Here is a 113,796-nt window from a genome sequence, read left to right as displayed (position 1 = left end):
GTTTTAAACTTAAAGGCTCAAAATTTCCATTGCATGGGGAAGATTTTTCTTATAAAATACGGGATATTAGAAAGAAACTGTGGAACAGTGCCAAAGAAAATCGCAAGAAACACGACAAAGTCTCCCTCGCCTTCGACAAACTGTACATTAACAGTCGCGCCTTTGTTTGGGACGACGAAACCAATGACAAAGTACCCCTTAAAAAAAAAAAACGAAGCGGAATCAAGCAAAACAAGCGGCCCGCCAATGACGCGGAGAAGAGCTCGTTAAGACAACTAACAATCATAAATGTGAATGCAAGAAGCTTGCTAAACAAAATAGAATCTTTCGAAAACCTGTTAACTGATCGCGAACCTGATATAGTCGCCGTCACGGAAACATGGCTTTCACCGGATGTTTCCAACCATGAAATCATTCCACCGAATTATTCAGTCATTCGAAAAGATCAAGGTTCCCGTGGGGGCGGCGTGGCTCTTGTGATAAAGAAAAACCTTCCATTTGTTTTACTGCCAGATGTATCAGGTGCTGAAAGCGTGTTTTGCAGGATTCTTTGTAACAATACTACTATTTGTGTGGGTTCCTTCTATAGAAGCCCCTCTTCGAGTGATGAGAGCATTTCTGCCATTCACGAGTTTCTACACCGATATGCTAACAACTGTAGAATTAACCTTATGGGAGACTTTAACCTTGCAGACGTAGACTGGGTAACTGTGCATCACACATCATCTTCTTCAGAAATTCTGTTTGACCTAATGTTATCATTTAACCTTCACCAAATAATCCTAGAACCGACGCGTAAGCAAGGTTCATCAAACAATATCCTTGACCTTATACTAACCAGTGATCATTTTTCAGGGCACCAAGCACAGACAGAAATTATTGAAGGCATTTCAGATCACAACATACCGCTGTGCTTCTTGCCTCTGGACTGCTCGATAAGAACGCGTTGTAGTACGTCTATAGTACCCAACTTCAAGAAGGCGGATGACGCCAGCATACTAACCCACCTTGCGCACGAATTTCAAGCCTTCACTGAAATAACCTCCGACCCGTCAGTCGATGTGAACACAGCCTGGCTTCATTTTAAGAATATGGTTTGCTACTGTGTAACTATGTTCCGTTAAAAAACAAGCGACCACAAAGAACAAGTCCATGGATAACTCGGCAAGTCATCCACGCAAAACGTCATGTAAAAAGGATACTTAACTCTATTAAAACTCATGGATCATGCCCATCCAAAACTACCAAACTAGCATGCGCAGTAGCACATTTTCGACAGACAGCCAAAGAAGCTAAGGAACATTATTTTCATGTAACGCTGCCTAACTTTCTGACAAACAGCCCTCAGCGATTCTGGAACCACTTCCGCCATACTAAAGACACGTTATCGAACTTGTCTCCTGAGGAAAAACTAACAACGCTAATGCGTACAATAACTATTTTCACTCGAACTTCACAAAAGATGACGGTAACCTGTCAGACTTGAGTAGCAGGTCAACATCGCGCATCGATCCTTTAATCATATCTGACGCGGGTATCCTTAACATGTTGCTCACCCTTGACCCTAAAAAATCATGCGGACCAGATAACCTACCAAGCCATTTTCTAAAGAGATACGCAGACTGGTGCAGCCGATACTTGGGCCTCATATTTCGAAAATCCCTATCACAATCATCCTTACCCGACGACTGGAAAAATGCGAAAATCATCCCAATACACAAAACAGGAGACACCTCATTGCCCTCTAACTATCGGCCAATATCTCTTACTAGCACCGCTTGCAAGATGCTCGAGCATATCATCCTTAAACACCTAACAGACTTTCTTGACACTCACAACTTATTAACACCACACCAGCACGGATTCCGCAATGGATTGTCAACCGTCACGCAGCTTACGGAAGTTGTGCGTGACCTCGCATTTAAGATCAATAACTGTAGCCAGACTGATAAAATATTATTAGACCTTTCCAAAGCATTTGATCGCGTATGCCACAGTAAATTATTAACAAAATTGCGAGGTTTTATTGGGGATGGGGAAATTTTAGACTGGGTAACAGATTTCTTAACAAACCGGACACAATTCGTACTATTTCAGCATGTGGAATCTGCGACAGTGCCTGTCACATCAGGCGTCCCCCAAGGATCCGTGTTGGGGCCACTGTTATTTTTAATTTTCATTAACGACATAACCAGAAATATTGAGTGTAACATCAAACTGTTTGCTGATGACTGCATCCTCTACCAAACAATTAACACCTACGAAGATCATGTTTCGCTTAGCAACTCACTAGACCAACTATAAATGAATGGTGCAAAAAATGGCAAATGACGATAAACACAACTAAATCAGTTTGCATGGTGGTAACAAGAAAAAAACAACCTTACGACTTTCCATACTTTATTAACGGCACAATGCTAACGAAAGTTCACCAGCATAAATACTTAGGCATCACTCTAACTTCTGACATGAGATGGGACGCGCACATTGCCAACGTGAGCTCGAAGGCATTACGCAAGCTATTTTATCTCCGAAGATGTATCCGCCTTGCACCAACGTCGACTAAGCTTCTCGCGTATACTACTTTCGTTAGACCGGTTTTGGAGTACGCTAACACAGTTTGGTTTCCCCACTCAGTAACTAACATAACGAAACTGGAAAAAGTACAGCGAAAAGCGCTGCGGTTTATTCACAACAAGTATAAGCGCACAGATTCACCCACTAACCTTGCGGCTATATTGGGTTTAGCGACGCTCTCATCAAGGGCGAAGCAAGCACGGCTCAAATTTTTATTTAACTTGATTCACAACTATTAAAAGATTGACCTAACAAAATACATATGTTTTTCGCAGTCACGGTCATCGAGACATAAACATGCACAGGCTTTAACAGAATATTCATGCCATAATGACAAATTCACGTACTCTTATTTCCCCCTCGTGATAAGGGAATGGAATCGCCTCGATCCGTCAGTCATTTCTGCATACTCATTACCTCAGTTCACATCACGGTTAGAATCCACATCTAGTAACCAGTAACGCAGTCTTATTCACACATGCTTTGCAATTCTTGTAAGCCATGCTGATTATCGTGAAGGTGTTTACTGTTATTTTTGTTCCCGTTTGCTGTTCTTTTCATGATGTATTCTCTGTATTGCTGCGCATGTCTCCTAGAAATGTGATATCTATATTTGTTTTTTTTATGTATTCTTACCTTGTTCCTTTACGTTCCTTGTTTGGCTTATTGACACGCAATTTGTATGTGCACGTTTATTACCATGTCTTTCATTTCTGTATGTCCACCTGCTATGGTCCCTGATGAGACTGGCAGTATGGAAAATAAAAATAAATAAAAAAAGCACAGAAAGAATACTACAAGAATAACATTGCCGCAATTTCAAACTGTCTTGAAACAATCTGGAATTATCTTAGTGACCTTATGGGAAGGGCTACTTGTCATGTCCATAACACATTAACACTCAATAATGTTGACTACAGTGGCGTTGCCTTGGCAGACAAATTTATTGCGCATTTCTTATCCTCTGATGAATCAGTTCAAAAACAAGATAAAAAGCATGAAATTAATCAATACATTGCCTCTCCAGTTGTAATTTCTATATTCTTAAAGCCGGGCAGTAAACATGAAGTGTTCATGCTCCTTCGAAACCCAGATAACTCCACGGCGGCTGGAGCAGATGAAATTAAGGCTGAACCAATTATTGCTGTTGCCAATCTAATCAGCTCGCCACTACAACATAGTTGTAATTATGCTTTAGACCAAGGGGTCTTTCCAGATGGTATGAAAATGGCAAGAGTGGTTGTTTTGCACAAAGCTGGCCCCTATGACAACAGAAATAATTATAGGCCTATATCTGTCCTTCTTTTGTTTTCTGAACTACTGGACTATTTGATAAAACAGACTATGTAAGTTTTTCAACACCAGAATAATTCTTGTGAAAGAACAGTTCGGGTTTGGAGAGAGGAAGTCAACTTCAATGGCACTACTTAGTATAAAGGAAAAAATACTTCCTAATATGGATGAGAAACGATTCGCAGTCGGACTTTTCTTAGATTTCAAAAAGGCATTTGATTCTATTAAACATGATATTTTATTTTATAAGCTACCGTTTTATGGCATTCGAAAAAAAATTTAATTATGGGGTTTTACGTGCCGAAACCACTTTCTGATTATGAGGCACGCCGTAGTGGAGGACTCCGGAAATTTCGACCACCTGGGGTTCTTTAACGTGCACCTAAATCTAACTACACGGGTGTTTTCTCATTTCGCCCCCATAGAAATGCGGCCGCCCTGGCAGGGATTCGTTCCCGCGACCTCATGCTCAGCAGCCCAACACCATAGCTACTGAGCAACCACGGCGGGTGATATGGCATTCGAGGAGTTGCTTTAAGTCTGATTCGTAGTTATCTTTCCGGTCACGTGCAGTATACATGTTCGAATGGCCATCAGTCACAAATGAAACAATGTATGGTGCACCACAAGGGTCTATTCTAGGTCCAATAGTCTTTATTATCTATATCAATGATATAGTAGTCATGCCTAGAACTCCTGCAATAATTCTTTATGGAGATGATACCAGTGTATATTTTCTGGTATGCATCTCGATAATATACATGTCGAGGCTAATGCATGGTTGCAAGAATTGTCATTATGGTTGAATATAAATAAACTCGAATTAAATGTCAATAAAACAAATGTTATTTTATTTAAAGCACGCAACTAATCCGATTATTCTGAACTTCAACTTACATTTGAAAACAATGCAATTGAACGTGTTTCATTCGACAAGTTCTTAGGTGCCCTTCTGAGGAACACTTGAGCTTGTCCCAGCATATTAATAAAATTCATGCCAAAGTATCAAGGTCACTCTGTGTGCTCTACAAGATTAGAAACCTTGTTCCCAAAATGGCTGAAATGGCAGTTACGTTACACTATAATACATTCACGTCTTCCCTATTGTATACTAATATGGGGGTCTACAACCAAAACTAATGTTATGAGGTTGATAACATTACAGAAGAAAGCGATACGATATGTCGAAAATCTCCTATAACGACCATACAGGTTTGCACTTTTTCGAACTCTCTGTTTCTAAAAGTGAATCCATTATGAGTTGAAATTGCTTTCTTACGTCTATAACGAAATCAAGGTCAATCCTTCTAAATATGTTGAATTTCACTTTAGTAGTAATGCGCCTTACAAATGAAGGCCCGACCATTATAGAACTCCACGTGTGGGGACCAACTACGGAACCCAAATGCTTTCATACTTAATTCCCAGTCTTCTCCACAGACATACACAGGGCATAAAACTTATTCAGTAATGCGTGTCCCTGAACTCTTTAAAAATGAATGGTAAAGCTTACCTCCTTTCCTGTCCTAATAATCAATACGTTGTGTATACAGAATTTTTTTATGATCCTAGGATTCCTTATTTGTACGAATTTTCCTTTAAGATTGTTAAAGCTTGTACCTTGTTCGGTTGTTTACTTTGCATAAAACTGTGTTGTGTATGTGATGGTAGTGTATTATGTTCTTTCTGTTGCTACATGCTCTGAGTGTGTGTATTCGGGTGCTTGGGTCCCGTCATGCAGAGCACATGTGCCTTTTGCCCTTGTATACGAGACCTTGTTGTTTGAAATAAAGATTATTATTATTATTATTATTATTATTATTATTATTATTATTATTATTATTATTATTATTATTATTATTATTATTATTATTATTATTATTATTATTATTCCATGCATCGGGGGTGTTACGGGACTTAGCTGCGCGGAAGAGACGCTTTTTCTTGTTTTCTAATCGCTTCAGTGCTTTATTGAACCAGGGTTGTGCTGAATAGGAATGAATGTTAATTTGGGGAATGTATTTGCCAACTAGATTGTTTAGTTTCTCTTTGAAAATGAGCCAATTTTCACCCATGGTATGACTAGGAAGGGCACTTGCAAAATTGGGGTAAAATTGCGTTAGTTCATGATTCATTGCTTCATAATTGCCCTTTTCATACAAACGCATAGTCTTTTTAACAGTCGGGGTCAAAATGGGTTTAATTACGAAGTCGACATGAATGACTTTATGGTTACTGATTTCGGGAAGATACGCGATGGATGACACGCCCTCGGCATTACTTGTTAGGACAAGGTTTAGAATATTTTGGCAGTTATCGATGACACGGGTTGGTTCTGTGAGCACTTGGGATAAGTTAACGTTGAGGCATACCTCAAGGAACTCATTCGATTCCCTTGATGTAGCCGTTGGTACAGGCCGGCTTGACCAATCGATATTAGGAAAATTAAAGTCTCCAAATAGAATTACATGCATGTTGGGGTGCTTGGTCGTTATTTCACTTAAGATGTTATTCAGCTTGAAAGAGAAGTCTGGAGTGCTATGAAGGGGCTTATAGCAAAAGACAAGTAAAATTGAATGGGGTGCGGCATGGTATTTAGGCCATAGGATTTCAAGATCGGACATAATGTTAACAGATGTACATGATATATTTTGGTTTACGGCGACAAGTACCCGAGGGGGGGCCTCGTGCCCCTGCGATCGTTTCGGAACAGTTGAAAATTTGGTAGGTCAGCGAGCACCTCGCTGTCCGTTACGTCTCCTGTAAAAGCCCTGTTTCCGTTAATATTAGAAGGTTACTGCAAAATGACGAAACCAGATTAGAAATAGTGTCACGTTTTGGCATGAAGCTCCGTATATTAGTGAAAATAGCGGAAAGGAACAAGTTTGATCGCGGGGCGGGCCGAGGGTGGGAAGGCACATGTTGATGACAGGGCAATTGCTACGATATTTCCTTAACATATCCTGTGGAATGGTCAAACGCGTACCGTTTGGTACCAATATGTAATGTTTTGAAGCGCAGAGAATAGGACGTAGATTTCGATTTGGCGAAAGCGATAAGGTTTTTGCGAGCGATTCTAATGGACTGACGGAAATCTTCCCCGACGCTGAAATTGCTTCCCGTAAATTTAGGGCCATTAGAAAGTAGAGACTATTTAGTTTTGAATTGATTAAATTTTACGATAAGTGGCCGAGTACGGCCTTCTGTATGGCGTCCAAGACGAGCTTGGGCCGCCATCGGAGGCCCAAGCTCCAATTGGGCATCATGAGGAGTCCAGTGAGTTCCAGTTGGACACCGCTGGAGCTTGGTATGCCAATTGGTCACAAATGGACCCAATCGGAAGTCGACGAGTAATCTCGCGAAACATCAGAATAGTTGATAACAACAATAGCACAATTATAATGTTAGCTTTAAAGTCAAATATCCTTGTATTTTGGTGTGATCAATGGCGAGAAGCATTTAGCTTTCTGTAAAGTTAAATGTTAATCTTGAAATATTACCAATTTCTCATGAACCACTGGTCAACCAAATTTTGCTCACATACATAGCACCTGACATGCATCTCTCATATATTGAAGTGGTGACTGTTGGGTATGTCATTGAAGATAATTGCCGTAGTGTGTTCATGTACGAATGTGCTTCTCGAAAGGAGTTGCAAGTATATCTGTGTCACAAGGTTAGGGCCCATCTAGGCATTTTTTTCCTTCGTTCTTCATGCTGGTCCCAAGTCTAATTCCGAGACCAATTGTGTCCAATTGTGTTCAAAAAAACCAATTGGCCCAATTGGACCTGTTGGATTTTTCCAATGGGTGTCCCAAAACACAATCGGAAATATTCAGAAATGGGGTCAGAAAATCGCCGTGCCGGCAAAGCAGCGAACATCACCGGAAATGACAAAAGCGGAGTTGTAACTCGCCGAGGCGCAAAATCGGCGAACTAACATTTTTCACAGTAAATGCTAAAAGCGGCATCAAGAAATCCCAGGCACTTGAAAACTTGATAATTGATTATGGACCTGATGTAGCAGCTTTAACAGAAACATGCCTCAAGTCCGACATTCTTGATCAAGAGTTCGCGCCGCCAAACTATTCCGTCATCCGAAAAGACCGTCCCACACTAGGTGGCGGAGTGGCGTTATTAATAAAAAAATGTTTTGCTTTTACCATTCTGCCTGACATAAAAGACGCTGAGGCGGTATTTTGTAAATTGCTTTGCGAAGGTAGAAATGTTGTCTTAGGGCGTGTTTATCGGAGCCCGTACTCGGGTGACGAGTGTATCAGTGCCAGTCACGACTACATGCAACGTCGCGCCCATGGTTCACGCATGGCCCTTATGGGTGATTTTATTCTTTCTGACATTAATTGGAATGACATGGAATGACTTGAAATGGAATGAAATGGCAATCGAATGGCAATTGGAATGACTACTCGTCAGCAGCCTCGGATGCACTATTTGGTCTCATGTTAACCTTAAATCTTCATCAGGTCGTTTCAAGTCTAACGCGTTCGCAGGGAACTACTCAAAGCATTCTTGACCTAATACTTACCAGCCATCATTTCGATATTAAAAATGTGCGAACTGACGTAATTCGTGGAATATCAGATCACGACGTAGCCGTATGCGTGTTACCTCTTGTTGGTATTACTTCCCACTTTCCTGTGTCCACAGTTACCGACTTCCAAAACACTGATGACAATAGCATACTAACATACCTTGATCACGAGTTCCAGCCTTTTTCCCAAATGGGTTCCAATGCCTCTGTTGACGTAAATTCCCTTTGGCTTATGTTCAAATTCATCGTCCTCTACAGCGTCACGAACTACGTGCCTACTAACACCAAGTGGCCGCAAAAAAATAATCCCTGGATAACCCGAGAAATAATTCAGGCAAAGCGCCGTCTGAAAAGATTGCGTAGAACAATAAAAATTAAAGAAGGAGATAAATCCAGGGTGACGAAACTGCCTAATGCCAACGCGGAATTCAAGCTTACAGCCAAACATGCGAAATATTATTTTAATGTAACGTTACCAAGCTTTCTTACGAGTAATCCCGGAAGGTTCTGGAGGCACTTTCGCACCAATGACAGAGAAGCGTCCCACTTACGCTCAGAGGAAGAAATTGCGAAAGCCAAAAGGTATGCGGAATGGTGCAGTAATACCTCGGCATAATTTTTCGTAAATCACTCACGACTTCACAACTACGGAACGACTGGGGAATTGCAACGATAACACCTATACATAAATCGGGCGACACAGCAGAAATTTCAAATGTTACACCCATTTCATTACCTAGTACATCCTGTAAGCTTCTAGAGCACATAATCCTAAAGCACACAATCGTTTTTCTAGAGAGCATTGGCTTGCTGTCTCCCTACCAAAATGGCTTTCGCAGTGGCTTATCAACAGCAATCCAACTAACAGAACTAGCCCACGATCTTGCATTTACTGTCAATCACCGCGGCCAGACTGACATGATTTTACTTGACCTATCTAAGGCATTTGATTGTGTATTCCATAACAAATAATCGCTAAAGTTGAAAGTGTTGTTGAGAAAGGGCTCCTTTCAGCCCTGATAAAAGAATTTCACGATTTGTAATCTACGAAAAAATGCTATCTAACACTGCCGTCGTTACTTCCGGAGTTCCCCAAGGCTCAGTTATTGGGCCATTACTCTTCCTAATCTGTATTAATGACATCACAGCTAACATTGGTTGTAATTTAAAACTGTTCGCCGACGACTGCGTTATATATAGCGAAATCACTAACTATAGCGACCACATCGCACTTAATACATCCCTCAACACTCTAGCTACTTGGTGCTCGGCTGATGTCAATAATCGTAAAATAGCCTGTGGCCATGACCGTAACAAGGAAAACAAGACCATATCTAACTTCACATTTGAGATTAACGGCATACCCCTAACTAAAGTTGAACTATATAAATACCTGGGAGTTACATTAACCTCAGACATCAGGTGGGATAAACATATTTCGAATATCACCACAGGAGCATTACGCAAATAATTCTTCCTCAAAAGAAGCCCGGCGCTCTCTACGACATCAACGAAGCTACTGGCCTACACAACGTTCGTTAGGTCAGTTCTCGAATATGTAAACACAATATGGTTTCCACATACACCGACTAACATAACAAAATTAGAGGTAGTACAAAGAAAGGCTATAAGGTTCATTCACAACAAATATAAACGCGCTGACTCACCGGCTAATCTCCTCACGCAGTCTGGATTGCAAACGCTATACTAGAGCAAAACACGCTCACCTGAAGTTCTTGTTTCAGCTTCTAAAAAATAACTATAAGATAGATGTGTCCAGGTACATTTCATTTTCTGAGGCTCGAAAAACATCTAACAAACATGCGTACACTTTAACAGATGCACATGAAACAACGACACGTTTAAGTATTCATTCTTCCCCCTTACAGTAGCTGAATGGAACCGACTTGATCCTGCTATAACCGACATCGAATCGTTGGCCGAATTTACCTCACAAGTAGAAGCTGCAGTGCGTAAATAAAATAATTTATCATCGCATGAATCATCGTCCCAAATTTTGCATTGCGTTGCTTTCGGCGTTCCATTTTTTCTTTTTCCTTTTCAATTCGTTTCTTCTTGCTCTCAAAGTGTATATGTTTTAAGCGCATCTCTTCACACAACTTAAAAATTTATTCACGCGTTAAGTGTTATCTTTCAGTTCGCTCCCATTTCATGTATAACTGGTTACTTACATGTTCTTCACTGCTAGTATCATGTTAATTAAGTGTCATGTGAAAACATGCATTTTTGTTCCTAAACTCAGTTTCCTTCTTATATTGCCATCCTTGGGCAATTGTGTTATTTTTATTTTTTTTTTCAATTAACTGTTCTGCCTAGATGCGTACTGATATACATGTATACTGTATTGCCCAATTGCCACGCTCACAAATGAGAGTAGCAGTATTGTAAATAAATAAAATAATCCAATCGGTTCCCAATGGAAATTTTCAAATGGTTTGAGCAATATTTTTTTGACTGGGTGGGCCATTCAGAAATTGCAATGCTACCTCTGGGGCGCCAAATTAACGGTAAAGATGGACCATTGTCCCGTCGCCTGGCTGCATACCGCGACATCACAGAACAGTCGCCTAACGAGGTGGAGCCTCGTTCTCCCCCAATATCATTTTGACATAAAGTACAAAAAGAGCAAATTGAATGGAAACGTGGTTGCACTTAGTCGCTCTTTCTTAATGGTCTAGGGTTGCTTTTTGCCGTTACTAAAAATTGCTATTCGATTGTTTTTTTTTTGTGTGTGATTGTGCGTGTAAATGCATAACGTAGCATGTCTGTTTATAAGCATAAGCGAGTCCAGAGTTTTAAGTGTGTGCATTTCGCGAACAGCTACTAAAGAGGGATCGCCATCCCTCTTTTGACCTGGTTTGTTCATAGGGGGGCCGACTCCCACGAAACACAGAACCTCTTGAAGACCTCTTGAAACGGCTACAAACGGCTATAGACGTCTTGGTCTATAATAAGACTGAAAATAGAATTTCTTCTAAAAATAACCTCAGCACTTGGAATATGCTCGTATATATTCTATCTGCGGTAAAACCCACTACTGGTGTCGTTAGAGTCTATTTTGGTAAACACATTCAGAACGTCTAACTCAAGAACTTTTTTAGATCTTTTTGTCTAAAAGTGCATAAAATGCCAAACGACGTGTTAAAAGTGCGGTTACCGTCGGTCGTCGGCATTAATGAATAAAAGACGCCACAGACAAATCGAACTCGTTGGAAGCATCATAATAAGTTGACTTTAATGTTAAATAATTTCACACCAGAACTTCAACAATCAAGGGCGTGTTATTGTTTTCCATACGTGGCGCGCACACGACGCCTGGAAACCATTCTTCTATGCTCGCGCAGCAGATACTGACAGCAGCAGGAGCGAAACGCCGGTGTCGCAGTGACCACAGCGCTGTCACAGAGCCACCGCGCTGCCATTCACTTCGGCGGCAGTCAAATAGGCACGCCCAAATTTGTCAGATATCTCATTCTGTGCTGGAGACGCTGGGAGGCAGGAAGTTTGAAAAAACGGCCACTGCCACCCGCAGTGTCTCGGCCGTGGGTTCCTTTATGCCAGTTGTGCGGCATTCTAAGCCGTTCTGTAGATTTATACTGAATATTAACTGGAGTCACTTAGCTGTGCTGATGCTGTTTGCCGTGTGTTTTGAATCAGTGCTTCGTGACCCCGGCTGTATTGCGTGTTTTCGCCGATGGCTTACTACCACAATGGTGGGATCTGCGTTGGCCGCCTTCGTGTCCCGGTGCGTCTTTGTACGTCGCACGTTCGCATAACACTTTTTCCGGTAAGTGAAATATATTGCACTTCGTTTTTCGTCAACAATGTGAATATTTTTAGGTGTTACCCGCGACAATTCTTCATGGATGGACTCTTCTTCTGCCCTGCGGGTTTTCGTCATCTTTACTTCTGTACGAGGGTTCTGCTTGTCTTGTCTTGTCTTGTGTCCCAGACAGTGGCGCGTACCCACTATGGGGGATTGGCCAAGAAGCAGGCGGTTTTCCGTTAGGTTAGAAGTATAGAGAAACTAGATTTGAATAGTGGAGCGTGGGACGATAGAACTGTAATTTAGACTTGCAATGAAAGTATTGGTAAGAATTTTGATAAGATAGTTTAACGTAAAGAAATGAAGTAATAGAAACTATGGATAATTGTAGAAAATCAGCAAGGTACTCTTTTTGTCTCTCTAATAAAATTGTAAACTGCAAGAAAAGCATCCCTGTGGCTGGTTCCCAGTGAAGTTGCCCCAAAAGAAAGAATGCTTGTGGAGGTTAGCGATAGGCCAAGTTTGGTAAATGAGTATTCTAATATTTTTCTTTGTCTTAGAAAGCGGCAGCATGAGAGCAAATAATGTTCGATAGTTTCAGGTGCACTGCAATAAGAACATAGAGGGGATATAGCGAGACCAGACCTGTTTAAGTAAAAATTAGAGGAGGTATACGACATTTCAAGTTTGTAAGAGATACTTCCAATTGCCTTGAAGGACACCAATTAATATTCCATGGGAAGCCAAGATGCTGGAATTCAGAACACGGTGTTAGCATGGATATTGCAGAATTTTGAGATATAGCGAAATTTCTGTACCTTGCCGCGGTGACATAAGCTGATGTCGGCAAAACAGATATGATAGGGCCGTTCAGGGATGCTCGTGCGAGTGAATCGGCCATTTCATTCAAGTGCAACCCACGATGTCCCGGTACCCAAAGCAAACATACTTTTCGTAAGTACGGAGGTATCATCGAACGAAATGTTCTTTGAATTGCTGAATTTAAAGATGTAGTTAGTGCTGTGCATACAGATAGCAAGTCGGTCACGATAACAGCTAATGGGTCTTTTGGGGGGAGTTTTCGTAATGCTAATGTTTTCGTAATGCTAATGTTTTCGTAATAATTCTGCCTGAAATATAGGTGTGAAGTCGGGAAGGCGAAGGGAGTAGAACCATTGAAGAGATTCAGAGAAGATTCCCACTCCTGCTTGTGTTCAGTAGATCAGCACTACCGCGCTCCACCACTTCCTTCTTTGTTTCTTCTTTCTTTATTGATACTGTCAGCCCTTTCTTTAGGGCCATTACAGGAGTGAAGAAAAAATAATAAAACAAGCAATCTCAACACATCTGATTCAGGCAAGGCGTACAATACATCTGAAGACAACGTACAAAAAGAAATTGCGTTGCGTATACATTGTAATAGAGCAAGCAGAAAAAACCAATCAATGTACTTTGAGGCATGTAAAATAAGAACAACATACACAGATAACAAAATTATAAAATCAGATGATTCCGAAGGTGAGATAATTAACGCACCACGCTCTCAGAATAAATAATGGCATGCAAATTGCTCAGAAAATTATTTAAAGAGGCAGACTGAACTACTAAATCAGGAAGCATGTTCCACTCTTTTATCGTTCTGGGAAAGAAGCTATATTTAAATGTGTCATTACGGGTTACAGGAGGGGGAATATACATGCTGTGGCGATGTCTAGAAGATTAGTTAGTAGAAATTTCAAAATAGTTCTTCCTATTAATTTTTATTTCATTATGGATAATAAGGAACAGGAACTTCAGCCTATCATACTTAGTCCTTAATTCTAAATTGGAAAGATTTGCAAGCTGACATAGTTTTGAAGGGGAGTGAAGTCGACCATATTTGTTAAAGATGAATCGAGAAGCCAACCTCTGAATCCTTTCCAGTTTCTTATGGTTTTTCTCTGTGTGAGGATCCCAGACAATTTTCGCGTACTCAATGATTGGTTTGACCAGTGTTCTATAGGCCATGTTTTTAACTTGCTCTGTGTAAATTTCGCCTTAGGCTCCAAAGCGCATTATTCGCCTTCTTACTTACTTCCTCGACATGCCTATTCCAGCTTAAGTCACTTCTAAATAATAATCCCAAATATTTGTGCTCCTCTACGTTTTTAAGCTTGTTGCCATGTATACTATAAGGAAATTGCAGGATCTTCTTTTTTCTTGTAATAGACATGCTTACTGATTTAGTTGGATTTATAACTATTTGCCAGTCAGAACACCATTTCATAATGTTATCAAGGTTGCATTGTAATTTATTTTGGTCACTGGAAGAGTCTATAATATTATAAACAACACAGTCGTCAGCGAATAGTCTTATTGGAACAGAAATGTGATGTGTCAGGTCATTAATGAAAATAAGAAATAGAAGAGGTCGTAGTACACTTCCCTGAGGTACTCCAGATAACACCGGTTGAAGACTGGACCTATGCGCGTTTATTTGAACGTACTGCTGACGGCACTGTAAGTACGACGTAAACCACTTTGTGAGGTTAGGATTCTTAAGCACAGTATTACTTTTGAACAAAAGTTTGGAGTGGGAAACTTTATCGAATGCTTTGACAAAATCCAAATAAATGAGGTCCATCTGTCCACGGGAATTTATCGTTTGTCATGAACCAATTCAACTAATTGAGTGATCGTAGATAGTCCTTTATGGAATCCATGTTGCACAGGGGATTACAAGTTATACATTTCAAGGTATTGTGACAAGTGTTTGGATATGACATGTTCCAGAAGTTTAGAGCATGTATTTGTGAGGGAAATTGGTCGGTTTTGCTAATGTCTGAAGTGTTCCCGGTTTTATGAACTGGAACTATTCTCGCTAGTTTCCATGCGGTAGGGAAAGAACCATTCAATACTGAGGAATTGAATATTTTTGTAAGGAACTTAGACACCCATTCAGCATACCTCACTAAGAATTCATTAGGAATATCGTCTGGTCCAGGGCTCTTTCTAGTGTTTATATTGAGCAAAAGGTTTAGAACACTTTCCTCAGTTATCTCAATATTCGAAATGGGAGGGCGGGCAGAGAATTCGCACACGCTAGGCACTGCATCATCATCCTTTGTATAAACCAACGAAAATAAAAGATTAAATTGATCAGCCCTTTCAGCATCTATAATTTCGGGATTAGAACAGCACTGCTTATTGGGCGGATTTACGTATCGCCAAAACTTAGCCGGTGCTTCTGAGAAAAACTTCTTCAATGTTACATTGTAAAATTGGTCTTTCGCCTCCTTAATTAGCCGTTTCAATTCTTGCCTCATTTTTCGAATTGAAGTTTCGTCATCTGTATACTTATTTTGAGAACATGCTTTCCGTTTTCTTTTAATTTTCCGTTTTGCCTGAATTATTTTTCGATTCATCCAAGGATTTGGCTTTCCGCATTTTTTATTCTTCTTAGGAACAAATTTATCCATGCAATGAGTTACTACACTGTAGAAGAAATTCCACAAATCATCAATGCTCACACTCGATTGATAAAAGTAGATAAATGCATCAAAGGAGCTTTCGAGATAGTCTAAGACACTCACATCATCTGCGGATTGAAAATTCCAAACTCTTTTCTTTGGGTTACTCAGTGAGCGGGATGGAGACATACTGAAAGTAGCTATTGGAATCTTGTGGTCTGATATTCCGTCCTCTACATGGCAATCCGTCAAAAGCCCTACCAACCCATGCGACACGAAAATAAGAACCAAAATAGATGAAGTTGCACCACACAGTCTGGTGGGTTCTCCTACAATTTGCTCTAAACCATAAGAGAAGGCCAAGTCCAAAAGTTGTTCGCAACTAGCCACGTCTCCCTCCCCGGGTGAGTATGAGCTCCAATTAATTCCCGGTAAGTTAATGTCGCCCAGAAGAATGATATTGTCTCCTTCTCGAAAATTTCTTTCCATAAATTCCCTTAGCCTGTTCATTCCATCAGGTGAAGTATTTGGGGCCCTATATACACCTCCAATGTGAACTGTTCGATCAGCAAGCTTAGTTTTAATCCACACAGCTTCGATACTATACGATTGTTGAAGGGTAGTATACAATATGCTTTGCTCAACCAATATGGCTACTCCTCTACCTCTTCCTCCTCGATCCCTTCTAAATGCTTTCTAACCGATTGGCACAACTTCGGCGTCTTTGATATTGCTATGTAACCATGTCTTCGTTATGACAATAACGTCAAGTTCATGTTCCAAGACCACAACTTCCAATGCATCGGTTTTGTGTATTATGCTCCGCGCATTTATGTTTATAATCTTAAAGCCATCCTGTTTACCTTGTTGGAGTCAGTTGCCAGTTTCAATTACCCTCGAAATTTTGTACCTCAACTTTCTATCCTCATCCCATCCATACAACATATTATTCATTTTCAGTATATCAAAGATAAGTTTGGCCCTACGACCTTCTTTTCTTTGTTCGGCAGACGAGACCCACAGTTTCTTCCTAATTTCCCCTACACGTTTGGAGTAATCTTCGCTAATTCTTATCTCTGTATCTGTAAGCTTGGTGCAATTGCTCAAAATCTTTACTTTCTCCCTGAAGTCCGCTAGCCGAAAGATAATTGGGCGATTTCTACCACGTGTTTTATTTCCGAGCCTGTGCATTCTTTCAATTGAGGTTACTTGCACCTTCAGAATCTCTCTAAAACCTTCTTCAGTGACTTTCTTCATCAGTGCTACTTCATTCTCCTGCGCGCCTTCTTGCATGCTTCTAACTATTAAAATATTTCTTCTAGAACGGTTGTCCAAATCATCAACCTGTCTAATAAGGCTCGTCGCGCTTTCATCCCACCTGTCAACAAGCGCTTCAACGTTGGTAAGCCTGAGCTGAGTATCGTCAAAGCTTTGTAGTTTCTGTTCAATTGCAAGAAGTCGATTTTGCATTTCAAGCATTCTCGTTTCAGAGCTAGCCTGGTTTGCCTGAACCTCAGTGAGTTTCGACAGGATCTCTTTCTGGTTCTGGGTTACATTTGCAAACATCGCGTCCGTTACCGGTCCAGGATTTTCTTCTACGTCGCCCGAGAACTTAAGCAGCAAACCCACTAACGATATACAGTCCGAAAAGTTGCATAACACAGTGTGTGTGCACGGCAACACTATAAGACGAAGGTCGTCACTACGGAAACAGTATTTTGTATCACTAACCTGCACAAAGAGCGGTCTGTTGGGTGACATAGTCACGGCTGTGTTGCCTTGCCCACTTGCCGTGTCCGCAACACCAGTCAGAACTTTGCCCTGCGTGTTAGTCTTTGTGCTTAAGGTAGCACGAATCAACCGAAGGGAGTGCATTCGAAGATGACGCGCTGGCTGTAATCCTGAACCAGACTGAATTCGCCCTATTTTGTGTCCTTTTGTTCTTGCATGGGATGCAGCGTTGTGTGCGCGCGCGCTTGTGTCAGTGACTATGCAGCTTGTAGCGTTCCCACTTTATAGCAAAATATAAAATATAACTGCAATGTTTATTTCATCTATACAATTCCAAATGCAATCGTCTGCTGGTGTACAAATATCACTTGTGTTTTGTTCTAAATAAGCAGCAAAGCTTTTAGCCCAGTAGGTGCTTCATCTGGGAGAACAATCACTACTACTTGGCATTTATTAATGAATGACTGTGACTGGGTCACCTCATTTGTAATTGCAAATCTGTCTTTCAACTGACTTGATGCCCTGTTTTGTTCCTTTCACTCTATAGACGGCTGGACATGCTTCTTGTACCTTGGCGCTAGCTGGATGACGGGACCGCATCATGGGAGCGCTTCGTGGTAAAATAGCTAGTTGGTGTCTCACAAACTGGCATTTTTTTTTGCACTGGTCCCTTATAAGCTGCCACTATTATAACCAATTTCTCAGTGCCAGTGTGCATACACAGTTCTACTGATAATCAGTTTCCCTAAGCCTTACCAAATTTAACTGTAGGTAGTCAGTGCTATGAAATAACTCACAAATTAACTCTGTTGTGTCATACGAGTATTCCATACATGAGTAAACATTTGTTACAACAGTGTACATTGCACCTTGCTTCCCTAATACACGAATGTATTCAAGCCAGTATGTGATTAGTTCTGTATTCTAAATGTTTTCTGTGTGATTTAGTTTCTTTACAGAAATTTTCTGTACAGCATCGGCACGCAATCTAATTTAAGATTTACGTGTGGTGTAAAAGATATGCTTTGCCGCTACAATTGATAAAACATGGGCCGAGGCTTCCATACAAGGAGCAACTTCAATTTCGCTCTACCACCGTCAGCACTTGGCTGGTGCTTGCAAAATGAAGCACATCAGGTTGCTTGTGCCAGACTGTTTTTTAAAGGAGATGACACAGTGATGTGTGGTGGTGCCTGCGATAGAGATCGTGCTGCAACATATGTGCGTGTAGAACCGGCATGATGCTGAGGGTTCCAGCAGTTTCCAGAGGTGCTTCTAAAATTTTGTTAATTTTTGACCAACATGCCCAACAAATGGCAATGCTTTTAAAATTTTGTCATAGCTATAATTTTACCTCTGCTGTTTTTTCACCTATTTCAATGATATCATTGGAGGTGTTATCAGAATTTAGCAATTTTTTTACCCTGGTCCATTAGCCTGTCACATTTGACTTTTCACTAGGTGGGCTATTATTCAACATGGACCATTACGTGAATACATCTTTTTGTCTGCAGTGGCTTCTCAATTGCGAGTCAACATAGATTCTCAGAATTACCTGAGGCTATAGCTGCACTGATTAATTTGCTACTATACGAATGACTTTGCACTTTCTCGCGCAAACAGCATGTTAACACTTCCAGAACAGTGGGCAATGTTATCATTTGATCACATCATGAGATACTTTCACTTTAGTATGATGCATCATCCAAGGTGATGCATCATTGGTGTGAAGTATTACCCTGAGTCAATTACGGCCACATGAAAATATATCAACAAAAGTGATTGGTCCAGCCTAGAAGTGTTGCTTTGGGACACTACTTTATCACCAGTCCTCCTTCGCATGCTACCTGCTCACTCTGTATTGTGTCACTGTTAAGTTTGAAAGAAAGGCAACAGCTAGGCAGTTTAGTTTAACTTTTAATTTAACAATACACAATGCTATTTAACTTTTTAATTAAATTAGTACATCATTTACCTGCAGAGTGGAGAACTGTTTTAAACTGATTATATTTTACAGGAAGCTTCTCAGACTTGTTTGACAAGTTGATAAGTGCCTTTTTAGCCACAAAACACCATAGATTAATTTCAAGGCTGACTTTGTCTGACGCTGCTCTGCAATTTAATAAATATATGCCATAAAATATACCAGTGATTTTAAACATCATCACATACATACCTTAAGATACCCGTAATTTAAGAGAAAGGAGTGCTTCAATTTATTTTTAATGTGAGTCAAACTTCTTCCTTAGCACATATTGCTCATTGAAGTTCCAATTTCAACCATCCCATTTTTTTATTCCATTTCCTCCCTCACCTTTCTTCCCTCTTCTGTGCAGGCATTGCTAGCCTATGTCTACAAGAGCTGTTGTGTTGAGACACAAGAACCTTCACGCATGGCCTGTGACAGCAAGCTTTTTTGGGCAGCCAGTGCTCTCCTACGAAGGCTGGCCTGCTCTGGCAGCGGCGGCAATCATCTTCAAGGTTTATCCATGATCACCTTTGCTGCTATTTGTCACTCTTGTTAATTACACTTTCTGCATCTTTTCTGATTTATTAGGTAATAAAGTATGACTATGTGACGTGGTATGAAGTAGATGTCTTGCTGCATTTTCGCTTGCAATCATCTTTTATGCATGAAAAACTCATCGTACAGTGTATGAAAAAAATAACAGCATATAATTTATCTTTCAGTTCCGGTAACATGCAACGTGCAAGGAATTCAGTAATGGATGGTATGCTGAAGAACTGGCTATTATTTCTGCGTGATGCTGTGCGAGCATGTGGTATTACCTTACAAGGGGCACCCAAAAAGTAAGTTACAATTTACTTTTAAATGAAGCATGGACATCAGAAAAAATATATTTATATTGCCAGTTAGAGTGGTTCGCGGAGTGTTTTTCCAGATGTGTACTATCCTTTATTTCTTAACAATTGACTGCAGCACAGCCTTCTGTTTCGTGTATTGGCGTCAGGCTATTGTGCCCCCTGTAGCTGAAACCAGCATGTAATTTTTGCCTGAACTGCAGCATCACTGAGAAAATGTTTCCCTGCTAGAAACCATTTCAATTTGGTGGAGACCCAGCAGGGCGAAGTTTTGTCAATGACGTCTTTCACGCAAAGATGTTCTTGTTTAGGTTAATGGGCAAACATAAATACTTTGTCTAGCGCAAAATAACAGACACAAGAAAGACGACCCCCCCCCCCCCAGGACAAGGCGCTGCTCTTAACTGACATCATTTTATTGCGTCACTCCTTTATAGACAGCAGAAACTAGAGGAACATGCGCAGTGAGCACCATGTGCAGGAACCACCAACATCCGATCACAAGAGCGCACTCATGCGACAGAATCCCAAAAAATATACTCAGCACTGTACAAGGTTAAAGAAGGCACACTAATGCACTGTGACCCCAATAGCTGTATGAAGAATGCTTCTGATAAATCTCGGGCGCTGGTATAACGGCTCTTTTTCAAAATCGTGATATCACGAAACATGGATTTGCACTTGCATATTTTACAATGTTGAGCCAAATGGGAACCTGTGCCTGTTGGTATGGGTCGCTCATGTTCTCTAAGGCGCTCGTTAACACAGCGGCCTCACTGCCCTTCATACACTCTGCCACATGACAACGAAATCTTGCATACCACACCGATGCTGCAATCTACAAACTTCGCGTATTTCTTTTCCCAATCTGGTTTTTTACTTGTTTTCGAAATACGGCTGCACAACATTGACAGTTTCTGAGGAGCAGAAAACACTATCGGAATTTGGTATCTAGTGGCGACATTCTTTAGATTGTGAACCACTCTATGGCAATACGGCACAACTTTAGGCCTCTTCTTTTGTGTAATACAGTTACTTTTGTGCCACTTCCCTTTGAGTTACTGAAGCAATACCTCTGAGACTGACGTCACCGCCACACTTGGGTAGCTCGCAGCCTGCAGACTATTTAACTGCGCAATGAAACTCTGGTTCGCAGAGTGATGACAAGATTTCATTAACGAAGATTCTAGACGCATCAATGCAATGGCGCGTTTCACAATCTTTGAGTGCGCAGAAGCGTAAGGTAAAAATTCCTTACGTGCACGTGGCGAGTACATCCAACAGGCGTGACCTGTTTGTAAGGATAGCTGCAAATATGTAAACTGGAGTTTACCGTCCCTAGATTGCTCATGTGTGAAAATTAAACCTTTGCCATTGTCATTGAACAGAGTTAAAATGTCAACTACCGTAACGGAGCATTCGTTGTTAGTCTGTTTTATCACAAGCAAATCGTCAACATATCTAAATATTTGAAACGAGTCATTGTTTAAAGCACTCTTAGGAGCGCGGTCGACAAACGATAAAAAATATTACAAAGAGCAGGCGCCACAAATGAACCAATACACACACCATTTTTCTTAATAAAAAGCTTATTTTCGAACCAGATAAAAGTTGCACTTAGATAAAATTCGAGAAGGGACATGAAATTTTCCGAGGACAACCCGGTCGCATTGCGAAAATCTAAACTCCAGTTTTTAGATTTGCAGCTATCGTTGCAAACAGGTAACGCCTGTTGGATGTACTCGCCACGTGCACGTGAGGAACTTTTACCTTACGCGTCTGCGCACTCAAAGATTGTGAAACGCGCCATTGCATTTATGTGTCTAGAATCTCCGTTAATGAAATCTTGTCATCACTCTGCGAACCAGAGTTTCATTGCGCAGTTAAATAGTCTGCAGGCTGCGAGCTACCCAAGTGTGGCGGTGACGTCAGTCTCAGAGGTATTGCTTCAGTAACTCAAAGGGAAGTGGCACAAAAGTAACTGTATTACACAAAAGAAGAGGCCTAAAGTTGTGCCGTATTGCCATAGAGTGGTTCACAATCTAAAGAATGTCGCCACTAGATACCAAATTCCGATAGTGTTTTCTGCTCCTCAGAAACTGTCAATGTTGTGCAGCCGTATTTCGAAAACAAGTAAAAAAACAGATTGGGAAAAGAAATACGCGAAGTTTGTAGATTGCAGCATCGGTGTGGTATGCAAGATTTCGTTGTCATGTGGCAAAGTGTATGAAGGGCAGTGAGGCCGCTGTGTTAACGAGCGCCTTAGAGAACATGAGCGACCCATACCAACAGGCACAGGTTCCCATTTGGCTCAACATTGTAAAATATGCAAGTGCAAATCCATGTTTCGTGATATCACGATTTTGAAAAAGAGCCGTTATACCAGCGCCCGAGAGTTATCAGAAGCATTCTTCATACAGCCATTGGGGTCACAGTGCATTAGTGTGCCTTCTTTAACCTTGTACAGTGCTGAGTATATTTTTTGGGATTCTGTCGCATGAGTGCGCTCTTGTGATCGGATGTTGGTGGTTCCTGCACATGGTGCTCACTGCGCATGTTCCTCTAGTTTTTGCTGTCTATAAAGGAGTGACGCAATAAAATGTCAGTTGAGAGTAGCGCCTTGTCCTGGGGGAGGGGGGGTGTCGTCTTTCTTGTGTCTGTTTTGCGCTGGACAAAGTATTTATGGATTTGCACCAACTAGCCCACCAACGCATTGTAATGAGCAAACGTTGGCATGATATCAGCATACAATACAGATCTTGTTTTATTTGCAAAATAATTCTGACAGGCGACATTCAATTGATTGGTCTAAGTAAAAAGCACTTATTGACCAAAGAGACACTAGTCCCATGGTTCAGATCTAGAAAAAACTGCCTGTTCATCATTCTATCCGACAATATATATTTTTTCTGATGTCCATGCCTCATTTAAAATAAATTGTAACTGTGGGCAAACCTCGTGTTACTGTAACAGCTGCCGCAAAAATTTGAGATTGTCTAAAAGAAGTCTTCAGTTGTTCTTGTCAAGCTGTCCATTAGCCAACTTTTAGCATAACGTTAGCAGGGCGCACTGGAATACTTCTAGACGTCCATGGCTACAAAATTTCTTGATCAAGAGAACTACTAGACTTTTGAATTAGCCGTTCAAGACATCTTTCAGACATCAAATAGTTGCTTGCGTGTTTCGTGGGGTTCTTGCTTGCGCACGTGTTTGAGTTTTCGGGACTGCCCGAAGAATCTGTTCGGCGACATACCCGACAATGTGGCAATCGACGGCGAGTTTCTGGCATTCACCTGCAGAAAATGAAGTCGTATCCGTGCAGCAGCGGTGACTGCTACCCTCTGTGACTATACTGGTGGAGGAGGAAGCTGTTATGACTGCAGTAAACAACATGCTGTTAGTCACGCGCAAGAGTCGGATGCGAGAACTACTCTGGGAAGATAGTCGGAGGATAGTTCCCACGTGATGCTGGGCGCTGCTAATTTTTCCGTAACGAGCTCCCCTCGTAAGAGAAGCGCCACAAAGGGAAGAAAGAGTTGCCACTCCCGAGGAGGCGAGAGGACGCGAAGGGCTCGTGGACGTTTCCCGGAAGAAAGCCGCCACCAACTGGTGCCTGCTTAGGGTGGCGCTCTCCCGCTGAGGCGTCGCGTGTGGAAAAATTGTGTGGGGGCGTTGCGACCGAACTGGATTGGGGCGGAGAGGCGCTTGGCGGCATATGCAACGTAATTCCGCTGCGGACGCTGAGACCGATTGCGCGCGTACGCTCGTATAATGGTAGTTTCTTTCAACTGAAAATTTATATTGACACCGTTTTGCTACGTATACATATTTGAGGCATGGGTGCAGTGTACTAGAAAGGGACAGTGGGCTTACTCGCCGGACAAGACAGTATGGTGGGGTGACTTCGCGAACGTCGACAACAGAGAGTTTTAGAGCAGCGGCCCCAATAGTTTGGGGCCCCAAAGAGCTTTGCAAGTGTTAGCGTTGGGACACGCAGGAGTGAAGAGTTTTAGAATAGGGCTTTGCGTTTGCGGATAGCGCCTTGCGCTGACAGCGCCACTACCGCGTCAAAGAAAAGCTATTAGAAATAATAAAATAAAGTATACCATTTTATGATATAAAATTTGTAAACAGAAATAAGGTGCCTCGGAAAGGCTGGCCAACGTTTCGATAGGCGGATCTATCTTCGTCAAAGGTGGCCTTGTCATCCTCGGAATGGAGGTTTTAAAGGGTCAGTGCAATGACGTCACGTGCGTTCGTCGTCGGTGGCTGGTTTCAGAAGTAATTAGCGCTGTCACCCGACATCTGTGAGCGCCGTTCACAAGACGAGGGAACAAGAGCGGGGGAGCGGTAAGGCGGGGAGAAAAGAAAAGAAAGAAAAGTAGAAAGAAAAAAAGGGCGACTCCAAGAGGGAAGAAAGGGCGGGAAAGAACAAGAAAAAAAGGAAGGGGGCATGGGAGGGCGTTGGGGAAGCGAGAAGTTAGGGAGCATTCAGAGGTGTCCTTGGCGGCATGTTTTGTGGCATTAGAAGAGCCGGTTAGGCGGTCAGTGCGCGAGTAACACAACAGGCAAAAAATAAAAAAAATCTGAGTTGAAAGCGTGACTTTAGTAGCATAGCAGCGATGCGTCGAGTAATTTTGAACCAGTTAAGGTGGCTACAAGGAGTCTGGGATGCATTGTATGGCGTATCTGGAAGGCAGCGGCATGGTTTTTCAAGGGCCGTTAGCCCCAGTAGCTCAACGTAGGTGTCGTTACTGCAGTATACAGAAATGGCGATACCCTGTGTGGCTCAGGCGCCGAAAAGGTACGACTATGGTGGCTATAGTATGACGTCTGGGACTTCTGAATGTGTGGTGAGGGTGTTGCAAAAAAACATATAATAGAAAACACACAAAAAAAGAAATAGGAGGGGGGACCGAAACCGGAATAACAATTTAAATAGGAGGGTGACGTGCGCAGAAGCGGGCGGGGGCCGGTGTACATGGAAAAAGGGGGTCGTACAGTTGATATAAACGTAAAAACATGAAAGAGTATATTAAATTGAGTAGTAGGCAGGAAAAATATTTAGAAATGGAGAAATAGGTGAGGTTAAGAATTAAGGTTAGCTTATGGCATAATGTGTTTTGTGTCTTGGTTAATGATATGAGAATTTCAGATTTAAGTTACCGCCTTTAAAGATTCTAAGTTGCCACGTGCCAAATTAATTCCCGTCGGGTGTAGGCAGTTAAACTTGTGTAGGAGGTATAACTACCTATATTTCCTTTCGCGAGGTGAATGGAAATTTTTTTGTAGTATATAGAGCCTTGCTTTGTCAAATATATGACCATGTTCATTAAAGTGGCTGGCTACTGCTTTAGGTAAATTGTGTTTTGTGTCCGCGCGGTGACCGTTGAGTCTTGTATGAATTTGTTGTCCGGTCTCACCTATGTATCGTTTGCTACAGCTATTGATGTCACTGCACTGACCCTTTAAAACAAACATGCCGAGGATGACGATGGCGCCTTTGACGAAGATAGGTCCTCCTACCGAAACGTTGGTCAGCCTTTCTGAGGCACCTATCCCTGTTTACAAACTTCATACCCCAGTGTGCTATTCCATCTGCCAGCCCCTTTCTTGATTTTGGACTACCATTTTATGATAGGAATAGTAATTTTGACTTGCGTGTATTCGCGTTTAATTACAATTTAGATGTTATTCTGTAAGCAGCAAACAATTAGTTGCGCTTAGTTTTGAGCAAACCAACTTTACGTGCCTTCACCAGCCAAGCTTAGCCGTGTTAGGCCTACGAGCCATAAAATCCACAATCGAATTCAAAATCAGCGGCGTCTAATGAGTCAAAAAAAAAAAATCTTCATAACACGCTAGTTGAGAGAAAGTGATAACCGCAGTCACTTCTCGCTTGCGAACTTCACGCGTTACCGCGAATCGAACCCAGTTTTGTGCTAGGTTAGAGCCGTCGCTTCGATGGGTGGCGCCATGTTTGCTGACGTAAAGCTTTTGGGGCCGCTATTTGGGCTCCCGCTAAATCGGTGAAATAGCGTTCCCAACGCAAAACCCAAACGCAGTTTGCGTCTTGCGCATGCGCAGTGGCTTCGACGCTACTTCTTTGGGGCCCCCAAACGTTTGGGGCCCCTATTCTAAAACTCTCGAACGATGCTGAAACATATAAGAATTTAGAAGAAAAGAAAAAAAAAGATCGTCGCAACGGCACATCACGAAATTATTTTTGAACAGCTCTGATAGCGTCTACGCAACAATGTTTGCTTGTGTACTGTCAAACGCTCATATTATGCGGCCGAAAGCTCACGGCACAGTGCGAAAACGCGCTCGCAGCGAAAGCCAGCATGCAGACGCGCAGTCGGTCGCTGCGAACCCTCGCGATCACTGCATTGAGGCTTCGTTCTGTTATGCTCCATTCGGTCATACAGACAGCCCACTGTAAGAACATATTTCACATAGTTTGCTCTCAGCGTTTGCCTGCCTTTCACACAAGAAGCCGGTTCGGGAGACATGCATCGCGGCGACCGTGCGCGATGGAGTCTCCCGAATAGGGGTCCCATTCACGCTGCATTGAGGCTTCGTTCTGCTATGCTCCATTCGGTCATACAGACAGCCCGCTGTAAGAACATATTTCACATAGTTTGCTCTCAGCGTTTGCCTGCCTTTCACACAAGAAGCCGGTTCGGGAGACATGCATCGCGGCGACCGTGCGCGATGGAGTCTCCCGAATAGGGGTCCCATTCACGCTGCATTGAGGCTTCGTTCTGCTATGCTCCATTCGGTCATACAGACAGCCCGCTGTAAGAACATATTTCACATAGTTTGCTCTCAGCGTTTGCCTGCCTTTCACGCAAGAAGCCGGTTCGGGAGACTCCATCGCGGCGACCGTGCGCGATGGAGTCTCCCGAATAGGGGTCCCATTCACGCTGCATTGAGGCTTCGTTCTGCTATGCTCCATTCGGTCATACAGACAGCCCGCTGTAAGAACATATTTCACATAGTTTGCTCTCAGCGTTTGCCTGCCTTTCACACAAGAAGCCGGTTCGGGAGACATGCATCGCGGCGACCGTGCGCGATGGAGTCTCCCGAATAGGGGTCCCATTCACGCTGCATTGAGGCTTCGTTCTGCTATGCTCCATTCGGTCATACAGACAGCCCGCTGTAAGAACATATTTCACATAGTTTGCTCTCAGCGTTTGCCTGCCTTTCACGCAAGAAGCCGGTTCGGGAGACTCCATCGCGGCGACCGTGCGCGATGGAGTCTCCCGAATAGGGGTCCCATTCACGCTGCATTGAGGCTCCGTTCTGCTATGCTCCATTCGGTCATACAGACAGCCCGCTGTAAGAACATATTTCACATAGTTTGCTCTCAGCGTTTGCCTGCCTTTCACACAAGAAGCCGGTTCGGGAGACATGCATCGCGGCGACCGTGCGCGATGGAGTCTCCCGAATAGGGGTCCCATTCACGCTGCATTGAGGCTTCGTTCTGCTATGCTCCATTTCGGTCATACAGACAGCCCGCTGTAAGAACATATTTCACATAGTTTGCTCTCAGCGTTTGCCTGCCTTTCACGCAAGAAGCCGGTTCGGGAGACTCCATCGCGGCGACCGTGCGCGATGGAGTCTCCCGAATAGGGGTCCCATTCACGCTGCATTGAGGCTTCGTTCTGCTATGCTCCATTCGGTCATACAGACAGCCCGCTGTAAGAACATATTTCACATAGTTTGCTCTCAGCGTTTGCCTGCCTTTCACACAAGAAGCCGGTTCGGGAGACATGCATCGCGGCGACCGTGCGCGATGGAGTCTCCCGAATAGGGGTCCCATTCACGCTGCATTGAGGCTTCGTTCTGCTATGCTCCATTCGGTCATACAGACAGCCCGCTGTAAGAACATATTTCACATAGTTTGCTCTCAGCGTTTGCCTGCCTTTCACGCAAGAAGCCGGTTCGGGAGACTCCATCGCGGCGACCGTGCGCGATGGAGTCTCCCGAATAGGGGTCCCATTCACGCTGCATTGAGGCTTCGTTCTGCTATGCTCCATTCGGTCATACAGACAGCCCGCTGTAAGAACATATTTCACATAGTTTGCTCTCAGCGTTTGCCTGCCTTTCACACAAGAAGCCGGTTCGGGAGACATGCATCGCGGCGACCGTGCGCGATGGAGTCTCCCGAATAGGGGTCCCATTCACGCTGCATTGAGGCTTCGTTCTGCTATGCTCCATTCGGTCATACAGACAGCCCGCTGTAAGAACATATTTCACATAGTTTGCTCTCAGCGTTTGCCTGCCTTTCACGCAAGAAGCCGGTTCGGGAGACTCCATCGCGGCGACCGTGCGCGATGGAGTCTCCCGAATAGGGGTCCCATTCACGCTGCATTGAGGCTCCGTTCTGCTATGCTCCATTCGGTCATACAGACAGCCCGCTGTAAGAACATATTTCACATAGTTTGCTCTCAGCGTTTGCCTGCCTTTCACACAAGAAGCCGGTTCGGGAGACATGCATCGCGGCGACCGTGCGCGATGGAGTCTCCCGAATAGGGGTCCCATTCACGCTGCATTGAGGCTTCGTTCTGCTATGCTCCATTTCGGTCATACAGACAGCCCGCTGTAAGAACATATTTCACATAGTTTGCTCTCAGCGTTTGCCTGCCTTTCACGCAAGAAGCCGGTTCGGGAGACTCCATCGCGGCGACCGTGCGCGATGGAGTCTCCCGAATAGGGGTCCCATTCACGCTGCATTGAGGCTTCGTTCTGCTATGCTCCATTCGGTCATACAGACAGCCCGCTGTAAGAACATATTTCACATAGTTTGCTCTCAGCGTTTGCCTGCCTTTCACACAAGAAGCCGGTTCGGGAGACATGCATCGCGGCGACCGTGCGCGATGGAGTCTCCCGAATAGGGGTCCCATTCACGCTGCATTGAGGCTTCGTTCTGCTATGCTCCATTCGGTCATACAGACAGCCCGCTGTAAGAACATATTTCACATAGTTTGCTCTCAGCGTTTGCCTGCCTTTCACGCAAGAAGCCGGTTCGGGAGACTCCATCGCGGCGACCGTGCGCGATGGAGTCTCCCGAATAGGGGTCCCATTCACGCTGCATTGAGGCTTCGTTCTGCTATGCTCCATTCGGTCATACAGACAGCCCGCTGTAAGAACATATTTCACATAGTTTGCTCTCAGCGTTTGCCTGCCTTTCACACAAGAAGCCGGTTCGGGAGACATGCATCGCGGCGACCGTGCGCGATGGAGTCTCCCGAATAGGGGTCCCATTCACGCTGCATTGAGGCTTCGTTCTGCTATGCTCCATTCGGTCATACAGACAGCCCGCTGTAAGAACATATTTCACATAGTTTGCTCTCAGCGTTTGCCTGCCTTTCACGCAAGAAGCCGGTTCGGGAGACTCCATCGCGGCGACCGTGCGCGATGGAGTCTCCCGAATAGGGGTCCCATTCACGCTGCATTGAGGCTCCGTTCTGCTATGCTCCATTCGGTCATACAGACAGCCCGCTGTAAGAACATATTTCACATAGTTTGCTCTCAGCGTTTGCCTGCCTTTCACACAAGAAGCCGGTTCGGGAGACATGCATCGCGGCGACCGTGCGCGATGGAGTCTCCCGAATAGGGGTCCCATTCACGCTGCATTGAGGCTTCGTTCTGCTATGCTCCATTTCGGTCATACAGACAGCCCGCTGTAAGAACATATTTCACATAGTTTGCTCTCAGCGTTTGCCTGCCTTTCACGCAAGAAGCCGGTTCGGGAGACTCCATCGCGGCGACCGCGTGCGGTGGCGCTCGCTGCGTATTCATATTCGGTATAGAGATAGCGTCTGTAAACTATTTTGTGCTTTCAGTTTGCGTGAAAATATTATTTTGACAACAAAACTGCCCTCGTCTTGAGAGTTCTTACATAAATCTCCAGGAGGGCTGCCGCGCGTGGTGTTTTTATTGGGCGCCGTAAGCCAAACCTATGAGGAGCGCGCCGCGTTATCCCTCATACTACGCAAGGGAGGCGCTTCCGACAGATGTCGACTCCGTAAGTCCGCGCCCCCAATAGCTATGCGACAGAATACTTTTTTCTTTTTGCTAGCTGGACTGTCGAAAATTGCGGACCGGAAGCTCTCTGGAGCCATGAACGCACATCGAGGATCCAAAAGGTCTACTGCTTGCGATGAAAGTGATTTTGAGAGCCGCAATATATTTCGAAGCATTATTTATGAAATTACCCTAGAGTGCCTAACATGATCGCGTGCGTCGCTTCAGTATGCTGCGGCGGCAGCTATAGGGTGGTGGTAACATGTTTATTCTTTCTTTTGAAAGAAAAGGAACAATCGCACCACGACCACCTTTTCACCACCACCGGAAGTGCCACTAAGGCGAGGACGGGGAAATAATCGGTACAATCTGGCTAAATTTGCGTGTTACATTATGACAGGGAGGAACTGCGATATTTATCATTTGTACAGGTGTGCATAAACTCATATTTGACCAATATTATGTGGTCCATCAGCGTTTTTGGTTTAGTTGCGAAAGTAAAAGCAACGAAATTAATGCAATCTGCACGTTTAAAACGTGCTGCCAGCCAACTGTGCCAACACATCTCGATAACGTCTGAGGTCGTTAATCACTTTCATTCAGATCACTTTCGCTGTATAATATCGCGCTCGACGTATTCCCGAAGTCTTTCCTTCCTGCATCGATCAAGTGACGACAAAGCCGACGGTACCACAGAAATGGGCGAGTGAATGGGGGTCGAATCGCTTTTTGCAGCTTATATTTTATAATTTTTTGCGTGAATTTTCAACACGATTATAGACAAAAAACCAAGTATGTTCCGAAGGTGAAGTCGCACAAGAGGGGCACGGTAAAACTGTAAATAAACAATAAAAATGTTGAAGAAGCGCATCTCGCACACTTCTAACAAGTTAATCAACCTCCTTCATTAATCACGGCTATCTTACCGGACAAATATGTACTTATATATCTACGTGTATCTCTGTATTACTGGTTTTAGTGTGAAATTTGAACATCCTGGCGCATTGTACTGGGAAGAACGTCATCAATACTCAAGAGAAATTGCTATTTTCGTTGGGAGCGAGCAGTTTTTATTTTCTAATTAGCCTAGCATTACAATCACAGAGCCAAATCAATGAATTGGTAAGCGGACATCAAACACTCTAAGAACAGTTTACACCCTTTGGCTTGCCCCTTCTGCCACACAAAAATAATCGTCATCTGCCTTGATGCGTTTCCTTTCTTTATCGCTGCGAGCCCGGAACTTTCCACTAACGAACGGCACGCGCGTTATCAGCATAGAACAGTTTACACCCTTTGGAGTGCCCCTTCTGATAACGCGCGTGCCGTTCGTCACTGGAAAGTTCCGGGCTTGCAGCGATAAAGAAAGGAAACGCATCAAGGCAGATGACGATTATTTTTGTGTGGCAGAAGGGGCAAGCCAAAGGGTGTAAACTGTTCTTAGAGTGAAGGCTCTATTTCAGGTGAAGGAGGGGCAAGCATTGGCTTCACCTTTCCTGATAAGAAGCTAGGGATCTTCCACTCAAGCAGTCTTTTTAAAACCTCCTTGCAAAAAACCTCCGCAACTGTGCTCCCTAGTAGAGCAACACTACGTGGTACTACCACAGAACACACCAGTTTGAACTTAACGAAACCGAAACCAACTCATCCATAGTTGTTGAATGCGAGTAATATGTCGCCACTCTTGACAAGCCTTTTTTTTTTTTTTAGACCATATGAGCTTGATTAGTACAGAGTGCTGACACCGATCTATGTTTAATTTATGATCCAGAAAAATTACGCCTAAAATCGTATTTACTGAAGATCTTGCTTAAAAATGAGTTGTCAATTCACGTTAGCCATGTTTTCATGTTTTGACCACTGTGACGTCATCGAAGGCAGGAACGTCGTGTAGACGGAGTACATCGCGGTGGTGTACACCTTTGGCTAGAATGAGAAGTTTTCTTCGGCATATTTGTTAAAGGACAGCCGCCGATGCTGGCATAGTGAATGTATATTTTCGCTTTAAGCTTGGAATTATTCGTGCCGCCTCGTCTTACGGGCCCTGTTTACTTCTTTATTTTGTTTCTAGGATGTCTCGGCATGAAGGTGAGTTAGCTAGGGTCACAAGGCTTAAAGTACTGAACATCTTCGTGAAACCCCTGTTAAGTTATGTTCTCATGCAGTCGCACTTTTTTATATACCGATTTGCGTCAATTTTGTGGTGCACAAGGTATCGCAACTACTGGAAGCCTCGTGCTCCCCTACGATCCTCTGTAACGCTTAAGCCTACGCATTTTCTTCATTGCATTGCAATTTTGCTGAACCAACCGCAATAATTTTTTGCTTTCGAATTCACTGTGTTGCGTTGCATTCTAGCTCACTGGATAAACGCAAGTGTTCATTTCCGCCTAGTTTCCCCGCTCATAGTATCGAATTTTCAGAGCTGTTTCGCTGCGCTCATCGCTATGACGTCTGCATGCAGCACTCGTCGCACAGGAGAACGTACTTTAATTGCAGTCGTTGGTGCTGAAACAGAAACTTGAGGCGTTGGCTCTGGAGCGCGGGCTCTAAATACACCGAAGTTTGATGCCACTCACATACACATTCTAGAATATGTCTTACAATCCGACATTTTTATACCGACCATGACGAATCGCTTGTCTCGTCGTTCGTTTGACACCGTGTGGCGCCAAGTGTAAAAGTTAGCGGAGTGGACTTTTCATGGTAATTGTCCATGTAAAAAATTGAATGTTGCTTAACGTGACGAATGTGCAATGACTGTTTTGTGGGATCTTGGCCATCAACCATAGCGATTGTCGTTTAGAGAATTGTTAGGCGTGGAGGATTTAGCCCGTTGCGCATTCAAGCCCTCTTTGTGCTTGCCTTGTTGGGCTGCTTCATGCAGCGGTTGCTCAGCACTGCGACATTTATGGCGTGTTTAAGCAATTAAACAAGTTGGTGCTTTTTCTGAATTAGCTAAAGTGCGAAAGCAAGTCACTGTTGCTCGAGCTTGCTTCTGCCACTTAGTAGAGGCTTGTACACATATAAAACCTTTACAGTTTTGAACTTTTTGTCTAGTAATAGGAAAATAACTTAAAAACAAAGTCCTAGATTGACATGCAAATAACAGTTGCACATTTCTGTGAACGTGGTATGAGTATCTAATTTGAGATTATTGTAAGTTGACCTCTGTGATGATGCACTGTGCATATTTTTCGAAGTAGCACCACTCGCATGTCTAGGTGGCTAGGAGAGGGCTGCTTACATCGGGTCACAGCCAAGAAAATAGATGCTTGAATTATGCTTTGCATCTGTTTTCTTTGTACTTTTGAATATGATTGAGTGTGACGCTTCCATTCTTCTGTATCACTTTTGATGCAAAGCAGAGTTCTTGAAATGAACAGCTTGCATAACACTTCACAGAAATGAATTTGTGTTAGAACTGTAATCTGTTCCGATAAGCGCCCATAGCTGTCTCTGAATTGCACGTTTAGCGGCCATAGCACTCTCTGAAGCACCCATTTACCTGCTTTCTTTAGTCCCTTTTATTTTGCATTCTTTGCGAACCTTGTAGCAGACTGCTCAGTCTGCATTTCTCCTTCGTTTATGGGCCTTTGACATTCATTCAGCTGGCCACTATAACTTTTCTTTTGCGCAGTCTTGTTCGCTGCTGTACAGCTTGCTTGCCCTATTACACTAAGCACCTATTGTATGGCGAATAGTGTTTTCATTTACCTCGTGTCGGCTCGCTCCTCAAGTGTGCTCCGTTGGTGTGTGTGCCATTGTGCAGTGTCAAAGGCAGAGGTTTACAAACTTTGCTTCTTGCATATGTTGTATGCTTACAGGGTTTGTATGTTTTCTTCAACCCCTCTTGTGGTGAACAAGCTGAACCCAGTGAGGTTTCTTGTCACATTGCATTTTTAGAAAGTGTCCATTCTTGGCGAATTGCTGTGGGTAGTGTTGCAGCCCACAACATAATTCTTGTTTCTGCGACCAGAACTTAACACAATGAACATACGCACAAAAATGTTCACAGTATGAGAACACAAGCACTCTGGCTGCTCTTGCACATTTAACTGCACTGCAACTGTTCACTGCACTGTTACGGGCTAGCTATCCAGCAATGCATATGCGGCTGCTGAAGGTCACTGAATTGTAATTACAGGGTGCCTATGAAAAGTATTTGCTAGGGCTCTACTGCAGTGTGGTGTAACACCTAGCTGCTGTTTTAGTAGTGTTCCCATAGTAGACAATATTTGACGCAGCTTGGTATTTTTATGCTGCAGCAGGTTACATCCCTCACCCTCATGATCCCTGTCACTGCTTCAAGTTTTCCACATTTGGGACTTTCATTGAGTGTAACTTGCTGGAATAAAAAGGCACATAGTACACAGAAAATTCACGTTGCTGCTGATGACTTCAAAACGTTGAGGCTGGCTGCTTTGTCATTTGTGGATGTTTTAAGCAGCCATGAAGGTTATCCTGGCTGTGGAACATGTGCTTATTTTCAGTCCTGTCAATGGACTTTCTTAGCCCCTTATAGGTAGGAAAAGAGTAATTTCATCACGACTGCTTCATTGTGTAGCCCTGTAATAATTTGGGCTGCGGTGCCCTGGTTTTTTATCATTGGCTGTATGTGGGAGAAAATGTATGGCAGGTCACAGAGTGGTCGCACTTTTTTGTTGAAGCATATGCACTAAAAGAATTTACCAACCTGAGGGACAATATGTGAGCTGATTTTCCCAGCATGTCACATGCATCTCCAGCAAAATGTGTAATGTCTTTGTAAGTATGGAAACTGCATGAGTAATGTTGAAGGGGCAGAAGTCAGGAATGCATTATTTTTTTGACAGAGGAGCATTGTATAAAGGCGCAGCCACCAATGCAATGAAATTGCAGCTTTGAGTGGTAACCCCCAGCACTGCATCACCTTGAAGTCAAAGATGACATAAACACTAGGACAGTTCTTGTGTGTTGTGGCCACAGCACAGTAACATTCATGCGGAGCCTGGAGCTATTTCACAGATGATGTAGTGATTGGGGCTAAAATAGCAATGCCTACAGTTATTTCAATTCAATTCCTGCCGATGACGCAGCATTCCAATTTGGTACTTTTGCTAGAGGTAGCATACATAAAGCCAACTGGACACTGCACCACACCAAGGCACCACTGTAAATTTGCCTGCACTCCTACAGCAAAATAGTGCACAAGTGTCACTCATTTGTTGAGGTAGGCTAAGTGTTTTGTTTGATGTTACTCTCAGCTAAAGCAAAGAACGCAGCATTGAGTCTAAAGAGAGTGGTTTGTCATGTGTATATGCCCATTCCTGTTATTTTACTTCAGCTTTGTTGTCTCTGCAGCAAGAACACTTTATAGCCAAAAGTTCCACACTGGCCTGCTTTTGAATTTTTGGACCTAGTTAACACCGATCGTGTTTAATTCATGATTGTGAAATTGGAAGAGCTGAAATGATCTTGCCTTCATTTTTGGCAAAGATAACACAACAGCATTTGGTTAGTTAGCTCCGTCCTCAGTTTACAAAATTATTTCAGTGCTATTGTTTAAGTTTGTACTTTGCATGACCAGTCATTCTGAAAATGATGTGCATGACACCTTCTCCCGGCTTCTGCTAGTGGTAATGAAAAAAAAAAATCTTTGCATTTCACAAATCAATGGCAATGGGGCTGCTCAACGATGCTGTCATGATGAAATAGCTCCTTTGATGTGTTCAAGTAGTCTTTGTGGGACTGGAGTAGTTGAGAGGATTAAAAAGGAGCAAATGTCCTGAATGCTACTGAGGTTGGGACAATCCTTCAGCTAATTCTAACAAACCCCAAATGATGCCTCATTAATAGAGCCAACCCCAACATTTTATGATCATCAACAGCTTGAATTTCATGTGCTGCACATTCTTAAATTCCAGCAAGCAAGACTCACTTGGAAGTCTAAAATGTGTAAAAAGTTCAGGCACGAGCAGTGAAGAGATGATACAGAGGGATGTGGTTGACTGCAGGAGGAACTGCATCACATTGTCTGCTACTGAGACACCACAGAAAGGGTGGCCAAGTACTGTGCCATCGTACAGCATGAGCACCAGAGAGTGTTTGTGGCCTACATGAGCCTTCCTTCTAACTGTATATCCTGAACCTTAGGGTGCGTCCTCTCTCAATAGGCTGATGTGCTGCTAGTGTTGTGCTGTGCTTGTCTTCTGAACAAAATGCAAAGTATGTAGTTATAAATTGCTGAAATGTAGCAGCTTTTTTCATTGCAACCAGATGTTTTTTTATGCCTTTCTTAAAAATAGTTTGCTTTCAGAACGACCGCTTGGGTCATCCAAGTTTCTTTTATGTTTTTGCAGGGATGGGAGTGAAACACTATGTAGCAGTGTTTGTTCATCACAAGGCTGCTTTAGTTTTGCCATAACTTGTAAATATGCAAGCGACCCACGCTTGGTTGCTGAGTGGCTATGGTGTTCCTGTGCGTAGGCGTATCTACCGGGGGCGGGAGGCACTTGCTCCCCCACTTTTGAAACCCAGGAATATATGCACCTAGAATCCTAACCGAGATCACTCTGGTCTACAGAAAGCGGCTTGAAGCACTGTTAATGGGGGTCTGGCCTCTCCACCGCTGCACGTGGAGTCTCGGCCACATTGGTTCTTCAGTGCACTCATCACTGGTATTTATATAGCACACAGAGCCTACTTGGTAACAGTTGGTAAATTTCCCCACCTCTGCAAGTCTGCAGTAGTCTTTCAAGTCTTCACCTAGACATTGATTCGGGCCAATTGGTCTGTCAATAGTGCTATTGGACCTCAATAGTGCAATTGAGGTTCCCAGAACTTTCAAGACTGCTTTCACTTATTTGGTCGTGAGAGGTGTTCTCGCGATGAAACTGAGGCAGCAAGAAGCGTTCGCTTCTCGCTGCCGGCGGTCTTCATCACGTCAGTGTTGGAATAGCGAGTGCTCATGGTCATAGAGTAAGATGTGTTTGTATTTGGCTGTATGTGCGTAACACCGTGCTTGTCATATGTGTATCTAACGGTCTGGAGGGAGGTGTGCCCCTCCCCCCCACAGTCAGAATTGAAAAGGAAAAATAGGCCACGGCGGCCGCATTTCGATGGGGGTGAAATGCGAAAACACCCGTGTACTTAGATTTAGGTGCACGTTAAAGAACCCCAGGTAGTCGAAATTTCCGGAGTCCCCCACTATGGCGTGCCTCATAATCAGAAAGTGGTTTTGGCACGTAAAACCCCATAATTTAGTTAATTTTTTTAAAAGAAAAAGTAGGCCATTTATTCGCCCCCCGACACACACACACTTGGGAAAGTTTGCACTGTCGGCTACACACTGCACAAATACAACAAAACAGCAGCTGAGGCCAAGTTTTCTCTCAGAATTGGGCTCATATACTCGCAGCTATGGGCCGTCCAGCAGGGCCGGGGCGTGCTCCAAAAGCACAAGCCTCATGACCCACTGCAAACGAGCCCAACTGGGCTAGTGCAGGGTAGGGTATAACCCTGGGGTATAACCACAATGTGCTTGGCCAGCGTCACGACGCGTTAAACCGTCGTTTGCCTTTAATAAAGTTATCGTTTGCCTTTATTAAAGATAACTTGATTAAAGTTATCCCTATCCTATCCTATAGGTACAATTTATTTATTATGTATCCCCTGCTTTCGGGCCTTGCCTCCAGGTGCTGTAGCAGATGATGCATTATTCCGTACTTCGCAGTGCAAGATGCCTGCGGGCCCCCGCAGGGGTGTCTGCGTCAGCAGGTGTTTGGTGTGTTGCGACACCACGTACCCGAGCACATGAGGGTCGGACCCTCCCGCATGTAGCCGTGTCTGGGGAAAGGGGGATCCTGGGGGTTGAGCCGATGCTGGGTGTTCGGACCGTAAGGCCCAAACACTCAGGAGGCAACACACACCTCTTTGGCCTCTGCTTCACACAGACGGCACCTCCAGACTGACCCATCTGGAGGAAATCGGCAGTCTCCTTTTCCTGTCCCCCCTTCAATCTTTTCCTTTCTCTCTCACCGTTTCTTCTTTCCTGTCTTCTTATCACTTCTCCTCACTTCCGTATTCTAGGCGGCAAGGGTTAACGTGGTGTAATTATCCAACCTTGGGTATTCTGTATTAGGTTATAGCGGCAATGCATGGCTGGCGTCTTCAGGTATTCTTCCAACCTTGTAGCGTCCCCTTGTTGGGCTTGGCGTTGGGTGGCCACCATCACCGTCGAAATTTCCGACGCTATATGGCAAGCAGCTTTCCACCATTACCTGATCACTCTCTCAAGAGGGGGCGTACCGATGAAACTTTAATGTTTTTCATGCAAACAAAGCAATCTTTTCCCAAGTACCACGTTGTACACAGTCAGCATGATAGCAAAACAGTCAGAATGATCTCACCATTTGTTGTAGCGAAATGCCTCACGGAAGCAATTGGCCCAGGCTATAAAGTAACGAAGATGGGAAGTGGCAATCTTCTTCTCGAACTTCGTGACAAAGCGCAATATGACAAACTTTCGAAACTTGTCGCATTTGGGGAAATTCCAGTCTCGGTGGGCCCACATAGATCCATGAACACAAGTGCGTGGGGTCGTCTCGAAAGATGACCTTCTCGAACTGAGTGAAAGCAAACTACTGGAAGGATGGCAAGACCGAAATGTAGTAAAAGTGCAAAGAATAACATTAAGGCGAGATGACAAACAAATACCGACCAAACACACAATCATTATTTTCGGAACCAGCAACCTGCCTGAAACAATAGAAACCGGCTACTGCAAGCTTCATGTTAGACCATACGTCCGAAATCCGCGTCGATGCTTCAAGTGTCAGCGTTTTGGGCATGGGTCGCAAACCTGCTGAGGGCGTGATACTTTCAATAAGTGTAGTTCAACAGAACACACTTCAGACATCTGCACTTCAGCAATGTGCTGTGCCAACTGTGAAGGAGATTACCCATCCTACTCGCAATCGTGCCCCTCATGGAAAAAAGGGAAGCAAATCATAGAACTGAAAGTCAAACTAAACCTATCTTTTTCAGAAGCACGTAAACGGTTCGCTCCCCACAATCGGTCTAGTCCTTCCTACACCGATGTGGCATGCTGGGGGGCAGCGCTACATCATTCGGCGGCCGCCCAGGTCACACGGAGTGTGACAGCGGTCACGCCATCAGCCCCCCCTCCCCGTTTGGAACAGCCAGCGCTGTTCCAGCCCCCGCAAATAAGGGCCAGCGGACCCTCGGGCCTGTTGGACCCAGTGCCACTGCCCATGCAGATCGGCCCAACACTTCCGCAAAAGTGCCCGCTGCACGGGCAGTATCCACCGCCTCAGATGAGGTGATGGATACGAGCAAAATTCCGGCGTTTCAGACAGCCAAGGAACGGCGCAGCTCCCTTGAGTGTGCCGGGAAGAAAGAGAAATCTTGTATCATGGGGCCTGGAAAGGTCTTGTGAGCTAATCTAATCTATATCTTTTAGACACACAGCACAAAACACATACATTATGGACACACAGATAATATAATGGAATGTCAGGGGTTTACTCCACAACCTAGACGACATTAAGGAACTCTTAAATAAGTACAATCCAAAGGTGCTGTGTGTCCAAGAAACGCATCTTAATCCTTAACGCACGAACTTTCTCCGGCAGTATGCCATTTACTGAAAAGATCGCAACGACGCCCTTGCCTCGTCTGGTAGGGTGGCAGTAATGAGGAATATGGAAGAAAGTAAATGGGCTGGGAGAGTGTTGAGGTATCTGTACAGGAAAAACATCGATTCACAGTGGAGGAAAAGAACTAGTGGCAATAATTGTAGATAAGGGTGTTGCTTGCTGGCAATTACAGCTTAAAACACCCCTAGAGGCAGTTGCAGTCAGAGCAGTGCTTTTTAGTAAGCTGCTGACAATTGCATCTTTATACATTCCTCCAAACTATCAACTTTCCAAAACTGAATTTGAAAGCTTTATTGTGCAACTACCAGAACCCTACGTTGTCGTTGGAGACCTAAATGCTCATCATACCTTGTGGGGCAACTCTCTATGTGATGCCAGAGGGCGTCTGATTGAAAACTTCCTCTTAAGTACAGGTGCATGCTTGCTAAATAAGAAGGAGCCAACTTTTTACAGTGTTGCAAACAAGACATCTTCATCTATAGATTTAACCATTGTTTCAAGTACAGTCATGCCCTACTTGGAGTGGAAAGTACATAAGAATCCATACGGGAGTGATCATTTCCCGATTGTTTTAAAGTTAAGGAAATGGGACGAATGTTTTCCACATGTGTCTTAGTGGAAAGCTGACTCAGCGAACTGGCAGCAATGCCGAGAGCTGACATATATCACACGGGATGATATTCGTGCGCTTAGTATTGATGATGCAGTGTCATATTTAACCGCATTTATTGTTGATGCAGCGTCAGTATGTATTCCGCAAACGCATCGCCTATTAAACGACGTGTTCCCTGGTGGAACGATGAATGTAAGGCAGCGCGAAAGAAACAGAATAAGGCTTGGAATCAGCTCCGTGACTCTCCGACTACCGAAAACCTTATCAGCTTTAAAAAAATAAAATCAGAAGGTAGAAGGACGCGCCGTCGTGCCTAAAGGGACAGTTGGCAAAAATACATTTCCGGCATTAATTCTTCTACAGATAAAAGAAAAGCCTGGAACAGGGTAAACAAAATAAAAGGCCGCGAAACTCATCCTCTGCCATTAGTAAACTTGCAAGCAGACACTCTTGACGACCAGGTGGATTGTCTAGGAGCACATTTTGCGCACGTTTCCAGCACATCTCATTACACAGATACATTCCTAAAATACCAGCTACAAGCAGAGCAGCCGACTGTGGGTTGAAAATGCACATCTAATGAAGTATACAATCGTCCATTCAAAACGGCCGAGTTCCAGGTCTCACTGAACTGTTGCAACAAGTCCGCTCCTGAAAATGACAGAATAATGTATGAGATGATCAGACACTTACACCCTGAAACCCAAAAAACACTGCTTTCACTCTTCAATTATATGTTCTTTGCCGGCTACATTCTTTCCATCTGGAAAGAAGCAATCGTAATCCCTATTCTCAAAGAGGGCAAAGACCCTTCCTCGCCGAACAGTTATAAGCCTATAGCTCTGACAAGTTGTCTACGCAAACTATTTGAGAAAATGATTAACCGTCACCTAATCCATTTTCTTGAAAGCAACAAGATACTCGATCCCTTTCAGTGCGGTTTCAGGGAGGGTAGATCCACAACAGATCACCTTGTTCACATCGAGACAAATATCCGTGATGCCTTTGTCCACATACAGTTTTTCCTGTCAGTAGATTTAGATATGGAAAAGGCATACGACACAACCTGCTGCTTTGGAATCCTCCATAACCTGTCTGAAATGGAAGTTTGAGGCAACTTGTTGAACGTGAGTTAGCTCTCCAATCGCACATTCTGCGTAGAGTTGGTAACGTTCTGTCTCGTCCATTTACGCAAGCGGCTGGTGTTCTACAAGGTGGTGTGCTGAGCTGCACTCTTTTTATTGTCAAAATGAACTCGATCCAGACTGTCCTACCACATACTATGTTTTATTCCGTATATGTGGATGACATCCAGATAGGTTTCAAATCATGTAATCTAAGTATCTGCGAGCAACAAGTACAGCTTTGCATAAATAAATTGTCTAAGTGGGCTGACGAAAATGGTTTTAAGCTAAACCCTCAAAGTATGTGCGTCCTGTTCTCTATCAAGAGAGGCATACTGGCGGACCCTGCAATAGATCTGAAGGGAGAACGGCTATCTGTGAGCTATGAACACAAATTTCTAGGGATCCTTTTAGACAGTAAGCTAACCTTTGTACCACACCTGAAGTATCTTAAGGCAAAGTGCCTCAAGACTATGAATCTGCTGAAGCTCTTGTCACACACATCTTGGGGAAGCGACAGGAGATTCCTTTTAAAGCTGTACAAAAGTCTAATATTAACACGACTTGACTACAGAGCAATAGTCTATAATTCTGTTGGACCTAGTGCTCTGAAAATGCTAGTTCCTGTTCACCACTTAGGCATCCGCCTTGCTACAGGTGTCTTTAGGACTAGCCCTATGCAAAGCCTCTACGTCGAATAAAACGAAGGGTCATTTCACTACCAAAGGACATACTTAACTTTCTCGTGCGCCCTGAAAGTTAACTCGGATGTTAAACATCCTTTTCATTCTACTGTATGCGACTTGTCCACTGCTAGGCTGTTTCCAGGGTGTCTACCAACTGGGAAAACTGGGAATTCTCAGGGAATTTGAACAGTGGAAATATTCAGGGAAAACTCAGAGAATTTGTGCTTTTATCAGGGAATTTGTGCTTTTATCAGGGAAAATTAGCTGTAACATTATGGAAAGGGAACGAAAGTTGTGTTAATGCTGGCTCCAGTAACAGAGGAATTGCAACGAATCGTCATTGACGCCGTGTCATCGGCACGAGGTATTGCCATAGTAGTTAACGACCGATTTTCCAGACGCCAGATTTTTCGAACATGCCCGATAATTCGCACGGCTTTGCAGCACCACCACGTACTCCATATAGTCAATGTATATTGCCCTGACTGCAGGTCTGAAATGGCATTAATCAAAGCCACCACCGCCGACATTTTGATTATCTTGCCGCCTCGAACTGGCACTCTCGCACGCAGATCCGCCGGCAGCCGTAGCCACCACCGCGGCAACGTTAGGCCTAGCTGCTTTTACGTTCGCTATTAAGCTTCTTGCCGTGTGGCGCGGTGTTTTTCATTGAAAGAATTCGCCGCTGTCAGCAATGGCACAGACTCCGCCTTTGTAATCCTCGCGATTGGCTTTGAAGCTCGCAAAGCACAGCACGTTGCGTAATGCCAGTCTCCAAAAGTTAGCTTTGCCTTAGTACAGGAATGTTACGCGGTGAAGGTTAAGTGTGGGAAAGGGCAATTGTCACGGGACACAGTATGTATTCCTTAATTATACACGCATGCACCCCCGTCTCCTGCCACAGTATGAGCACCAATATGCCTAATAAGTGTCCTGGCAGGCCTTAAGAGCTTTTTCGGACGTCCCTGTGCCAATTTTAGCCCTTGAGGGCAGTCAAAGACATGCATTCATTTTTTTCGGACGGCCCGATTTTTCGGATGTTTTTGCGGCCCCTAGGGAGTCCGAAAAATCGGACGTTGACTGTACAACTGACCAAGAGGATGTTTCAAAGGATCCATGGGGTGAACACGTGACAGAAGGAGGATGAGAACAGAAAGGACCGACGTACTAAGAATTAACGAGAAATTAAGCGTGCTGCCGCCTCTTCGAAGGGGCTTGAGCTCAAAAAACAAGTGTTGGCTGACGCCTAGATGCAGGTGTCCCTCATTCAAACCAAAATAAACTCTTTAAAGCAGGGAAACTGAGATGTTGTGTACGGGCTGAGAGTATGTCAGGACATTTGAGGTTGACTTCGTAGCTGCTGAGAGAGAATCTTAGTTGTGACAAAGTTCAGGCCTCGCCGATGAGCTTGCTAACAGTTGATAGGAATAGCTCATATTAAAAAATATTTACTTATGTATGCATCTCCTTTTCATTCGTATTTGAAAATGTTTGACTCAATTCGGAATGGGTTTTACGATTTTTTTCGCTGTGCATTTTACTAACACCTTCCCTCTATTTTCTTTTTAAATAAAATAGATATTACTCCTTACTATTCAAACTGGACTAAGTCATTTTTTGTTTTGTTTCTCTATGCTTACTAGAGAGTGACAGCATCGAGCAACATGGTGTCAGCCTGTCTTGACATAAAACAAAGTTCTGGCTCAGTCGGGGAATTTTGCAAAGGTGCTCAGGGAAAACCTGGAAAACTCGGGGAATTTGAAAATGTCAACTTGGTAGACACCCTGGTTTCGTAACCGCCCAGCCACTAGGCCTCCTCTGTTCCTCTGGTTGGAAGCACTCAGAAAAAACAGGGGTCCCTCTTTTACACAATGTCCTAATGACTCCTATACGGCTTCCACTACCTTGGGAGTGGCAGACTATCCAATGTGACATCTCTTTCTTAGAAATATCGAAATGAGCCCCAGAGGCACACATATATTCGCATTTTCTGGAACTTAAGGAGAAGTACTCCTGTGATAAATTTTATACAGATGCTTCGAAGTCTCCTGCTGGTGTTGCTTAGGCAGCTCTGGGACCTTCATTTTTAACATCTGGAGCACTAAACCCACACACCGGTATCTTTACAGTGGAAGCATATGCTATACTTAAGGCTATTCAACGCATATTGCTAAGGCTATTGTCTTCACAGACTCGTTGTTAAGTGTAGTGAGAGCCCTAATTAGCCTACGAAAACACAAGAACTCCGTTTCGAATGAACTATATACCTTAATTTGGCTAAAACACCATTGGTTGTAATGTAAGAGATGAGACTCCTACATGACAAGGCTGCAAGAAAGACTTAATTGGTAGGCCATAAGCACAATATAGCCGATTGTCAAGTATTGGGTGAAAAGAAGGGGAACCGATGGGCCCGGTTTTGTAAGAACGCTTGCATGTATTTGTTAGTCAGAACCACCTGAAAACAACAGATAAGGAAGTAACGGAAAGCATAGGATAAATTATTTTGTAGTTTCTAATTCAAGTGAAAAAATGAGAAGCTAATTGGAAATGGAGGAAAACTCGACTTGCTGAAGGTGAGAGCCAAATCCACAACCTCTGCATTACATGCGCGCTGCACTACAAATTGTGGCTAAGGTGACGACGGCAGTTCCCACGTCCATGCAGTCTTATGTATTTATGTATCTATACAAGATCTAACCCGAGGAGTGTTAACCAGCACAAAACTTCCACCGAAAGAAATTAACTTATGGGTGGGGGGGGGGTGGGGGGGGGGAGGTTTACGTGCCAAAACCACGATCTGCTTATGAGGCATGCCGTAGTGTCCGGGGACTCCGGAAATTTGGACTACCTGGGGTTCTTTGATGTGCATCTAAATCTGAGTACATAGATGTTTTCACATTTCGCCCCTATTGAAATGTGGCCGCTGTGGCCGGGATTCGGTCCCACAACCTCGTGCTTAGCAGCCCAACAACATAGCCACTAAGCAACCACGGTGGGTCCCGCAGTACCGAAAACAAAGCTTGTGTATTACTGATCTGGTTTCTGCATTGCATCAAAAACCTTGTCGCTGTTTTACTTCTGATAATTGCAATTTGGGATACTTTGTTCAGCATGTGGAGAACAGTAACCCGATTTGAACAGTCGGTTGTGAAATATTTGGTTCGTTTTGATATTTGAAAATACCTAATAGTTCATTTTTGAATACGAATAAAATATTACACACCGATTGATATTTGAAACTTTGGTATTCACCTACCCTATAGTAAATACATTACTAAAGCTAAAACCCTATATACTCTGTTAGTAAATTCGATGTTTTCCTTCAGCAGCACAAACATTAGACCAACATGAAACGTCTAGGTAAATTATTTACTTCACGCTAGCTTAAATTAAAGTGTTTCAAAACATCTACATTCTTAATATTTACTTCACAGTTACAGTGAGGATTTTAGTGACCTTTTTGTCTCACTTCAGTAACTCGCTTCCTGAAGGGTTGGCAACACTGGACTGTAATGGTTCATAATTTACGATTGAAAACCAGATCTGTCGGTGACAAAGATAACTTTCACTGACGCATTTTAAGCCTTTTTTATTGTAATGGCATTCAGGTAATCCGCACGGAAGGCAAGCTTTACAGCATACGTGCCACTTGGGCCCGCTCCGAGTACGCTCAGTTGGGATCGTGAACTTCTGTATAAACTTAGTTGAATATTTTTCAACAAATCAACATGTTATTAACACATCAAATAAAAGAATGTGTCATCGTTTATTGGTCTGTGGCTGCTAAAGTGGCATCTACCTAACCTCAGCTCCCCTAGGAAGGAGCCCTCAGTGTCGGGCTTTGTGGTAAAGCATGCGAAAAACGAACATGTGCTGTAGAAGTCGAAGGGGAAATTAGGTGCAGGGTAGTGCAGCTGCCGTTGTTGGCGTGGGGTGTCAATGCGGACAGAGTAGCGACACCAGAGCGATCCCAGGTGACACGTACTGCGAAGAGCACATTCCAATATATATATTTATAGAGACAGAGAGGTTACATGCCCCCCACTCTAGAAATAGTTGGTACGCCACTGTTCCTGTGCTAAGTGTATGCTTGCAGTTTCAGTTTCAGTTTGTGTTCATAGTGGCACAATTTTGATTAGGGGGATTGCAAAAGAGTGTCTACTGAGCTGAGCTTTGGGTAGATGTTAAAAGAACCCCAGGTGGTCAAACTAATCCTGAGCTCCCCTGCTATGGCACAGCTTATAGCCCCTTGTGCTTGAACCCCACCAGTCACATATTGCCACTGCAGTTTGGAGCATGCACACGTGTATTCACAAGCTCTATTATTCCATACCTACAGTGCCTGAAGACATAGTTATAGGGATTTTACATCTATTATGTCAATGGCCACATCACTGCTAGAGGCCAGACACCAGAAGCAAACGCAATGTCCGCAAAAGGCACAATATCGGACAGACATGCTCCTTCATTAGCAAAAGAGAAACAATAAAATTAATAAATGTTTTATCAAGTGCTTTCAACATTGTGGCAGAAATTAACTGTTGTAAATAATGGTTGTGCAGTAAAACCTTGTTAATACGTAGTTGGTGGGGGACGTGGATCCAGGTACGCACTAAGTGGTGTACTAATTAATCAATTATAGCAGATGAGCAGCTATAGACTTACCGGCCCAAATAACATGGTAATTCTCACTCAAACACACACACGTAGATATGTTTTATTTGTAATGAGGCAGGAAAAAAGACTGACTTTCACTTGCCACTGTAGTGGCTTGCAGTGACGACGGCATCCTCAAACTCGGCAAGGCTGCGAGCCAGTTTCTCCGTCAGGCCCCTGTTCTTTGCAAATGCCCTCATGAAGGTCAACTTATCAGCCACGTTGGATACAGAAGGGCCATCATCCACGTCATCGTCCATGACGATGACGTGGAAGCGCTAGAAGCTATGGAGCAGGAAACGTGTTATGGCTATGATGTTTTGACGTCACTAGCAGTGGCGACCACAGTCTGGGATAGGCCCATGTGGCACAATTTCACTATCTATGGTCTGTGCACACATTTCGCCGATTCCGCACTTGAACGTGCCGACAAATGAAGTAAATACTACGCACTAACCATTTGGCATGCATTAAGTGACTACGGCTTAAGTGGTCATCCAATACATTAGCTTCGATGGCGACAGGGTAGGGGATTCATCGCGACTATATTTAAACCAGAATTAGTGATTAAGTGGGTAGGTATTAAGGTTTTGATGTATTTTGTCTTTTGGGAAATGATTTCCCTCCGAATATGCTTATGTAAGGGCCACACCCCCACTTTGGAGGGCAAAATGTTGGGGAAAAAAAATTCAATACGTTCCGGTGGAAAGAGAACTTAGTTGTCACTAGATGATGCTAGCTGCTTTTACGTTGATGCCTCTCGGGCTGGCACTGCTGTGCCATTATTTCTTCATGTGGCGCATTGTCTTGGCTGTGCTGCCAGTGTTTCCAGTCAGATCGGTGGCATTTCGCCTCTAGACAAGGGAGCCCTGTTTGGGTCGGCGCTGGTCAGGGACGATGGGCCGGCATCCGAGGTCGTTTACTGCAGCGTTATGTCATTTGCACCTCTCTTACCCTCTGCTACAATTGTGGAAACAGTGCGAACCTTTAGCGGGCCGTCATCGGCCTGATTCGTGTAAGGGCTGCACTTAGCCGACATTCAGTAATTGGTGGAGACTGGCATAACAACATCGAATCTGGAAGTGTGGAACACTGAGGATGAAAGCAAGTTTGTGCTGGAAGTTTCTGTGCAAAAAATGTTTTCCCCCATGAGCTTTGCATTTGCTTAAGGATGGCATGGGCCCAGCATGGCCTGGCACATTCATTTTGTTTTCTGTTGCTACTGCTAATGTCTGCAGTATGGTTGAATGGGTGGCACATAATTACTACACCAAGAATGGCAGAGCAGTTGCTGTCTCTTGGATTGCAAATTTAAAATGATGCAACTTTGAATTTACAATATTTTTGTTTCTTTGAAGCATTTGCATCTGAGTATACTAAAGTTCTTTTTTTACTGTTTGGTGTACAATAACAATATTCAAATAGTGAAATTACCTCAATGAAACCATACTTTAATAGTCTTATAGCTAACTGGTGTGTTTGCCATCTTGAGTAATGTATAATTTGCACCAGTCTTTTGGTTAGAGCAACTGCTCAACCTCTTCAGCGCATTGCAGACAACAAGGTGCTTGCGACAGATTAATGTGGCCTTTGTAGAGTCCGTAGTGGCAAGCTCATGGAGAGACTAGCAGACGCAGACCAGTTTGCAAGATGGAAGTAATACCATTTTTATGCATGTATATAGTCTCAGTTCGGCTGCTCTATGTCGCTGAGTGTTTTGAAACCTTTCTCAAGTTTGTGATTGCAGCAGTTTTGAGCATTGCAAGGGACGTGATTTAGTTACGCTCGGGAGAAATTGTGCAATTCTAAAGTAGCAAGTTTTCATTGGCAAGATTGGGCAAAACATTCAAAGGGGACAGCATTAAGCTATTGTTGAGGCTGCACATGTGTCACTGCCTTAAAATACTAAACGAGAAGAAAGAGGGTTAACCGAGGGGCTCGATTTTTATTAGTCATACCATAAGAAGCCAACAAACACTGACACCAGGAACAACATAGGGGAAATTTACTTGTGCTTAGTAAATGAAATAAAGAAATGATAAGTTAATGGAAATGAAAGTGGATGAAAAAACAACTTGCCGCAAGTGGGGAACGATCCCACAACCTTTACATTATGTGTGCGATGTTCTACCAATTGAGCTACCGTGGCGCCGTTTGTGGGATCGTTACTCCCCTGCGGCAAGTTGTTTTTTCATTCACTTTCATTTCCATTAATTTATTGTTTATTTAATTTATTAAGCACAAGTAATTTCGCCTATGTTGTCCTTGGTGTCAATGTTTGTTGGCTTTTTATGATACGACTTTAAAGAAATGTGAGATAAGCAAGAGAGGTTTAAATATATTGCTGTTGGCGACGAGATCTTAATTCTTGGTCTGTTTTCAATGCCATGTGTTAAGTGAATAGGAATTGGTGAAAACTTAAGCAAAATACATTGTTTCCCAGCTGGAGAAAAGTAATAAGCTCTGTATAGGTTTGGCTTGTGCAACTTGTAAAAGTCTCTTCAGGTATGGTCATAAGTGACTGGGGATAGCCGGCTGATTTTTGCCGTGATAGAATGCAAAAAGGCCTGGTGTACAGTAAAAAACTAGGTTGTCAAAGTCAATCACTGTGGTATTTCTCATAGCCTAAATGTAGTTACAAAACATTCATAGGTGTATGTGTAGAGCAGTTTTCTGTCTCCAGCACATCTACCTACTGTGTGAATTGTTGTGCCACTGCTGTCGCAAGTTGAAAGATATAGGAAACTAATGGTCTTGATCTCAAACTAGTGAAGCATTGCATCTTTCCTTGTTGCATAAACTTTGTGTCTTTGTGTATGGCTTTTGTGGGGCTAGACTTTCACAGTAATAAATGAGGAAGAAAAATATTTAATGGATCTGTTTGAAATATGGCAAGTTAATTTGTTTTCACTGAAATCTTTGTGTCAGTGCTTGGCCTATTAAAAAATGCATATGTTGAGGAAGACTCCTTGTGACTTAAGTCCATCGAATGTTGTGGACTGTGGTTAAATTTCACTAGACTGCTCTGCATGGCATGAGCAGTTATTGCAGTCATGGCTGCAGCAACTGCCCTGTTTTGTCAAAACAGAGCTGGATGAGTTGGTGTGGTTCCATCTTAACGAGAAAGTGCGTGAAAAAGACTTAGTAGTAACAATCTGACTTCTTTGTATACATGATTGCTTGCCGCATACAGTTTGTTCTTTTTTATTTTTTACATTGTTGCACTGTATTTTCATGATGTTCCACCCCTGAGCAGACGAGAGAGAGAGAAATGACAAGCACGGGCGCTACTCGCAACAAACAGTTTATTTCCTAGAATAAGTAGAAAACTATGCTGAAGGGGAACAACCACCCTCTCAGGTGTGCACGAGAAAACGAAAGTAACATACGTGTGGCAACAGCAAAGCTGGCTAATCAAGAACTGATTTGCCCACACTCCCAAAGGTATGACACTTCTGCCTGTGACAATAGCTTTGACGATAGCTTTGTCACAGGCAGAAGTGTCATACCTTCGGGAGTGTGTGCGAATCAGTTCTTGATTAGCCAGCTTTGCTGTTGCCACATGTATGTTACTTTCGTTTTCTCGTGCACACCTGAGAGGGTGGTTGTTCCCCTTGAGCATAGTTTTCTACCTATTCTGTTTCTTAGGAAATAAACTGTTTGTTGCGAGTAGCACCCGTGCTTGTTGTTTCTCTCTTTCTCGTTTGTCTTTTTAGCACACTTATTCGTTAAGATGACCAATTTCGCCCTTTTGTTCTATTCATCTTAGGCATTTTGATGGCTATGAAAATGTATACACCCTAATTTGTGTCATAGTTTCTGGTTTACAACTTGCACCCTTGTATAAGTTGCTTCATATTTTTGTGATGACAGCTATTTCTTCAAGGAATTTTGCACGTAAGTCTGACCTTTGTTTAAAATGTTCCTGGTTTTGTAGTAAGGTGATAAAATGTAGCATTTGTGCATGTACATTCATATTGCAACATGTTGGGTTTAATCAGTTCTGCAGATCAGATGCATTGGGCTCAGTAAGAAAAGCCATGATGTGCCACCTTTTTCTAGTATGCTTAAATTTTAGTAATCAATGAGAAATACCTATTATGCCTCTTGCCATAAGCAAAGGCTGTTCTGGACCATGGTGGCTCAGTGTCTGTTGATTCTGCTCATTCTAACGACTAGGTGGTAGGTTTGGCTGTGTTGTGAAAATGACAGAATGCTCATGTATTGAGTGCAAATTCACATGGTCTGAAACTATGGCATCTCTCATAGCCCCAGTGTTAACTTGGCATGTTCATCAGCCGATCAAGGCACCATGCATAGTCCTAAACACTTGCCTGTTGGCCAGAAACATATTTTATTACAAGTTGGTTTTCTTGAATCCTGCAACTTCACTGCTTACAGCTCACTCTTTTGTGTAAGCTGTATTGATGAAAACATCCTGAAAAAAAAGGGGGGAATGGCATTTCATGCAAAGCACAATTACCATATTCTTCAAAATGAGGTAGTGGCATGAGTGGCCGCAAGAAAAGAAACTTGTTGGAAGTTTAAGAAAGTTTTTCGCAGTACCAAAACGTAGTTGTTAATTACAGTAGACACCCATTGGTACATTTTTATGGGAACTACGGGAAGAGAACATTTGATCCTGGGAAACGTGACATCCAGTAGCGCTTGTGGCTGTACTGCTGATGGAACAAAAAGTTACTCTTGCACAAAACCGTATTTGAAGTCGAGTAGGACATCAAAAAATGTTGAAAACCTGATCAAAAGAGGTCGTTATCCCTGCCTGGCAGTTAGATTGAACATTACTTCTTTTGATCGATTGTAGCCTTGAGTTTCACGAAATGAAGCTTGTATTTTGCATCTGGCGCTTGTGTCGAATCTTAGTGAAGTCCACTGGTCGATCTAGAGCAGTGTGCTGAATGCCATATCCATGAGAAAGAAACAAAACTTTGCACAGGATGACCCAATTCGGATCGACCAGGGAAAAATGATAAAAATGTTATTATTTAGGGATGGCTCGAAGGTCTATTATGTGGAATAAGAAGGGGAGGGAGGAGGCCTATTCAGAGCTGTCCTAGGAGCGGCACGCCCTTGGCAAGACGCAAGAGTGAGTCCAGAATGAATTAGTTGGAATCCACTGATCAGGTTGCTGATCTAATACATTACTCAAAGGATGACACTTGCACTGTCCTCATGTGGTGGTCCTGGCACTGAGCTTAGCACTGGCACTCCTAAAACAGATGAGCTGCAGTTGGTCAGTTGGTCATGTGGTCATTTATAGAAGACGTTCAAATTACGGACGTTCATTGCCCTCGATAGCCACACTTAAGTATTAAGAATTTCAATTTTTGTCTGTTTAATTTTTAATATTGAGCCATTGGCTGGAGATTTGTGTCGCATGTGAATGTTATACAAATCGACACAACAATGAAAAGCATTTCACTTCGCAAGGTAATGTGATCATGGTCTGGAGCACAGAGTTGCTTATATTGCTGCAAGTTAATACCAATCTTTTTTAAACATCCTCAATATGTGAAACACGTGTGTAATTTGATTCAGCAGTTACGCTTTTTATGCAATGTGAACTGGAGCAGCCGTGGCCTATACACTTGTAGGCGATGCAGGCGCAAATTTCAGTGTCAATTGTACATCTTGACTTCGGGAGTTGGCATGTGCAGTGCTTGGTTTTTAAAGGCACCCCTTTCTTTGGAAAAGTAGTAAATGCAGCATAAATAGAAGCATAAAGTATATTGCTGGTTCATTCACACTCAAAATTTCACATGGGGATGTGTTCAGATAAGGACAGGTCTAGACTATTTTTTCATTTTAACAAAATGTTTATATGGCATAGCAAAATTCCTCTACACACAGGTGTCTGAGGCTTTTTCCAGCAAATTTTTTTAACTGAGACGAGGTGGAAAATGGGGCTTGCAATATTGCTTTCAGACTTTGGGAGAGTTAAAAAATTAACCATATTTTCTATGCTTTCATACTTTTCATACCTACTTCATGCAATTTTGTTAATGGAAATAATATACTCAATTGTCTGCTCGCTTGCATGCGCATAAAAGCTAGCATGGCAGCAGCATGTTTTGAGGTGGCTACTGGTTGATGCATTCGCTAAGAAGCAGCTTGCTGCGGTGCAGAAAAAGGAGGAAATATAGGGTGATAATCTATGGTTTAAATTTGTACGAGTCGCCTGTGGCAGATAGCATAATTCTTGTCGTTGAGCTGGAATATTCGAAGAGGCGGACATTGCTAACACACAAAATCGAAAGGCATATTCAACTAATTAATGAGAATTCACTAAATAACTTCTTAATTACTTCACGACTCGTATTGTAGTTTGTGAATCGTAGCTGTTGGGCTTGCAGGATGTTTCCACTAGAAATTTTCAGGATGACACCAGTATCGTGGTATTTCCCAGAGCGTGGTATGAAATACATGGGTGTTCGAGTTACTTTTGTGCTTCAATGTATAAAAGAGCATTTTAAAAAAGTAAGGGGAACAACAGTGCATTTTCACTGTGAGTATGATGGCACGTATCTCCAAACTGGCATCATTCTAGAAATTCATTCCAAGTGGATACGCCTTGCAAGCTCATCGGCTACAATTTACAAATTGCAATATGTGCAATGAAGTAATAAATTCAGAAGTTAATTAGTTAATATTCATTAATTAGATGAATAGGTGTTCTGAATCCTTGTGCATGCAATGCCTGCCTCTCTGAATAATCCAGCTCAATAACTAGAATTGTGCTATCCGCAAAAGGCTATTTTTAAAGATTCCCTAAAGCTTGAAATTGATCAACCTGTATATTTAATATTGACTAGCCTTTTGCACTCTGAACAAAATGATGCAACATGTTCTTGCATGTAACCATTCTTTCTATGGGTTCTCGACTTGCTCAGGCATTTATATGCTCACGCAGTATTTATTTAACTCTAAAAATCTGAACATCATGCAGTTGCATAAGCCCCATTTTCCACTGTCTTGGTTAAATTTTTTTTATGCTGGAACAATGACGTTTGCTGAGTAAGCTTTGTTCCGATCTGTAGAGGTATTTTGCTATGCCATATAAAAACTTAGTTCAAGTAAAGAAAATGGTTGGAACCACCCTTTGATCGTCCTTATTTGGGCCACAATTTTGTAGCGATGCATTTCCCCGGTGCTAATGCCTTTTGGTGCTTTTTGCATTCGTGAGTGGCTGTATTCAATGCTCTTCCCCGGTGCTCAGCCTGGGGCGCAGTGTCTTTTGATCACCCACGAACGCGAAAAGTGCCGAAAGGTTTAGCATTGGGAAAAGGCATCGCTACAAAATCACAGCCCTGAACACACTCCAAGTTGGATTTTTGTAGTGATGCAGTTTACCATCACTTTTAAGTGCAGTACTTGCCTGTTGCAACCAGATTAAACCGGAAACATATGTTGTACATGGTGATGCAAGACAAGAAAATTAAGAATTTGCAGGAACGGTGGTGCTGTTTGTAGGACAAAATAAAACCTGTACAATGTTTTGTTTAGTGAAGGATGGCATCTCCATTTTGTTTAAAAAAAATCAACATATATTTTTGTATGGCATCACCATAGATTTTTTCCTCAGATTTATGCTGGACAAAACAGGCTAGTAATGCACAGGCACATGTAATAAAGCACAGGTGGGACAGATTTGATCAAGTTGACAGCAAAAAATGCATAGTCGTGGTGGATGAACGTTTTGCTTCAGTTTCTGCCATTTGATGCATAGGTGCTACACTTGCCGTGCCAATCGTAAAGCACTTCTTGCTGATTGCAAATGCAGATGAACATGAAATGTTACTAGCTAAACTGAAGTGACATTGAGGTCAGTTTCTGCCATTTGATGCATAGGTGGTACTTTCCATGTCGATAGTAAAGCACCTCTTGCTGTTTGTAAAGGCAGATGACCATGAAGCGTTACTGGCTAAACTGAGGTGACATTGGGGTCAGTTTCTGCCTTTGGATGCATAGGTGCTATACTTGATATGTCACTCGTAAAGCGCACCTCTTCCTGATTGCTAGTGCAGATGACCACGAAACATTACTAGCTGAACTGAAGTGATATTGAAGTCTGCGAATGCTGATTTTTGAAGGCAAATCAAATAATGAAGTGTCCAAGACTATTTCTTTCACAAATAATTTTCAAATGGTCTTCTTTATATTTGTGATAGTGACATTTTTCTTCTGCAGAGCATACTTGTAAAGTCCATCCTTTGAATTAGCTGCATTGTTTGCATTGAAATTTGCAGAAATGCAGGGTGGTGTGCTAAACGAGCCAAAGACCGAATGTGGAAAGTACGAGTTTTTGGTGTACCAAAACAGCATAAATGTGAAAAAAATCCTTTGCAATTTGTAATGTCAGGCTGACATACCAGCCTTGGGATTTTGGTGCAAAGTGAAGAAATGAAGCTTTGGCCATCATTTTCTCGCCTAATCAAATTGTTGGGAAATGAACGAAAGTAGATCTTTTCAAGAATGCTTTAACGTTCTAAACTGATTCAGTGTTTCACTTTAGTGTCCATTTAGTGCTATTAGTAATCTGTCTTATGATTGGTGCGTAATTGATATGATTATAAAAAGCGACACATACTTGATGACTTAAGTTGACATCAAAGGTTTATTGAAGAGTAGCATGTACCCTGTGACCCAAGTTCGCATCAGATTCATTGAAGGGTACCCAGTGGCACACACCCAGTGACCCAAGTTGGTGTCATAGAGGTTCAAGGTGAAGGTTCAAGGTTCAAGGGAGGTGAAGAGAGGCACATAACCAGTGGTTGGTGTGCAAGAGGGTCTTCAAGTGAGTGGCACATACCCAGTGACTCTAGTTTGTGTCAGAGGTTCATTGAAGAGCAACACATACCCAGTCTTGCATACGCAGTGACTCGAGTTGGTTAGGCGGTTGGTTTTTAGCACGGCTTGCCCAGCACAGCATCCTTATGCTCTACCCATTTGACCATGTACTCAGTGACCCTAGTTGGCGAGAAAGAGGTTTGGCAGACGGACACATGCCCGCATTCACACAGCAAACTGGGTTTGGGTGAAGTGCCTAAAAAGGCAGTGTGGCAAGTGAACCACGGAGATTTAGATTTATGATCGCCTTGTGTCTGTAACAACATATGCTAATGGACCCATGATATGACCAGTGGTGATGCGCTGCCAACAGGCTGTAGTCAGAAGCAGCACCTCTGGACGACTGATTATGAGAGACAGTATGCTAGCAGCTCCTCTCACTTTTGTAAAGTTTCTACATGGTGTCAAGTGGAACTGCGCACTTTTTTGGGATGAGGTATGATGACAGTCCCCTAAGCTTCATACCAAGGCACCACGCAGAACTTTGTGCTTCCTGATAACTGCTTGGTGGCTGACATACATTTCCCATAGCCTGAATGTTTGAATAAAGCTTCTGCATTTCTCAGCCTACCTGACATGCTTTATGTATCTGGCTGCATTTGTAAAATTGCTCCTTTTGGCGGTGTTTCATTTAGTTTTTCCTTCTGTTTGGTGCAGAGAACCAGAAAGGGAAAGGGGAACTATTTTATTTCCATGGTTGTACTTGGAGGCTTACCTTGCTGTTTTGTTTGTTATACTGGTGTTTAGAAGTAAACTAAGTGCCAAAAAGGGAAAATTAATTGGGTGGTGAAAGCCAGTCATGTGAACTGCAGATAATTTTGCATTTTGAAGCTTGTGGTGGTGGCCTTTGAGAGTAGTGTAGTTGCCATGGCCAAAGTTTGTTTAGATCTACTAGCCACGGTGTCGACAGTAATGCTAAGATCGAGAGGATCATGGGGCCACACATGCCAGATGTGCTAGTAGTATTTGTAAGTGTACTAGCCTTAGACATTGGTCATAGCCATTGCGAGCTATACTGCTGGCAGTGACTGTGCCACCCCAGGCCTAGCAACTTGAGGAACTGTGCTAGTTCGGAGATAAAAAATAGCCTGTGAAGGATGAATACCTTCCATCATAGAAGGGCTCTGAAATGCCTTCTTGAAACCTGAGCAACATGCTGAAGCAAGTCCGATGTCTTTCAATATATCCCTAAATAAACTTGTGAAAAGGACCTGACATGAACAAAAATGTAATGCAATGTGTACTTTTTCCATTCCCCCTTAACTTGACTCCCCTCAGCTGGGCCAGTGTTGATACCAATGACCTAGCTATCAGCCCTTTCTTTTTCCTTTTTTTTTTTCTGCGGTACACTTATGGTAACCTTGCGGCATTGCCGTTTGGCCAAGGTGCTCGAGTGTAACAGGAGTGGTGATGGGACACGTGCGAAGCATTACCAACCGCTACTTACCCGCCGTGGTTGCTCAGTGGCTATGGTGTTAGACTGCTGAGCACGAGGTCGCGGGATCGAATCCCGGCCACGGCGGCCGCATTTCGATGGGGGCGAAATGCGAAAACACCCGTGTACTTAGAATTAGGTGCACGTTAAAAGAACCCCAGGTGGTCAAAATTTCCGGAGTCCCCCACTACGGCGTGCCTCATAATCAGAAAGTGGTTTTGGCACGTAAAACCCCATATATTATTATTATTATCAACCGCTACTTTCCTTTGTCCTAGACCCGGAAGAGTTGCTGTGTGTGTAAGCTTTTGTTTTCCATTATTCATAGTGGTATACAATCGTGCCTACTTTAATGTCATTACTGACACCCCAGAGGGCAGGAAAACGGGGAGGGGGGGGGGAAGGGGGGTCTATAAAGCTGCAAGTGTGAGCAAGCCAGTCTATTATGTGAAATTGTGGGCTCCTTGCTGCAAGCAGTGGAACAATATTTGCCTTGCATTCTCAAGGCAGCATTTTCTACATATCGGGAACACTTTCTCACCTTGTTTAAATTGCGCTGCTTGGCACGAGGTTGCAGGATCAAATCCCAGCTGCAACAGCTATATTTCTACATGGGTGAATTGCATAAACTCCTGCATGCTGTGCATTGGGTGCGCATTAAAGATCCCCAGGTGGTCAAAATTAACCTGGAGTAAAACCTCTGAATATAATTTTAGAACCTTGTTTGAAAAGTGCTTTAGTGCTCTAGAAGTGGATGGAAAAGTCTAAACGGGGAAACAAGAAATGAAATAGAATACCGGGTGCGAACTTGGGTCAGTTCGGAATTCATATTAAACTTGCAAAAGTGCGTTAAGCATGGGACATAGGCAAGAAACAGGTAGTGCCGTGCTCGTTGTACTTGTTTCTTTGCCTGTGTTCTATTTGTAATGCTCTTTTGTTAGTTTAGAATGAGTCGTGAATTATCTTGGAGCTGAAATTTGGAGGATAAAAAGAAACCTGAGTGACTAAAGATTGTGCAATAAGTAGTGGAATGCAAAATGAAAGGTATAATGTTTAATTAGACCGCAGTATTGATTAGAGGTAAGGTGTGGGTTTGGTATAAAAAGAAAAAGGGAATAGTGTAATGTTGAGGGTGGGTAACCCCCCACCCCTGCTTGTGCTAATAGAATGGATGCCAAGGGAAGGGAAATTTAGATGAGACAGATTTAAACATTTGTAGGCATTGGATGGTCAGGTACAAGGCCAAACTAAGGAGACAGGTGAGGGTCACTGGTAGAGGCCTTTCTGCATTGCACTTAAAGTATGCTGATGGGGGTGATGTCAAGCTCAGCCCACGATAGATTTGGGCTCAAGCTTAAAATGTAATTGGTGTAATTTTACTGCCCCACTATGCTTACTGGTTATTGCTCACTGTGTTTGTTCCCTGGCAGAGTACAAAGAAGTCTGGCCATGAAAACAATGCATACAGCCTAGCTGCTTTGCAACTTCAATGTGTGCCATATATAATCGGTAGATATGGCATCCCTTAAAACAGTGTCTTCGGACATGCATACAGCCACAGATGTGTGGCGATTGTTGTGACCCACTGCGGTGGCTCTGTGGCATGGTGTTCTGCTGCTGTGCACAATGATGCAAGTTCAATTCCCACCTTTGACAGCCACATTTTGTTGGGAGCGAAATGCAAGAATGCTTGTGTACATTAAGAAACCTCAGGTGTGCAAAATTAATTCAGAACTTTCCATGCAGTTTTGGGATGTCAAAACGCGCAACTTTATTTAAGTTGTTGGTGTGGCACAGATGTGAATGCCACTGACATCAGCTAATTTTGTGAAGCCCGTGTGGAGAAGAGAAATATTGGATGTGAAAATAATCACTTGATTTGAAGTTTCATAATTTGGTGAAACGTGTCAAAATGGCTAAGTTTCAGTACACTTGCATAAACGTTAATTGTAGTCAACCTTGAATAATAGTGAAAATGATTAATCTGTTATTTTCATCGAAATTTGCATCAAATTGTAGTTGATTCATCGATTGCAGCTGTATCTAGGCACATATACACCAGTAAATAACTGGTCAGTGTTTACGTAACATTAACAGTGACAGCAACAGTAAAACCTGGCAACAGTAGTTGCCAGGTCGTGGCCCAAGGCACCCCTTTTTTAGCATAGTGACGACTTGGATTTAAAAAAATTATTCCTAGACATTTTTCCTGTGATTCTATAACCTATATTTTTAAGTTATCTCCTGTTGTGGCTAGTCTGTGGTCATAATCTTAAAAGGGAAACCACCCTCGAATTTTCGAAATGGTATAAAATCTAAAGATTGTGCTTTGCTTAGAAGAGTAGCTTTGATGCACTATACTCAGTTTCATGCATAGCAGGCAATGCTACGAAGGCTAGAAAGACTCCTCATACAATTTGCATCAGTTGTGTGATGCATATGAAAAAGTACATCAAGTACAAACAATGTAATTCTATATGAAATTAAGTGTACTTTTATGCTGCAAACTATAATGTATTTATTACGGGAAAGGTATCCGAGATCTGAAACTACCTGCTACCAAATGAGCAGAGTGAGATGCAACCAGCAGCCACCGTGCATCGACTGTGCTCGCGACCAAAACATGGCATGACGCTTACTAGAAGCACAAGTAATATATGATTTGATGTAAACTTGCGTGCAGGTGTTGTAATATATGATCTTCTGTACAAGGCGTTGCAGATCAAAAACTGCCTTGCAGAAGGCTTAGAATGATACCTCTGTGACTGCACTACTTGCATAGCATCCACCGTGTAGCCTGCTATGTATGAAATGGGGTATAGCAGCCCACTGTCAAAATGACACTTGTGGTGATAAAGTGCACCAGCTCAAAATGTCACTAAATTTGCGCATTTGGCCTGGGGTGATTGCAATTGTGTGTGATATGTGTTTAATGTAAACTTGCATCCTCGAGTTATAGTTATAATCTAAAGTTGTTTCATAAAAAGACATTTCAGATCAAGCAAATGTGCACTGCGAAAGGCATAGGGAGACTTCTGTGGCCGCACTACTTGCATAGCCTGCTATGTATGAAATGAGGCATAATGAGCTCTTCGGGATGTCTAGAAGTCGTGACAAATGAATGCATATATGTCCCCCTCGGGATAAAATGATGCAATGCATTGAACTTGGCCAAAGTACCCTGAGGAATTTTACAAGAGCAATTTACTGGTAATTTGTCTCTAAGGAGTTGCTAAGGTTTCAAAAAGGCAAAGGTGACGAAATACTTGCTAAATTTAGTGACTTGCTAAGGTATACACTGGAGTGGGTATTTCAAAAAGAAAAAGTGTAAAATGGACACACATGAAGTAGACTCAGTGTAGTATACAGTATTTTATGCAGTATATCTATCTTCGTGAACGTTTCTTGATCCAAGCTATGGTCTTAATGAAAACTGCATTTGAATGTTCTATTCCAGGAGTGAGCTGTGATTCCTGTATGAAAGCGAACTTTCGGGGCAAACGTTACAAGTGTCTAATCTGCTACGACTACGACCTGTGTGGCACGTGTTACGAGGCAGGAGCAACCAACACAAGGCATACTCCAGACCACGCCATGCAGTGCATTTTGACACGCTCAGACTTTGGTGGGTGTGCTTGCCTTGACTACTCGAAACCTCTCGCATCACTTACTTATCCATTCTAGTCAAATAGTTCGCACATTGCAGACCTACTCTCCTTCCTTTTTGCTATGTGTTCATAAGAATGCATTACCCACCGCGGTGGCTTAATGGCTATGGTGTGGCGCTGCTAAGCACGAGGTTGCGAAATCAAATTCCGGCCGCGGTGGCTGCATTTCGATGGGTGCGAAATATAAAAACGCCAGTGTCCCGTGCATTGCGAGCATGTTAGATCCCCTGGTAGTCACAGAGCCCCCACTACTGCGTGCCTCATAATCAAATCATGGTTTTGCCACACAAAGCCCCAGAATCCTATTCAGCTACTGACACTACTACTACAGCATAGTGAATTGAGCCCGGTCCTGACGTTTCATAGAATACAGTTGTCCTGTTGCAGTAATGCACGTTAATCTCATGTTGAAAATGAATATATCTTGTATTAAGCCAGAAGTGAACATTTTAGCATCTGAATTACAGAATTTACTAGAAGTGGTTGCACAACAGGAGCTGTATAATTAATGCTCTACTAGCAGTCTTTGGGCAAAGTCTTACATGGTTACTTGTCAGATAGCTGCTAATTTGTGCTGGAACAACATGGAAGAAAGCACATAACACCTTGTTGGATTAGTTTTGCTTTAAAAGACCCGCTTGGCTGTTCCACACAACTACTTGACTGTGCATCCTGTGTGGGCCAGATCCAGTGCTGCGAACATTAGAAATTTTTTTTTTATCTATGAATTTTGGGAATTCTTTCAGGGAAAAAAAAGCTGGTCTAAATCTAGGGAAATGTTAAAATTTTACGCCAGTCTTCCTGGCTGTGGCTACTGATTGCAACGTGGGGACTGTTGCTGGTGTCTGTGTGGGCTGTCTGAGTGAATGATACATATTGAGGCATGCTGCATTTGACATTACGGAAAGCCTTTGCAAATAGATATGGTTGAAAGAAAAAGAAATTGTACTGTGGGATCATTTCAGCTTAACTACAATACCACACAATTCAAATATGTAAAACAAGTTTAACACTTTGCAATCATGTGCATTTAACCAATTTATGGTTTCATTCAGGAATCACTACGCGCATTTAGATGCCACGCAGGAAAAGCGCTCAGGTAAACAAATGCATGTTAAGAAATTTTTTTCAGAAAATGTACTTATTCCTAAGGCTCTCATCAGTACTTGAGCACTGTTTGGTAGTACTCACAACACATTTATGGGTGGAGGCCAGTCCTTGCACTGCAAGTTTGTAGGATCCTCGTTGTCGCTTTCTTTAAGCAAACAGGAAACATCCTCATACGAGGGTTTTTGCTGACCATCTGAAGACAAAATATATTCAGTCACGGCTCTGAAATCTTCTGATTTACTGAACTCGAGTGAATTTCATCCATGAAACACACACGCAAAAAACAGTCGTTATCCTGTCGGTGCTTCACAGCACAAATTGCACAAAAATCCTTTCAGGCTAGCAGGGAGGGAAAAAAATTGCTGCCCTCATCTAGGGACATTGCGGAGTGCACTTACTAGCTGAAAAAATTTGTGAGCGCTGGCATTGCCAACCCAAATAACTGGCGAGCACGCATACATGTTAGCGCTATGAGACATATTACCTGAATAGATACTTTCACAGGTCGGGAGGGGCCCAACACTTGACCGCGAAGAGTTAAAAAGAACTAAGCTATAAAAGTTGTCATTTTACATAATAATCAACATAGGTTGTGAGCAGTTCGGTTTTGAAATTTGTTTATAAGTGTGCATGAAAAACTGCACTACCTTTGTAGTGTCCAAGCAATCGTAGTGAATACGAACTGAACTGCCATGATGACATGGCTGGACGTAAAAACCAATGCAGTGTTACCTATGCGACTGTTCACTCTCGGTGAATAGGTGTTTCAAGCCCAGCGGCAACCTGTGCCATGTGCGGGCAGTGCTTGCATAGAGTTCAGCCCAAAGCTTGTGAACTTCAAGTAAGCATGTGGGTGGCTTGCATCTGCTCATAACCAGCACTGACCATTATTTTTACCTTCCATGACTATTATTTTATTCTGACCAGTGCTTTCTTTTTCTTGCAAAAAGGCAATCTTAAAAACTTCTGCTATGTAAGAGTAACGAGTCTGTTTCTTCAGTAGAGGTGATCATTCTAGCTATGCCTAAAGGAATTTTTTGTGAAGCCATTTTCTTCTTGCACTTCGTCTTAGCATTGAACAGACTTTTTTTCTTTTAACAGAATGTCTTTTTACTGACTTAATAAAGAATGTGTAAAATACAATTTCAAAAGCTGCACTGGGTAGATTTGAGAAATAAACATTTCAGTTGCAGTGTAAATCAAACTAAACCTGTTTCTCCTCCATTAACCCTTTAGCTGCTGCGGCAAATTGAGAAATTTTTTTTCCAAGTGCAAAAAGAAATTGGCGAAAGTCGGTGTATTATTTTCTTGTCAAGTTTACAAGAAATTGAACACATACACATGTTCAAAAATTGCCAAAAATTCATGAGTTAACTTTTCATTGGCACTAGAGGATGCTTGTGATAGCGAGTTATCTTGTCATCGGCAGTTGGGGGGTTAATACACGTGTCACATAGGCACCCACAAACTACTTTAGAATAAGGGAGCACGAGACTTCCTGAGGGAATTCCACCTAAAGGAAATTGTGTTCGTGTCACACAGCTCATAAGGAGTTCTTAAAAGTTGCTGCCAGAGGTGCATTCAGTGGTGTTTGGTTTTTGTACAAGTACAAGAATGTAACCTGTAATTACGCTCTTAGCTATTATGATTAACACTCCATCCATAAAAATATCATCCAATGTATTGGTGTGAAAAGCATACACCTTGTTAAAAATCACAGTGCTCTGGCTAAACATAGCAGTGCTGGTTTTCCTTTGCGGCCTGGTGAGTTGGCTCTGCATTCTGTTACCTGAAGTGCTGCAAACTATGCTAAAACGCAACATTTTGTGCATGGTGACCTCCTGAGCTTTCCTTTCATTTTGTCTACTGTGCCGGAGTCAGTCATGAGTGACCACTGCACATCTAGCACGACAAAGGCCACGTTTACACGAACCCGATGTGAGCAGGTCGAGTCAGAAATCGGGCGCACCGAGCGACGGGACCATGTTTAAATGAACTCGCATCTGGCAAGTTTGGACAACGACGGCACAAAGCGCCAAGCCAAGACATCAACACATTCAAACTGGGCTTCTTGTTCCTACTGCCATCTGCAACAGCTCTATATTTTGGGTCTTATTGCTACGATGAGGTTGCACTGCACAGTACCTTGTCTTGGCCTTGTCTTGATACTATTCCCGCTGCTGGCGCATAAATCGCAATGTCCCAGTGTTCCTGCGCAAGTCTTGGCACTGGTGAGCCGGACCTGTCCGCATTTACATGCATACTGCAAACGGGTCGGGCTGGGTCAACCTATCGTGTGCAGCCGGGCTGACTAAGCCCAGCTTGACGCTTGTTCAGTCCGACTGGCTAACGTTTACATGAACATGACAGGCATGTTCCAGCCCGACAAGCCGACTCGACCCCATTCTGTCAGGTTTGTGTAAATGCCCTGAAAGACGAGAAAAGCAAAATGTCAAGCGGCCTAGGTTGAGAGTATTGTACAGCAGCAAACATAACTGTTGCTGAATTGTGCTTGAAATATTATTTACTTCAATAGAAACATTCTAAACATACGCAGCTATAATTTTAATGCAAACAATAATTAAATTACAAGTTCTGTGGCAAGTATGGGCGTGAGAGTACTCCCTTCAGCCACCGAGGAATATCGCCGATCTCCCTCAACCAAAAGTGCCATTAAACTCCCTTAACGGAAGGGCAATTGTGTGACACCAAGTGCATGTCCCTTGAGATAAAGACGGAGTTAAAAGGAGTTTATGGGTGCCCGTGTGACAGGGGTATAACACTTGTACAGTAACTTGTACCTCAGCCAGAAGGGCAAGTTTAGTGACATTTTGAGCTGGTGCACCTTGTCGCCACAAGTATCATCTTGGCGGTGGGCACCCGTTTCATACATAACAGACTATGCAGCGGATGCTATGCAAGTAGTACTGTCACAGAGGTCTCACTCCGGGCCTTCTGCAGGGCAGTTCGATCTGTAATGTTTTGTACGGAAGATCCAGTTCACATGATATTACAACATCTGCACACAAATTTACATCAAATCACATGCTATTACTTGTGCATATTTGGGCTTCCAGGCGACATACTAGATTTTGGTTGTGAGTGCAGCTGATTCACTGTGGCTGCTGGTGTTTCAGCTTACTAGTGTGAAGCCTTAAAAAATCCATGTTGGCATTATGAGAATGCAACCAGCTTAGTAGTGTGCACTGTTCTCTTGAGCAACTGAAAGCATATTTAGTATGAGTTTAGGTAATTAAGAGTGATTAATACAACCTTTAAAGTATTGCTTTAAATGCAAAGACTTCAATTAAGTTTTAGAGCCCAGTGATAAATATTCAAATGATGGTAACTGCTGTGGCTTTAATTTTTAGGGCAAAAGCCTTAAGTGGCTTGCTGCGTGATGGCCTTGAAGAAGACACGGTGTTAGTCGAGTGGTAGAAAAAAAACAAAAAAACATGTGACCTTCTTCGAGTGGCGGGTGGGAGGGGAATGAGCTGCGCACGCAGACAGAAAAACGGGTGTTATGTCGCTGACGTCTCGTGGTGGTGGTGGCAGCAGATTGTGTGGTAGGCCTCGGAAGTACACTACGTCCGCGGATGCTCGCCAAGCGAGAAACATGGTGTTACATGTGAGGCGGCGGGAGCAAGGTGTTCGGCTGTGAGTGCTGCTTTCCTCTGCTGAGAGGATGCAACGTAATTGTGTTTGGCTTGCGTTACACATTTGTAACACTTACTGGCGACAAGTATGCTGCACTTTTAGGTAGTGCATTAAGTGCTCGCATGTGTCATTGAGGATGTTGACTTAAAGCGGCACATGTGTACTTCACACTGTGGCTCGTTACGTCTTGCAAGAAGTCTGACCCCTTCGATTATATAACTTATTGCATTACCAAGTGTGCAGCAGGCTTTCGCCTTCACATGTTTCAGGAGTGTAACATGCTGCCGAGCTTTTTCCATGTGGTAAAGAAAGTGCCAGAGATTTGAAAAAGTACCAGGCAACTAGGTGCAATTCCGCAGTGACAGTGCTCTCAAACATGCTAGTACGAATGATAATGCTACCTGCAGACTGAATCGACTGATAGACTTAATGGGTGCAAGCAGAGATGATTGGCCATGGCCACACCCATCATAGCCGATACATTGCCATCTGCCGCCAAAACCCCCTCACTCTTTACATTGTCTGTCAACAGCAAACCTGCTGACGGAGCTTCGAGAATTTCCATGCATTATTTATCACATAGTCCACGACTCCATTTGCTTCATTGCCTCAGCAGACAAGATAGGCCCATTCAATTTCGCCTGCCTTTTCTGAACTAGTTCCTGAGGCGCTGCACTTTGCTATTCATTTCACCAGTGGTGGCATCTGTCTGCATGTCGCCATTTGTTCCAGTTGGTGCAGGTGTTGTGCAGCATGAGTTGGCAGCATTCCCTGCACTCGTCATGGCGGGAGTGCAGCGTTCATGCAGGATGTTGTGCTGGTTTCGCACAAGTAATAACTGGCACTGATCTGGTGGAAACTAGTTCACGCAGTGCAGGGCGATTTAATGGATCTGACACCTCGCCAGATGTGAAAGCTAATAATATTGTATGCAATCCATCCCCGTTGCTTAAGGCCTGTTCATGTCTTCGATCTGCGTGCAGCATCCATCATTTGTTGATAGCATGTGTGAGGGCACTAATGTTGCTGTGCGCTAGCGCCTAATCATGCGGTACTTTTTAAATCTTGCATGCTTTCTTTGCAGCCTGGAAAAATCAAAACCACCCACCATAGTGTTGTAGTGGCTTTGGCATTGCACTGCTAAGCCTGAGGGCGCAGAATCAGCCCTGGTTGCAGTGGCTGCATTCGATGGGAGTGACATGCTGAAAAACGCCTGTGCACCGTGCATTATGAGCACGTTAAAGGGACACTAAAGAGAAATGCTGAATCAGTTTAGATTGATAAAGTATCCTTGAAGAGCTTTGCTTCTGTTGATATCGAAGTAATAGCTTTGTTATTAGAGTAGAAAATGACTGTTTTGGGGTTCGCGCTGAAGCTCCAGTGCCGGTACGCCATTGTGACTTCATGGATTACAAAGTATTTTTTTGGATTTTGGCCATTATGGTTCAGTAAAAGTGTTGAAAGTTTCTAACTTCAGTCTTTGGTTCCTTTGAAATACAATGTAGTCCATTTTTAGCAATAAAAATTTAATTATGCTACAAAAGTTTCCGTCCCTCTTGTAGCACCGAATGTTCCAGCTGGTGTGGCCTGCTTACTTGGTATAGAAACTTATCGTCTTCAGCAGCTGATCCCTATCTCTGCCTTCCTTCTCAGCTATGTGGTACAGCATATTCTTGAAGGTTGTGTTCCAACGTTTGACCGCCCCATTACTTTCTGTGCATCCTGGAATTGAAAATCTGGGAGAGCAGCCCAGTTTTGATAGGAACTCTTTCGCGAGTGCCGCTATGAAATTATTGCTGCTATTTGACGCTATTACTTTTGGTATACCGGTCCTACTAAACACCGATAGTAGGGCTTCACAGGTGGCTCTCGCACTTTGAGATCGCAGAGACTCAACTTCTGGCCAGCATGTGCACAAGTCGATGATTCATAAACAGTACTTTTCACCCCGGCCCGATGTTGGTTCTAATGGCCCGATGACAACTACATTAACCTGTTGAAATGGATATTGTGGCTTTGTCGGGTTTCTATAGGGACGCCGTCAACGTGGCGCATGTCGGCTCTTGTCTGGCGGCGGTGACAACTGTTACAGTGTCGTCGTTCTCTATGCCTGGCCAGTAAAAACTATATTTGATCCTGTAACTAGTCTTCCAGCAACCCGAATGTCCCGCCCAGCTCGATTCGTGGGCCAGCTGCAAAACTTGCCCCAGGTGACACTCCTGTAGCACTGTCACTGCCAGCCCAAGTACCTTGTCTCTGTGGTAAAGTAACCCATCCCATCGATCACTGTGATACCACCTTTTCCCTACTCGGCTCTTCCCCAGGCTTCCCGCAGAGTTGGGTCTGGCTGCTGTTTGTCTCGAAATATGTCCAATGCGCACTTCTCATTCAGCCTTGAAGCTCATGGTTCATCAGGGAATGCACTGCTACTTTGATGGTCCTCATCGTTCCTGCTTTTCAATATAACCTGGGTGACCATTGCCACTCTGCCACACTTACCCTTTTAGTGTCTGGTGGACTGCTTTCGAGTTCTGTACGCTGCGCAGCTTCGTTGTCCGATCTCTGGCTGTGTGCCATCTGCCTCTTGCTCTCTGCTTTTCACTACCCCTTCGAAAACGCGCTCATTTCTTAGTAACTCCCATGCTTCTTCTGACAGCAGGCAATTGGTCCATTTTGTCAGCTTGTCCGTTAATGCACACAGCAACAGCGCACCGCCTCTTATACGTCTGTGAAAACACTACATTCGCAGGCCATTATCAGTGGAACCACCGCGAGGACTCGCCTTTTCTCCAAAGGCAGAAGTTAGGCTGATCATTCTTTGTGACTGGACGACCTGGTGGAACAATGCTCTCACGCAACACTGTAATCTCTGCTCCCATGTTCAGAATTGCATCAATATGCCTATCCTTACAGTCAAGAAACACGGGAATGAGGTCACTGTGCACAGCCACTCAGCCACTGACTCTCTTATCGAAACGTGTGCAGATAAACGTCTGTGAAAACACTACATTCGCAGGCCATTTTCAGTGGAACCACCACGAGGACTCGCCTTTTCTCCAAAGGCAGAAGTTAGGCTGATCATTCTTTGTGACTGCACGACCTGGTGGAACAATGCTCTCACGCAACACTGTAATCTGTGCTCCCATTTTCAGAATTGCGTCAATGTGCCTATCCTTACAGTCAAGAAACACAGGAATGAGGTCACTGTGCACATCCACTGACTTGTGTTGTGCCTTGTGTTGTGCCTTGTGTTGTGCCTTGTGTTGTGCCTTGTGTTGTGCCTTGTGTTGTGCCTTGTGTTGTGCCTTGTGCTGTGCCTTGTGTTGTGCCTTGTGTGTTGTGATCCTTGTGTTGTGCCTGGCTAAGTTATGCGGACAGAAACAGGACCTTCTCTGCCACCAACGGGGAAACAATGTGCACCCAAAACCCCCCTGTCTCTTCATACGCTTTTAAGGCCTCTCAACCAACTTGAACCACATTGGAGCCTCGGCCACTGTTAGAAATTTGGGAAGCATTCCAGCGAAACATTTAGAATAGCACCTCAGCTTGCTGCAATGATCCTGCAGTCTGAACATGTGCCCACCTTCCTGTGAGCTCCCGCTTCTGCTTTGCAAAAGTCTCGCAACCTCTACCTCCAATTCTAGCATTTTACGCTGTTTTGCGAAGGTTCTGAGGTCCTTTTCTCTTCAACTCTCCCATGTGACAGCCCAGGCTGAGTTGTCCTAGACATTCTCGTCTCCCGACTCATTCATAAAAGGTTGATTTCTCCTGTTGGGGATCAAGTGAGTGAACCTCATATCCTACATTATTGTACGACTAGACAGCAGTACCCCTGAGGTGCAAGAACAAGAGGACTCGCCACTTGCCGAGATGCTGCTGTTTGCCGCTGCCACACCTTGCCAGTTGCAGAATCGCCACCGTTGGTCGAACCAAAGTTACAATGTCGTCGCGGTTCTTCACTCGAAGTGTAGATCTTCCCTCGTTGTTGCCGTTTCGCTCTTGCTACATGGCTAGCCTCTGTCGGTGTCCTTGGACAGATAGCTTGCTTCGCCTCAGCTGCTGATTCCTTTGCCCACGCCGAAGTTCGATGTCGTTGCCCTTCGCTGATGTCACCCGCAGCGCAACGTCTTGCTTGGACGGCAGAGTGTTCCTTGCCGTCGCCGTTTCGATGCTGCTAGACTGCGCCACTAAAGTTTCCTTCTCTGTTGTAGCACCGAAGGCTTCAGCTGGCATGACCTGCTTATTTGGTACTGAAGCTTGTCTTCTTCAGCTGCCGTTGTCGTCATTTCTCCATCAGAGATGGAATGTCAGATGCTTATACTTGGAGATTAGACTTTGTGTACACAATATATGCATAGGCAGCTATTTACAGCAAGTCTGGCGTAATAATTTGGCCTAGCTGATAATGCATAACATTGCTTGTACGTCCAGAGTCTTTGTTAACACTGGAACCAGCACACTCAGCTTGGCAGAACCGAAAGTGGAGAGCACCTTTCCCGCTTCCAGAACCCTTGTGAGGGATTGGGAGCACCCGCCGTGGTTTCTCAGTGGCTATGGTGTTGGGCTGCTGAGCACGAGGTCGCGGGATCGAATCCCAGCCACGGCGGCCGCATTTCGATGGGGGCGAAATGCGAAAACACCCGTGTACTTAGATTTAGGTGCACGTTAAAGAACCCCAGGTGGTCAAAATTTCCGGAGTCCCCCACTACGGCGTGCCTCATAATCAGAAAGTGGTTTTGGCACGTAAAACCCCATATATTATTATTATTATTATTAGGGATTGGGAGCCTGGTTTTAACCCTGTGTTGCTCCTCTGAAATCCCCTCATGGCAAATCATGGGACCCCAGTGATCTGGTCGGGTCAACTGGGCTGTCGCTTACTGATGACTGTTTCTCTCTGAATTTCTCGGAACACTGAGTGAGGGAGAGAGAGAGAAAGAAAGAAAACAACAAGTAAACAAGTAATGCCCAAACCGTTTCTTTCCGCAACCCATTAAACTCTCCCAGCGTTTCCCAGAACACTGATAGAAAAAAGAAATGCCTGAGTTGTCCTGTTTTCATGCCTTTAATAAATTTCGTGCACTGCAGTAAAAAGCAAACAATAAGCACCTGAGTTGCCCTGTTTTCGTGCCTTTGTTAAAATGTCACGTACTGCAGTAAAAGGCATCACCACCACAGCCCACCCCTCGGTACACAGTGATGTCCTCCATGTGATCTGTCTCCGGCGGTCCCATGAAACTGTCAGTCCAAAGACTGACTGCATCTCCGGTGCCAACCCATCGTGTGAGAGTCCATGGGTCGGGTTACCCGGAAATGGCTTCTCTGCCACCGAGGCCTGCCCATCGACACCCTAATCACGTCTTGCATGTAGTTCATCTTTGGCAGGGCACAAAAAGGTAGCCATTCGTGCTTCTGGGCTAAACTGCTCTGAATGCCACCCCCTCCCGCACATCTCGGGCGGCCTGTAGGGCATTTCATGATGCACCAAGGTGTCAGCGTGGGTTCTCTGTGACCAAAGAGCACCTCCTGACCCACTAATGAAGTCCCCTGCTCGATTCACTTCCTATGAGGGTTGAAAACAGTGACCTTCCATATCTCAGGAGTGAAATTGCTTTTCAGGCCCCTGTGCAAGGCCCAAGCAAACAGTGTCACAATACATGACATCACGGTGAGATGGTGAGGCAATTTCAAGGCAGCTGCGCCACCAGTCTTGTTTTTGCATCTTTTCTGGCTTGCCAAGCGTTTTCTCGTGGTAAGAGTGGATTTCTGGTATTGTGAAAGGGTAATTTAGTAACATAGCTCAAATTGATTTTTTTTTTGCTTTAGTGTCTCTTTAAAAAATACCAGGTGGTCTAAATTAATCTGGAACCCTCCACTGCAATGTGCCTCATAATCATATTGTAGTTTTGGCATGTAAAACCCCAAAATTTAATATTTTTTTAAGTTGAACCTGCAGGAGCTATCATCACAGAAAGAAGTTACTTGGAAATTCTCAATAGGGATGTACTTCATTGAAGATTTTACGATTAAAGCAATGCTTTAATAGTTGGCTAATTAATCATTAATTACCAAAGCACATAGTAAAGGATACCTTGAGTTGCTCAAGAGGACAGCGAACAATAGAAAACTGGTTGCATTCTTGTAATACACGTGTATTTTTTAAGGCTTGGCATGAGTTAGCTGAAATACCCTGTATGTTGCCATCATCACATTGAGCAAACATTTTGTCTGTGCCTTTAAAAGGGAAGAATCTGAAACTGCTGGCCTTCGTTGCAGAGTTAATCAAACCAGGTGTAATTCATACACCTGTTCATGTATACCGGCTGTCGTGCATGATGATGCCATAACACCACTCATGTCATGCGCCAACCACTCAGCCCTCATGTACTCTAGTGAGGATACATTATTTTGCATATAGTGAATGACCTGTGTAAATTGACGTTACATCAGTGGGCCTCTTCTATTATCCTTCCTTGACAGTCCTGAACTGTCCAAGGCGGTGCTTTCAGCCTGTGAGTGTTGTATATGCAATGTCTTAGGCAGTCCTGGACAGTCCGCTATGTCAATTTGAAGAGGCCCAGTAAGAGCATTGAGGCAGTAACAAAAAAATCAGTGCACTCACCTGAGCCTGTGTCATACTCGTTATTCTCCTTATTTGTTATTGTGTAGCTGTTCGAAAAAACTCAGAAGCACGATAACTCATCTGTGCTAATTGAGGTCTTGCAAGTTGTTTGAGCTTCATTTTTCGTGTCTTTTTATTTGTTGCACCAACAAGGTTCAAAGCATCGACCCCATATTTACTGATAAAGAAGCCAGGCATTCTTCTTACACTTTTGCAGACCTATACTATGGTGGGGAGGCTGTTTCTGTGGAACAGCCACAGTCATTTACCTGTCCAATTTGTGGCAAGATGGGCTTTACGGAACTTACCCTTCAAGAACATGTGACAGCTGAGCACACAGACGCCTCATCAGAAGTGGTGAGCACTTAATGGACCTTCTAAACTTTTGCCATACACTGCTGCGCTTAACTGCTTGTGAATAGTAAACATAACATATATTTAGAGGTAGTGTTGCTAGTGTCATTTATGCTTTTTGCGAACTTGTGACATATTGGTAGTCGACATCACTGTTGACTGGTGCTGATGTTGATGTACGTAACTTGGGGACCTTGAATGAAAGTTGTGAGTGCTATATAATAGCTAAACTTCTGATTTAGCAAACTGAACTGATGTGTGATTGAAAGTTGAACATTTAATGCCCTCCTTTCAGACATCCTTAGGGTATGAAACATCTGTTTTTTATCATGCAGGCAAAGAACATAAGCCAGTGGTTTTGTTCAGCTTTGCACACTGGCCACACGTGATATGTCAACTTGCGGGCTTGAGTCACTGCCTTTTTAATGAGGCTGCGCCTACAGTATTCACCATGACATCAATCTATGGGGCAGCATTGTTGCCGCATTAGTGTGGATAGGCGGTCAGCGGCACGCATTAAAATACACACGGTGCTGCTGCCAATTTTAGCTGATTGTATGCTAATAAAACATGCGGACAGTAGGGAACTGATGATATATTGCCCTGCAGTGCCACATTTTTGCATGTGCACAAAATGTTCCTATTTTGCATAAAAGAAGTGCAAATTGTCATTTAGCAGGGAACATTGAACGGGGAATAGGGGCCACACACTCCGTTTTGGCCCTTTATTGGTTCTTTTTGTGCTTGTTCCGCTTGCGTTCTGCTAACTCTGTTGGCATTGCCATTGTGCAACAACTAATGCAACATTTTCTCCTAATCTTACACTGAAAAAGAAAAAGCTGTTAATGTGTAAACTGTTATAGTGCCTACTATACCTGTTGTTCTTGGTGCAAAGTACGAAGCATGAAGCAAGGCAACATGGAAAGGAAAGATGCAGAGGGGTGACAGCTAGCAACTGTTCAATAGCAGATCCAGATACAATATGAAGAAGACATCCATACAAGCTAATTGCACAGAATGCGTGACACAGAAACACAGCATCGCGAAAGCTGCCCTAACAGCTGTGTGTTATTGTGCACTCTACTCCACTGCTTGTACGCACTTGTATGCATTGCCTTTGTTTTTTTCTGTGAAGTTGAAGTCATTTAATGTAAGTTCATTAAACAAGCTATGTCACGGAGTGACAACATGTTAGCATGTTCGTCTTATTGCTTCACACCCCATTATTTTTTGTCACAGTAAAAATAAGAACGTCGTATTTTAACTCTTTCGTTACCGCGACAAATTGGTCATTTTTTATTAATCTTGGAAAAAAATTATTTACCACTACAATAAATATTCAGCACACACCGCAGCATAGCATATTGTTCACAATGAAATGCTCTTTCCAAAAACATGCATTGCCGGAAAAAAAAATTTATTAGCTAAAACATAAAAATTCTAGAATGCCCCGTTTTTGCTGCTATTTGATAAAAACAGTAAAAAAACATATCTACAAAAATAATAATATCAAAGAAAATTCAGAATATACATTTCAAAGATAAATAACCCAGCAATAGTGTCTGAAAAAATAAATGCTCAGTACCCCGCCATTCTTCAGATACAAAAAAGAAACTAAGACAAGTTCATCACTCATGCCATGCGGTGAAACAGTTCCTGGATTTTGTGAAGCATAGGTGCACTCCGCACTTTTCCCACAAAACATCTTTTTGTTCAACTTTGCGGTCCTCGTAACACATTTTGCAGTTCTGCTTTTTGGGCATCTTCTGAGGATGGTCCGATGAGAAGTCCAAGGAACGTACCGTATTTACTCGAAGTGCACACGAATTACGCACACTTTTTTCCCATAAAACAGGTCCAAGAATTGACTGCGCATTAGAATCAAGTACGACCCTAAATCTGCGTTACCATACCGCCATTGGCATTTCAAAATGGCCGCCTCGTACGCGCTTCGATCCTAGCTGCCGTAGCTTCCTCCATGTGCTGCAGTATATGTGCTTGGGCAATGCTTGTTCCTTTGGCTTAGGTTAGGGCACCGCAGTCTTTCCATTTTCTGCGTCAGCTCTATCAGCATGGATGTGCCGAGATCATCACAATGGTGCAATTAAAAGGAAAGCGATCACATGTGTGGAGACAGATGACGGACGGAAATCGGGCTGCATCACGGGTGTTCAGAGTTCCGAAAACTTGCATGCTGGACTGACGCAAACAGGGGTGGCGTTCTACACCGGCGTTCTACACTGGCCCCGCAGCCCCTATCTTGAAAGCGATCTGCAACGGAGACAAGTGTCTACGCATCTAGGTGCACCACGCTGTGTCCTCGTCACTTCGTTCGCATTGAAGCGAGAGGCCGCACAAAGGTCAATTCCCTCACTCCTGCTACCGCACTTCCTTGCTCCAGCATTTTGATAAAGATTTTCCGCGGTCATTGAGTGAGACGTGTTCATGTTTGCTTGTGCACTTGTGACACCATGTTTGTTAATTTAGCTAGTAAGCAAATGTTTAAAAGCTCATACTACCGATAAAACTACTATCCTTTTTGTATAGCTGTCTACTAATTTACTATCGTAATCGATGCTTCTCCTTTTGGGCGAAACTGTGACTTTATTTATTGTAACTTTAGTGCATTGCTAGTAAATCTTTTTTTCCAAATGAGAGAAAGTTGTATTTCCGTATGAACGAATGAGGTACCCGGTACTGTAAAGGACTTTTTCTTTTTTTAGGTCACGGCAAATGGATACGCGTTACAATTCAGAGAGATTTTTTTTTCTCCTCTTTCTTTTTTGGTCGTGGAAAACGGGTGCGCGTTAGAATCGAGTAAATACGGTACTTCACTGGTTCATCTACTCTTCCAGGACCGATCGCTCTCAGTGATCGCTCTCAACAAGATTATGCATGCAAGCATATCTGTTTGCATTTTTGCAGGTTGTCTTTATCACCTCTACAGAGAAGAGTAGAAAGAAATCCCACGCCCTTGTAAGCTGTCTTACGCTGATCCGTAGTGCTGGTCCGAGATGTGCTACGGGCTGCCTTCTTGGCGTGAAAGGAAGTTTCTTGCTGCCGATGACAGCACATCATAGCCAAGCGAAGTATGCGCCCTGAAGATAATCAGTAGAGCTCTCAGCTCGTGCAAAAAGATCCGTAGATAAGTGCGCATAAGGAAGGAGTTCGCTCACAGCCTCAAAGGGTACTCGTCGGTAAACAGCTGTGGATGTCCCATGCTGACACGAAACATTGTTGTCGTCAGAGCTTGAATCTGCTTTGCTGTCATCTTCGGAATCATAACTCAAGTCCTCATCACTAAATTGAAGTGCGAGTGCAGCATAGTTTTGAGCGGGGCGCTTTTCTTGCAACACAGCTGCGCAGGACGCCGCCATGGGAGCGACTTTCTATAACTGCGCAGTGACACCAGCGTGCCCCTTGCCAAGATTTTATGAGGGAAGCAAAAGCGAAGCTCTTGGAAATTGGTTGGAAATTCGATGTCCACATGTTGGACATGCGGCAGACCTTCAGAAATACACTTTGGCGGAATAAGATGACTCGGACTCCAAACCAAAGCTCACCATTGAACAGCTGGTGTCTTTTTCTGTTAATTATCACCGCTCATCACTGTCGGACGGCAAAGCCAGCGATATAATTTATTTCCTTGCTGGTAGTCATCTGATTGCAAAATTTTGATGCTGGTTCGGTGTAATTGTGAACGGCATGCTTTTTTCTCGAGTGCGGCAGAATGTGACAGCCACGCCTCTTTTTGTTCCAACATACACACATTAGTTTGCCAAAAGGTCCGTCAAAAATCGCAACATCGGTGGAGCGCAAACATTTAAACTGATTCTGAAAGTGTAGTGCCTGTACTAACTGCTGGATGGCCTTCACTGGCTCAGAAACCGCTCCAACATGTTGAGATTGGTGATCTAAAGTATCGCTCACCAGTAATCGATTTGAATAGGTGTGGTAACGAAAGGGTTAAACGCAAAAAGCTGTTTTGGCCTGGCTGTGTGTATGCGACTGTGATGCAGATAAGTTCAAATTATTTTAATGACCAAAGCATTAAGAGTTTTCTTCTTTTTCTTCTCTTTCTGCTTCATTTACTCCTGCTGCTTCGTTTCTCTTTCTTTCTTTTTTGATTTTTGGCTGTTAGCACTCTGTATTGCCCACTCCTGCCTTAAGCGTGACACTGCAGAACTTCAAATAAATAAATAAACTTAAACAAACAATGGCCACTACCTTCCATCAAGCTAAGAAGGTCACACTAAAGAACTTATAGTAATAGCCGCTGGCCAACCACTGTTATGATGTCCTGCATTTAGCGACTGCATTCCCCACATGAACTTCATTTAATAGTTTATTCTTGCTTACCCTTTGTGACTGCGAATCAAAGCACTGAAATGTCACAGTTCACTCATGAGGCAAAATGATTTCTTCATAGTACAGATCAGAACCACATAATAAACGCAGATGTTAGGCACAGATACCTTTGGTTGTGTAACCACTGAGCAACAGTGTTGCAGTTATATGCAGATCAAATGTATACAGTAGAATCTCGTTAATACATTTACCAAACAGAAAAAGGAATGTGAGCAAAATATGTTAACTGAAAAAACGTATGATCTGAAGTAACTAAAATTTTACAGACTTAATTGTAGTGGACATCTACGTAACATGAAGCATTGCATGAATTGTTGTGATGCGAGACGCCGACAGGTGTGCAGCTGGTGGGGCACCAGTGGCCTGACACACATCGCATATAAACGACAACGGGAAACCGAAATTGAGCTGGTGGGTAATGCCGGATGCCACTGGAGCAAAACCTGACGCTCACTAAAAGCATGCAGTGGGCTTCCAAGCACTATGCTCCATGTGCTGAGAAACAAATAGGTCAAGATGCTTGTCGCAATAAGACATGTAAGTGGTTGAAAAAAAAAATGGAAATTTTTGAAAAAATAGGTCTTTTTTTTCGTTTTTTTTTACCAGAATAAAATTGGGAAAAGAAAGAAAAAAGGAGAAAAAAGCGGCTTCTCTCGACATAAAAAAAAATGCTGTCATCAGCACCGTCATGAAGAACAGGCTCGAGAAGAACAGATGCAAGAACAAGCTCGCATAATGCATTTAATTTGGTCAAAAGAAAGAGTTTGAGAGTCTGTGAAGCACCTCAATCCATCCACGTGGTGACAAGGACTTTGCTTCAACCAACCCTTGAGCGTATCACTTGTCGCATACTGCAGATTCTCCCTTCTTCTGCGGCAGCTGAAAAAAACTGGTCCAAGTTTGGAAATGTGTACATCAAGCTACGCAACAGGCTCACAGGGGCTGACAGGAACCTCAATGTCTGGAAGGCCTTGTCCGCTGCTCAGCGAAGCGCTGACGCATCAAGCGGAAATCAATCGGACACAGATTGATGCAAATGTTGATCTTGACGCTTTGATGTCAAACCAATGCCTTGACATGAAATCATGCCTAGAACCTGGAAGCTCTGCTGGGACTTTTGCGATACAATAATGGAACAATTATATTCCTTTCATTATTAAATAAATGTGTTGGATTTCTCATGGCTCTGTGCACAATTTTTTTTTCCAATTTTTCATATTTTTCTAAAAAACAAACGTAAAAGAAAGCAGTTCTTTTCTGCCCCTCAAAATTTCATGAAATTTTACATCCTCTAATCACAATAGGGTTGGCAGTGATAGCTGTGAATGCAGCATGTGATGACTCGGGAGATTTGCTGCCACTGGAATAAGAAACAGTGCGCGCACCTGTGTTTTCACGTGACACAGGTGGGCGTGTATTGCGGTGAAGCTGCCGTGGCAGACGGCTACTGTTCACGATCGCATGCGCCTTGTGCATTTTCTCGTCTACGTGGGATCTGGCAGCTGGAAAATGGCTGGAAAGCCTAACGTATGATCGCACTGTGGCAATGCTCAGAACGTTTGTAAACTGGTAGCAAATAAGTGTAACTGTACTGGGTCATTTTTTGTGTTCTCGGTCGTGAACTTTGGCGCTGGGAAATCGTACGTAATGCAGGGTGTCTACCAACCTGGAAAACTTTGAATACATGGAATTGCCAGGGAATTTCGAACCGTCTGGAAAAGTCTGGGAATTGTCAGGGAATTCATCAAAAACGTAGCCAGGTCATGGAAATTGACAGACGAAAGTCTGTGCGAACGTTGACAGAAACAGTCTTAACCCTAGATCAAAGCTCATAAAGTCGCTCCTTTGGCTTCAACCACAGTTGGCGGAGCAAGACTTCAATGGCGGAGCAAGACTGTATGAAGATGGCAAGGCACAACTATTGTTCTAGGCACCATACAGCAAATGCAACGATAATGAAATGAAACTCTCGCGCTGATAGTGTTTGCATGTCAGCTTGGCTCGAAAGCATTCCGGTTAAGTCAATGTTAGCACACTTGTATCACATAATAAATGAGGGACCAGGCTAACACCGCCATGACACTCGCGGGCATAAGGGCCTTCCTCCGGGCCTAAAAAAAAAGTCTACTTTCCTTCTTTCATGCCTGCGGGACCTAGCTGCAATATAGTTTTTGACTGCCGACTAAAAAAAGGTATGGCCAAGCCAGCAATCCAAGTTCGATCCGATCCAGTGCAATCTGTGCAGGGCCACCACATTGCCATTCTTCTGTTAACAAGGTATGTAGCATGTCAGCCGTGATGCCACTTCAAAGAAGTACTCATTTAACTTCATTGGGTGAACCCGAACATTTCGGAGTACTTGTCGTGGATCACGGTAGCGGCAGATGACGGCAGCAGGGCTGAATGCAGAGTATTCCACAAGAATTTTTCACTCGGCAACATGGGCAACACAGCAGTCACCAGCCACACTGTAAGCATGAAACACTGATCTGCTATGAGCTCATCGCAAAGTGCTAGCCAGACGAACCTTCACACATATTTTAGTGCTGGACTCAACTTAGTCTGCCTGTACCGTGACTGTTACTACTGATCGTGCCCTTGCAGTAGCTAGCACGAGCACCAAAAGTGATCCTGAATCCTCTGGCTGTCATGCCAGGCATGAGAGCTTCTGTAAGCAGTTCTCTTGGGAAAAAATGTCGCAAGAACTGAAAATTTTTGGTGCCTAAACACTGAAAGCAATGCATGGATTATTCATTCAGCAGCAGTGTCTGCCGCACTTCTTCCCCTGATGTTTCCCACGTATGACATCGTGAAGAAAATTAAACTTGGGAAGGACAAAGCCTGCTATACAATTTGTCATGGTATTGCCCCGTACTTCTGAAACAGGCTGCTGTTGAAGCTATGGTGTGTCAGAAGTTGTCGTGGTTTTTGACACATCCCTGCACAATATTGCACAAACAGGAGAAGATGGATGTATTAGTCAGGTATTGGGACCCAGCTGATGCCAGTGTGAAAACCCATTACCTGACATCATCTTTTATGCCATACTCGTGCAGAAGATTCAGCAGCTGCATTTAGAAAACCATTTAGAACATTGAGCAGGCAAAAATACTATGAATATCAATGGGCAGCCCGAAGATTAATTTGAAGTTGTTGAGGTTCCTGAAGGAGGAACTTGCTGCATATGATGCGAGTCAAATATTCTGGACCCTGTCAGGGTTGTAGACGTCGATCTCGCTGCTGCCATCAGTTGTAAGGGTTTTTAGGTCATCGGGAGAAACTTGGGGGGACAGCACTAGGCGAGCAGGATTTATTTACAGATATTTACAGTAGAACAAGATACATTCGACAGTCTAGCGTGACTGCCAAATGGAGCCCGCAAGACGAAGCATACAGAGCACGAGGCTCCAAACACATTGCTTCTCAAGCACGAGCACACAGCTCACGAGTACGATGACGAGCACACTGACGAGCACCTTCTCGAGCACACCTAGCAGCCGACAAACAGCAGCTTATAAACACTCCGTGCTCCTTAGATCCCTAGGTGAGAGAACCGTTCAACCAGTCATCACAGCCGAGCCGCCTTTGAGTGGTAGGGCTTACACACACACGTACGCACTGGTTTCCCGGAACCCAAGTTGAGCGCGTCCTCGTAACCAGGTGGTCACGCCTTACCCCAGCCGGCGCCTCTAAATTCCAGAGCTGGCTTTCTCCTGTAGTCGCCACGAGTGTCAGCAGACTGTGACGAATTCTGGGGCCCACGTACCGCAAATCACCCTTTGTTAGGGAAGCTCTTCTTGCTGCAGAGAGACTATGAAGACCCGGCAAATCAACCAACAATACACGGGGCGCCAAATGTGGACAGCCCTGCTGCCGTCACTGATTCTCCAAACGAGGCACATGGTGGATTAACGCTGCCGTAGTCTTCCAGTTCTCCGAAGGAAGTTCATGGTCGGTTAGCGCTGTCGTCCTCGCCGGTTCTCTGAAGGGCGCGCGGGTCGATTGAAGCACGTGCAGCGGGCTGAAATAGCTTTGCAGAGCAGTACCCCTGCAGGCCGATCCTAACAACACAGGGAGCTGTGGATTGCAAGTTGTGAGCAGCGCATTTAAGACGGGACACAATGTGATGCAATGGGACGTTGTGGTGTTCCTTAGCAGCATATACGGTATAGACTTGGGTAAGGGCTGCACTTTATTTTCACAATTTTGACAAGTCTCAGCCCTTACACGCCACTGAACCTCTAGGTCAAAATGGTGCTGGCAGTCAGCAACTTGTGCACACCCCGAATCCATTGCATCAAGGTCAATGTGCAGCTCTCGCCGTCTAGTAGCGGCACGCGGAAGCATGCTGTGCACAAAAATTGGCAGATACGCATGCTTGGCATAGGGGCACCAAACACTATTGCTTCTCTGTTGGACATATTTTTTCTCCAAATTTTGAGCTACCAATTTGGGGTGTGGTCCTTACACGAGTCTATACGGTACAGCCTAATCATGAATGTGTCTGCATGTCGAGCCAATTACATCAGCCACACGGGAAGCACTCTCTTTCCACTGAATTTCTGCTCAGTGAGGTGGCTAGAGAATACCAAGGTTATTGCAAGGGTGCCTCCTCCCGAGCTTGGTTACATATGTTGAGTGCTCAGAGAAAGAGAACGAAAAAAGACCAGCGTGCTGTATTTATGCGAGAAGGCTCTGGCTGACCAGATGCTGTCAGTTCAACTGGCTTTTAAGCTCTCCATTGTGGAAGAACTAGAACCTTTTCTGGCTGATTTCCAGTTAGAGAAACCAATGGTTCATTTCCTTGCATCTGCACTGGATGTCCTATTGTGCTCACTCCTGGGGCAAATTGTCACGAAAGAAATGCTAAGTGCTGCTGACACGCTGTCCAAATTACTCGAATTGACCTTGACAACTCTAGGAACGTGATTCCTATAGCTACCTTTGACATTGGTTTTGCCACCATAATTAAAGTTCGCAAGATCGCCAAATCTTCTCAGGTTGCTATGGTAATTCCAAGTCACGAACGCCATGCGCGTTATCAGCATGACAGGGCATTCTCGACAGGAAAATAATGAGCGCAGCCTTTTTAAAAAAGGAAATGCGGGCAAGACAGATGACAATTATTGTTCTGTTGCAAATGTACACTCCAAAGTGTGTATGAAGTTTTTTTAGAGTGTAGCGGAAAAAAAAAAAAGAAAGCTGCATATCTACCAACCCTCCCGATTTGCCCGGGAGACTCCCGATTTTTTACTGAACTATCCGATTGTACGATCACTGTCTTATAACTCCTGAAAAGTTGTCTCTGTTTGCACAATAATGGTTTTTGCGAAACCAGCACCGCGGAATCTACAGCCACATCATAATCGTCAGCATCACTAACAATGGCTGCACTAGAAACATTGGTATCATCGACTAAGCAGCCGACTATGGTGCCTAGTAAGCCGACCAAAGCCAGAGCCAATGTAGCTCTTGCATTTCATGCATGCATTCCTCCACGGTGCATTGTTACTTCTGTTTGTTGTATGATTAGTGTTGGCTAGGCCGTGTGTGCGGTGCACCATGTAAAGTTAGAAACCTCATGTGCTTGATGCCATGGTGCTACCAAAGCCCAAGAAAAGGTATTTCCAGATGTTTTTGCGATCTTACACTTCTGAATTTCTGTGCTTTATGACATCAAGAAAAAAGAACATTTTGCATTTTGTACATTGTGTGGATGCGACTTCAAACTGCACGTTTCTACAGCGAAGCATCAAATCTATGTTCGCACCACTTAGCAGAAAGACAACATAGTGAACGTACTCCAGAACAACTGTGACGACAGTGTCATACGTGTGGAGTTCCTGTTTACGGGTTTCGTCGCCAAACACAACCTACCCCTTAGTGTCAGTGACCACGTTGGGCCTCTTCTACGGAAAATGTTTCTGAAATGCGACGAGGCAAAGTTTATGGATGTGGACGCAACTCTGGAGAATGTGAAGGTGGCCAACTTGAAATTTATTTCACAGGCATCGCTTTCGTGTCTTCGTTTCTTCATTCAGAGTTTCCCTCGGCTGCTGCCCCGAGATTCCAGTGAATCTCCCGAAGGCGCTTTAGATGCTCTCAAAGCTCTGTTTGCCACTCTACGAGGGTACAGTCTTCCAGAGGACATTCTTAATGAAGAAAGGTGGGATGTGCAGTGGTCTGTGGTTGGAAAAATGAAAAACACTCATGGAAAACATGTTTCACCGAGTTGCTCAGGTGATTCTGGATTTAATCGGGATACCGCATAGCTACGCAGCGTGTCAGAGTATGTTTAGCATGGCACGAAAAACTAGGACTGAATTCCGCTCATTGATGTACAACACAACCCTCCAACACCTGCTGCTAGTGAAGGGCCCTCAGTCTGGACCATGTTTTGAGCAAAGCTACTCCGACAAATTTTTGAAGTGAGCGAAATCTCCTACTGCAAGGCCCCTGCAAAAGGACTCGCTGAACACTGCGTGAAGGTTTGAACGAAACAGCCCCCCTCTTTTGGCGCGAATAAAAAGTCTCCAGATTTTTTATCTTGCCAGATTGGCAGGTATGAAGCTGAGAAAATAATCTAAAAGATAGCGCAAGACGATGAGCAGCTCACAAGCAGGCATCTGTTGAGGGAGATGGAGCAACGAGTGACAACGATGTGAGCGCGGCGGGTGCAGCTTTGAAGGGAGCAGCCACCACCGCTGACGCCCGCGCAGCAGCCAGTATCAGGTGTGCTTTAGCTTGCGGGATTTGAACGCGCTGCTACGGCCAATCGGCACTCTGCATTGCAGGAAAATACCAACAGCGCTTCAACCGCCTCGACGATGCCATTTTGCAAGGCGGCAAAAGAGAGACGAAGAATTCATGGTGAAAACGACACCAAGATAGTGCGGGCAGGCTGCATGGGCCGGGAATGGCGTGCACGCTAAGTTTGACTTCATTTCGGCATTTGCACGTGTTTTGTGGGCTGCAGTGGCCTCAAAAGTAGCGCTTTTTTTTTTTTACTTGCGGTTGAATTAGGTGCTGATAATTACAGAACAGGTCGTTTATGAGACATACAACCCAACAATATTGTTTCTCAAAAATCGACTTTTTCGCGATTTTTCGGTTTTCGAGGGCCGCATCCCTCTTTAAAACTGTGGAACAAACAGCCGTTACAGAATATTCACGCTGGACGTGCACTTGTAAACACGTAGTGCCTAGCAGATGACGCGACACGCCATTCACGCTATGCGTGGTTCAGCCATTGTCTGCCAGGTGGTGATGCTGCTCAATCTCACGGACAATTTCTTTCAATGGTTACCTTGGATATTAGCTGCTTGAACAGCAGCCATTGTCTTGAATCATGACCAAGTGGGGTTGCACTGTCTACTCATTGTCTGGCCGGAGCAATCCTTGAATATAAATAGTGGCATGAGAGGTGTGGCCATGTGGTACCTGTTTTGCAGGTGTGTCCTGTCTGCGCTGCATTGCCTGGAGGGGAGCCAAACCATGTGACTGAAGATTTTGCAGCCCACCTGAGCCTAGAACACCGAAGTAACAGAGACTTGGTAAGTTTATATTACTACACACTTCAGGTAGTGTGAGGCAGGGGCTGTCTTGAAAGCCTAATAAAGCAGAACATTGGATGAGCACCATAGAAAGGGAAAGCTAAAAGAAGTTCTTGTGCAACTATTGTCTGTTTCAGTAGTTCCGTGCAACAGAGCCAAGGCTACACGACCTGCGAGTGCAGATTCTTGTGCAGCGTAGTGCCACAGTTTGAAACTCTTTGGTCATCTAAATGGCCTTGACAATAGGTCTTGTTGGCAGTTGTTTACTTTGAAACTTCTGTGCAGGTCACAGGGTGGTTTATTGCGCGATTTTGGTTTGCTGTTTAATAAAATATTAAGTGAGGCTCTATGATACTGAAAATAGAGTTGTCTTGTTCTGTGCATTTTTTGATTCAAACAAGAAAATTTATTCAGTGCTGTCGTACAGATATTAATTTGCATTTAAAAGTACAAAAATTCGATTGATTTGACAGTGACGTGTAGTCTGCAGAACCACAACCCCGTGGAGGACTCTTTTCTGGGTAGTGCTTCGTCCTTTAGAAAAAATGGTGGCCGTAATTTGTATTGTGGTATCAGCTCCAAGCTGCTCTGTTATGTGAAAGGAATGAATAAGTTGGCGTTGAACATGCTTGGAACAGTGAAGGAGGAGTGCGGTAAACGCGCATAAATTCTAATTAAGAAAACGGCCGTACTTAGGAGTGCCAGCAAGTGCACCACAGACAAGTGGATGTTACAAGAAGTATCAAGACATGGCACCACCATCCCATGTGACAAGCTGGCCGAGTGCTCCTTCTGAACCCTCCGTTTCCTCCATCTCTGCGACCTTTTGTGTGTGTTCAATTGCGGCAAAAAACATGTCTTTTAGCAAGCACCAACTAGGCCAACAAGCAGTTCTCTGCAACCTTTCTTCTCCTCTGTATCTCGAAATATCTTGGAGATACATGCCTTTTCGGTGTCAAAGCAAATATGGAACAAATTTTCCACCACTGCTATCACAACAGCTGATCTCACTCCGAAGTTGCAGTCATAGTAGGTGATGCCACCACCTGTGATGCAGCACTCACCGCTAGCAGATGACAAAGTGTAAAAGGACACCTTTGAGATCTGCTTGTCCCCCTGATTGGTCGAAGAAGCCTGTAGCTTCCATAGTGCTGCCCGGAACTACTGAAGCAGTATATAGACCTTCGTTTCTTGTACCTCTTCGCCGGCTCTAAATGCCTTGAAATAGTTATGAAACAAACATGTCAGTTACTGAGCATTATACACATTACTTTCTTTTTAATGCGAACTGTAATAATTGGCAGGGGACATTAATATTTTGTGATGCTTACGCACAGTGTGATGGCAATGGTCCTTGTGTGCACAGTACAACTTGTTCTTCTTGGTTGCTTAAGTGTGTTCGGTTATGGCATAAAAAGTTGCGCATCCTTTGTTCCAGCAAATGATGGTACTAACCCTCTCTGCTTTAATTTGTACGTAAGCAGTACTTTTTGTACCTCCCCCGTCTTAGATGATTAAAAGAGCTGTTAATAGCCTGTACCTGGAATCGTTAGCTCCTGTGCCAGTATAGCTTCACCTGAAGTTGAAGGCGTTGTACGATCTGTACAATGCTGGTAAATAAAGTCCATAGAATGTGATCTACCTAGTTCTGTAATAATTTACAAATTTCCACACAAATTAATTCATTTTCTTTATTGTTGCCAAAAGACTAATCATGCATAGTGCAAAAACGCAGCAACTTTTATCTAAAGCTTCGTCAGCCCTCAATGCTTACACTGCTGGTAGAAGTCTAGAATATTCGAGCACCCACCTATTATGAGCCCTCTCGGTAACTGTGTAACCATGTCCATTAGAAAGTCCTTGGCCCATGCAAAAATCAGTATTCTGAGTCTATTTAAAGCACATCAAGTTATACAAACACATCTGTCAATGAAAACTCTCAGCTCTAAAGCAAAAAGTAACATATGACTTGAATCTATTGCTTCTGAGTAGTGTCATATTGAGAAAGAGTGTACAACTATTCAACATTATGTAGAGAAGCATGTTCTGCAATCTTTGAATTGATTTTTCTCAATTTGGCCCTTTTTGGCCAAACACCTTTAAGAAAACTATTGTTTTCAAACTGCTTTGCCAATACAGTTAAACCTCGATGCAACGAACTTCAGTATATCGAAGTTGTCGATATAACGAAGTATTTAACTTCATAACTTATTGTCCATAGAACACGATGTATTTAGAACCTCAATATAACAAAGTGAGTATACGATTTCAATATAACGGAATTTCACCACTGCTGCAAAGAAATGCTGAGACAATAAATGGAAACTTCTGCGGTCACAGATGGTCAAATGATTGAAGTACAAACGGCTGCTTGCAAACGCACCTCACCTCTCAAATCGCACGCCACGAGACAAGCTTTAGAGGTAATCTACCTCGTGTGCCAAGAGTGGGCATGCCGAGAGGGCCTGGCACTTTGTCTTCCCGCCCGTTTAGCATTGGAGGTAGTGTAATCTCGAGTTTCAATGGCCCTTTGGAGCGAGAGGCAGACAAAGCATTCGCTCCCCCCTCTGCCAGCGCTTTTCATGATAGCGTCATTCCAGTGTGGGGGGACGCTATCAGTTGCCCATTTGAGGGGGCGGAGTGCACGTGAAAGCGTGGCTGGCTTCCCTTAACTCCTACCGGGGATGTGAAGATATCGTCAATCTAGTTGGCATGAAACCCTATCATTCGTCGTCGACCCCCAAATTTATCAAAATGAATTGTTTTCTCATTCATATTTGCTTTTTTTTTTTCGATTGCCGATAACTGAAAATTCTGTGGCCCCTTCTGTGCAAGAAACATCCATCCGTGACTGTACTTATTTGCATAAAAGATCAAATTTCAGTGCAACAAAATTTCGATGTAACGAAGTAAATTGATGATTTTACACACTTCATTATATTGAGATTTTGTAGTGGCATCTAAAGAAATTTTGTCACAAACAATTTAAGGTACTTCTTAACTTTCCAAATTTATTTCGACATAATAACAATATCAGTTATCTGACATGGTGGCAAAATAACAGACTTGCTTTTTAACTGGCGTAATTTTTACAGAAATGCCAAAGAATAAGTGGCTCTTATCCTGCACTATAGCCCACCTAGATGGTATTTATTCGAAAACAATGAACATATATATTTTTGAAATTATAAGTTCACACGCTTGTGCATAAACATTTTTAAGCATGCCAACATAGGTCAATCTTATTTTAAACCCTCATATTACCATCATGTATGATTCCCAATTTCTAGTTTCTGTAAGGCCGTCTCATTGCCTTGGTGTGGAGGCCATGTGTTTTTTTTGGGGGGGGGGGGGGGGAAATATGGAGCCTTTTCAGCGGGAGTACATTTTAATGCAGGATGAACCTTCTGGATCCCGGCATGTACGTAGGATTCCTCATCCAGCTGGCAGGGGCATGAGCAGTGCTCGAGCTAGGCGCTCTCAAATGCAGTTCTCTTCCACTGGAGGTCTCTCTGCACTGTCTCCTAGCAACAGAGACTCTATGGATCCAATTGCCGGTAAGGACATGAGCTTCAGAATGCTACAGCAGGGCATTTTGGAATTGAAAAGGGTGGAAGGACAGGACTGAGGGACGTTGTATTGGCCATAGAACACCTGTCATAGTTAAACTTCCATTAATTCGACTCCTAGTTAGTTCTATTCCTACTGAAGGTCTTGGCTGGTGTCAATACTTATATGATTTCGAAACTGAAGTTGGCCTTCACCAGATTGTTCTCTAACTTGAATGATCAGCATGCAAGAACCTGACCTAAATGGTGACCCCACTAATCGCTCCTATGGCTACATCGTTTGTCTTGGCAGCAAGACAGTGAATGCGTTAAAGGTAAGTTATCTCCTGGTGAAAACCCAAATTTTTGGCCTAGCTTTACCAGATTTTGAAGCAATAACGTCAGCTGACAATGAATAATTATACTGTATTTATCAGATTTTTGTGTGTCCTGTTTTTCCATGTTAATTGGTCCACGAATTGCTACATGTTCCAAATCAATATGAAACAAAAGCCACAGTCGGGGTGTTAGTGTGACAAACTACCATCAGAAGGAGTAGGATAGGAACAAACTGTGCTTGGACGAGACGGAAGTCAGAACGACAGACAAGGCACTGAACTAAGAACCACTGGTTTATTGTGGGGCATGCAACATGTACAAAACACAGGCTCAGTGCAGAAGACCAACAAAAACACGGTATCTGTGCCAGGATAGGAACAAAATCATCACATGTGCTGTCATAGTAGGCTGTCACGTTTGCAGAGAAACAGAGGGTATGCTGATGCAGGAGTTTCCATGCAATTGGATACAAAACGCTTTGCAAATCTCGCGTGCTCTTTGCTCTGTATATCTACCTAATATTGCGTATTTTTCAAATATATGTTGGCTGCTGCATTCTTTGCAGTGCTGGGTTGAATGACTAGGTAAAGACCCTTTCAGTGAGTACGCATGCTCTCAGTCGGTATTTCAAACAGGGTGTCTACCAAATGGGAAAACTGGGAATTCTCAGGGATTTTGAATAGTCTGGAAATACTCTAGGAAAACTCGGGGACTTTGTGCATCTATCAGAGAAAATTAGCTGTAATATTATTGAAAGGAAACGAAAGTCGCAGTAACGCTGTCTCTCCTAGCAGAGAGGAATCGTAAAGAATCTACTTTGATGCCGTGTCGTCAGCTGGAGGAGTTGCCAGTGTACAGTCAACGACAGACTTTCTGGACACCTGATAATACAGACAGCTTCGTGGCACTATCACCTACCCCATAGAGTCAGTGTATAAGAACGTCTAAAATTTCGGCCGCAAGAACCCTTCGCTGTCCTACTTTCCGGACTTTTTGCTGTGACCACAGGTCTGAAATGGCAATAATCAAAGCCACAACCACCACCATTTTCATTACCTTGCCACCTCGAAGTGCTCTCGCACGCAGATCTGCTGGCAGCTGTAGTCACCACTGCAGCAACGCTAGGGCTAGCTGCTTCAACGTTTGCTACCAAGCTTCTTGCTGTTTGGCGCCATGTTTTTCAATGAAACAATTCACTGCGGTTAGCAATGGTGCCTACTCCTTCTTTGTAATCATCGCAAATTGTTTGAAAGCTCGGAAAGCGCAATGCATTGCATAATGCCGATTCCTGAAAGTCATCTTCGCCTTAGTAATGTTCCACGGTGAAGCAAAAGCCAAAGTATTGCGGTGAAGCATAACAAGCGTGGGAAGGGGCTATTGCCACAAGACACAGTATGTATTCCTTAATTATACACGCGTGCACCCGGTATTTCCTGTCACAGTACGAGCACTGATATGCCTAATTTGTGTACCGACAGACCTTCAGAGCATTTTCGAATGTGCCTGTGACAGTTTGAGCCCTTAAGGGCAGTAAATGACATGCATTTATTTTTTCCAACTGGCTGATCTTTCAGAGATTTTCGCGGCCCCTAGGGAGTTAGAAAAATAGGATGTGGACTGTGCAACTGACCAAGAAGATGCTTCCAATGGTCCGTGGGGCGAACGAGTGGCGGAAGGAGGACAAGAATAGAAAGGACCTATGCATTGAGGAATAAACGGGAAAGAAAGCATGCCACCGCTTGTTTAAAAAAGCTTAAGCTCAAAAAAAAAAAAATGGTGGCTGATTTCGAGATGCAGGTGTCCCTCATCCAAACCAGAATGAACTCTTTAAAGCCGTGAAACGCCGAGGCATTTTGCACGAGCTGAGAGTATGTCAGGGCAGTTGAAGTTGACTTACTTCAAAGAGAGAATCTCACTTGTGATAAAGTTTGGGCCTCACACAAATGAGCTTGCTATCAATTCATAGAAATAGCTCGTATTTCGAAAATATTTGCTTCTGTATGCATCTCCTTTTTATTTGTGTTTGAAAATGTTCGATTCACAATGGGTTTAATCATTTTTTTCGAAGGTATTTTATTTGCTGTGCATTTCACTAACCTCTCCCTTCTTTCCTTTTGAATAAAATAAACGCTACTCCTTACTATTAAAACTGGATTAAATTTTCTTTTTAACATGCTTACTAGCATCAGGCGACATAGTGATATCCTGTCTTGATATAAAACAAAGTTCTGTGTCACTCAAGGAAAACCTGGAAAACTCGGGGGAATTTGGAAATCTCAACTTCGTAGACACCCTGTTCAAACTATCGGCCTGTTTGGCCATTGTAGCAGCTTTTGCACTTTAGCGGAATCTTATAAACAACTGCGCGAGTGCAGTCAACGAAAGGTGTTCTGTATTTTTTCTCATATATTACTTTTCTGGGGCCTTGCTTGTTGACTTTACGGCGTAGTGCCAAGAGCTTGTCCCTTATGCTGAACAAAACGTGTATGCCTATTTTTCCTGCGACCTTTTATAATCTGTGCAACACCTCATAGACATAGGACATATGACGGTTGGCTTGCATGAAGTCCTTTGTCCAGTACATCACGTCCTGCGCTTCCCCTGGTTTGGATCACTAAAAGCCTTTCTACCATCAACACCAGTGTTAGTGCCATTGTCATCACCAGATAGGTGCTTTACAAAGTATTCACATTGGATGACTATGATGTGCTGCTTTCAGGCTTCAGTTGTAAAAGCTCATTGAAAAAGGAAGCAGCAGCAGAGTTGTATGTTTACGATGCTCCGGAGACTTGCATGTGTCCACAAGACGGAACTGACAATGTGGTTACCAACCTGTTTGTAATGGTTGCAGAGTTCAAGAAATGTGGAATATCACAGCGGATCGCTTGGAGAACAATACGTTTTGGTCTGTATACAGCAGTAAAAATCTGAGGTTTATAACAAGATACAATACCTCATTGAGGGTCACATTTATTGCTTCTGGAAATGCACCCCTAGGTCACATTTTTGTACTTGTGCATTACAATTTTTCAGTGATTTATTTTGAGAAGAAACAAATAATTTTTAAGGTGACATTAAAGGAAGAAATATTTTCAGTATTCAGTATCATACATGGCGTATTGTTCAATACATGATGAACTAGCATATCTTTTTAGGAATGTACTAAGGTTCCGACAATTTATAATAGGTTTCACTCAGCTGGGGCATCTATTTTATGCCATTATATTTCATTTTCCATTCTTGTTGTGTGTCACGTTGAGGGGCTGATCCCAGCAAAGACAGCAGTATGGCAGTCTTTGAGTCGCATCTGAACCGATGTCGAAGGGCCAGAAAAATGGAAAATGAAGTTGATTGTTGTAGAATACAACACCATGCAGAGACGTGCATGCAACCACAGCAAGAGCGAGTCATACCATGGGAGCACCCCCAAGAAAACTCAGTGGTGTGCACCTACCAGAAGAAAGGCTAGTGAGAAACTTGCAGTAATTAATTGTTTGATTTCTAGGCAACATTTTATCAGTTCTCGCATGTCTTGCCGGGGAGGCAAGTGCGGCTGTGCCACCTGTTTGCGAGAGCCCATCTGTAAACAAAGTAATTGCACACCTACAAGAGCCATTCAAGCAAGCATCTCACAGTAATGCTTTCAGTGATAAGTTGTTGTTGTTGTCGTTAATAAGAATGTTTATTAAGATAACCATAAAAAGTTTCCACCCCAGGAAGTGGATCCATCGGGGGGGACAAAGGAGGAGGTCAGTTCAGATATTATTGACCGTTTTTGAGTCTTGTAGAAATCGAAGTAATTAGTGGACTATGAGGTTCTTGGGGAACAGCTCTTGGGGGAACCAGTGAGAAGGCACCAGGTGTCCAAGTCTTGAGACCTTAGAGTAGAAGGGAGAGTGGCTATCGCTGTTCTCCGGTGCATGGTAATAGTCGAGCAGCCCCAGAGTGTATGTTGCTGATCCAGCAGCTCTTCCCTGGACAGGAGCGGCAAGTGGCTGATTTCCACGTCTGGAGGTGCATGCTGGCGCATCGAGCTGGTGTCACTGCTGTCCAACATTTATAGACACTTCTTTAGTTTCAGAACTGCTTGCAGCGCCCGTAGGGAGCAGGCGGCCTGTCGCCGTCCCCGCCACTGCAGCGCTGCAGTCGCAGGTTGAGCTAGAAGAGTGAACGTCATCTGCTAGTGCGCAGTGTTTTGCACAAGCACTCGCATTCGAATCATTAATGCGCGAATGGTGTTTTGTTTTCGGCTCTTGCCCGGAGGTATTTGATAACGTACGTGGGCTTAGCGCGTTACGAACTTAGGAGCGGTATTCTGAGTAGTGTTACAAGCGTCCGTTTTGCGCAATGACGAAAGGCGTGCTTTGATTCTGCTTCTCATGAGATGAATTGAATCTTGCCACTGCAATAGATTCTAATTATCTGCCGAACCAGTTTTTCGAGACTGGCTGGTGTGTTGCGCATTTCGCGAAAAATTACTTTTACGTTTTATTGCAGTAATACTAGTGCAAATAAAACCCGTCGCTGTGTCTCGGTGGCTACGGCTCGCAGCTACTGTATTGAAAGCCGTGAGTTCGATACCGGTGAATGTGAAATGCAAGAAGCCCATGCACTATGCGATATTGGTGCACATTAAAGAAACCCAGATGGTCGAAAATCATCCGGAGCCCTCCACAACGGTGCCCCTCTTTGCCTGATTTGCTTTGGGCCGTTAAACCTGTCGATTTTACTAGTGACTGTAGAAAATTGCAAAATGTGGTCTAGCCGAATGCTCACCGTAACCCTGTGCACAATAATTTTCAAAGGCATCTTGTATACACTATGTTGAGACCCGCCGTAGTTGCTCAGTGGCTATGGTGTTGGGCTGCTGAGCACGAGGTCGCGGGATCGAATCCTGGCCACGGCGGCCACATTTCGATGGGGGCGAAATGCGAAAACACTTGTGTACTTAGATTTAGGTGCACGTTAAAGAACCCCAGGTGGTCGAAATTTCCGGAGACCTCCACCAAGGTGTGCCTCATAATCAGAAAGTGGATTTGGCACATAAAACCCCATAATTTAATTTTTTACACAATGTTGAGTGCTACTTTTTGTTTATTAAAATATTTTAAAATTGGTTATTTTATTTATACTAATTTAAGTATTAATGCACGAGAGAGTAACTCGAGGCCTGTGGCATTGGAATTCAAAATAGAGAAATTTTATTCAAACATGCCAAACACTACTGACAAATTTGCTGTCAACTAATCTGTCAGAAAAGCTTCACCTTCTTTCCTCTCTTTTCTCTTTGAGCTCTAATGGCACTGCTATTTTCCAAGCACTTTGCTCATGCAAGGAAGTGCATCTGGGTCACTAAGTAAAAGTGAATTGAGCTGTGAACGCCTCAATATGCGCTGGACAATCAATGCTGTTCGTGCCTTTTTTTACGAGAGAATCCACCACGCTCCAAAACAGGTCGCCAAACAACTCTCCCTTTCTAGCCTTTTTTATAGTGTGTTCTACCGTGCTTACACAGGCAAACATCTTTTTGGAAGGGTACGCGAGGCAGGCACTGACATACTCGCGCTCAATAATGAGCATAGCCTCACGCGAAGGGACTCCTGCCTGCCAAGTGCGTCTGCTTTGCAGAGTTCACATTGCGTTTTTTTTTTTTTTTCACTTTGAACACCACATAGCCTGCCAAGTACTACAAGGCTGTTTCTTCTGGTGATGGAAGACTGTATTTATGCTCATTCGAAGCATTGGAGAGGTCCCTTAATGGTAACGCCATCAGCTCCTGCCAGACCCGTTCTTTCGTTGCTTTTTTCTGGATGAGGGCCTCGTGACGCTTTTCTCCGAGGCTCTCGAAAGCACTGATGCACAATCAGTGCCTGTCTCACAGTTCCCTGTCACAGCCACTTCAACAGGTGTGTAAAGAGAAAGCAGCCTAAACAATTGGCTAAACTTGGTTACTGTAGGATGGTCTTCGTCACCTCTGAATGATCTCGCTAGTCCAAAGAATCTGTGCAATAAAAAGATATTATATATAAGCAATTTTAGGCTTTTCAATGTGGCAGTCTAATAACCTCAAGTGGGTCCTGGTTTAATTTCCCTGTGAGAACATAGCTGACGCCCTTGTTGTGCCGGATGTCTATAATGGATAGTACTAACATCAATATAATCCAGAGACTCGGTGGTTTGACTTGATGCGATGAGTTTGATATTTCCTCTTGCTTCCGTTCGGTTCTACATGTCCAGGAATTCCTCCAAAAACTGGAAGAATGTGTGTAAATGCAAAAGAAAAAAAAAGCGTACTAAACTACAACAGAAATGGTGCACTATACTATAAAAGTATTTTTTTTCTCTCCTCTCAATAAGATTTTTCTGATTGATTCTTTTATATTGAGTACACACAGACTGCTTACCCTAATTTTAGGAGAACCTTTTCTTATTCCAGCTTGAGGAATCTTGGCATTCAGGATGTCAAAAAGAAAATTTAGCAGCAAAGTAGCTTATTCAGTCCCTGCGCTGTTAGCAAAGCCAGGACTTTTAGGTGCCGGTAGACTTTTAACCCCGTCGCCACACTGCGGCTGAAAAGCTGAAAAACAGTTTCTTGATTTTACTGGAGCCACAAAAAAGCAAGCTGCGCATTATAGAAGCTTAACATGTCGTCTACCACTCAATAAACATTGTCCACACTGACAATAGGAACTGTGTGTGGTAGAAGCATGCATACGCAATTCTTAATCTGGAAATAGCAATAACAGGTTAGCAAGGAAAGGCATCTGAAATATTGTACTTGAGTTGCAAGGCGAACATTCATGGTCTGAAGCCCCTGTGGCTTGACATGATACTCAGTTTTGGCACCACCCTAATCTCGGCTCTTTTCTCTGCCTTATAGAGTTGCCCATGGTAGTTCAGTTGATGGTCCCCAATCTGCAATAAAATTGCCACGCTTGCAGAGAATAAAAACAAGGCACACATGCTCATTTAAAAGAAGCAATTTCACACTAAACAAGCAGGCTTGGTTATAACTTGCCTCTCCATGCTGGTGCTTCATCAAATGATTTCAGACACACTTGGTTACGTGTGGCATGCCACATATGAAATGCAGAAATGAACCACAGAGCTTTCCACTGACCCCAAGATGCTTCCACAGTGACTTATTGTTTCCAGCTCTGTCGCTGATAACAGCCATTACTTGGGTACCATCCTGGTGAAGCTGCAGAACCGAGTTTACCACCATTTTTGCCAGCACTCAGCCTGGTGCTGCTCCCTTTGTGGCATAGCTTGCAATGGGCTGAACCCATGAATCGAACATGGGATTGATCGTTATGACTAAAGCATGGTCTGCTAGTTGTCCAGCATATTCTTTGACAACATCAACATAGTTTATAAATCCATCAAGTTTGCAAGATGTTCTGTTAAATTCAGTTGATTACCACAACTTCACCTCATCAATTGGTATACATTTATAGGTTTGATGTTCTGGCTTTCCTGTTGATTGCAGCTGAATGCTTTCGATGGCAAACTTATTCAAACCATACTCGCACGGCAGACCCCTCGGCAGCTGCACGAGATGACATGTACTTGGGAGAAGAATTTTCATATTAGGAAGGGCCTTGTAGCCCTTCGGGCTTGTTAGCCACAGTAGTAAGCAGACCATGAGCCAATCGGCTGTGTACCTATGACTGCGCAGCGATTTTTCTGCCTGCTGCATCACTGCTGTTTCGAGCGCCATTTTTTGTACCTCAGGCAAATATTTGGTGATTTCATCCAGAGTCCTTGTCAACTCATTCTTCAGCTTCTCGCTCAGCCGCATTACATCTTGTTTTTGTTTTTTTTTTGTTCTCGTGCTGCAGTGGCACGAAATAGTTGCTTTCGCAGCACACTTGCTGCCACAGGCACCTTTTTCTTCGATTGTGTCAACACTGCCCTCCGCTTCAAACATTTTGCCAAGTTGGTCCACATAGCATACATATCTTTGTCTGCACTAATCAAAACAGCGCAGTCTTTGTAATAGAGCGTACTTCTAGCATTTTGTGCCACACTGCTGCAGTTGGTGACATAGACGTCGGAGCAACCATGGCAAAATTTGTGTGCACAGTCTGCAAAATTGCCTTTACATCTTTCACAGAAAAACCTGAACGCGCGTTCCACTTGTGCAACAACCTTCTGTTTACTTGGACAGCATAGGTCAGGTCCTCACAAAATATGACACTTTTCAGGATGGTGTAAACCCCTCTCTTCATTCCGGCGTCGTAAAGACAGCCTCTTTGTACTTTCCCGCCTCCTCCTCAAGGGCCACCATTCTCCAGTTTCTTGGAAGCTGTATTGATGCACTCTTTTCCACAATCTGTGTGAAATCAATGCTTTGCACGGGATCGGATGTTTCAGGAGCTTCTAGGTGGGACTCCGAAAATGTGGCAATAGCAGGCGCTGCATTGCTAGGTGCGCTGGGTCTTTTTTTAGGCAACTGCTGCCTCTTGCCATTTCTTGATAAGTAGCTCGGAACGTTTGGGAATAGACACTGAACTGCATCAAGCTTCAATGCACAACACCCACGGTCCATCTCGACAATCTGACCGTCAATGACATGCTTGTACGTCTTCACAATGTCATCAGGCACAAAATGCACTTCACACACCTTGCAAGTCTTGCTGAGCACTTTGTCTGCGTGCGAGTAGCTCTAACCCACCTTGCGAGAAGTTGTGGATCGGATGGTGGTGCAAAAAAGTTGCGTTTCTCCGGGTTGCGCTTGTACCTGCTGGTACACCTGGGCGCGAAGCAAGTTGGCATCGTCGCATTTGAAAGCTGCTTCACGACCAGTAGTGTTTGCTGGTCTGAGTGCACTGTAGCTCTCGATGCAGACCACGTGTTCGTAGAGCGCACAGGAAAAATATGGACAAAAAAAGCAACGTCAAACACGCACATGGGCCAAATAGCAACTGCAGGAAAGGAGCTGTGCGTGCGTTGGCGACTGTGCAACCTTCGACAGCAGCGCCCTCTCACCGTCCCAGTACATGCAGCGCTCGCTTTCAGAGGAGGAGTTATGGAAATAAAAAAAGTCTCTCTAAATGTTGCTGCTGTCTCTGTGATGATACCTCGCAGGCGTGCGACTGGGTAAGCTTCCCTGGCAGAGACGCAGGATTTTGCGGGAGGATGTTCCAGAGCGTGGCCCTTCGAGCTGCCTTACCTCTGCCAGGGCTGTGTTCGGGTGGATCGGGTATGGGCTGTGAGGCGCTTGTAGCCAAGTATCTGACGGGTAGGAATGAAGCTCCCTTGCCAAAGAGTCGACCATTCGGTTGCCAGTGGCCGCAGCATGACTTGGTATCCATGTGAGGCGGACAATGGGGCCAGCCTTGTCGGCGATTCACATCGCCCGGTGTATCGAGTGAACAGCACCATTGCGCAAGTCCAGCCGGATGCAGCCTTTATGGAGTCCTACGAGTCTTTGTAAACAGTCTGATGAGTGAAGGCTGCAAAAGGAGGCTTGAGGAAGGCGTTGCATGCAGCGGATATCGCAGCCAGTTCTGCCGCTAATGGGTCGTTGCAGGCAGGGCAGCAGGAGTAGTAGGCCATGGCGGTCTGTGGGCAATAGCAAGCTATGGCTGAAGCTTCGTCACTGAGGGCGGCATAAGTGTAGACAGCGTGGTGATGGGGAGGAGCATCGCGAACTTCTGCTTCGTGATACCTTGTGTAAGACAACTGCCTATCTGTGTGATCAGGATTCATGTTTTGGGGAAACGGGGCAAAGGCCTGGTCAGGGAACAATCTCATGAAGCAGGGAACGAGGGTAGAGGGGTTGAGGGGACTGGCAGATGAAGAAGCGAGAGGATGCTGTGACCAGATGTCGTGGATCTTAGTCGGAACTGATGTAAATGCTGGGCAGCCTCGGCTATTGCCTCTATCGGATTCATCTGGTCCATTAGGGCAAAATGATGAAAGATTGAAACGTCGCAAGCTGGTGACAATCCTCATGGCTTCATGGTTGAGCGATTCGAGTTTTTTTTTTTTATTTCTTTTGGGTCAGACTGTAGAAATTGTAGCCATATATAGCATGTGAGATTAGTAGAGCAGTCACAAGCTGACTGAGAGTTCGCTCATCACTTCCCCAGTTCTTGGACGCAATGCGGCAGACTAGGTGAAGTATCTGATGCCGAGTGATGTTGCAAAGCCATGTTGCTGCACCACCATGTGCATCGATGTAGATGGCTGTCTTGCTGTGATGTATGTTGAAGACTGTCTTGCTGAGATAGTTACTCACCATCAAAGGTGAACGAAAATTCTGAGGCAGAACGAACTTAGTTTTGTCAGCATGAGTCCGACCTCCTTTAGAAATGTAGCAATAGTGTTGAGAAATGAGATATAAGTTTTCTCGATACCTGTAACTTGAAATGATGTGCAAGAATGCCGGTAGTAGATAGCACAAGCGTGGATGCGAGTCCGTGGCAGTAAACTGGGTGAAGTGAGAATACTCCTGAACTACCGTGGTGGCAGCCACCAAAGGGCAAAGCAACAAATTAGTTTTGCTGGAAATAATGTAAGAATTTTTCTGTAAATCGTAGAAGGTTGCAGCACATCCACAGCAATGCTAGGCGGCGCTTTGTTCTAGAAGGCGTTTCTTTTTTCTTTTTTTCAAATGTTCAGTCACTACCATACTTTTATGGCAGTGATGCTCAAAGAGTTAAGTGCAAATAAATTTTTATTCTGTGAAGGTAAATTCTACAGACTTAATGTTATTTTAGATTGCCAGAATTAGAAGCATGCTACGTTTTTTATCCAATTGGGTGCTCATTATATTGAGGTGCACTTTGTTTCGTGCAATGAAGTCATAAAAACAGTGTCTGCACTTGATTCGTGTGCAGGTTAGAATCGTGTAAATACTGGTAAATGACGCAGCGGTGTGTTCGGGTATTATTTTCTGCCTTTCTTTAATTTAGGCCACCGAATAATTCGATCAGTTATATTGGTCTCGTGAAGGTCATATTAATGGAAGGCGACTGTATTTCTTAGCATCATCAATGTGTTATAGCCATATGCTGTGTTCCCGCCGCTCAGTTTGCATTGAAGCGATAGACAGTGTGAAGGTCGCTTTGCTTGCTGCTGCAATTTCTCATGCCAGCGTTCTGACTGCGAGCTTCCATGGTCATCAAATGTGACGTGTTCATGTTTGCCTGTGCGTGCCGACACCATGCTTGTTAGTTTAGTTTGTAAGCGAATGTTTACAAGGAGGCATTCTACTCCGGGGGCTGCTTCGTATGGCGCAACCGCACAAGCCCTGTCTTGAATACGATCTGCGGTGTGGACAGTGTAGGCGCACCGAGGGCCGATAGCATTGTATGCGCTATAGCACCCATACGCTTGCACGGCACCCGCGTTCACGAAGTGAAACATCACCGTCTGTTTTTGTTTCCTCTTGTTTTCGCCTCTGTCCACGGGCGATGTGCACCACAGGCCTCCAGTAGGGGGCCTTGATGTGCACGCCCCCGGACGCGGCATATCGAGGCACCCTAGCTTCTAGGATCGGTAGCAGTGGCGGTCACTTCAAATGTTCGTCTTAAGCGGATTTTTTTTTTATATTGAGCATATGGAAAACCAAACAAACTCCCATGTTGTCCATTATATTTGAGAATTTGGCTGTGACCCGGTATCTACTGGTAGATGATGTTGTGCCCCCTTGTCGATTGCATGATGGTGGAGTAGTCAAATGTCTGTGACTAATTGCACATTAGGTCCGTGGTTGAAAGGGGACAGAAGGCACTGGAGAGCTGCCTTCAAGGCACAAAAGATGGACCATGAATGTGATGATTTGTGGCCAATAAACTCCAGAGCAGCACGGATAGCTGCAGCCGTCGATGATGTAATGTGAGACGTCTTGAATTTGATGGCGACAGATTTTGTGGGAATTACCACTGCTCTAGCTGAACCTTTAGAGGAGACAGAACCGCCCGTGTAAATGTGGATGCGTTCTTTATGCTTGTCATGTAGCAATGAAAGCACGGTTTGTTTGAGGGAAAAGATGATATCTACGTTTTCTTTTTGATGTCAGGAATGACAAGAAGGCTTGGGAGTGGATGCAGGCACCACAGCGGTAGATATGGTTGTGATGTAGGCATGAAGTTTGACGGTAAAGTTCTATGGTTGGTGGCAATAATCCTGTTAAACACTGAACGAGGTCGAGCAGCCGGAAGGGAGGCGAGATGATGCGATGGAAGCCGGGCAAAGTGCCTGATATGCATCCTTAAAGCATCGACTTGAATATACGTATTGATGGGGTAGTTCCGTCTCGTTCAGAAAGACTTCTCCGATGCATGAGACAGGCAACCGAGACCCTGAACTGTTTGTTGTACTTCCCTCCATACGCGACTAGTGAATTAATAAAGGGAAAATCAAACATCCACCTGTTCGTAGCAATTGCTACAAAGCAAACTCATACGGGTTCCTCGAAAAAAAAGCCTCGCAGTTGAAGAAAAATTTGTACTGGTCCGGGACTCAAACCCGGGACCACCGCCTTTCCGGGGCAGCCGCTCTACCATTTGAGCTAACCAGGCAGCTAGCAGATGGGTGACACTCCCTCACCAGAACAGGAATTGGTCTCCCTGGTGCAGTATTCGGCCACTACCTCCAGAGTGATTCCTAACCCATGGCCCTCAGTCCCCAGCAGCTGCAGATCACCTGACCAATATGGCAGTCAGATCTGTAACGCAGCAGAGGGTGCTAATAATCTCTGGGTCTGGACAGGCCACCAATGGAAACTGACCCTGTCAACTTTTAATTGCCGAACTCTGTCGAGTGAGGCTAGCTTAGCAGGACTCTTTGAGTAACTGTCATTGTTTGGGATATCGTCGGCCGTAGTGAGATTAGAACTGGTGAGGCTTATACATTGCTGAATAACGGACATCTCCTCGGCTATAGAGGTCTCCCAGATAAGAAGCAAAACGGGGTAGAATTCCTAATCCTTAAAGACATAGCAGGCAACATTGACGAATTCTACAGCATTAATAAGAGTGTAGCTGTATTCGTAATCAAACTTAAAGGGACCCTGAAACGATTTTGACTATTTTGTACAAACGTACTGAGTCATTACAGTAGGTCCTTCTGATCATTAATTGGTGCATGTAAGTGCTCTGCATAAAGTGTGTAATTTATTATAAGGTTTTTAAAATTGTACATTGCTGCTGATAGGAGCACACTGCTCGGCGGAATTTTCAGCCGCCCCTACCCATATGACGTAAATCACCCAATTGACGAGTCGGTCACAGTCCTTTCGTGGGCACTATGATTTGACTTTGTTGCGTTCTGGACTGCAAACGTAGCGACTGGCAATATGTCTAACTGCGACATCGTGTCTCTCTGTAAGGCAGCCAACGAGTGGACTGGCTGCAGCACATCGGACTGCCGCTGTCCGATCGGCGCCAGGATTTGCGTGTTTGCGGCTGTCACTTTACACTGGAAGATTACTAACGCTATAGCGTTTCGCAAGTCCGATATTAGGGTAAACGCATGCGCAAGGGGACAGGGCCTGGCCGTTTAACTGGGTCATTTCACGGGATGAGCAGAAGCGCAAATGTGAATGGTCTGCACGATGCAGCCATGTGGTGGCACGGAGCTCAACCACACACAGTAGCAGTAACGAAATGTATTCTTCTTTGCTGCTGGTGTACATGTTTTACAGGAGTGTAATTGTTAACACATTGTTTTTGTGAATGTTTAAAATGTTTTACACCTGGTTAAAGCAATAGTAGCTCTTTGTTTTGCTGATTAAGCTCTGCGCCAATGGGTGGCTGGACCGTGGAGGCCGATCAGGCAGCTGACATACATCTATGCTAAAGTTCCTTCATCAGCTTAGTTTATGCCTCCACTGTTCTGTCGAAACGGCCAGCTCGCCTGTGGTTACCGGATAACCAAACATGTTTGGCTCTGCGACAGAATGCTCGCAATGCACGCTGCTTCGATAGCTCTCGCTTGGGGTCGACTGCCAAGCAGTTGCCGGAGAGTTTGGAGAGGCTTTGCGCGAGCACTTGCAGAGAACCGGAAATCGACGACACGATGTGCCATCATGCCGCAGAGCTAGTGAAGGCGGAGCTTAGCTCTGATCACTCGGTGAACGAGTTGATGAGAAAATGCATGATTATGGAGGAGGGTAGCTTGTAATCGTCCATAGCTCTCTAAATATGAGGCGTTTCACACAAATTGGGGTGCAAATTATTACTTTAGCTGTACCCTACACGTCTACAAAACTTGTCCGAACCGTTTTAGGGGCCCTTTAACTGAGAGTTCACTATTTTCTTTTAAATAATTGGACTGCAGGAGTAAAAACTACTGGCAGTTTCTCAACAAGACTCGGAACAACATACACTTGGTTTTATTCATGTAGAATGATCCGTGTTTTTTTTTTTTTAAGTCTGTGCATGATACCTGGCACACACATATATGGGTCTCCCACCACCAGAGAACTATGTAACGGTCACTAATTCCAAACGCCCATGAGTCTATTGCTGACAAGTAAGCCTCCTGAAGTGACATGCTGAAAACCTTGCAAACGGTTCTGCCCCTTCTAAAATGACAGCACGCTCCTGTTTATTTACGAATGAGGCCGCATGCTTGAGCCACTAGCGTGCATGGATGAAAAGCTCCAGAGAAGGTGGCTCACCTCAACCGAAAACTTTCTTGTTGGCATCATTCCCAAGTGAAAAAAACTGTATGGTAATAATGTACTACAGTATATCCTCGTTCATACATTTTAGAAAAGAGAAAAAAAAAACATGAGAAAGAAATGATCTAAGCAAAAAAGCATACGATCCAAAGTCGCAAAAAATTTGGCAGACTAAACTGCAGTCAACGTCTTTGTAATGCGAAGTGCTGCAGCACGAGAGGAGAAGTCAACATACACCGAGCTGGTTGGTGGGACCCACGTGGCCCACCCAAAACGTGTGTTGTTTTTGCAGCTTCAGCAAGCTTATGGGCTCCTTGAATTTGGTTGGATCAACAGTTTCTGTGGGCAGGCGGGACATTTTGGCGGGAAGTTTCGACGTGCTCGCTCAGTAGGAGACACCTCTACCTGATGGGGCCCGAGCAGCGCCTCCCTTCTCATTCTCCTATTGTGTAGTGTTTTAAGACGGCAACAGGAAACCGGAACAAAAAAATGCCAGAATACAATACTGCCAGAGCGAAACTTGACGCTCACTTCACGCCACCTGTAACAGCGAACAGCGATGCGTTTGGGTGATCGCTTATAGTAAAAGCATGCAGTATGCTTCCAAGAGCACTATGCCACGTGCAGTCAAACAGCAAGGTAAATGAAGATGCTTATTGCAGTACGGTTGGTGGTGACAGCTGTGAGCACGACATGTGACAACCCGCAATATTTGCTAGTATGGAAGAGGAAACTGACTGCATGCCGTCATTTTCATGTAGCGCAGGTGGTTGAGAACTGTGGGATAAGCTGCTGTGGTGGGCGCCTACTGCTCTAGATCGGGCATGCCCCTGCCTTTTCTTCTTTATACGGGATCTAATGACTTGAAAATGTATAATAGAATTGCAGTTTGGTGATGTACTGAACGTTGGCACCTGGAAAGCGTACGAAACGGGATGGTATCATAAGTGAAAGGTTGTAGACTACAGTATCGGCAGATATTTAACCTGTATGTTCTTTTAGTCTAGTTGTTACTGGGATCTTTGTGCACACTTTGGTTTTCCCCTACCACTGACTGACTCTGTGACTGATGTTGATGACTATGTTTTGGCCAGAAAAGTAGTTTGAGGGCTACAGATGCAAATTGGCATCAGTCACGGCTTTTAGTGCAAGCTTGAGGCATTGTTGACGCTCCTCAAAAGTAAGTGCATAGGCTATGATATTGTCCAGCTATGCACGGCTCTTAAGCCATCTTTACATGGATACAGCAGAAGCGTATCGTATCAATTTATATTGCATATACTCGTATGCCACCGTTTACATGAATGTGCATTTTCCTGTTCAGCAAGCTAATGCCACCTAGTGTCAGACTTGAAAGTTGGCGCCATCACTTCTGATAAATAAGCCTGCTTTTTCTATTGCATTGTGAAATGTACCAAAATTGTAGGGTGTCGGCTACATTCCCTCACATTCTGCTTCATTTGTCCATGTGGACAAACTTGCACGACGTTTATTTTGCTGAAATGTACTGCATTGTATCGCAATACTAAAATTTCACAGCATGTCTGCAACTGTTTTCATGCCCAGTGGTAGCCAAGTGTAGCAGCCTCAGCTTCCATCCCCTCAATGTGGACTTGGCTATGTAAATGATGTAAATCAAGTAACACACCATTGTTAATGTAATTTATTATAGACAAAGAAGACACTCTTTCAACGTGTGTAATGTACTCATGAGTGAAAAGAAATACTAGTGTGCGTCCTTCTCCGGGATCTGCCATTTCTGTTTTGATGATGTGCATGTGTGCGTGTGTGTGTGTGCATGTGCAGAGCAAGAAAGGGTTTTTTTGAATGTTTACTTTCTTGTTTTTGTAGCCGCTAAGGCAAGGCCCCATGTGTATTGCGGACCCCAGGTCCTATGTGCGAAGCAGTGTATGGAGGACTTGCCTCTTGCGTGTGCCACTCGTGTGCTAGCTCTGTGCCTCCCTATGTGTGCAGAGCTACTGTCACAGCTGTCATCAGGTGTGCGCCGCACAGCCACCTTAGCAGCACCCAGCACCACATCGCAGATCCAGCAGTTGCAGATGCAGCTTCAGCTGGAGCGGCAGCAGGCGCAGGCTGCACGCCAGCAGCTGGAGCGCTTGCCTCGTCGTCAGGCACACCTGGCCAGCCCGGCAACTGCAGCTGCCACACTGCACTGCCCACAGACGGCCACCACACCTGCCTCTGCGCCTAGTGGCGAAGCCCCTGCCCCTGCAGCTCACTTTCTGCTCTCCAGGTGCGTACTGTGTCGTCCCTGCTGTTCTAGCAGCCAACCAAAATGTTGTGTACTGTTTGCTAGGACTACTATTTAAAAAGTAACCACAGGAGCACAGCGTCCTTTTATTTTCCCCACATTTTGTACCACATGCAAGCAGGACTCTGCAGCAGAGCACATGTGACAAGTTCTTTCTGTTGTTTTCTTTCAGTGTAAGATAACTGACTGGCTCGCTGTCATTGAATTTATAAGAATGTAATCATGAATTAATGCCAGCAGTGAAGGTGGGAAAGTGTACCCTCCAATTGCTTGAAAATAAAATTTAACTTTAACTTACATTTGCAATGTACCCATATTCCTATGTTTATATTAGCACCATTTAGCATAGTGCGATGCGTGCAGGCATATGTTAACGCCCATAGTGGATCACCCATCACCCCCAAGGTCTTTCCAAGTGTCGAGTCCTGCTGTGCTTGGGCGCATGTTGCAGGAACGGACTGCCCATCGCTATACTATAGAATGTTATACAATAAAACCTCGATATAGTGAACTTGAATGTAACAAAGCATATAACTTTTTGTACGTTCATGTCTATAGAAGTGCAGCACAAGCATGTATTTTTAACCTCAATATAACAAGCTGTGTTTATCTGCGATTTCAATACAATAACACGCCCATTAGAGTGGATCCGCATACAAAATACTTTGGGGTATAACACAATTCTTCTTACTTGGTTCGGTCTGCTTATATTATCAATGCAGCAAATTCCACTTTTAAAGGACCCAGCTAACAAAGGAAACACTTTGGCCCGAATTTTGTCTAGGTGCTGTAAGCACAACATGTTCTGCTGCTACGATACGTACGTGCAGCAGTGCACTGCACGCAATTATTTCTGGCCGCTCACAGAATGTGCAAAATGTTTTATTTTTTAAGGAACAAACACACTAGCAACAAGCTTCCTTCAATGGTGTGTGATGCAACGCCCAACGGAGAGTTTTCAAGTTGATGACACAAGCGGCTCACCGCCGTCTACAGGTTTTGGCTCAGTGACGAGCTAGTGCCGAGGGTGCTGATGAAACTTTGGTGTTAACTCATCATCATCATCAGCCTGTTTTATGTCTACTGCAGGACAAAGGCCTCTCCCTGCTATCTCCAATTACCCCTGACCTGCACCAACCGATTCCAGCTAGCGCCTGCGAATTAATTTCATCTGCCCACATAGCCTTCTGCCGTCCTTGACTGTGCTTCCCTTCTCTTGGCACCCATTCTGTAACCGTAATGGTCCACCGGTTATCTAACCTATGCATTACATGAACGGCCTAGCTCTATTTCTTTCTCTTAATGTCAATTAGGATATCGGCTATCCCTATTTGCTCTCTGATCCACACCACTCTCTTCCTGTCTCCTAACGTTATACCTAACATTCTTCATTCCATCACTCTTTGTGCGGTCCTTAACTTGTTTTCGAGCTTCTTTGTCAGTCTCCAAGTTATTGCCCCATATGTCAGCGCCAGTAGAATGCATTGATTGTACACCTTTCTTTTTAATGATAATAGTAAGCTTCCAGTAAGGATCTAACAATGTCTGCCGAATGCGCTCCAACCCATTTTTATTGTTGTGTAAATTTCCTGCTCTTGATCAGGGTCCCCTGTGAATAATTAACCTAGGTAAACATACTCCTTCACAGACTCTAGCGGCTGACTGGCGATCGTGAACTCTTGTTCCTTTGCTCGGCTATTGATCATTATCTTTGTCTTTTGCATATTAATCTTCAACCCCACTCTTATACCCTCTCTGTTAAGTGCATTGCAATAGAAATACACCGATGACATCCGAAGAGCAAGTGACATGCGGGAAGCAACGACGTGAGGGCCTCAATCATTTGTTGAGCAAAACGAGAACAAGGTGAAAGCTGGAGCCAACGTTTCGACAAGTGGACTTGTCTTCCACAAGGCGACGTATGCTTTCCTCGCCACAGTATATATAGGTGGATTTCTTCTTAAGGGGAGAGGGTGTGAGGTGGGTGGCTGCGGCAACGAGGGAAGGTGTGTTAGCGTGTCGAATTGAGAATAAAGGAATGCTGTGCACAAGGCCAAGGCCAGCCCCCCCCCCTGTAACTGTCTTGTCTTCTTCGTCTTGAAGAAGACACGTCCACTTGTCGAAACGTTGGCTCCGGCTTTCACCTTGTTCTCGTTTTACTCATTGCTTGAATTTCCATCTCCCTCATTCCCCGTGTTTTCCCTCAATCATTTGCTGTAACTCGTCCCCAGTGTTGCTGAACAGGACAATGTCGTCTGCAGATCTAAGGTAGCTCAGATATTCGCCATTGATCCTTACTCCTAAGTCTTTCCAGTTTAATAGCTTGAATACTTCTTCCAAGCACGCAGTGAATAACATTGGAGAGATTGTGTCTTGTCTGACCCCTTTCTTTATAGCTATCTTCCCCCTTGTGGAGAATTAAGTTAGCTGTGCAATTTCTGTAGATATTTCGCAAGATATTTACGTAAGCATCCTGTACTCCTTGCTTACGTAATGCCTCTGACTGTTGGTATCTCAACTGAATCAAATGCGTTCTCGTAATCTATGAAAGCCATATAGAGACACTGATTGTACTCTGCGGATTTCTCGAGTACCTGATTGATGACATGGATGTGATCCATTGCAGAGTATCGCTTCCTGAAACTTGCCTGTTCCCCTTGTTGACTAAAGTCTAGTGTTGCTCTTATTCTATTGGAAATTATCTTGTTCAATATTTTATATAATATTGGAAGTAAGCTAATGGGCCTATAATTTTTCAATTCTTTGTCTCCCTTTTTATGGATTAGTTTAACGTTGGCATTCTTCTAGTTCTCTGGGACCCTTGAAGTCAATAGGCAGTTCGTATAAAGGGCCGCTAGTTTTTCAGGCATTATGTCTCCACCATCTTTGATTTAATCGACTGGTAGTCCATCTTCTCCTGCCGCTTTTCCTTGTTTCACGTCTTGCAAAGCCCTTCTAACTTCATCGCTAGTTATAGAAGGAGCCTCTGTAACCTGTTCATTACTACTTTGAATGGAGGTATCGTGGCTGCTTTGAGTGTACTGTACAGGTCAGCATAGAATTCTCCCGCTGCTTTTAGTATATCTTCTCCCATGAGAAGTATAGTAAAGAAGATAAGTCTCCCATGACTACAGTATACTGAGCTTGCACTTTTCGCATCGCTAATTCAACATCTTCATAAAACTGTTCTATTTTTTTATCATCGTGACTGGAGGTGGGAGCGTAGGTTTGTACTGCCTTTATTCTATACCGTGTTTACATGATTCTAAGCCGACAAGAATGTAAGTCGACCCCCCCCCCCCCCATATCGCGTGACAAGAACAAAAAAGAAGAAAAGAGAGCATACACAAGGGTGCATTTGATAACGAAAATTTATTACTAGCTGACATGGTCACTGGACTACTCGTCTTCACTACTGCTGCCATCGTCATCGTTGCTATGGTCCCACAACGCGTCATCGTCCCGCGAAATTTCACATTTGGCAAAGGACCGCACCACGACATCTTGTGGAACAGCAGCCCACACCGAATGCGCCCAACCACACGCAGGGAGGCTCTTTTGACAGGTCCAGTTGGCGTAATTTCGCAGTCTTCTGCCGCCAGCCACTCGTACTCACGGCGTAGCAGGCCCTTAAAAGGCGAAGATCCGGGCTTGTTTCATGACCATGTTGCACTTCATTGGCAGGGACCGATCGCGCATTTCAGCGACGTACGCCGCAAGCTTAGCCTACAGCTCCGGAAAGCGTCCAGGCTTCGTCACGTGGGAAATTCCTCACTTGACGTCACAGGTGAAAATTTCGCTTCGCTGCAGTCGCCACTCTCGCACCACCCGTTCAGAAACATCGAACTTGCCGCCCGCTGCGCAGTGATTTGTTTCTTCGGCGTAAAGGATGGCAGCCCTTTTGAACGCTGCTGTAAACGAGTGCCGAATGATTAGTGGGCCTGGAGCACTCACGTCGACTGAGGAAGCATAGAAGTAGCACGTAGCCGGCAGTCAAGTGGAACGCGTGAAACCCATGCCTTTCGTCAAACTATTGAGAAAGCTCATTGAGCGGTATCTGCTCTTCCATAAACTACTGATACTCCCCGCAAGCGCAAATGGAACAGCGGCGCTTCATTCAACTATCGACACCCCCTCATGAGTGTTGTGTGCACTGTAAAACTCTCAAAAATGTTGAAAAACCATTCCGAAAAGCGAACAAACACGCGGGATAGCAAAAAGCTATGGGTAAGGCCATAGAGCAAACATAAAACTTTAACTACGTTGTAGCTCCCGTTGGTCTCGCTTTTTTGGCGGTGCCATGTTTTGGTTTCGACTAAGTCGACCCCCCACTCAGATTTTCAAATTTACAAAATGTGGTCTACTTACAATTGTGTAAATACGGTACCTCCTATTCAGCTTTATAACGACTACTGCTACCTTCTCATTCATGCTGTAGAATTCGTCAATGTTGCCCGCTATGTCCTTTTTGATTAGGATTCCTACTCCAAACTGCTGCTTATCTGGTAGTGTTCTATAGCAGAGGATGTGGCTATTTGTCAGTACTGTATAAGCTTCGCCAGTTGTTCTTATTTCACTAAGGCCATTGATATTTCAAAGAGTCCTGCTAGGCTAGCTTCGCTTGAAGGGGTTCAGGTGCTAAGCGTTGCAAGGGTCAGTTTCCATTGGCGGCCTGTCCGGGTCCAGAAATTCTTAACACCCTCTGCTGCATTAAAGGCCTGACCACCGCCTTGGTCAGGTGCTCCGCAGCTGCTGGGGACTGAGGGCCATTGGTTAATCGAATGAGTCATTTGGGAGGCAGTGGCCAAGTACTGCACCAGGGAGACCAATTCTGTTTTGGTGAGGGAGTGTCTTGTTGGAGCTTAGTGGGTCTCCCTAATTTGGTTGTACCTAGATTAGTATAGCCCCACTTTCTGTCGGCGTTTTTGCCAGCGTCAGGTGCCACTCCAAGCCTGGAGATGAAGTGTACTGGGGGAGGTGAATTTGAGCTTCCCACCTTCAGGGGAAAAAACGCGAGGATTCGAACTTCTGACTGTGGCAACCAAGCATTCAAGCTAGCTCAGTCAGATAACCCTGCAGGCTGTCAGGCCACCTCATGTCGGAGAATTCCAGCCCAGACAATACTACGCGGCTCAAAACATGCTTGAATTATCTGCTGCATACGGGTTTTACTGATTGCGGGAAGTGGCACGACATAGTATTTCTCAATGGTTATAACATTGTGGTTGCGGAGTCTCCTGTACGCATGCGGCCATGAACAGTTCTAGATACACTATATGTTTTCAGCGAATTTGAACAGCACTTAAATGTAGTGTGGGAAAATAAACAAAAATGAGAAAAAGAAAGAACTGTCAGTGCTTACCGGGAATTCAATAGTCGCGTATGGACAGAGGTAGACCAAACAGCTCACGGTCTCGTCTGCCTGCCTCAGGCATCGGAGAAGTCTTTATGAACGATACGTAACTGATATTTAAGCACTCCCAAGGCAGAGGTCTCGGATGAGAGAAGGGTGCATTGGCAGAGACTTTTGCTCAGAGGGCAAATCCTCAGAGTGGCGAGACAGGCCGCCAAACTATATCGTTCTGAGCCACGCATAAAATAGTTGACCTTGGAAGTGGTCGCGCTCTATGCTTACGCATTCAAAATAAATGCAGACCAAAGAAAAGAATAGCCATATTCTTTCACAGCGCAAGGGGTTGTGCCACTTGCAATCAAAACGTGGTGGTACTATTGTGACTTTATCAAGACAACTTGCCGCTGCACTTTTTGATGGACATTGTTACTGTGGTTACAATTAGAGCACTGCATGGGCCTGCTTTTTCGGTCCAAGCCAGGCCTGCTTTATGAAGCCCAAGCCTAGCCCAGGACCGTGATACTAAGTGCGGGCCAGGCCCGGGCGTACATGACCAAGCCTAGCCTGGGCCTGGCCCAGGTGTTCATTACTAAGCTTAGCCAGGGCCTGCGTGTGCATGAGGAGGCCGACCTGTAAGTAAGTAAAAAAAAAAATTGTCTATTGTACCATATGTGTCAGCCTCATCTTCTTGGTGTCTAATCAGCTGCAGTGTATTAGCAATAAAAGATCGAAATCTTTGTTTCTCCCATGGGAACATCGGTGATCTGGCCCATGGCCTGTGCTGTTATCCTTCTGCTGGTGCGCATGCATTTACCTTGGTCGTACAATTTTGTCCTATGTTGCTGGTAGCACATGTTAACATTAGTGAAGTACATTTGTACTTTGATGTTATGGGTCATTCCATGCCAAATGCATCAGCCAAAAAACTCTTCTTCCCGCTCTGATTCCTTTTTAAAAATTCTGGACATTATTAGCTCTAAATTTGCAAAATATTTTGAGAAAAAAAATTTGTCTCCCAAGTGCCAATTGAATTCTACTCCTAAAAGCAAAACATGATGTACTAAAAAGAAAATTGTGAAAGATTGAACTTTAATTCCGAGAAAGTGGAAATATCATTTCAGTGCCTTAGATTCTGCTTTTCTATTCTCTCCTTTGTAGGCCCCGACTTTGTTATTTATATTTATAGTGTGTGAGCAAAAAGGCCAATTAGGGGCACACCTGAGATTACTTTTTTAAGTTTAGGCAGTTGTTTTGTTGTGTTTTTTTGCAGTCTTGTCGAAATAATTGGCTAAAATATGTGGGCATGCAACAGCCACAATGTATTAGAGGAGAATGATCCCAAATTTGTAAAAATTGCATTTGTGTGATGTTTTCAGCTGTAAATTCTGCTTGAGGTGGTCTACTTAAAAAATATAAGTTGCAAATTTCATGCAAGGACACTTAACAGTTTGTTTTAGAAAGTTTGAGCAGAGTAATTTTTGCATTAGGCAAGGGAGAGCTTTTTGAAATTTGGTCCCTACTCTATGTGGGACCGTTGACCAGCAATGCATCTTCACTGCAATATATTCCTCGGTGTGGGGGTGTTTTGAACACATTTTTCTCTGGATGTTTTGCAGATGTGTTCAAGACTGTTGCACCTTAGTTTGTTTAATCACCTTCAGTTGATGTGCCCAGTGGAAGTAGTCACCGAGTTTTGCATTAAAAGATGCAAACGTTGCATTGCAGGCCACAGTTGCAGTTGCATTTTCTAAATTAACATCAGTTGCTTTTTTAGCATTTCGTTTGGCATTCTGCAGTTAAGCATATTTGATTCCGGGCCACAGCCATTGCATATCAATGGGGTGGAATTCAGAAACGCTTGTTTTACCAAAGAATGCACAGTATTGCATGTGCAGTGTTGAAACTAGTGTAAAGTATTTTTCTAGAGAAAATACTGGAATGCTCATGAATATGCTGTGACAAAGGGGCCATCCAGCATGTGCTGCTTTATAGCTGTGTGTCACTATGCTTTATCCTTTTGGCATGATTGCTGTTTCATTTCAGGTGTGTAGAGCCAAGCCTTTCGGAGTCTGAACAGCAAGCACTGGAGCTGGAACGTGCTGACCGAAGTTTGTTTGCCCAAGAGCTACTGCTGACCACATTGGCCGAGCGGTTGCATTGGCCTCCTGGTTGTGCCTGGACGCAGCAGGGCACATCCAAGCCTGCCGTAGCTACAACACCACCTTGCACTGCTGTGGAGCTGTCTGTTGTGGAGAACCCTGAACGGGCCACGTCAGCTGCGCCTACTGCTGAGCGTGCTCAATCAGAACGAGCCCAGCCTGACCGGAGCCTATCACGAGAAGGTCGGCTATCTCCGTCACGTCGAAAAGTGGTGCGCGTGCTGGACGAGCGGAACAAACTGAAGGAGCCACCGCATTGAGTGGGCTATGTGGGGGAGAAGACACCGCTTTTGTTTTACTGCTGCTGGACCCCCCTCCCCCTCCCCTCCTGCTGGAAGACTTTGCCGGCTACCGGTCTCTCACATTGTGGGGTGGGTCAGCAACCCGGTATTTATTCTGCTGCCAGAGTGCATGGCCTTGTGGATATAGCATAACTAGATCAAGACGGATGAAATAAAATGTTTGCAACTGACAAGCAGTGATGTTAGGTCGGTGCTTCTGAGGATTACTGCCATGGCCTAGTTGGGTTGGTAAAAGATTACTTGAAAACAAGGGACCAGTAGGCCCTTTTGTTCTGCCTTGTAAGTGCGCATATTTTATGAATGACCTCACTTGATGAGTTTTGGGGGCCGGTAAGCTTGTGCTAGTCTCCTCTTATGTATTTCTTTTTCGAAGAAAAAAAAAAGTGGCAAGTATGTCACGCATTTGTGTCATTATTGCTCAATAATATGGGCTCTGTTTTTATGAACTGCTTATAGTTGGTGGTCACTGGGTGAAGTAAACTGATGCTGACACATTATTTTAATTAGCTGTCACTTGTTGATGGGCCAAGCCATAGAAATCGTTTGATAATGCCAGCATCATTAA

General features: G+C 43.9%; 1 protein-coding gene across 2 annotated transcripts; it reads left to right on the top strand.

Annotated features, from left to right (window-relative positions):
- The first annotated feature begins 32,106 nt into the window (after positions 1 to 32,106).
- On the top strand, positions 32,107 to 113,404 carry LOC135908769 (E3 ubiquitin-protein ligase KCMF1-like). 2 transcript variants are annotated; one of them, XM_065440605.1, is made up of 8 exons: positions 32,107 to 32,332; positions 50,859 to 50,882; positions 60,746 to 60,913; positions 72,563 to 72,702; positions 84,519 to 84,620; positions 88,018 to 88,177; positions 105,120 to 105,399; positions 112,814 to 113,404. In XM_065440605.1, exons 1-8 carry the CDS (start codon positions 32,317 to 32,319, stop codon positions 113,187 to 113,189), a joined length of 1,266 nt encoding a protein of 421 aa, XP_065296677.1. In that variant the 5' UTR covers positions 32,107 to 32,316; the 3' UTR covers positions 113,190 to 113,404. The 2 variants fall into 2 exon arrangements, with proteins under 2 accessions (XP_065296677.1, XP_065296679.1); XM_065440607.1 differs by lacking the exon at positions 50,859 to 50,882 and having other exon boundaries at positions 32,108 to 32,332.
- Positions 113,405 to 113,796: the final 392 nt, after the last annotated feature.

This window comes from Dermacentor albipictus, chromosome 1 (genome assembly GCF_038994185.2).
Source record: "Dermacentor albipictus isolate Rhodes 1998 colony chromosome 1, USDA_Dalb.pri_finalv2, whole genome shotgun sequence".
Taxonomy (NCBI): domain Eukaryota; kingdom Metazoa; phylum Arthropoda; class Arachnida; order Ixodida; family Ixodidae; genus Dermacentor; species Dermacentor albipictus.
This window is presented reverse-complemented; position numbering and strand designations above follow the sequence as displayed.

Bases quoted from the DNA above. Each gene is read 5' to 3' on its own strand.
- LOC135908769 (XM_065440605.1), top strand. The intron at 60,914-72,562 runs GTGGGTGTGCTT...ACACTTTTGCAG, and splicing joins TTTGACACGCTCAGACTTTG to ACCTATACTATGGTGGGGAG. The intron at 72,703-84,518 runs GTGAGCACTTAA...CCTGTTTTGCAG, and splicing joins CAGACGCCTCATCAGAAGTG to GTGTGTCCTGTCTGCGCTGC.